Consider the following 144,179-nt stretch of genomic DNA (forward strand, 5'->3'; position numbering starts at 1 on the left):
GTACCAGCACCCAAAATGAGTACAGGCACCGATTTCAGTTCAAGTCAAGCACTGGATATGTCCGAAGTTAACACTATGAAAAGGAAGATTTCCATCCCATGCACCATCCATGTTTTGGTGCAGGTGTAACGGGAGTTTGGGATAATCTCCACATTTGAATTGTACAATAAATCAGAAATCAGAATCTGGCTAGACATATTTCGTAGCTCTCCACCTGCGATCTCCTTCACACCCTGCACACTACTTTTTCCTCTTTACTTGTTTGCGGAGTTCACAACCTGCTACACTTCTGGGAAACAAGTTTTTGTTTATTTCATACCATCATGTTTTCAATTTTTTCATTGTATTTGGTAAGGAGCGCTCCATGTGCTCAATGAGCATGTGTCTGGTTTCTCTGTCCTCTTAATGTTGATGGAAGGCGTGATCCTGAGCACAAATATGCTAACTGGATGTCTGATTTGTTATTGTCTTAAGCCACTAAGCTGAGTTTCTCAGTTATTTTTTCTTCACCTCACACAGTAAGTCAACGAAGTCCGTTTAAAAAAACGTATGATATTACCTCACAGCATTTGAAAAATCTCTCCAACACTCTCCCCCCCACCAGTGGCAGCCTGCTCTCATAGACTAGATGTAACATAGTAAACGTAAATGACACAACCAAATTAGTATAATATGTTAAGTTTTATATGGTTACAAAAAAGAGATGGTTACTTAAGGCAAAAATGAAAGTAGTGTAGATGGTCGGGATGGGTGAGTAGGCATATAACTCAAATGTCTAGGAACCCAAAGCTTGAGAGTTCAAATTTCATCAGACAACTTCAGCTAATTAGCGACTTTTCAACTACTAACTACTTAGCATGTTAGCTAACCCTTCCTCTAACCCTGACCTTAACCCTTTTAGCTAACCCTTCCCCTAACCTTAAACATAACTCCTAACCCTAACCCAAAGGTTGTGAGTTCGAATCTCCTCACAGACGACTTTAGCTAATTAGTGACTTTTCAACTACTCACTACTTTTTAGCTACTTTGCAACTACTTAGCATGTTAGCTAACCTTTCCTCTAACCCTGACCTTAACCCTTTTAGCTAACCCTTCCCCTTCCATTAAACCTAACTCCTAAACATAAGCCTAACCTTAACCCTAACCCCTAACCTAGCTAACGTTAGTCACCTAGCCACCTAGCTAGAAATTGCAACATATTGTACGTTTTACAAATTTGTAACATATAATATAAATTGTAATTCGTAGCATATCATACGAAATGGGGGATGGACATCCACAAACGAATACATACCATACAAACGTAACATATCATACTAAATGGAGTGTCTCGGATTTACGTACAGAATAATAAAATGCTCTGAGACCAGGTGGCAAGAACCGATCTCTGGGCCGCACCCAGCACTGTGTAGCTTGCTGTGGTCATGAGCAGGCCTTTGACATGGGCAGGCCTGCGAGCCTAGGGCGAGAGAATGCCATGTTCCTTATTTTATATTTTTCCCATTCCCTTTTAGCCAAGGTTAGAATTGTAAACTAATAGAAAACAGAACTGAACAATTAATTGCAAGCACTGTTCCAGATCACTTGATATCCACCACAACTGGTAGAGAGGGAGAGAAACCCAACTTCACTCAAACTATACTGTATGTTTTACAGCAGAGCATGTGTCTGACTCCAAACCCCCACAACTAAATAAATAAGAGCATATCATGAGGGAACCGCTTACAAAGCAGCGCTGGTAACTCTCCACGCAGAAAGGTCCCCATATATAAATATCCAATGTTTTTTTCTCTCCCCTACCCCGACCCCTGCCCCAATGCCATTATAATTTATAGAAATAACGAAACAGAGGGGTTATGGTTAATATGATGGTTTTAGGCTTGGATTCTTCAACTGACAATTACTGTCACGAAATGCTAGATTCGATTATTTGTTGCAAAGAATTACAGGGTGAAGTTAATTCTAGTTTACAGCGGAACCACCTACTTATCTATGGAAAGGGAAGTGTTCTATGTCTATGTGCATGACGTAAATGGAATTCCCCTTATCTCTTGATTTACTCTATGTGTTTTGATCGTACAGCCTGGTGTATCTGCGCATTTTTGTTTCCTGGTGTCACCCTTCACCGAGAGGTCGGGTTTAATGTGCTTGTTTTACAAGTATTCAGTAACTTTGAATGTCATATTTATGTAAAACCGTTAGTCCTAATTCTAAAGCACCAACGATATTTAATCAATAATGAATATGCAACTTAACTTAACTGTCGGTTTACGGTATTACCGATAATAGCAAATTGAAGTCGTGCATGTGACTGGCAAGAGATAGGAGTTGAGTTGGCTTTATGAATGTCGCAGATACTCTAGCATTTACGTTGTTGTGTCTATTGTTTCGTTTTGAAGACCACACAAGTTCAGACAGAAACTCAAATGTTGTTCAATTGACACTTTATCTCGTTTTATTTTACCAACGGCTACTGTCGGTCTGGCACATCGTTTTTTGATCTTACGGTATTTATGAATTTTGTACTGTATTATTTTAAATTCGCAGAAGGCAGCATCAAATGATTCCAATAGCCTATTAGAAATCTACATTTTGAGCCACAGTGAAAGAGAGCGACTTTGGGAGAAGGAGGAATGCGTTTAGAGAATTGTTGAGTTTGTTCATAATATTATTTAAATGTAAAGTCTACATTTAACTTTGTAAATTAAATAAAACTATTGTTAGCTGTGGACGAGATTGGGTTTAGAGAATGTTTGTCAATTCCTGTTATTATTCCTACTAAGAAGTCCTCGCGAGGCAAACCTTCCAGATCTCGCTCGACCCATAGAGTTCGCCAGCTTGTAGTCCTAAAACCCGGAAATGAGTTACCTCGTTCGTTCAACCATCGCTATGATAAAAATGAACGGGGAAAGAGTTTTGGAATAAACGGCGAAAAGAAGGTTAACACAGGCGTAGGAGATGTTATACGTTTTGTTCTATGAAATAATAGCAGTCAGCTAACATGACCTTTGAATTATTAAGTCTTTATGTGATTATTTTTATTACATAAATTCTTCAAAATTCACAAAAAGGGACGTTAGCTGATGAAGATTATCTCCTAGAACAAAACGTATAAGATCTCCAAAGCCTGTGTTTACCACAGTCCTTATTTTCAGCGTTTATCCAAAAAACGCCATTCATTTCCCCCATAGACTTTGTCCAACGAGCCATGGCGGAGTTAGTGCCTACAAAAAAAAAACATTACTATTTCTCTCTATAGATCTATGGCAGATCATTGCCTGACATGGGCATATTACATTATTAATATTTTATTGGAAATAGAATATGGAAATATAATAAATTGACAGACCATTTATTTCTCTGTGTGTCTCGCTCTCTTTCTCTCTTTCCATATCCCTCTGTCTGTCTCTTTGTCTCTATCTCTCTCTCCCACCCTCTCAGTGAGTTCTGACACAACCCCCATTCCCATGGCCTCTGCCCTGAGCCATCTCTCTCCAATGTCTGGAATAGAGAGAGAAGGATGGAGTGATGGAGGAGGAGAGGACCGGGTGGAGGATGAGTTTGCGTGTTCCGGCGCGCTACGCGGAGCCCTACTGTCCTTCCACCCCTCCCTGGAGAGGATATTTGGGGTGTCCTTTATGATCGGGAGAGAGGAGGATGCTGTGTTGCCACATGATGGACAAATCTGGCTTAAACTAAGAGGAGGAAGGAACGACGTTGTGGCTGCCAAAGTAAGAAATGACTCGTATAATTATTATTTTTATTATTATTGTTCTGAACTCTTAGTTTTAATGCTATGGGCAATTTCATGGTAACAGAATTACGCTTTGACTTTATTTACACAGATTTACACTTCATTTACACCAATTTACAATTTCATGGTAACAGAATTACGCTTTGACTTTATTTACACAGATTTACACTTCATTTACACCAATTTACACAGATATAAAAAATAAACATTTACTGGAAGAACCGTGCTGATACCAAAGTTTGGAAACAGAATTACGGTCAAATCTCCCTCAGTTTTTTATGCGACCACGTTTTCCCCCAAAAAATATTGTTATTGAACTACAGCAGGTGAAGTGCATTTACATCTGGTAATGGAATTACGTTATGGGTCCCTGATCTGTACGATACAGAAATGCATAATTATGGATATAAATATCATTCTCTTCATGGTGATGTATCCTGAATAGGTAAACAAAGGTAGAAATGTGCAATATCCTTCTTTTGCATATATGGGTATTATTCTACACATCTGGCTATTATTTTAATGAGCTCCGCCCCCAAACAATACCACATTTGGTTGGTCTGGACCAGACCAAATCTGAAACAATCATAGATGTCTATGTTTCACAACTTTGGACAGCACAGTACAGCAGAGTACAGTACAATACAGTAGAGCACAGCACAGTAGATATGTTCAGTACAGTATATTAGACTGTGCTCTACTTTAGTGTGCCCTACTGTACTGTACTGAACTCTACTTCACAGTACTGTGCTTTACTCTACTATACTTGTCTTTACTGTACTGTTCCCTACTGAGATCTACTGTACTGTGCTGTCCAAACTTGTGCAACATAGTCGTCTATGAGTGGTTCAGATCTGTTCCGGCCAGGACCAAATTTCAACGACTTTTTAGTGTACATTGACGTCCAGTGTTGGTCGGTGCTCAGTGGGTGAGGATGTTTGTTACAGTAAATCGAAATGTGGTAGGTGGTAGGTGTCAGTAAGAGCCGGTAGAGGTGACATTAACTGGAGAGAGTGAGAGGGGGGAGTGGTTTTCAAGACAGTCACAGTCTTGCGTTGACCACCAAACGACAGAAAGAGAAGAAAACTGTTATGAGCTGAACATATGCCAGTGGAAGAGAGGACAGTAGCAAGTGACCCAACTGTGTTGTTTGACTACTATTGAAGCCAATTCAATTGTAGTAATTCTGTTACTGATTAATTATCATAATTATGAGTTTCATTCACTTAATAATTCATAAACAAACTTATTGTCAGTAACAACACTATAACTAATTTGTAGGTCAACCTTTATTTGTTACTTCTTTGAACATACCTTTTCCTCCCTCTACATGAGGGAGAGAAATTAGAAAATATCTTCAAGATATGTGGGTTTTTGGTAACGGAATTACAAGGCACAAGGAAATGTTTCTTAAACTTAGAGAAGGCAAATCATTTCTCCAAAACCAAATGTAAGTGTAGATATTAGTTGGCAGGGGTCATTACTTGTTTTTCTAATACCTCTTAAGACATTTGTTGTCTAATACATCTTTTCCATGTTTGACCAGAAATCAAAGCCTTTGCTTATTCCACATTTTTAGAATGGAAAAAGGTTGAAAAATGTTTTTAAATAACATATAGACTCTTAACTTTCATTTGACACCCAATTTGACATGCTCCTATGAACTTCAGATGTTGGTGCTCATGGGTCCTTTTAGATGGAAATGCCCTTATGTTAACATGTTTTACGGTTGAGATGAACCTTTTAGTCTTTTGCATTAACACTAGGTGGTAATTTCACTATATGTGTCATAAGGGACCTGGGGGTTTTCTGATCACGTCATCTGACCGGGGAAAACTCCAAACCCTATGTTATAACATGACCCAAGTACCTCTCTCTCTCTCTCTCTCTCTGTCTTTCTCTGTCTCTCTGTCTTTCTCTCTCTCTCTCTCTCTCTCTCTCTCTCTCTCTGTCTTTCTCTCTCTCTCTCTCTATGTCTGTCTCTCACTCTGTCTTTCTCTCACTCTCTGTCTTTCTCTCTCTGTCTCTGTCTTTCTCTCTCTCTCTCTCTCTCTCTGTCTTTCTCTCTCTCTCTCTCTCTCTCTCTCTCTCTCTGTCTTTCTCTCTCTCTCTCTCTATGTCTGTCTCTCACTCTGTCTTTCTCTCTCTCTCTCTTTCTCTCTCTGTGTCTCTCACTCTCTCTCTCAATCTGCCCCCCACCATTATCCCAACCCATCTCTCTCGCTCTATCTCTCTCGCTCTCAATTTCAATACAATTTAAGGGGCTTTATTGGCATGGGAAACATGTTTTCATTGCCAACGCAAGTGAAGTATATATTAAACAAAAGTGAAATAAACTATACAGTGGGGCAAAAAAGTATTTAGTCAGCCACCAATTGTGCAAGTTCTCCCACTTAAAAAGATGAGAGAGGCCAGACAAAATGATTTTTAAAAATCCAGAAAATCACATTGTAGAATTTTTTATTAATTTATTTGCAAATTATGGTGGAAAATAAGTATTTGGTCACCTACAAACAAGCAAGATTTCTGGCTCTCACAGACCTGTAACTTCTTCTTTAAGAGGCTCCCCTGTCCTTTACTCGTTACCTGTATTAATGGCACCTGTTTGAACTTGTTATCAGTATAAAAGACACCTGTCCACAACCTCAAACAGTCACACTCCAAACTCCACTATGGCCAAGACCAAAGAGCTGTCAAAGGACACCAGAAACAACATTGTAGACCTGCACTAGGCTGGGAAGACTGAATCTGCAATAGGTAAGCAGCTTGGTTTGAAGAAATCAACTGTGGGAGCAATTATTAGGAAATGGAAGACATACAAGACCACTGATAATCTCCCTCGATCTGGGGCTCCACGCAAGATCTCACCCCGTGGGGTCAAAATTATCACAAGAACGGTGAGCAAAAATCCCAGAACCACACGGGGGGACCTAGTGAATGACCTGCAGAGTGCTGGGACCAAAGTAACAAAGCCTACCATCAGTTACACACTACGCCGCCAGGGACTCAAATGCTGCAGTGCCAGAAGTGTCCCCCTGCTTAAGCCAGTACATGTCCAGGCCCGTCTGAAGTTTGCTAGAGAGCATTTGGATGATCCAGAAGAAGATTGGGAGAATGTCATATGGTCAGATGAAACCAAAATATAACTTTTTGGTAAAAACTTAACTCGTCGTGTTTGGAGGACAAAGAATGCTGAGTTGCATCCAAATAACACCATACCTACTGTGAAGCATGGGGGTGGAAACATCATGCTTTGGGGCTGTTTTTCTGCAAAGGGACCAGGACGACTGATCCGTGTAAAGGAAAGAATGAATGGGGCCATGTATCGTGAGATTTTGAGTGAAAACCTCCTTCCATCAGCAAGGGCATTGAAGATGAAACATGGCTGGGTCTTTCAGCATGACAATGATCCCAAACACACCGCCCGGGCAACGAAGGAGTGGCTTCGTAAGAAGCATTTCAAGGTCCTGGAGTGGCCTAGCCAGTCTCCAGATCTCAACCCCATAGAACATTTTTGGAGGGAGTTGAAAGTCCGTGTTGCCCAGCAACAGCCCCAAAACATCACTGCTCTAGAGGAGATCTGCATGTAGGAATGGGCCAAAATACCAGCAACGGTGTCTAGATGGAATTTGTATTTGTGGTCCCGGCGACTGGACCTTTTTTGGAACACCATTATTTTGGTCTTACTGAGATTTACTGTCAGGGCCCAGGTCTGGCAGAATCTGTGCAGAAGATCTAGGTGCTGCTGTAGGCCCTCCTTGGTTGGTGAAGAAGCACCAGATCATCAGCAAACAGTTGACATTTGACTTCAGATTCTAGTCGGGTGAGGCCGGGTGCTGCAGACTTTTCTAGTGCCCGCGCCAGTTCGTTGATTTATATGCTGAAGAGGGTGGGGCTTAAGCTGATCCCTGTCTCACCCCACAGCCCTGTGTGAAGAAATGTGTGTGTTTTTTGCCAATTTTAACCGCACACTTGTTGTTTGTGTACATGGATTTTATAATGTCGTATGTTTTTCCCCCAACACCACTTTCCATCAATTTGTATAGCAGACCCTCATGCCAAATTGAGTCGAAGGCTTTTTTGAAATCAACAAAGCATGTGAAGACTTTGCCTTTGTTTTGGTTTGTTTGGTTGTCAATTAGGGTGTGCAGGGTGAATACATGGTCTGTTGTACGGTAATTTGGTATAAAGCCAATTTGACATTTGCTCAGTACATTGTTTTCATTGAGGAAATGTACGAGTCTGCTGATAATGATAATGCAGAGGATTTTCCCAAGGTTACTGTTGACGCATATCCCACGGTAGTTATTGGGGTCAAATAATGTCTCCACTTTTGTGGATTGGGGTGGTCAGTCCTTGGTTCCAAATATTGGGGAAGATGCCAGAGCTAAGGATGATGTTAAAGAGCTTTAGTATAGCCAATTGGAATTTGTTGTCTGTATATTTGATCATTTCATTAAGGATACCATCAACACCACAGGCCTTTTTGGGTTGGAGGGTTTTTATTTTGTCCTGTAACTCATTTAAGGAAATTGGAGACTCCCGTGGGTTCTGGTAGTCTTTAATAGTTTATTCTAAGATTTGTATTTGATCATGTATATGTTTTTGCTCTTTATTCTTTGTTATAGAGCCAAAAAGATTGTAGAAGTGGTTTACCCATACATCTCCATTTTGGATAGATAATTTTTCTTGTTGTTGTTTGTTTAGTGTTTTCCAATTTTCACAGAAGTGGTTAGAGTCTATGGATTCTTCAATTACATTGAGCTGATTTCTGACGTGCTGTTTTCTTTTTCCGTAGTGTATTTCTGTATTGTTTTAGTGATTCACCATAGTGAAGGCGTAGACTCAGGTTTTCCGGGTCTCTATGTTTTTGGTTGGACAGGTTTCTAAAAAAAAATCTTAGATTTTTGCATTCTTCATCAAACCATTTGTCATTGTTGTTCATTTTCTTCGGTTTTCTTTTTGAGATTTTTCGATTTGATAGGGAAGCTGAGAGGTCAAATATACTGTTAAGATTTTCTACTGCCAAGTTTACACCTTCACTATTACAGTGGAACGTTTTACCCAGGAAATTGTCTAAAAGGGATTGAATTTGTTGTTGCCTAATTGTTTTTTGGTAAGGTTTCCAAACTGCATTCCTTCCATCTATAGCATTTCTTAATGTTACTCAGTTACTTTGGCTTTGATGCCTCATGATTGAGTATTGCTCTGTTCAAGTAGACTGTGATTTTGCTGTGGTCTGATAGGGGTGTCAGCCGGCTGACTGAACACTCTGAGTGACTCTGGGTTGAGTTCAGTGATAAAGTAGTCTACAGTACTACTGCCAAGAGATGAGCTATAGGTGTACCTACTATAGGAGTCCCCTTGAACCCTACCATTGACTATGTGCAGACCCAGCGTGCGACAGATCTGCAGGAGTTGTGACCCGTTTTTGTTGGTTATGTTGTCATAGTTGTGTCTAGGGGGGCATATGGGGAAGGAAATGCTGTCACCTCCAGGTAGGTGTTTGTTCCCCTGTGTGCTGAGGGTGTCCGGTTCCTGTCCAGTTCTGGCATTTAGGTCACCACAGACGAGTACATGTCTCTGGGCCTGGAAATTATTGATTTCCCCCTCCAGGATGGAGAAGCTGTTTTCATTCAAGTATGGGTATTCTAGTGGGGGGATATAGGTAGCACACAGGAGGAAATTTTTCTCTGATGAGATCATTTCCTTTTTAAATTTCGAGCAAAATGTTGCTGTTTTGATTAATTTAAAAGTGACTTAGGTCTGCTCTATACCAAATAAGAATACCCCCTGAGTCCCTTCCCTGTTTTACTATCGGTTTGTTTGGTGGAAGGGACTTCCAGCTCTCTGTAACCTAGAGGGCAACCAGGATGACAATGTCTGTTTTTCTGATTTCTTTGGTGAAGTCCAGGTTCCTGGTCTTTAGGCCAAAGGCAGATGACCTCAGGCCTTGGATAGTCCAGTATTAGATAGTGAAGGCTTTGTGTTCCATAAAGTGTCCAGTGTTGTTAGTCGTGTGGTTCGGCCTCAGACCAGTAAGTGTGAGCAGAGCCTGCTCATCATCTGGTACATGTCATTGGCTTGAGCTTGTGTAGGAGTGGGGGTTGGGCCTGTTTACCTGCTCACGGCCTGAGCATATGTGTGACTTTCATTTGGAGGTCCTCTTTGCGAGAGTGGGGGCCATGGGGTAGGCAGGAGGGCAATAGGTCTGATCTGAAGGGGCCTATGTGGGCATGGGGGGGGTGTTTGGACACCAGAGTTTAGAGACTGTGTTTGGGAAAAATGAGATTTTCTTCTATATATTTCCTGTTTGAGTCCATAAAAAGTACAATCTGTGGCTTATGTATGTCCTCAGTGGGTGTAGGGGGGTTTTCAGTAGGGCTATGGGGGGGGGTGCTATGGGGTGGGATCCCCTGGGCTTGGGGTTCTTCATTTATCTGTCCTGCTGTGATGTCGAGGCTATGGTTAGGATCTGAGGTGGGCTGTTCTGCTCGCTTCTCTTCAGTGGAGGCCAGCTCTCTAATGGGTTGTTCTCTCTCACACATCATCTTTCTCACCTTCTCCCTCCACCTTCTCCTCTAGTGCTCTGTTCTTCTCCTGCCGCTGGGCCTTCTTCTTCCGCTCCTGCTCTGTCTCCTGTTGAAGTTGTCACACCACAATCCAGAGTTCTGATATGTCTCTCTCCCCCTCCAGCTCTTCAGGTCTGGCTGAGGGGATGTTTTTGTGCTGGACTGTTGTCCGGGTCTGTGTTGACTGGAGTGTGTTCACTTGCTGTTCCCAGCTCCACCTGCCTTACCTCCAGCTGGGTGAATTTATCCTTCATTTTAGTGAGGGTGTAGTGATCTGTGCTGGGAGGTTGACTTTCTGCTTGGGTTGCTAGTCTATGGGGTTGTATAATGAAGAGGTCTGACTCGCTCGAGGTGGGGGAGTCTTTCTCAAGAGAGAACTTGAGAGTCCTTGTTGTCTAGTGTCCTGAGTTTCCACCCATCGCTAACAACCCCCCCCCCCCCTTGACAGAGGGGTAGTGTGTTAATATAGCACCGCGCCATGCCAGCGGATGGTCTGTGTGGAAGTTGCTTACGTCCCCTCTGTCCTCCAGTTGTTTGTTAAGGGAGTTGTGAACCAGGAGGCCCCGCAGGAAGTTCCGTATCCAGGGGTCCTTCACTGTGTGTTCTGTGGAGCACGGGGGCTGTTCATGGACTGCCTGATCAGAAACACCTCTGCTCGCATAGTGGTAAGCATACACATGCTCGCTTCCAGGCGCATACTCAAATGCAGGCATACAGACAAGTGTATTCACACACACACACACACACACACACACACACACACACACACACACACACACACACACACACACACACAATCAAATGGATAGATGGATAATGAAAGAAGGAAATGCACATTTCAAATGTTCCTTCCTCCAGGTGGTTTCCCCAGGCTTCCTGCTCATCTCAGGTCTGGCAGAACCAGTGGTCAGGGCCTACTCCCTGATCACAGACCTTGTGGAGCGCTCCGAGGGCACCCAGGGACGACTCAGTGAGCCTAGAGACAGGGCAGCAGGCGAGACCCTGGATTCTCGTCGGGCCTTCAAGTCCCTGGTGGAGAGATGGGATGACAGGCACACTCTGGACCTGCTAGTGCTACCGGGAGCAGTGAAGGAGACTTTACTGGATCTGGTGAGGGAAACTGGGCTGGGATCTAACCCTGGTCCCGGGGGCTTGAACCCGGGTCATGGGGGTTCAAACCCAGGTCATGGGTGTTTAAATCCTGGTCCAGGGCTGGGCTCAAACCCCATTCCAGGGCTGGGCTTGAACCTTGGTCTTGGGGGGTCTAGAGACAGAGTGGGTCTAATGGACACTGATACACAGAGACTATGGGACAGCCAATTCGAATTAGAGGCACTAACACAGGAAGTACAGGGGATTTCAATGACCAAATCAACGACCAAACCTTCCGAACATTCCTACCACAACCAAGACCCTGGTCTACGGAATATTGGACTGTTTTCTCAACAGACGTTCACTACCGCAACTGTAAAAGTTACAGAGGGAAGCAGATATGGGACACAAGGAGGGATAGGGATTGGGAACGAAGCAGCCCCCCAAGATCCCATCTTCCACTCTTTCCCCCAAAACGAAGACATTCGTGGTCGAGCCGAGGGGTCGGAGGGGGCAAAAGAGGTACAAGGGCGTTCCCCACAGGAGGTAAAGGAGGAGGGACACCTGGAAGAGGAGGAGGAGATAGAGACAGAGGAGGGAGAAGGGAACATGTTGTCAGTAGGGAGCAAGGAGGAGTTTGGCCTGCTTCTGAAGTTCTTCACGGCTATGGGCTATGCGGAAGACGTGGTACTGAGGGTCCTAGCCCAGACCAGACCCAGAGAAGCTTCCCAGATCCTGGACCTGGTGCAACAAGAGCAGGACCGGACCAGACTGGCCATGAACAGCCTTGTGGAGCTAGCGCATAGAGAGGTGGAGGAGAGGGGAAGCGAGGGGGAGGAGAGCGGAGGTGAAGAAGTGAGAGGAAAGAGAAGCGGTATAGATAAAAGAGTGGAGATGGAGGGAGGCGTGGGAGAAGGGGTGAGGGCTAGAGAAGAGCAAAGAGAGGAGAAGGAAAGAGGGGGGGGGAGTGCAGGATTGTCTGATGATTTGTCCAAGGATTCAACAGAGGTAGACAGGGGGAGAGGTGAGGGGGGCAGGGAGAGTGATGAAGGGAACAGTAAGGGAGGAGAGGTGGGGAACGAGGATGATTTTGTACTGGGGGTGCTGAAGAGGGCTGCGGCCAACTGTGGGTACACAGAGGAGAAGGTAACAGAAGTATACAGTATGTTACCTGAACTGTCCATACGTCAGCTACTCCTGGAGCTACAGAGAGAGGGCACCAGAGAGACAGAAGCCAAATCCCAGGACAGGGTACGTGACGAACCAAGAGAGGTGAATGAGGTTGTCTCAGAGGTACGGAAAAAGAAGTGCAGAAAAGAGGAAACGGAGAAGGAGAGGGGTAAAGAGAGGAAGGCACCGGCACAACCATTCACAACTACTGAAAACCGAGGAGTAGAAAGGAAGAGTGCCAAAGGAATGAGTGAAAGGAAGACGGATGAGGTAGGAGGAGTGAAGGTGCCAAACCAAACCGTTGATGGCCCAGTTAGGGTTGAACCGGATCTGGCTCAGTGGAATGCTGTGATGAACCAGGTTCCGTTCCCGACCCATGGTCTCCAGAAGAACCCCACACAGACACGACAGCAACCCGGCCAGACACACCCTCCCCGTCGAGCCAGCCCCCCTTTAGTCAGAGGGCCTCCCCAGCCCACCTACCCCATCACACTACCTCCACAACCCACCAACCTTCCCTTATTTCCCCATCAACTTGTTTACCCTCTCACCCAGCCACATCAGACCACCTTAGACTCCGCCCTCACCGTGAATAACTCCTCAGCAACCAGAGTGAAGGAGAAACGGGGTTTCCTTACCCTAGCAACAGAGGTTCCAGAAAGAAAGGGTCTCCCTGCCCCGGCTGTTGAAAGATGGGGTCTCCCGCCCATGGCAGCAGGGTCTTTAGTGACCGGGCAGCAGCGCTTCCTGGAAGGACTACAGACGCCATTTGACCTCAAGCTGACTGACCAACCAGGAGACCCAGGGCTCAGGATGGTGGTCATCGACGGGAGCAATGTTGCCATGAGGTGAGAACGAGGGAATGAGAGAGGTGAGAGGACAAATAGATTAACAATAAGATGGAAAATGTAGAAGAGCAGGCAAAATGTTGAGATTGTTCCTTCATTCATTAAGTTATTTAGTAAACGCTTTCACAGAAAGCAGTGTAGAAACAAAGTGACATACCTGTGTGGCCCCTGCATTACATGACTCCACAACTGTTTTAGTTGTAATGCTATGCTCCAACTAACAGCTATTGTTTTCATGATTCAAATAACAAGTATACTACACAGCAGTGTTTAATGTTTTTATTTCACTCCTCTGTAGTCACGGTCTGGGTAATTTCTTCTCGTGTCGAGGAATCGCCCTGGCCGTGCAACACTTCTGGAACCGCGGCCATCGCAGAATCAGCACCTTCCTGCCCCAGTGGAGGCAGAAGAGAGACCCCCGGGTCAAAGGTAACACTTCCTGTCCATCTGGAAGGCCAGACTTTTACATCCATCCAGCTCTTTCATTTCACCAGTTTTGTCAAGTCACTTCAGGAAGTGAAGTTTTTTGTATGGATTTGGCATTAATGTGTTTGTCTATTAATTAATTCCCTTCCTGAATTGACCCCAAGCCTGTATAGTATTATCCCTAAGGAATTGATTCATTGTGGCAAATGTGTATGTGTTGTTTTCAGAGCAGCACTACCTTACTGAGCTCCAGAACCTGGGTCTCCTGTCCTACACCCCCTCCAGAGAGGTCCAGGGGAAGAGGATAAACTCATACGATGACAGGTTGGATCCTTGCTTCTGTCATACTATAGATCTGTTGGAAACAGCTTTGAAACTATATACATTGCTTATAAACAGCTTACAATCTTTATATTAATAGCCGCTTATTAACGGCTTCTAAACTTTACATGAATATATTTTATAAACTCCCTTAAAACTGCTTATAAACAGCTTTGTTACAGTTTAAGTTCATATATGTACATTATAAGGCTTATTCGTGTTTAGTAGGGAATATTCTCTAAATGGATGAATTGACATCCCCATTGCACTCTTCCCTCGTCGTTCATCCCGCTCTTCTCTGCAGGTTCATGCTGCAGCTGGCCCAGAAGACAGATGGCGTGGTCGTGACAAATGACAACCTTAGAGACCTGCTGGATGAGTCCCATGAATGGAGAGACATCATCAAGAAAAGGTAGAGCAAGAGAAAGAAAGGAGTGGAGGAGAGGAAACAGTTGAGATAAAATGGGCATGAAATATGTTTTGTCAATAAGTTGACTGTGTATTAGCAACTGTCCATTGAAATCAGAAACATTTTCTGAAATAGATTTTGGATAGATGTGTGCATTGCACAGGACAGCAACCATATCATTTTCATTCTCCCTTAGTGGATTGGACAACTAAAGTCAACCTTTTGTATAAACCAAACACCCCTTTGATTTGAAAGTGATATATTGGCCTCATATCTCTATGACATCAGACCCTATTTACATCTTGCTTTAAAAAATGCTGACTGTATGCACATTTGTATTCACGTAAATCAAAAAAACGCATCTTCATGCCAGGTCTAAATGCAGATTTTCTCAGTGTAAATGCAATTAGGCCAGCCTGACCACATCCAGTGGGCAACATCATCAGTGCTCCGTCTAAAATAAAGCGTTATTTTAAGTGTTCCACCTATTGAATGTCAAAAGAGCAAGGGGCGAGCGTACCACTGCACACAAATTCAAATGTGGTGTCGGCATTTAACCACCCGTTTTACTGAAACGTATCAACGGCGGATCATTATTTAGGACAGGTGCATATCATTTTTGTTTGGAGTTTTCAATTTCGTCTTCATCATCACTATCGCACTATAACCGTCTCTCTCTCCCCTTCAGACTTTCCCCATCAAGTTTCATACATTGTGTCTTTGCATTATCTGGTAAGCTATAGGCTCATTTATTTCTGATATTTTGCTTTAGGTAGGTCTTTTTTAAACAGTAGGCGTAGGCCTACAAGTAGACTAGGCCTAGTTAGTGGCGATTTTAGCATGTAAATCTTTGTGGGGCAAACTCCTCCAAAAATGTTTTGATGCATACCAGCAAAGCCTCTACACAACACTAAACAATACATTAATTGTACTATAAACGGTGGCAAAAGGTGTCCACAAACTGTTAGGGCCTACATAAATCTGTCCCAACAACAGAACTTTCTTTTCAGCACCATGGAGTGAATCATTACCACCGCTACACCTGGCTATCAGTGGAGCCTGGCAGTGAAGCAGTTCATTCAGCCTCATTTACTGCCTTTTTAAAAAACCTAGCTGATATGGCTGACCTCCTTTAACAAATGTGGTTTCTACTGACATTTCAGATGTACAAACTGGGAATGATGAGCGGACAAGAGGCAATCCGTAATTTAGATTAAGATATTAATGAGCGAGCTAAGACGGGCGTAGTGAATATAACAATTTGTTCTCAAATGTACAGCGACATAATTCAGAACATGGACCGCTCTTACAGTACTCTCCCTGTACACCAAGTCAGAACCATAGGATAAATAAAGGGGGCATATAAGCAGACAATGAAAGCTCTTACAATATTCAATGATGACATTTATCTAAAATAGGCTACATGTGCACCACCAAGTCAGAACAGTAGGCTACGTTGTGAGGGGGAAAGGTACCAAATTATTAGGGTGAGGCACATGGGCTACTAACAGCTTACTACACAACATACATTTGGTATTACTTTCTTAGCTACAGTATATGTATCTCCCTGGCATATTACATCCTTTATGCAGCAGCATACAAGACATTTTTTGGACTTTGTTTTGCTGTGCTCACTTGAACAGAAAGGTGGGCAAATTTTGTCATCAAACTTTGTCTTCAGTTTGGCATGCTCTGGATTTATGGTGCTTTCACGACAACTGGGAACTGAAAATAACACAGTCGAAAGTGATATTCAGGTTGGAGCTCTAGAAAGATGCCAGAGTTCCCGACTAGGAAGTACGAGTTGGATGACCACTCAAAGGGTATAATCTGAGTTCCCAGTTGTCTTGAACTCACTGAAGTCTAAGATTTCCTAGTTCCAATTTTCCAGTTGTTTTGAATGCGGCAGAAGTCATGCTGGATTGACAGCATGACCAATATATTCAACCTTATCTGGCCCATGGTGTTGCATGTGAATGTTTATCCTTTTAAGCTTGTAAAAGAGACCCTTAAACCCAGACATGGACCAAACACCCTCTCCACTGAAAAGCATGCTAGTGATTGCTTTGCAACCCTTGCAGTTAGCCACTGATTCCTTCCAAAACACTCATTGTTGAATTTGCGATTTCCAACTGTGTAGTGTTTATGTCCAATGGCCGATGAGCATCGATACGTTTTATCTACAATTTCTCTTCAAATGACAAGGATTGAAAAGTATTTGCCAGTAGATTGTCAACTTGATTCATGATGATGACTACTTACCCTACATTATTCATCTCATATGCATACGTATATACTGTACTCTATATCATCGACTGTATCCTTATGTAATACATGTATCACTAGCCACTTTAAACTATGCCACTTTGTTTACATACTCATCTCATTTGTACATACTGTACTCGATACCATCTACTGTATCTTGCCTATGCTGCTCTGTACCATCACTCATTCATATATCCTTATGTACATATTCTTTATCCCCTTACACTGTGTACAAGACAGTAGTTTTGGAATTGTTAGTTAGATTACTTGTTATTACTGCATTGTCGGAACTAGAAGCACAAGCATTTCGCTACACTCGCATTAACATCTGCTAACCATGTGTATGTGACAAATAAAATTTGATTTGATTTGCTAGCTAAGATTCTGAAAGTATGATGTTGACATGATCAGTCCAATCAAAGCTATGGTAGATAACGTGATTTGATGTCATTTATCGTCAACTTATGTTGTAATAATTTCATTGTTTGCTCTTTAACCTGTTCCAACGATCACATTCTCACTCATCACAATATGCAATAAAACCTGTGCAGAATATATGCCCACACTTTAGTCCGGAATAGGTAAATAGTTATTGCAATATTGCAGTGAAAATGTCAGCAAATATTGGCATGTTCATTCCGAAATACCCTACGATGACACTCGAAGTTGTCGGACGGGCCAGTTGCAGCTGCCGAAGTTGTCGGACGGGTCAGTTGCAGCTGTCCGAAGTTGTCGGACGGGTCAGTTGCAGCTGCCGAAGTTGTCGGACGGGTCAGTTGCAGCTGCCCGAAGTTGTCGGACGGGTCAGTTGCAGCTGCCCGAAGTTGTCGGACGGGTCAGTTGCAGCTGCCCGAAGTTGTCGGACGGGTCAGTTGCAGCTGCCGAAGTTGTCGGACGGGTCAGTTGCAGCTGCCCGAAGTTGTCGGACGGGTCAGTTGCAGCTGCCCGAAGTTGTCAGACTGGCCAGTTGCAGCTGCCCGAAGTTGTCGGACGGGCCAGTTGCAGCTGCCCGAAGTTGTCGGACTGGCCAGTTGCCCGAAGTTGCGGTGGCGGACAGGCCAGTTTTAAATTTTGTTTTACCTTTATTTAGCTAGGCAAGTTGGTTAAGAATAAATTCTTATTTTCAATTACGGCCTATGAAGAGTGGGTTAACTGCCCTGTTCAGGGGCAGAACGACAGATTTTTACCTTGTCAGCTCGGAGATTCGATCTTGCAACCTTTCGGTTACTAGTCCAACGCTCTAACCTCTAGGCTACCCTGCCGCCCCAGTTGCAGCCGCCCGAAGTTGCGCCGGTGTCAGATGGGCCATTCCCGCTGTCTCCATTTAGGGTCGGTTATTCTGTCACATTGTATGAATTAAAGCAATTTTTTCTCAGTTCCACGCTATGAGCATTTTACTCAACTTTTATAAGCCATAAAATGTGTATTTCTACTCGCGCTACAACCAGCACTGCAGAAGTATGAATGAGTAAAAGGAAAGTGTATCTATAGGCTTGTGTTGTTATTATTAGCGGCTTGGGTCTTTTAATATCGAAAAATACTTAACTTTCTCTGTTCATAGGAACAACAACATTAATTTGTGCATTATGCAGAAATAATGCGGTGCGACTTGAGTTTCGGTATTATCTGGAAGACTGCTGCTTTTTGGTCAGTGTTAGTGGAGGGATGTTGAGAGGCAGACCCGTTGTCTGCCATCAGATGCTGGCCCAGTAAAAAAGCCCAGTATAATAAAAAGTGAATTATTTAAATTTATGCTCCCTCAGCTGTGCTTCACAAGTAATACAACAACTGATCTATTACTTGTGTGATCATATGGCCTACCTCAAATGTTTTTTATGTTTTGGGCTTATAGCCTACTGCAACAACCTCATTGCTACAGTACTGGTTTTAATAGGTTAATGTGGGGTAGGCTTACGTTTTTTAATGAATGTCAAATCAAATCTGAGCGGTGGATCTCAGCTTGCATTTTCACTCATTAAAGGTTGGTGACCACTTATGTAGGCTTATAGGCTATACACTGTATATAATTGAATTGTGACCACAAATGATCTGTATAAATGGGAGGGAAAGTTAGATCCGAACACAATGCGGCCAGAGTGCACGCATTTTATGAACAAGGTTTAATTGCAAGTAAATGCGAGGCCCATGTTCGGCATGTCATCCTAATCACAGCTGTTCAGATAGGACTAATACAAGCTGTAAATTAGGTCTCAGTGTCATACTGATTTTGTATTACCCAGACTCCTCCAGTACACGTTTGTAGGTGATCACTTCATGGTGCCTGATGACCCGCTGGGCCGAGAAGGACCCCATCTGGATGACTTCCTACGCTCACTGCACAGGTAACACATACACATTTCCTCTTACTCTTTGACTAGATTTCTCCCACATAAACATGTACACATTGCTCATACTCTTTCTCTCCCTACGTCCCTTTCTTTCTCTCTCTCACTCTCTCTCTCTCTTTCTCTCTCTCTCTCTCTCTCTGTCTCTCTGTCTCTCTGTCTCTCTGTCTCTCTGTCTCTGTCTCTCTCTCTCTCAGGACTCCTGTCTCAGGCAGTCACTCATTTGCGGGCATTGCCTCCACCCCCTTCCCCCAAGCTCCCAGGGCCCAGACAGAGGTCCTGAAGTTCAGGGACAGAACACCTGGTGTAGCTGTAGAGCCAGAGTCCAGGCAGGCCCGCAGCAGAGGGAAAAGGAAGGGGCAGGCTAAGGCTGGACACGGTAGCCCTGGAATGGACCTTGTTCCAGGGATGGGCCTTGGCCTGGATATGGAGAGGAGTGCAGCAGAGACCTCCAGACTTAGGGAGAGCTTATCCCAGGTGTTCCCAGGACAAGACAGCATTGTTACTCTGGTGCTGCAGTGTAACCCTACAGTGACTGACATCAATTCACTGTCACACTTTATGCTGCAGCAACAGATAGAGAGTGAGCAGGGGGGTGTAGACTGAGTGATGGGGGGAGGACGCTTGTTTGTGTGTGTGTGTGTGTGTGCGTGCGTTGTGCGTGCGTGTGTTTGAGGTGGTATTCCAGAAAAATAAGACTAATGTTCGAAGACCAATAACTTTCTTTCTTCCTTTCTATTCAGTCTAGTCCATCGTGTGCATATTGATGTATTAATGTATATTAGTGTTTGAATGATAGGTTTAGTTAAAAGACAGACAGATCTTCAAATTATGTTTCTTAATAGATTTTTATCCAGTTAATGTTGGAAACAGGGCTTAAATACTGCAAAACAATTTTTAAAACATATTTCGTACCCTTTATTTTTTGTATCACTTCTGGCCACTGTTGGATTTTGTGTTAGGGATGAGTAGTGTTGCTGAATTCAGTGTACAATGTTATCTATTGAACATAACATTACAGCATGGAATTATTAAGTTGATGATGCTCAACTTCCAATGAATAATTTCAAACTCAGAAGTGTTCAATAGTATAACTTTTTAATGTTATTACATGAACTGTAGTTTAAAGAGTAGGACAAGTGTTTATTTTTATACTGTGTATTCATACCATAAATGCCGTTTGAAATAGGAATAGTATTATTGTAAGAAGAATTAGAAAATGCATATAAACCATAACAAGAATTAACAAATTGAACAATCATTAGATGGTAATATTGAAAAAATATAATCAATCAAATCTCATTAATCAATCAATGAATTAACCAATTACACATGTTCTCCTTGTGGGGACTGTTACATTGAATGTAACCCACAGAATGTAAATTCAAACACACGTTTGTCATGTTAAGACAGTTGTTTACACTTAGAAATAACAAGAAAAGTAAGTACATTGAATCAAAAACATGGAAGGTGTTCCACAGGGGTTGTTTCTTGGTCCTGTACTTTTTACTGTTTACATTAACAAAATTGACTTGTCTGTAAAAAAAATTGTAACCTGCACTTGTATGCCTAAAGTACTGTTGTTTATGCTATTGTTGACCAAGCACGGTTGACCAAGCTCTGTCTGAACTACAGTCTGCCTTCATTGTATTACAGAAAAACTTTATTGACCTGAAATTAGTATTGAATACAGGTAAAAGTATATGTAGTTCTCTAGAGCACATAAACATAGCTCTGTGTTAAGCATATGTACTTTGGATGGTGTCAACATTGATCGTGTCCCTGCTTCCGAGTATCTGTATAGATGAAAAGCTGTCTTTTAAAAAGCATATTCATGAGTTAGTTAAGAAGCTGAGAATAAAAATGAGCTTCTTCTATAGAAATAGGTCCTGTCTCTCGATAAATAGAGAGACAGGACCTGGGGCGGCAGGGTAGACTAGTGGTTAGAGTGTTGGACTAGTAACCGAAAGGTTTCATGTTCAAATCCCAGAGCTGACAAAGTACAAATCTGTCGTTCTGCCCCTGAACAGGCAAAAAGCTGTCTTTTAAAAAGCATATTCATGAGTTAGTTAAGAAGCTGAGAATAAAAATGAGCTTCTTCTATAGAAATAGGTCCTGTCTCTCGATAAATAGAGAGACAGGACCTGGGGCGGCAGGGTAGACTAGTAACCGAAAGGTTTCATGTTCAAATCCCAGAGCTGACAAAGTACAAATCTGTTTGTTCCCATTGTTCCGTCATTGAAAGTAAGAATTTGTTCTTAACTGACTTGCCTAGTTAAGTAAAGGTTCAAAAAATCCATTTAAAAAAGCATGTTATTCAGTCAACATTCCTATAGGTCCTAGACTACAGCGACATCATCTATATGAAAGCAGCTGCTACTTCATTAAAGCCATTAGATGCTGTTTGTTACGTGCAACAATTGTAATGCTCATCTCTCTACCAGAAAGTTGGTTGGCCCTTTTTGATACATTGCTTTGTTTTCATTTATAAAGCACTTTTACAAAAAGTCCCACTTTACCTAACGTCATTACTGAACCTTTGACATACGAGTTACCACACCTGGCCTTCGGGATGGTTAACTCTGGAAATGTATTTGTTCTCTACTGAGTTAGGTAAATCAGCTTTTAGTTTTCATGCACCTTATTTGTGGAACGATCTTCAAAATGTTCTTAAATGTGTTGTTTTGGTGCCTCTGTGGCAATTCAGAAAGCTGATTTTAGGACCTTATTACTGATGAATGTGTTATTTGTTTTATGACCGTGTAGTTTCTTTCCTTCTGCTTGCATTCTGTATTTATATTGATGTGTGTATTTTCTGTAATTTATGTAATTCAGGGCTCATAAAATAAAGGTTGAATAAATGGTGAAACATTGACATTTCTTGGTTAGGTTAGGTTAGGGTTAAGGGGTTGGTTATGGTAAGGCCAGTTTTAGGTTTTGGCAAATTGGGATGTCTGTCAGAAATGTCCCAAATAGCCTCCTGTAACAATATTTACCGTTCCAACTTCACACTCGGTTCATTTTTTCCTCCTTTCTTCTTGCTCTATTCTTGCTTGTCGAAGATCTTTCCATCGGGCTGCTCCGTCCATCTCAGTTTGACATCAGACATCCACTCAGCTCTTTCTTTATCTGAGGAACAAAACAGCATTTTGTGTTCTGACTACCGACTATGCAGCCAGCACTGGCTAACACTTTACTATTCACCCCCTTATGTATGCATTCATAAAGCTACGTAACACATTATAGCATCAGTGATAGGCAGTCATAAACATGACCAAGTGCATAAGATGCTTTAAAAGGTACTTTTAATGGTCGCTGCAGAAGACAGGCAAGTCTGTAGTAAATGATAGCTGAGAGGAAGAGCAGGTGAGACTCACCTGCTGTAAGATGGCCTCCTGAACGGCAGGATCAGTCGGGTCCACGGGTTTTCAATGGGTTTCAAATATCCTGGTACGGGTCAAGTTTGTGACGCAATTGACCTTATCAAGGGCCCCAAGACCAGTGGAAGCAAAATAGCCCCATAACATTAAAACAAATCCACCACCATATTTTACAGATCTGGGGAAGTGTACCAAAACATTTCTGCAGCATTGAAGGTCCCCAAGAACACAGTGGCCTCCATCATTCTTAAATGGAAGCAGTTTGGAACCACCAAGACTCTTTCTAGAGCTGGCCGCACAGTCAAACTGAGCAACTGGGGGAGAAGGGCCTTGGTCAGGGAGGTGACCAAGAACCCGATAGTCACTCTGACAGAGCTCCAGAGTTCCTCTGTGGAGGTGGGAGAACCTTCTAGAAGGACAACCGTATCTGCAGCACTCCACCAATCAGGCCTTTATGGTAGAGTGGCCAGATGGAAGCCACTCCCCAGTACAAGGCTCACTTGGAGTTCACCAGCAGAGAAACAAGATTCTCTGGTCTTATGAAACCAAGATTGGACTATTTGGCCTGAATGCCAAGCGTCACATCTGGAGGAAACCTGGCACCATCCCTTTGGAGAAGAATGGTGGTGGCAGCATCATGCTATGGGGATGTTTTCGGTGGCAACAACGTTAAGGTATGAACTGTTTCGGTTGTTCTCTTTGTTGTTTTGCTATTCAGTGTTCAGTTGAACTAATAAAAGTATGAACACGTACCACGCTGCGCTTTGGTCCTCTCCTTCCAACAGCCGTGACAGAACTACCCACCACGAACGGACCAAGCAGCGTGGTGAGGAGCAGCAGCGTTATCTGGAGAAATGGACATGGGAGGAGATACTGGAAGGCAAGGGACCCTGGGCACAGGCTGGGGAGTATCGCCATCCACGGGAGGAATTGGAGGCAACAAAGGCTGAGCAGCAACACTACGAGGAGTTGGTACAGCGGCGCAAGCGCGAGAGGCAGCCCCCCCAAAAAATTTGGGGGGGGCACACGGGGAGTGTGGCGGAGTCAGGTTGGAGACCTGAGCCCGCTCCCCGTGCTTACCGGGGCGAGCAGGTTACAGGTCAGGCCCCGTGTTATGGGGGGGGGCGCACTGTGTCTCGGTCGAGTATTCAGGAGCCGCCCGTCAGTCCGGATCTGCCAGAGCCCCCCTTCTGTCCAGAGCCACCGTCAGTCCGGAGGCGCCAGAGCCGCCCGTCAGTCCGGAGGCGTCAGAGCCGCCCGTCAGTCTGGAGGCGCCAGAGCCGCCCGTCAGTCCGGCGGCGCCAGAGCCGCCCGTCAGTCCTAAGGCGCCAGAGCCGCCCGTCAGTCCGGAGGCGCCAGAGCCGCCCGTCAGTCCGGAGGCGCCAGAGCCGCCCGTCAGTCCGGAGTCGCCAGAGTCGCCCTTCACTCCGGAGCCGCCAGAGTCACCCTCTCAGATTGAGAACCATACTTGGGTAGTTCTTGCCCACATGGGTTTTGTGGGTAGTTGCTTTCTGTTTTTGTGTCTGCACCAGACAGAACTGTTTCGGTTGTTCTCTTTGTTGTTTTGCTATTCAGTGTTCAGTTGAACTAATAAAAGTATGAACACGTACCACGCTGCGCTTTGGTCCTCTCCTTCTAACAGCCGTGACACCACCTCTGACACCACCTCAACAAGACCAATGCGTTTGTCAGCAATCCTGGTCTAAATGTTCTGATAGTACAAACACTGAGCTGTAAATACACCAAAGACTAACATGTTCTCAACATTGTATCAGATAGAGAAGTATTTTTCAAGCTTTCAGTAGTGCTTGCTGCTATGGTGCTCTCAATGCAGTGTGATGTAAGCAAAAAACATTTTACGGGTAACTTTCAACCAGCGTACCTGAACATATAAATGTTCTTAGCAAAGAAATGTGAAAATAATTGTAAATGGACAATTCTGCCAGATACATTTTCTTACCTTAAAATCTCAAATACGGATTTAAAAACAAAAACAAAACCACATCTTATGTTTCTCCTTAGGCAAAAAGTTAAGAATAAATTAGATTCTTGAAAATACAGTTATTGGAGATGTTATTAATTCCAACATAGCTAAACCCCTGTCTTAAACTCAGAGCAGTGAGAGAAAAAGCTCTTGAAAGCAATTGAACATTAATTCACTCACAAAATTCACATGAAAGTTTCAGAATTGATTATTGTATACCCAAGAACATGTTTTAAAACAGTAATCTCAGTATGAAGTAGGCTAACATGATTGCCATTGTTAGCTAGATAGCTAGCTATATTGGTTGCCTAGCAACAAACATCTTAAGAAGATTGGCAAGAAGATTGTTGTGGGTTACCCTGGGGGTCGTATGCGGGGCCACACCAATGCCATGATTACTGTATATATGTGATAACCTTTGTATGCTTGCAATGCGCAATGATGGAAAAGTACTGGGTAATGGAGATGTACTGCTTTAGTTCTCAGGCTGAGAACTGCCTGCACCTGTTGATAGTCATGCAGCCTCAAGGCCGAGATGTTCCGAAAGTAGCAAAGCGCCTGACACTACACAGGTGTGGTTGATGGCTTACAGTAAGTAGAGTGAGAAACCACAGTCTAGACATGTTTTTCTCATCTTAGATACTTTGTATCTAATCCAATGCAACAATGTTTTAAGCTATGATTGATGGTAGGTTGTCCGCACCAACTAAACTCAGCAAAAAAAGAAACAACCCTTTTTCAGGACCCTGTCTTTCAAAGATAATTCGTAAAAATCCCAAAAACTTCACAGATCTTCATTGTAAAGGGTTTTTAACACTGTTTCTCATGCTTGTTCAATGAACCATAAACAATTAATGAACATGCACCTGTGGAACGGTCGTTAAGACTATCAGCTAGACTATCAGTTATGAAAACACTAAAGAGGCCACTAAAGAGGCCTTTCTACTGACTCTGAAAAACACCAAAAGAAAGATGCCCAGGGTCCCTGCTCATCTACGTGAACATGCCTTAGGCATGCTGTAATGAGGCATGAGGACTGCAGATGTGGCCAGGGCAATAAATTGCAATGTCCGTACTGTGAGACGCCTAAGACAGCGCTACAGGGAGACAGGATGGACAACTGATCGTCCTCGCAGTGGCAGACCACATGTAACAACACCTGGACAGGATCGGTACATTTGAACATCACACACAGGTACAGGATGGCAACAACAACTGCCCTAATTACACCAGGAACGCACAATCCCTCCATCAGTGCTCAGACTGTCCACAATAGGCTGAGAGGGGCTGGACTGAGGGCTTGTAGGGCTGTTGCAAGGCAGGTCCTCACCAGACATCACCGGCAACAACGGCGCCTATGGGCACAAACCCACCGTTGCTGGACCAGACAGGACTGGACTGACGAGCCGCGGTTTTGTCTCACCAGGGGTGATGGTCGGATTTGCGTTTCATCGAAGGAATGAGCGTTACACCGAGGCCTGTACTCTGGAGCAGGATCGATTTGTAGGTGGAGGGTCCGTCATGGTCTGGGGCGGTGTGTCACAGCATCGTTGGACTGAGCTTGTTGTCATTGTCACTATTGTCCCCAGCACAATTGTAATGATCAGGATCAGGACAGAAAGGTCAGAACTGGGAAGATTAGAAAAAGACAAGAACTAGAGCACGGGGAACACACTGGTAGGACTTGATGGGACAAGACGAACTGGCAACAGACAAACAGAAAACGCAGGTATAAATACACAAGGTAATGGGAGACACCTGGTGGGGGTTGGAGACAATCACAAGACAGGTGAAAGATCTTTTTTTTTTTAACTAGGCAGGTCAGTTTAGAACACATTTTTATTTTCAATGACAGCCTAGGAACAGTGGGTTAATTGCCCTTTTCAGTGGTAGAACAACAGATTTTTACCTTGTCAGCTCGGGGATTTGATTTAACAACCTTTCCGGTTACTAGTCCAACGCTCTCACCACTAGGCTACCTGCCGCCACATAAAATCATGGTGTGACAATTAAATGTACATTTAAGGAGAATTCACCTGACAATACATTTGTTTCTGGCATGCAAGAAAACAAGTCTCTGGGGCATAAATTCTATTCTAGACATTTTATTACGTAGTTCATGATGTCAAACAATCTAAACATCAATGGAATCCATAGCTTATGATATTGCATCCATGATTGAAAGCCCCACTCTGTATTTCCAACCGTAATTTCAAGTCTAGGACAAATGAGATTCTAGTCTATTCTAGTCTATTCTAGTCTATTCTGTACATTTCATTATGTACAATAGCTTGTGGTGATCTAGGACTGGTTTGTCAAGTTCGGGCGAGGAAAAAGAGAACCCGCCAACTATTTTAGGAACATTCCTAAAGAATAGGCAACACACACACACACACACACACACACACACACACACACACACACACACACACACACACACACACACACACACACACACACACACACACACACACACACACACACACACAGAGAGAGAGAGAGGGAGAGAAAGAGAGCGAGGTGAGGGTATCATGGTTTCTGGCTTTAATCATGTACCGATGTTGAGAAACTGCTGACATATTTATAACGGTGGATTATTTCAAGAGTTATACTTACTTTATAACTTTAGCTATAATTACTATTATTTATGGGTTCAATCTGAATGGAGAATAACCTCATTTCATCTCTTTGTGATTGCATAAGCTAGACAAGAGACCAGATAAGGATCAAGATCAAGATATAGAGGTAACACTTTATAATAACTGTCATGTGTATGACTTTATACATGCAGCTGTTTTTTTATATCATATCATTTTTGGGTACCGTACTGTAACAGATTTCCATTAAAATGGCCAAAAATAGCTTTTTGGCTATTTCTAAAGCAATAATTTGCTCCGACTGTCTGGGAGGTGAAAACTGAAAACTAGCTTTTATTGGCAGATAGGTTTGAAACTCTCTTTGTTATTGGTCTGTTAACCAATTTACTGCTTAATGATGTCACCATGGAAAGCCGAAACTCCTCTCTTCCTTTGCCATCAGTCTCTCCTTTCTCCCTCCTCTCTCTCCTCTCCCCTTGCCCTCTTATCCTCGCGTTCTCCCCTTCCTCTCTCACGTCTCTCCCCTTGCCCCCCCCCCCCTCTCTCCCTTCTGTCTCTCTCGTTCATCTATGTTTACCTCAGTGTATTTGCATAGCTGGCGCAGGGACTTTTCATTGTAACACACATGCGCACTTGTCTGTGCACACATAAGTTGTGTCCTAAATGGTAACCTATTCCCTTTATAGTACACTACTTTTGACCAGGGCTAATTTGGGATGCAACCATGCACACACACACTTCTTTGCCTAAAGCATCACTCTGCAATTTTTTGAGCAGTATATTTCATTGACTATCATTTATAAATTCCTCATGTGTTATAGCTCAATTGAATTTGAGAGCGGTTACATTTCCCTAGTGTCATCCCTCAGTTTTATAGCAAACCAAGAGCAGGCTGCTGTTTTGTTGTTGTTCAAATGACATATTGTGGCTTTAAATCATGGATGTGACATTATACAGCTGTGAATTAAATTGATGTTACAATTATGTTCGAAGTCAAAGGATCATGGTTTCAGTTCAGATGTGTTGATGTATGTTGGGTTTCAAGTCAATCGAACAGATAGAAAGAGAAGGAAAGAGCAAAAGGGTAGAGGAGGTGGAGGAGGAAAACAGAAAAAGGTCATAAAAAAGGAGGATAGGAAAATGAGAGATGGACCTGTGAGCGATACAGAGAGCAACAGAGAGGAAGCAGGAGGGAGAGAGAAATAGAGAGGGGGGAGAGCAAGCAACAGTCAGCCAGACTAACATAAGACAACTTGAAAAACAAAGGTAGGTTACTGGTTTCGACTTTCACTTTTTGTTTTGTTACTGATAGCTGTGATTTTTGTACCACAGTAATTCAACCGTGTGCGCTATCTTCCTACACTCTTAGAAAAAAGGGTTCCAAAAGGGTTCTTCGGCTGTCCCCATAGGAGAACCTTGGAAAGCGTTTCCTCTGTGAAAAGGGTTCTTCATGGAACCTTAACGGGTTCTACCTGGAACAAAAAGGGGTTATTCAAAGGGATCTCCTATGGGGACAGCCGAAGAACCATTTTAGGTTCTAGATAGCACCTTTTTTTCTAAGAATTTGGTGTAGCCTAGTGTCACAACACTAATAACTGAGACTAGGATATTCAGATAAAGGATCTTAATTTGAGTCAGTTTGCAACAGCAGGAAAAATAATCCTGCAGCAACAGGAAATGTGAATTATGTGATGCGATGTGATTATAATTAATGAGCATTTTTTGTAGGGGTTGATGTATCTTTCGTAAATTCAGGGTGATCAAATTAAGATCCTTCATCTGTACCCATTTGTAAACAGTTATGTAGACTTAAATATGATTTGAAATGTGGAAATGCAGTTTTATTCATTTGTGTTACATATCATTTGAAATGCAGTTGAATATAGTTTTTGTTCATTTGTTTAGAATTCTCCTCATTCATATATTGCTCTTTGAGATAGAGAGAGAGAGAAAGAAGACATGAATGACTGTCATGATAATTGCTAGGGGTGCGTCACTATCATGTCACAGACCAACAGGGAGGAGGACAGGGAGCGTCAGAACAGACATGGATTCAAATACTATTTGAAATCTTTCACATACTTCAAGCATTTGCTCTAGCCTGCCTAGAGTGCAAGATGGGTGGAGTTTACAGATTTGGGACTAGTCTATTGGTTCAATACAGCCGGCAAGGTCAATCAAGCACGATTTAAAATGCTACTTGAACCCAGGTCTGCATTAGTGGAGTCATCAGTGGGTGAAGCAGGGTGGAGTTGCCCCTAAACACTGATCTTGGGTCAGTTTTGCATTTCTGTACCTTATGAAAACTTCACCCCTGTCATCAGAGTGAATGAGGAAACACCTTCATCTAGCAGAACTAGTTTAACACAATAGGGAAATGACTGACTGGGAAGCATGTAATCTAACTGGCATTAAAAACCTGACTGACAGCAGTCAACCAAACAGCCTCATTTATGACTTGATTGAAGAAGAGAAAGGCTGTGTTTAGGACAGTAGTTGTTATGTCCTGGTTTAGCATAAGGGGTTAGGCTTACATTTAAAACAATGTACGCTTTCCAGTACAATTCTTTATTGGAGAAGAGAAAGGATTGTTTTTAGGAAAGTGGTGGTTAGCATTATGGCTTGGTTAGCATAAATAACAAGTGGTTAGCTTTAGCATATGTGGGTAGCATAAGTGGTAATAGAATTATGGTCTGGTTAGCAGTAGTGGTTAGCATGACTTAACACTGAGGATTATGTGTGGGTTTTGGAGTTACTTTTCATCTTTATCCGTTTTGACAGTGAAACATTCCTCCATTTCCACATGGACTTACAGTCATCCAAGGAAGACGACATTGTGGTTGTAGCATGTCTTAGAACTATCCAGGGGACCTGAAGGGACTATACAGTGACTTTGTCTTTTGTTTGTCCTTCAGTCGCGTTTCCCTGACAACAAGGACATAGAGATAAAGCACCAAAGTACCATGCAGGACGACCCTGAGGGATACTTGGTAATTGGGGGAAACAGAACGGGAGACATCCACAGGACTGGTAGTGGGTTTGCTGGTGGGGGAGGTATGGGAGACAGGGGAGGAGACAGGGGAGATGGGCAAGACACAAGCATGGAGCTGAAGGATTTGACCAGCAGCACAACAGACAATGAACATCTGATTGCAGAAGAAGACGAGGACGGTGACATCATAACGCAAAGGAATGACATCACAGCAAAAATGAATGACATCAGGACTCAATGTGATGACTTCGGAGATGAGGTCAACGATGATTCCGAGAGCCAATCAGCGCACAGTGAGCCTCGGGTCTACATAGAGGTGGGTGTGGCTAAGGTGGAGCTAGCCTCGGGACCACTCAAGGCCCAATCGTCTTTCCAAGAATCTCCGGAGTTCCCGTCCACTGTGAGCACAGGTAACCATGGCACTGACTTTAAAACAGACACTTTGATGAATGACAGCACAAAATCCAGCAATGACTCTGATAATGACAGCGCTAAAACGACCACAGACACTTATGACAACTTAGATGATAGCGGCAAAGTCAACAGGGAAGATTCTTCGGACAAAAAGAGTACTGATGCTTTTAAATTAAAAACAAACCCACACAATCACAACTCTGATCTGGCCATGATGGACTCCACAACAACCCTCTGCAGACGTAACCACGACAACTACACAACCCCCGACATCCCGTCCGACGACACATCCACCTCCAGATCGGAAACTTCAGTCCCTCTCAACCAATCGGCCCCGGCGCCCGACATCACATGGGACGACACCCCGAACGTCAGGGAGGGGGGTGAAGGCGACGGTAGACCGCCCTCACAGAGGAGTGTAGCGGAGGGGGTGTGCTGCTGCTACAGAGCAGTACACAAGGCCTTCATAAGGTCTGTATGATTTTTACCTTTTAAAACTGTATTTTTATTTATTTTGTAGGTATTTTTTACACGTTATTTTATTCAAACAGCAAGAAATCAAAGAGGGAGACGGACAAGTGGGAGAAACAGTGGACACAGGGATTGAACCCCTGTCTCCGGTGGAGAGTAGTACATATGACATATGCCGTGGAATGTTACCACGACCCCACGGCTCTGCACTAAACATGCATTTTAAATGTGTACTGTTTGTTGCATAATTCCAGTGTGTGCTTATTCTTCACATTTGTGGAAACCGTCAATTGCATCAAATCATTTAGCCTTCGATGCCATTGATACCAATGTTATGTTGCCTTTATTTAAAAAACCCTTCTCTCATAAGGTGCCTAGAGGAGACACCAGCCATGCTCCCTGGACTGCTGCTGGCCATGGGCTTCTGTGTGGCTATCATCATCCTTATACCAACTACCGGAAGGCTGAAAGAGGTGGGGGGATGTAGGGGATAGAGGGGGAGATGGAGGGGTAGGGGGGAGGTAAAGGGGAGGTAGAGGGGAAGGAGTATGGACTCTGGGGCTATAATCAATCTCATCCCAGCCACACGCAGGGTGAGAGAGCTGGGGGGGAAGGAGGATGTGTGGAGGGTGTACCGTAGCCAGGGGTAAGAGCTAGGAGGATGGGGAGGTAAATTAAGGGTTGAGGTGCTGTATTGGATTCTAGATATACTTATAATTGAATGAACAAACTATTAGCCATTTTCAACCTTCTCAATTTTCCCTTCTCCCTTCTCTTCCCCCTCCCCTCTTCTATCTCTCTCCCTGACGCTCTCCCTCTCCAGAGTATCAGTGTGATGTATGTTGCGGTGTTTAACTCCCTCTCGCTCTCTCTCTCCCGCTCTCCAGAACATCAGTGTCCATGTAGGGGCCCTGTCCGTGGTCTGTGTGGTGCTGTGTTTGAGCACAGCCCTGCTGGTGGCCCTGCCCTGGCTGGCCGTGGTGAGGCGGTGTGGAGGAGCGCTGTCACTTTGCCTCTGGGGGGCCCTGTATGTCACAGCTATAGTCTTCACCTTCACCGGAGGGCCCGTCACCGCATGGGAACAGGTCAGACAGGAGAAAGGGCCGGGTTGAGGGAAGGGTTGGAAGGGTAGGGGGTGGGGTGAGGAGCAGGTCAAAGATAGGGATGGGGGGGGTGGAGAATGAATGAGGGGGGAGGAGCAGGTCAAGGCCTGTATTCACAAAGCATCTTAGTGTGCGTGTGCTGATCTCAGATCAGGTCCTCCCTGTCCATGTAATCGTACTGATTATAATCTAAAAGGGAAAACTGATCCTAGATCAGAACGTATTCTGAGACTTGGCTAGCTGTGGTGAGGCGATGTGGAGGAGCTCTGTCTCTCTGGTTCGAGGTCTTGTGTATTAAATGTATCTTAATATGAATTATATTTCTGTCCATGTGGTTTATCAAACTTTCCTTCACTCTCTCTCTCTCTCTTTCCCTCCCTTCCTCCCTGTACAGGTAGCGTTCTTCCTCTTCCTGTCTCTGTGTGTGTACACGGTGCTGCCCCTGTCCCTAGCCTGGGCTCTGATGGTGGGCATAGGGACCAGTGTGTCACACATCATCATCATCAGTGTCTACGTTCCCGTCACCAGGCCTAACACACCAAACCTGGCAGTGCAGGTAAAAGAAACACAGTAGCACACACACACACACACACACACACATAGACATAGATAGAAACACCCACATAGACATAGATAGACACACGTAGACATACACTACCGTTCAAAAGTTTGGGGTCACTTAGAAATGTCCTTGTTACTGAAATAAATGCACATTTGTTGACCATTAAAATAACATCAAATTGATCAGAAATCTAGTGCAGACATTGTTAATGTTGTAAATGACTATTGTAGCTGGAAACGGCTGATTTTTTATGGCATATCTACATAGGCGTAGAGGCCCATTATCAGCAACCATCACTCCTGTGTTCCAATGGCACGTTGTGTTAGCTAATCCAAGTTTATCATTTTAAAAGGCTAATTGATCATTAGAAAACCCTTTTGCAATTATGTAAGAACAGCTGACAACTGTTGTCCTGATTAAATAAGCAATAAAACTGGCCTTCTTTAGACTAGTTGAGTATCTGGAGCATCAGCATTTGTGGGTTCAATTACAGGCTCAAAATGGCCAGAAACAAAGAACTTTCTTCTGAAACTCGTCAGTCTATTCTTGTTCTGAGAAGTGAAGGCTATTCCATGCAAGAAATTGTCAATGGACAAAAAATGTGCTTTTCTTTCAAAAACAAGGACATTTCCAAGTGACCCCAAACTTTTGAACGGTAGTGTAGATAAACACACACATAGACATAGATAGACACGCACACACACATCGATAGACACAGACATGCAGACACCCTATTCACACTATTGTGCCAACGCAAATCAGATATTTTCTTTATATATTGTCATTGTGGATTTGGTTCTGGCAACTTTAAGGGTTGTGTACCCATGAAGTCCAGCACAGTAGAGCTTGGTTTGTCTCAGCTCAGTGCCGAAGTATGAAAGAAACACCCACACTAAATGTGCTGCAAATGGAAAGGTCACAGGCAAACTCTTGCAAATGAGCTGCAGAGAACGAAAGAATGAGTGACAGTAAGCACACAGACACACTCACACACACATTTGCATCATCTGATAGCATCCCAATTCCAATTCGCCAGGACACTGTGTACGCTAGCACAGTCCACAACACACTGTTTCCTATATTGTTTGTGTGTCTAAGTTCAGCTTGATACGACATGGCGATTCTGTTGTTTTACTGAACAATGATAAGTAAGAACCACACCTGCTATGCTGCTCTGCCCTTTCTCCCTTTGTTTCTCCCCCACCCCTCTATCTCTCTCTCCTTATCCTCTCTCCCTGTCGACCTGCCCTCTCTGTCTTTCTCCCTTTGTTTCTCCCACCCCTCTATCTCTCTCTCCTTATCCTCTCTCCCTGTCGACCTGCCCGCTCTGTCTTTCTCCCTTTGTTTCTCCCACCCCTCTATCTCTCTCTCCTTATCCTCTCTCCCTGTCGACCTGCCCGCTCTGTCTTTCTCCCTCTCCCTCCCTCCATTTCCTACTCTCTCATCTACTCACAACATGCAAATAAGAATTTGATCTTAATTGACTTGCCTGGTTAAATGTTGTTGTTTTTTTATATAAAAACGTCTCTCTCTCTCCCCCTCCTCCCCGCTCTCCCTCCCTGACAGCTGGTGGCCAATGCTGTGTTGTTTTTGTGTGTGAACTGTGTGGGAGTGTTTCACCTGTGGCTGACTGAGCATGCCCACAGGAAGTCCAGTAAGAAGAAAGAGAGGTTCAGCGCCATGCGCTCCCAGAGGGACATGCAAAAACACCAGCAGGTAGCTGAATCAATTAAACTTGTTCAGTTCAATTCGGTTCAGTTCAACTCAACTCAAATTCTATAGTCCTATTAATCAATCCCCTTAGAGCGCATCAAAGGGCATCCTCTTCCAAGAGAGCGTTCAGTCATAGATGCCCATCTTTATGACCTGCATGCAAACAGTCTGCTACTGTAAGTCAATAGTTTGATAATTGAATCAATGAACACACAAACCCTCCTCATGCCCCTCCCCTTAACAACAGGAGCACCTCCTCCTGTCCGTGTTGCCACGATATATCGCCATGGAGCTGAAGACGGAGATCATCAAACGACTGTCGGAGAATAAAGAGAAAGGACAGAACTTTCACAGTCTGTACATCCGGCAACACAAAGATGTCAGGTGAGGAAATGTGCGCTTATACACACAATACATAACATGACTGTTAAATAGCCATCACTAGCTGGCTTCCACCCAGTTACGCAACCCTGCTGCTCTAAATATATGTAGACTTGGATTAAATGGCCACTTTAAGAATTGAACACTAGTCACTTTAGTAATGTTTAAATAATGTTGACATACTGCTTTACTCATCTTCATATGTATATAATGTATTCTATTCTAATGTATTTTAGTCAATGCCACTCCGACATTGCTCAATCTAATATTTATATATTTCTTCATTTCATTCTTTTACTTTTAGATTTGTGTGTATCGTTGTGAATTGTTAGATACTACTGCATTGTTAACTTCCAGGTTTTATCTGTGAGGGCTAAAGCAGACCTAGTCCAGGGTCTATACCTGGTCACTACCATCCCTGTTGTGTCCTTCACTCTCTAGTATTCTGTATGCTGACATTGTGGGGTTTACTAAGCTGGCCAGTACCTGTTCTCCTGAGGAGCTGGTGGGAGTCCTCAATAAGCTCTTCGGCAGGTTCGATGACATTGCCAAGGTGAGAGCTTCTCTTAACCAATCAGTCACTCACCTTTCCCCTCACCTTGCCCTGGGCTGGATGTATAGGTATAGGTATGTTTTGGCTAGCTAGAGATTCTCTCAACACAATATCTCAACTACAGGTCAATGGATCCTTATGATGTAGTGCAAATTTACTGAGACAACTTGACTATTATTGTCTCTCTCGCTCTCTCCTCTCTCCTCCCTCCTCTCTCCCTATACCCATCCACCCCCCCCCCCCCCCCCCCCTCTCTCTCTCCAGAAGAACGAGTGTTTGCGTATAAAGATCCTGGGTGATTGTTACTATTGCGTGTCGGGTCTGCCAGACCCCATCCCGGCCCACGCCAGGAACTGTGTCCAGATGGGACTCAACATGTGCACGGCTATCAAGTCAGTCTGCCAATCAATTCATCAATCATTCAATCCCTGCTCTCCATCACCACTAACATATAATTCTCCCCTTCATCTGTATTTAACTGTCATTCAATATGTGTCAATCAACTCCATGTGTATCACCTCTGAGAATCACTTTAGGGAATTGCTCATACAGATTATTATATAAAGTTGTTTCATTTTATGATAACATGTAAATATTTAAATTATTAATCTCAATCACATGTGCTTATCTACTTTATTAAATTTAGACATATTTCTGACATATCACATTGTGATGCTGCCATAAATATGATTTAATGCAAAAATAGTTGAACACAATCTGTATGACATTGGTTTGTGGTCCTGGCTGATTGTTAGAACCATGTCATGTCCTGTAGTAAACTACGGGAGGCTACTGGTGTGGAGATCAGTATGAGAGTGGGTGTGCACTCCGGCAACGTTCTCTGTGGCGTGATTGGTCTACAGAAGTGGCAGTACGACGTCTGGTCACATGACGTGACTCTGGCCAACCATATGGAGTCTGGGGGCATGCCAGGGTAAGGAACCAGGAAATGCATTTGCTTGTGTTATAATCTGTGTTATAAACATCTTAAATGTGTAATAAGATGACATACATGTGTTATAAACTATTGTAAATGTGTAATAGACGTGTTATCAAATCAAATCAAATCAAATTGATTTATATAGCCCTTCGTACATCAGCTGATATCTCAAAGTGCTGTACAGAAACCCAGCCTAAAACCCCAAACAGCAAGCAATGCAGGTGTAGAAGCACGGTGTTTATACATGTGTTATTATGTTTGTGTGTGATATCTTTACGCAAATATACTTTCTGCAAGTGTGTGTTCAGGAGGCAATGCACAATTTAACAGATCATTCAGATAGAAACACCTTACGTAAAACAAATATGATTGTTTGCCATACAGAATAAAGAATTGTGCCAGTTCTAATCATTACATTTCTATTTGCAATGTTACCCACCCAAGGCGTGTCCACATCACAGAGGAGACACTGGGACACTTAGCTGGGGTGTACCAAATGGAGGACACTGACGGGGGAAGCCGGGATGCTCTGCTAAAGGGGAGGAAAACCTACCTGGTGATCGACCCCCATAAGGAAGACACCACCTCTAAGAGGAAGGAAAAGGTGTGTGCAATGTGCATGTTTTAGAAAGTCTGTCATTGTATCTGTGTGTGTGTGTATATGTATTTAAATTAATTTAAATTCTCTTAGATGCCTGCACCTGTACAAAAAGGATGTGTGTGTACATGATTCAGCATGTGTGTGTGTGCATGCATCACTGATGTGTTTGCGTGGCTGTGTGTGTGTGTGTGTGTGTGTCTGTGTGTGTGTGTGTGTGTGTGTGTGTGTGTGTGTGTGTGTGTGTGTGTGTGTGTGTGTTTGTGTGTGCGTGCGTGCATCCCTGACGGTTGTGTGTGTGTGTGTGTGTGTGTGTGTGTGCAGTGTGATTAAATCATTAAGACACACAAATGACTGGAGGGAGCCAGAGATCAAGCCTAACCAGAAGAAAAAATACCTTTTCCCGACTCTCTTCCTCCTGTTGCTGCAAGGCTTCGCGGATTCTGCTGTTACGTTCCTAATAGGCTACACCAGGGGTCGGCAACCTTTTCCATTTGGAGTGGCAATTTATCTTACCATTTCTACCAATCTGTGTGCCAGTTATGATTTTTATATGCACATTTTCATGGAACAGTTACATTTCATTTATAACAAAGTCTTCATATATCAAAATCTAAATTCTGAAAGTAACTTCTATTGCCATTGCCAACTATGTAAAATAGTCTACATAAAGCCAACAAATAAAAACATTGCCACCTGCAAGTAGAAAATATCCTGATAAAAATAAGTATCCTATAAATCAAATTGGCTCAGCCTGGCCTGCCTGCAAGGAACTTGAAACGTTGTATCAACAACTAACTGAGGTTGAAGCTGTGCTAGCAAACTTGCAACGTTGTATTAAATATTCTGGGCTCTCAGAGTTTCCGCTCCAGTGAGCTACATAAAGACAGTTAGGCCTATTTTATGAGGTTTCCTCCGGATCAGAGCATTACACTTCTCTCTCCATTTCACTCTATTGAAAGAGAGCTGGAAAGATTTTTCAAATAGGCTACATTGAGGAACTATTGTCATTCTCAATGGATGTAAAAACAGACTTGCTGTTTGAGGTGAAGAAAAAATGACTTTGAGAAGTTCCACAGTGGTGGTGAGTTAAGACAATCATAAATACTATCAGATCCCCAAATGAGCACATTTATAGGCCTACATTTGTGCGCAGGCCAGGTAGCTTATAATCAGGTGTGTGTCCTTAGTCGACATTGACAGGAGGGCTACAAACAAACGACAATGAACAAATTGTCAATTCCGAAATGGATGAATTAAACAAAAACTTGTTCCTCACAATTGTAGCCTAAAGGTTGTGCGGGCCGCAAACAACGTGTCCACTCCGACAATGAGAACGGTAAAAGACTGTAATAATAATATACTGAATGTATTAACAGAAATTACCATAACCCAAAAAAACATTGTAGATTAGAAATTATGAGAAATAACAGTAAATATACTACTGGTGATACTGGTGTGCCATCCCCACGGCCTCCACTGAGACAGGCGTCCACTAAGACAGGCGTAAATCAGACTGTTGCCTCATGTGCCAAAAAGAAAAGATCAACTAAATGGGGTCAGCCCTAGTGAACATGCCTGCATCCCTGATGTTTGCATGTGTTCCAGACAAACATCCTGACGGTCAGTGGTCATAAGCAGCGAGCCTCAGTGAGGATGTCTCAGTACCTGCAGTCCTGGCAGACCATCTGTCCATTCTCTGACCTCAGCAACCCTGAGGCCACACCCACCCAGCTGCCAATCAACCCGACCTGCGCCAGCACGAATCAATCACAGCCATCCGCAGTGAGTAATGTACCTGTTGACCCCGCCTACCTTCTCTGTTCTCACTCAGACACGTATACACACGCACTCAACACTGATCCACACTTATGCCATTCACACAGAATCATGCCAACATGCATGACAAACTTTCACAAACACACACCCCATATCCCATCCCACCCACTCATATTCCTAAGTAAGTAACATACCAGGGTCATAAGGCACCAAATGGAAGTAAACTCACCTGGACTTGTCCAACAAGAAACACACATTTTAAAACGTTTACCATTGTGTGCCCTAATGAACATGACCGTGTTAGTCCCTTCTACCTTCTCCTATTACACACACATGCATGACATACTTTCACAAATACAGACACTCTAAATCTTTCTCCCACTCGTTCTTATGCCTTTCATTAACATATTGCCTTGGCAATCCTAACAATGTTCACAAAAGTATTTTTTCTCTCTTTTATCACTTCTGTCAATCTTTCAATATTGGCAGAGTTTAATCGTATATATTCAGAGTGAACTCGAACATTGTGTGTGTGTGTGTGTGTGTGTTACAATCAGAGGAAAAAAACTCTAGACCACCTTTACGAAACACACAGAGACGCGTACAAAGCTCTCCCTCGCCCTCCATTTGGCAAATCTGACCATAATTCTATCCTCCTGATTCCTGCTTACACAAAAAAACTAAAGCAGGAAGTAGCAGTTACTCGCACAATACGGAAGTGGTCAGATGATGCAGATGCTAAGCTACAGGACTGGTTTGCTAGCACACACTGGAATATGTTTCGGGATTCTTCCGATGGCATTGAGGAGTACACTACATCAGTCACTGGCTTCATCAATAAGTGCATTGATGACGTCGTCCCCACAATGACCGTACAAACATACCCCAACCAGAAGCCATGGATTACAGGCAACATCTGCACTGAGCTAAAGGGTAGAGCTGCCGCTTTCAAGGAGCGGGACTCTAACCAGGAAGCTTATAAGAAGTCCCGCTATGCCCTCCGACGAACCATCAAACAGGCAAAGCGTCAATAGAGGACTAAGATCAAATCGTACATCACCGGCTTCGACACTCGTCAGCTGTGGCAGGGCTTGCAAACTATTACGGAGTGCAAAGGAAAGCACAGCCGCGAGCTGCCCAGTGACACGAGCCTACCAGACGAGCTAAATTACTTCTATGCCCGCTTCGAGGCAAGCAACACTGAAGCATGCATGAGAGCACCAGGTGTTCCAGACGACTGTGAGATCACGCTCTCCGTAGCCGATGTGAGTAAGACCTTTAAACAGGTCAACATTCACAAGGCCGCAAGGCCAGATGGATTACCAGGACGTGTACTGCGAGCATGCGCTGACCAACTGGCAAGTGTCTTCACTGACATTTTCAACCTGTCCCTGACCGAGTCTGTAATACCAACATCTTTCAAGCAGACCATCATAGTCCCTGTGCCCAAGAACACCAAAGTTACCCGCTGAAATGACTACCGACCTGTAGCACTCACGTCTGTAGCCATGAAGTGCTTTGAAAGGCTGGTTATGGCTCACGTCAACAACATTCCCAGAAACGCTAGACCCACTCCAATTTGCATACCTCCCCAACAGATTCACAGATGACGCAATCTCTATTGCACTCCACACTGCCCTTTCCCAACTGGACAAAAGGAACACCTACGGGAGAATGCTATTCATTGTCTGCAGCTCAGAGTTCAACACCATAGTGCCCTCAAAGCTCATCACTAAGCTAAGGATCCTGGGGCTCCCTGTTCACCCATGACTGCATGGCCAAGCATGACCAACACTATCATTAAGTTTAACGACAACACAACAGTGGTAGGCCTCATCACCGACAACGATTAGACAGCCTATAGGGAGAAGGTCAGAGACCTGGTAGTGTGGTGCCAAGATAACAACCTCTCCCTCAACGTGATCAATACAAAGGAGATAATCGTAGACTACAGGTAAAGGAGGACCAAGCACGCCCCCATCCTCATCGACGGGGCTGTAGTGGAGCGGGTTGAGAGCTTCAAGTTCCTTGGTGTCCACATCATCAACAAACTATCATGGTCCAAACACACAAAGATAGTCATGAAGAGGGCACAACAACCCCTTTTCCCCCTCAGGAGACTGAAAAGATTTGGCATAGGTCCTCAGATCCTCAAAATGTTTGACAGCTGCACCATAGAGAGAATGGTTGCATCACTGGTTGCATCACCACCTGGTATGGGAACTGCTCAGTCTCCGACCACAAGGCATCACTGGGGCCAAGCTTCCTGACATCCAGGACCACTATACTAGGCGGTGTCAGAGGAAGGCCCTAAAAAATGTCAAAGACTCCAGCCACCCTAGTCATAGACTGTTCTCTCTGCTACCGCACGGCAAGCGGTACCGGAGCACCAAGTCTAGGTCCGAAAGGCTTCTTAACAGCTTCTACCCCAAGCCATAAGACTACTGAACAGCTAATCAAATGGCTACCCAGACTTTTTGCATTGACCAATAGCCTCGCTACTGTTATTTAATTTGTATATTTTCTTATTTTCTGTTTATTTTACTTCAGTTTATTTTAGTTAATACTTTCTTAACAGTTATTTTTCTTAAAACTTCATTGTTGGTTAAGGGCTAGTAAGTAAGCATTTCACTGTAAGGTTGTATTCGGCACATGTGACTAATAATATTTGATTTTGTGTGTGTGTGTGTGTGTGTGTGTGTAGGATAGACCACCTACTCAGACCGATTCCAGCAGGTAAACATGCATTTCCATTTGACTTAGAATTATTTTCCAATTGTTGTATAAGTGTAATTTTAAATAATTAATCAAAATAATCCCTCCTTAGTACCAGTCAGGTCCTGGACGACGGCATAAGAGGGTCGTTAGATACTATTGACGGTGCAGGGTAAGTGTTTTTCCATATCTGTAAGATCTTTGTTGTTTTCTGTTATTTTCTCCACTATATGTCTCCTCTCTTCTCTTATTCTATCTATCACAGGCGGAGAGAAAAAAAGCTGAACTGCTTCACGCTGTTATTCAATGACCTAAAGCTGGAAAAACAGGTGGGAGTTTTAATGCTGCTGTTTTTCATTTGTTGTGTAATAGTTGTGTTTTGTGGCATGTCTGTGTGTTAGATTTGTCTTTTGAAGTGTGGTGTTAATGTCTGTGTCGTATGTTGTGATCGGTCTGGTATAACAGTACACTCCTAAAAATAAGGCTGCTTTGTGGTTCTATATAGAACCCACAAATGATTTGTTTGTCCAATCGTTTGGTTATTGTATGAGGATCAATTTAGACAAAATGCTGACTGTACCATTTAGCTATCTGACAAAAATGATATTGCCAGAACTGTTTTATCAAGCTAGCGAGCTAACAACGAACTAAGCTAGCAAGTACAGTTCATAATGAACAATCTCAGTTGAAACTGGTTAAGGAGAGGTCTGGGTTCACTTCAACAACAAAAAAATGTACGGACTGCCAAATCACTAGCCCTGATGCCAATACATGTCCCGTTTGGCTAATATCTCATCTGTCAGGATCATGGCTGCATTTCAAACACTTAACAGACACACCCTCTCCCCTCAACCCTCAAATTAAGTGGACACTTCTGATAACGTTTCATGACGTCTGACGAGTATACACTTACAGGGCAAGGGGGCGAGGGAGGGAGGAAGGATTTTTAAATGTTTTAATGGACCGAAATTCGTCATCCCACGATGATTGTGTTTTCAACCACCGGTAGCTTGTGGGTGCTTTATATGCGCGACTGTCACGATCGTCGTAGTGATGTGAATACATATTTTTAATGAAATACGAAAAAACACGAAGTACACCAAACAAACAAACAAACAAACAAACAAACAAACAAACCGTGACTGCTATCAAAACTGCGTGCAAACATGCAACATCACCTAGACAATAACCCACGAACCGCAATACAAAACAGGCTACCTAAATATGGTTCCCAATCAGAGACAACGACAAACACCTGCCACTGATTGAGAACCATATCAGGCCAAAACACATAGAAACAGACTAACTAGACATGCAAAATAGAATGCCCACTCATATCACACCCTGACCAAACAAAACATAGAAACAAACAACGCAAATCAAATCAAATGTATTTATATAGCCCTTCGTACATCACCTGATATCTCAAAGTGCTGTACAGAAACCCAGCCTAAAACCCCAAACAGCAAGCAATGCAGGTGTAGAAGCACGGTGGCTAGGAAAAACTCTCTAGAAAGGGCAAAACCTAGGAAGAAACATAGAGAGGAACCAGTCCTCTTCTATCTGTGCCGGGTGGAGATTATAACAGAACATGGCCAAGATGTTCAAATGTTCATAAATGACCAGCATGGTCCAATAATAATAAGGCAGAACAGTTGAAACTGGAGTAGCAGCACGGCCAGGTGGACTGGGGACAGCAATGAGTCATCATGTCAGGTAGTGAGGCATGGTCCTAGGGCTCAGGTCCTCCGAGAGAGAGAAAGAAAGAAAGAGAGAAAGAGAGAATTAGAGAGAGCACACTTAAATTCACACAGGACACCGAATAGGACAGGAGAAGTACTCCAGATATAACAAACTGACCCTAGCCCCCCGACACATAAACTACTGCAGCATAAATACTGGAGGCTGAGACAGGAGGGGTCAGGAGAAACTGTGGCCCCATCCGAGGACACCCCCGGACGGGGCCAAACAGTAAGGATATAACCCCACCCACTTTGCCAAAGCACAGCAGCCACACCACTAGAGGGATATCTTCAACCACCAACTTACCATCCTGAGACAAGGCCCAGTATAGCCCACAAAGATCTCCGCCACGGCACAACCCAAGGGGGGGCGCCAACCCAGACAGGAAGATCACATCAGTGACTCAACCCACTCAAGTGATGCACCCCTCCCAGGGACGGTATGAAAGAGCCCCAGTAAGCCAGTGACTCAGCCCCTGTAATAGGGTTAGAGGCAGAGAATCCCAGTGGAAAGAGGGGAACCGGCCAGGCAGAGACAGCAAGGGTGGTTCGTTGCTCCAGAGCCTTTCCGTTCACCTTCCCACTCCTGGGCCAGACTACACTTAATCATATGACCCACTGAAGAGATGAGTCTTCAGTAAAGACTTAAAGGTTGAGACCGAGTTTGCGTCTCTTACATGGGTAGGCAGACCATTCCATAAAAATGGAGCTCTATAGGAGAAAGCCCTGCCTCCAGCTGTTTGCTTAGAAATTCTAGGGACAATTAGGAGGCCTGCGTCTTGTGACCGTAGCGTACGTGTAGGTATGTACGGCAGGACCAAATCAGAGAGATAGGTAGGAGCAAGCCCATGTAATGCTTTGTAGGTTAGCAGTAAAACCTTGAAATCAGCCCTTGCCTTGACAGGAAGCCAGTGTAGGGAGGCTAGCATTGGAGTAATATGATCACATTTTTTGGTTCTAGTCAGGATTCTAGCAGCCGTATTTAGCACTAACTGAAGTTTATTTAGTGCTTTATCCGGGTAGCCGGAAAGTAGAGCATTGCAGTAGTCTAACCTAGAAGTGACAAAAGCATGGATTAATTTTTCCGCATCATTTTTGGACAGAAAGTTTCTGATTTTTGCAATGTTACGTAGATGGAAAAAAGTTGTCCTTGAAATGGTCTTGATATGTTCTTCAAAAGAGAGATCAGGGTCCAGAGTAACGCCGAGGTCCTTCACAGTTTTATTTGAGACGACTGTACAACCATTAAGATTAATTGTCAGATTCAACAGAAGATCTCTTTGTTTCTGGAGACCTAGAACAAGCATCTCTGTTTTATCTGAGTTAAAAAGTAGAGCCATCCACTTCCTTATGTCTGAAATACATGCCTAGCGAGGGCAATTTTGGGGCTTCACCATGTTTCATTGAAATGTACAGCTGTGTGTCATCCGCATAGCAGTGAAAGTTAACATTATGTTTTCGAATGACATCCTCAAGAGGTAAAATATATAGTGAAAACAATAATGGTCCTAAAACGGAACCTTGAGGAACACCGAAATTTACAGTTGATTTGTCAGAGGACAAACCATTCACAGAGACAAACTGATATCTTTCCGACAGATAAGATCTAAACCAGGTCAGAGCAAATAATGGTCAGAGTGTGACAGTGGCAGTCAATTATGATTGCATGTCAACTTTTATTAACTATATCATTATTAATATATGCCTACTGTATGAAAGCTAACAAATAAATTAGCTACCTAACATTAGCCTGCTTATCTGGAACTTGTGAAGAAGGAAAATGTTTGATTTCTACAATTTACAATTTCCAAAAATTACTTTTACGAGACATGTTTATGCATTAGTAGCACAATTTGTAACTTATTTACAATAGTTGTTACTTACACTTGTATGTTGACTCCATATTGATGTTGAGGTTGTAAGTTTTGGCAGACTTTTATTAGCGAATTTACAATCATCGCGAATTGAAATATGGGGCGTTTCAGGCCCCGAAGTGAACATAAATGTATACTCTCAAACTCCATTAAAAACGAGGGCTGAGGGGCTTATGTTGCACACTTCCCTTGCTTGGCTAATATGGCCACGGGGATTCCGTAAGTGGACAAGGGTGTGTCTTTTATGAATTTGAAACGAAGCCCGTGTCTTTTATGAATTTGAAACGAAGCCCATGTCAATTCCCTCAGCCTTATGTTCCCTCAGCCCCATGTTCCCTCAGGTCTAACTTCTAAACCAGGGGTCGTCAAACCAAATGAGAGGGAGAGCCATTTTCCAACTTCATGTCGTCACCAGTGATTCAATATTTCAGTAGGTCCTAGGCCATATGAGTTGACACATTTGATCCAATCATTATATAAATGTATTGAGTAGATGCTGAGATCCATATTTTTCTTCTTCTGGTAATGCAATGCAGGCAGCTGTAATATTGACATAGTGATTGAACATGTTCAGTAGGTCCCATATCCTTACATGAAATAATCAGCATTTTCTACATTATAACAATAAGCATTTGAGCCAATTTTGATTGGAATTGATTCATTGGATCCTGAGGGAACATAGGGCTGAGGGAACATAGGGCTGAGGGAACATAGGGCGGACCCCCTTCTGTCAAACTTGATTGCAGTTTCGGCAGCACTGACAGCTATATTAATGACATGACATTTCCAAACCTATTATGACTGACTGTTGTGTTAGTTCGTTGTATCTGATGTAATGGTGGTGTACCTGTTGTTGTGCCTAATTTATTAGTGGGAATTCTATCTGAGTTGTGTTTGGTATTATAGGGTTGTGTGTTGTCTGTGTAATGATATAGGCTAATGGTGTTGTCTGTTGTGTGTGTGCTGCAGTTTCGTCTCTCAGAGGTCAAAGGTCTACACCAGTCAGTAGGCTGCATGGCTCTCATCTTCGTGTCTCTGTTTACTGTCCAAATGCTCGTCTCCCAGAAGTGAGTATCCCGTGTATGTGAGGTACAAAAACCTTTCAACGCACATTATGCACACACAAAAACACAAACACATACTACTGTTTTGATGCAAATGCCAACGTCACAATGCAAACTCATGCAAATGGAGCAGAGAACGGAAGAAAAAAGGAATTTGCGTTTTGCACTAACTGTGAGCATCAACCACAAACAACATCCAGATAAAAGGAGAGGGGGGGACGAGGTGTCGAGGGCCTGAGGACCGAATGGAAAGAAATTGAGAATTCATTTCATTGCTCTCGCTCTTTCTCTCATTCTCTCTCTCTCAGAAACTTTCACATGGCTGTGTCGTATGGCGTCACCTTCCCTGTTCTAGTGTTGCTTCTCTCTGTGGTGTGCACGGGACACCTCAAGGTAACACTAAACCTAACCCCAATGACGGCTCAACCCTAGCTGCATGTTTCTCTTGAACATTTCCACTGTTTGAGTGTTCTAACCAGGTATTGTCTGTGTGGGTGTTTTTAGAGATGGCGCTCTAAAATCCCTCTCAGTCTACAGTGGGTGACGTCGCTGTCGCAAGGAGTGGCCACAAGGCCGGCGGCACGTTTACTGCTGGTCTGCCTTTGTCTACTCATCACCTTGCTTATGGCCATACTGAACTTTGTGAGTCAGCACACACACACACACACACATACGCACAAATATATAAATCCACGTACATTGGCACACTCTGACAGATACACACACACTTTGACCCATTGTGTTTTTCACCCCCCAGTTCTTTCTACCTGGAGACAACTGTGCCTCCAACTCGTACAACACATCACAACTACAGAACCTCAACCTGTACACCTTCCCTGTAAGTACCAATCAACCAATCAATCGAACTGCATTTGCATGTAGTGTAATGGATACACTTGTCACACAGTGCATAAAACTACACTTGGGCCTATTATCGGTAATTGGTAATATCAATATATGTTTCTCTTTCTCTTCTCTCCCTCTCTCCCATTTGTGTCTGTCTGTCTGTCCATACCCCCCTCCCCCACAGTATTACCTGTACTGCTGCCTGCTGGCCATGCTAGGTGTGGTGGTGTTTGTGAGGACGTGCATGTCCGTCAAGGTGTTGCTCCTCACACTGGCTGTAGTAGTCTACCTGTCTCTCTTCCTCTACGTCTACGCACCTCGCTCAGACTGTTACATGGCCCTGCTCTACAACGATACAAAGTGAGACTAACACACACACACACGTTGCTCTACAACGATACAAAGTGAGACTAACACACACACACACGTTGTTCTACAACAGTCCTTCTCAAATAGTGGGGCGTGCCCCCCTGGGGGGGCTCGGAGCGATGCCAGGGCGCGTGTGACCCCGGGGAACAAGCTTTTTTTTGCCGCAGGGAGTAGGTTTTTTTTTGCACCGAACAAGAGCTCACAGCACAGAGCAGGAGATATGAAGTGCAGATAACAAACCCTTAACAGACACCATGGAAAAATATTTAACAGGGATGAAAAGAAAGGCGGAGAGAGACGGAGATAATGAGACAAACGTAAGTCTCCCGAAAGCTAAGACGAGGAAATATGACGAAGCGTATGTAGCGCTTGTCTTCACTGTGACTACGGTGGGAGACGAGGAAATATGACGAAGCGTATGTAGCGCTTTGCTTCACTGTGACTACGGTGGGAGACGAGGAAATATGACGAAGCGTATGTAGCGCTTGGCTTCACTGTGACTACGGTGGGAGACGAGGAAATATGACGAAGCGTATGTAGCGCTTGGCTTTACTGTGACTACGGTGGGAGACGAGGAAATATGACGAAGCGTATGTAGCGCTTGGCTTCACTGTGACTACGGTGGGAGACGAGGAAAGACCGGTATGTTTACTGTGTCTAAAAATGTTGGCAGCGGACAGCATGAAGCCAAATAAATTAAGGCGTCACTTAAAGACATTACACCCCAATCACGCTGATAAGCCGCTTGAGTTTGTTCAGCGAAAACGTGCCGAATATTGCCAACAATCGTCCCGCTTTGTAAATGCTACTTCAGTAAACCAGTGAGCACTGTTAGCATCCTATAAGGTGGCGTACCAAATTGCTCAGTGCAACAAAAAAAACGCTACATAGCAGAGGAGCTGATACTGCCTGCAGCATTAGACCTGGTCTCTGTCCTGCTGGATGACGCAAGTGCTGCAAAAATAACAACTATCCCTCTGTCCAATGACACTGTCGCCAGACGTATAAATGTCATTGCTAACGATCTTAAAGAACAGCTGGTAGATAAACTCAAAGACAAACGCTTTGCCTTACAGTTCGATGAAGCAACTGACAGCAACAAAGACTGTTTGTTTATCTCTTATGTACGTTTTGACATGACAAACTCCCTGTGTGAGGATCTACTGTTTTGTAAATATGTCAGAGACAGAGCCACAACTGAAGAGCTATTCAAAATGCTGGACTGCTTCCTGACTGAGAATGGGCTAAAGTGGGAGAACTGCATTGGTGTTTGCAGTGATGGTGCACAGACCATGGCAGGGATGAGAAAAGGACTTCGGGACTCATCAAGAAGGCCTCACCTAATGCTGAGTGGACACACTGTGTTATACACAGAGAAGCACTGGCATCAAGGCGCCTTTCCTCTGAATTAAGTGAGGTTATGACTGACATTGTAAATGTTGTCAATTCTATAAAGACCAGACCACTAAAAACAAGAGTCTTCTCTGCTATCTGTGAGGAGATGGGAGCTGAACATCAAGCTGTGCTGTTTCACAGTGAAGCAAGGTGGCTGTCACGAGGAAAAGTCTTGTCCCGAGTTTTTGAGCTCAGAGAGCATATAAGAACGTTTTCGGAGCAGGAGCACAAGTATAACCTTGCAGAAAAATTTAGTGATGAGAACTTCCTGTCAAAACTGGCGCACCTGAGTGACATATTTGGAAAGCTAAATGAACTAAATCTACAGCTTCAAGGGAAAGATAAACAGCTCCCTCAGGTCACAGACAAGATCAGCCCTTTCACTCAAAAGCTTGCAATGTGGGGCAGGCGACTTGATGAAGGAAATACTGATTCATTCGAGAACCTGCATGAATTTGTTGACACTACTGACTATGATGCCACCTCAGTGATTCCATATATTAAGGAGCATATTTCATCACTGATGGGATTCTTTAAAAAGTACTTCCCTGAAAACAGTTCCCAATATGACTGGGTGAGAGATCCTTTCAATGCACCAGCTCCAACTGGTTTCAGCTCTGCAGAAGAGGACCAGTTCATTGATATGACGTCTGACTCCACATTGAGACTGAGGTTCACATCACAGACACTGAGTGAATTCTGGCTGAGTGTAGAGAGGCAGTATCCACTTTTGGGGCAGAGGGCCATGGGCGTTCTTCTTCCTTTTGCAACATCTTGTCTTTGTGAGACTGGCTTCTCTGCTGTTGCTGCACTGAAGACCAAGTACAGGTCCCAGCTAAACATTGAGCAGGAGCTGAGAGTTGCAGTATCATGCTTCAAACCCCGCTTCGAAAAGCTGTGCTCTGCATAACGTGCTCATTGTAGCCATTAATCTTGACTTCCTCATTTTGATTTTTAAAAATCAGCACAAATTGTTTTATTCATTTTTGTTTTATAGGTCAAAGTGTTTCATATATTGTGCTCCTGAGTTAATGTTGCTGATAAATTTTAATTTATTATTATTTATTGATTATATTTTATTTTATTTTTCAGTTTCAAATGGTCAAAAAAAATTACAGTTTAAATAAGATTTTTTTTTTTTTACATTTCAGGCAAATTGATGCACTTTAAGTCTTTTCTGTTACAGACTAAAAAACCATGTTAATAAAGTTATTCTTTGTTGTAAGTTGATCTATATTTCTTTCTTTTTTCTTTTTTTCTTTTCTTTAATGTTAATAAGGATACAATGTTATGCAGAGGTGTACTTCTAACAATTTTATAGACAAATTATACTCTTTACAGTCGCGGCGGAGAATTGGGGGGCGCAAAATGTTTACTTCTTCCTAGGGGGGGCGTAACAGTAAATAATCGAGAAGCACTGCTCTACAACGACACCACGTTAGACTGGATAATAGATAGTAACATGTACAGTTAAAGTCGGAAGTTTACATACACTTAGGTTGGAGTCATTAACACTCGTTTTTGAACCACTCCACAAATTTCTTGTTAACAAACTATAGTTTTGGCAAGTCGGTTAGGACATCCACTTTGTGCATGACACAAGTAATTTTTCCAATAATTGTTTAGAGACAGATTATTTCACTTACAATCCACTGTATCACAATTCCAGTTGTTCAGAAGTTTACATGCACTAAATTGACTGTGCCTTTAAACAGCTTGGAAAATTCCAGAAAATCATGTCATGGCTTTAGAAGCTTCTGATATGCTAATTGACATCATTTGAGTCAATTGGAGGTGTACCTGTGGATGTACTGTATTTCAAGGCCTACCTTCAAACAGTGCCTCTTTGCTTGACATCATGGGAAAATAAAAATAAATCAGCCAAGACCTCAGAAAACAAATTGTTGACCTCAATTTCCAAACGCCTGGAGGTACCACGTTCATCTGTACAAACAATAGTACGCAAGTCTAAACACCATGGGACCACACAGCCGTCATACCGCTCAGGAAGCATTCTGTCTCCTAGAGATGAACGTACTTCGGTGCGAAAAGTGCAAATCAATCTCAGAACAACAGCAAAGGACCTTGTGAAGATGCTGGAGGAAACAGGTACAAAAGTATCTATATCCACAGTAAAACGAGTCCTGTACCTCAGCAAGGAAGAAGCCACTGCTCCAAAACCGCCATAAATAATTCAGACTATGGTTTGCAACTGCACATGGGGACAAAGATTGTACTTTTTGGAGAAATGTCCTCTGGTCTGATGAAACAGAAATAGAACTGTTTGGCCATAATGACCATCGTTATGTTTGGAGTAGAAAGGGGGACCCTTGCAAGCCGAAGAACACCATCCCAACCGTGAAGCACGGGGTGGCAGCATCATGTTGTGGGGGTGCTTTGCTGCAGGAGGGACTGGTGCACTTCACAAAATAGATGGCATCATGAGAGTGGACAATGATGTGGATATATTGAAGCAATATCTCAAGACATCAGTCAGGAAGTTAAAGCTTGGTCACAAATGGGTCTTCCAAATGGACAATGACCCCAAGCATACTTCCAAAGTTGTGGCAAAATGGCTTAAGTACAACAAAGTCAAGGTATTGGAGTGGCCATCACAAAGCCCTGACCTCAATCCCGTAAACCATTTATGGGCAGAACTGAAAAACTGTGTGGGAGCAAGGAGGCCTAGAAACCTGACTCAGTTACACCAGCTCTGTCAGGGGGAATGGGCCAAAATTCACCCAACTTATTGTGGGAAGCTTGTGGAAGGCTACCCGAACGTTTGACCCAGGTTAAACAATTTAAAGGCAGTGCCAAATAGTAATTGAGTGTATGTAAACTTCTGAACCACTGGGAATGTGATGAAATAAATAAAAGCTGAAATAAATAATTTTCTCTACTATTACTCTAACATTTCACATTCTTAAAATAACGTGGTGATCCTAACTGACCTAAGACAGGGAATTTTTTACTAGGACTAAATGTCAGGAATTGTGAAAAACTGAGTTTAAATGTATTTGGCTAAGGTTAATGTAAACTTCTGACTTCAACTGTACACCTGCACTTACACACACACTTTTAGTAACTGCCCGAGACACTTTGGTGTTACGGAACCTAACACAGAGAGTATCTCAATACATTAGTCAATGAAGCCTGAGGCGGTGTTATCTCCTTGGGCCTTTGTATGGGCTGCTTGAATAAATAAAGGGAAAATGCTACTATCGTCTGGGATTCACATTCTGGACTCAGAAAAAAAGCTATGAAACTCTAATAACCTGGGCTGAGTCAGACCAGTATATGCGTGTTTGTTTGAGTACGTTTTAAGAAAGACTGTGGCATGACAGAGAGAACAAAGGAGAGAGGGATGATTACAAAGTGTCTCAAAGTGTGTGTGTGTGTGTGTGTGTGTGTGTGTGTGTGTGTGTGTGTGTGTGTGTGTGTGTGTGTGTGTGTGTGTGTGTGTGTGTGTTCCCACAGGCCTGGAGTCCTAAAGGAGCCTAAGATCATGGCTGGAGTTTGGCTGTTCATCTTCTATTTTACATGCCTGATACTGGCACGACAGGTAAGGGGACGTGTCTGAGTGTGTGTTCATACGTGCGTGCTTGCTTTCAGCATGTGTACGTGCTTGTGGCGTCCATGCCTTTCTGCTTGTATATGTGTTTGTGTATATTTACTCTATGCGTGTGTGTTTAAAGTGTGTGTGTGTGTGTGTGTGTGTGTGTGTGTGTGTGTGTGTGTGTGTGTGTGTGTGTGTGTGTGTGTGTGTGTGTGTGTGTGTGTGTGTGTGTGTGTGTGTGTGTGTGTGTGTGTGTGTGTGTGTGTGTGTGTGTGTGTGTGTGTGTGTGTGTGTGTGTGTGTTTGAGTGTGTGTATGTGTGTTTAATGATGTGTGTGTTCGTCAGGACGAGTTGGGCTGTCGCGTGGAGTTCCTACTGCAGCAGTGTTTCAGAACTGAGAGGGTTGAGATGGAGACCATGGAAAATGTTAACAAACTACTACTGAAGAATGTCCTGCCTCTTCATGTAGCATCTAAATTCATGGGCAAGACCATACGCAACCAGGTAAGTCAACTTGTGTGTGTCAGTGTTAGACCTGGGTTCAAGTACTATTTGCAATCATTTTCAATACTTTCGCTGTGTTTGATTAAGCTTGCTTGTTGCAATGGAACCAATAGGAAAAAAAAAACACTTACCTGGCACCTGGCACTCCAGGCAGGGTAAAGCAAGTATTTGAACGATATAAATAGTATTTGAACCTAGGTCTGGAGAGTACAGTGGGTAGTGGTCAGTGAGGCAAATGGGCTCCACCACCAGCAACAATGCTGTAACTGTGTTAGGGCCACATCATGCTAAAAAAAACATGTAAATGACTATGCAAATACCAAGGCCTTGGGTAGGACGAAGCGAGGCGTCATTATTGTGTGTGTGTGTGTGTGTGTGTGTGTGTGTACATGCATATAATATGTTTGTGTATGTATATAACGTGTATGTGTTGGGATATGACGTGTGTGCTTGTGAAATGTATGTGGGTTGTGATATAATGTTATAACGTGTTTTGTGTGTGTGTCTGTGTATATAACGTGTTTGTATCAGTGTTGTGATATAATGTGTGTCTTGTGGGTGTGTTGCAGGACCTGTACAGCCAATCATGTGACTGTGTGTGTGTGATGTTCGCCTCGGTACCCCAGTTTAAGGAGTTCTACAGCGAGAGCAGTGTGAACCGAGATGGACTGGAGTGTTTACGTTTCCTCAATGAGATCATCTCAGACTTTGATGAGGTACAAAAATGCCACGTTATTTCCTATATCAGTGGTTCCAACACTTTTTATAGTCCCGTTCCCCTTCAAACATTCAACCTCCAGCTGCATACCCTCCTCTAGCACCAGGGTCAGCGCACTCTCAAATGTTGTTTTTTGACATCATTGTAAGCCTGCCACACACACACTATACGATACATTTATTACACATAAGAATGAGTGCGAGTGTTTGTCACAGCCCGGCTCGTCGGAAGTGGCAAAGAGCTCTTATAGGACCAGGGCACAAATAATAATATAATAATAATCAATAATTTTGCTCTTTATTTAGCCATCTTACATATAAAACCTTATTTGTTCAGCAAAAATTGTGAATAACTCACCTCAGGTTAATGAGAAGGGTGTGCTTGAAAGGATGCACATAACTCTGAAATGTTGGGTTGTATTGGAGAGTCTCAGTCTTAAATCATTTTCCACACGCAGTCTGTGCCTGTATTTAGTTTTCATGCTAGTGAGGGCCAAGAATCCACTCTCACATAGGTACTGGTAGCAAAGAGCATCGGCGTCTTAACAGCACGATTTTCCAAGGCAGGATACTCTGAGCGCAGCCTTATCCAGAAATCTGGCAATGGCTTCTGATTCAATTCAATTTTCACAGAACCGCTTGTTGCAATTTCGATGAGGCTCTCTTGTTCAGATATCCATAAGTGGACTGGAGGCAAAGCATGAAAGGGATTACAAATCCAGTTGTTTGTGTCATCCATTTCGGGAAGGTACTTGTGTAATTGCACACCAGCTCACTCAGGTGCTTCGCTATATCACATTTGACATTGTCCGTAAGCTTGAGTTAATTTGCACACAAAAAAATCATACAATGATGGAAAGACCTGTGTGTTGTCCTTGTTAATGCAGACAGAGAAGAGCTCCAACTTCTTAATCATAGCCTCAATTTTGTCCCGCACATTGACTATACAGTGGTTGCTCCTTTAACAGTTGTGTCATACTGCAGCATACCTTGCGGGCTACTGCAGCATTCTGTGGTATGTTATTTAATTGTCAGCCATTTTTTCTGTTAATGCAAGTTACTGCTAGTTTGACCACCAGAGGGCATCTTTGAGAAGCATTTTATAGTCTTCTATATTTGCATTACCAGAGATTTTAAAACCTTTTTTGTAATAACATAGTATATGGCATTGATTTTAAGAAATTTGGCTTAATTAATTTGATTAATATTATGGTGTTTCTATTCCGAGAAAAACTAAAAACAAATCCCTCAGGATTTCCGTTAAGATGGAATGGAAAATATTGCGCTGTACAACGTGACGGTCGGGAGTACAGTACTGGGCTATTTAGCTAAAGAATCCCTGTGTCGTGTGGGCAGGGCACGTGGGTAAATTTCCCGATGGGGAGGAGGAGTAGGCTGTCCTTGTAAATAAGAATTTGTTCTTAACTGACTTGCCTAGTTAAATAAAGGTTACACTAAGAGCATAACATTTCTGCACCCTAATTTTCTCATTCTAGTCTAACCAATACCCAAACGGAGATTAGGTGAAAATAAAAATCTCATTGATTTATCAAGATCAGTTCCCATGCTTGTCTCAGAGCAGCGTGAAACGATGCTGAAATAGTTATAAGCTTTTTCTTCAAATCCTATTGCTTCTAACTTCAATATGCTCTTTAAATAAATAAGATCTACATCACTTTTAGCAGTACATCACTCAACACTAGTGAGACTCATTTTGCCTATGGTAGGCCTACAGTATATCTACAAATATTTTTTTCAATGACGTGACATCAGTAATTACATTTAGAGGATTGGAGGATTCTAAATTAATATATAAGAGGCATTTTCTGTTAGGATCTGTGAGAATATCTGAGAATATCTAAGTGGCTTTTATATAATTCTAAATTAATTAATAATAATACAAATTGCTTTATTTAAAAGTAACAATATTTTGGAGATTTCATTTTCAATTAACCTAGAGTGAGCAAGAAAAAGGCCATTCTTGAACATGGGGTGAGACATTCTCACTCATTTGTAAATAAAGCCAGTTTGTTATTTAGAATTATTTATTTCTGGAGAAACATACAGTGGGGCAAAAAAGTATTTAGTCAGCAACCAATTGTGCAAGTTCTCCCACTTAAAAAGATGAGAGAGGCCTGTAATTTTCATCATAGGTACACTTCAACTATGACAGATAAAATGAGAAAAAAAATCCAGAAAATCACATTGTAGGATTTTTAATTTGCAAATTATGTTGGAAAATAAGTATTTGGTCAATAACAAAAGTTTATCTCAATACTTTGTTATATACCCTTTGTTGACAATGACAGAGGTCAAACGTTTTCTGTAATTCTTCACAAGGTTTTCACACACTGTTGCTGGTATTTTGGCCCATTCCTCCATGCAGATCTCCTCTAGAGCAGTGATGTTTTGGGGCTGTTGCTGGGCAATACGGACTTTCAACTCCCTCCAAAGATTTTCTATGGGGTTGAGATCTGGAGACTGGCTAGGCCACTCCAGGACCTTGAAATGCTTCTTACGAAGCCACTCCTTCGTTGCCCGGGCGGTGTGTTTTGGGATCATTGTCATGCTGAAAGACCCAACCACATTTCATCTTCAATGCCCTTGCTGTTGGAAGGAGGTTTTCACTCAAAATCTCACGATACATGGCCTCATTCATTCTTTCCTTTACACGGATCAGTCATCCTGGTCACTTTGCAGAAAAACAGCCCCAAAGCATGATGTTTCCACCCCCATGCTTCACAGTAGGTATGGTGTTCTTTGGATGCAACTCAGCATTCTTTGTTCTCCAAACACGACAAGTTGAGTTTTTACCAAAAAGTTATATTTTGGTTTCATCTGACCATATGACATTCTCCCAATCTTCTTCTGGATCATCCAAATGCTCTCTAGCAAACTTCAAACGGGCCTGGACATGTACTGGCTTAAGCAGGGGGACACGTCTGGCACTGCAGGATTTGAGTCCCTGGTGGCGTAGTGTGTTACTGATGGTAGGCTTTGTTACTTTGGTCCCAGCTCTCTGCAGGTCATTCACTAGGTCTCCCCGACTGGTTCTGGGATTTTTGCTCACCGTTCTTGTGATCATTTTGACCCCACGGGGTGAGATCTTGCGTGGAGCCCCAGATCGAGGGAGATTATCAGTGGTCTTGTATGTCTTCCATTTCCTAATAATAATTTGTATCATTATTTTATTAACGAAAGCATAAAGATGCCAATGAAGAAATACAGTACTGTACAGTATATGCTTTTCCCTTTGGATAATAAATCCATAAATAGTCTATTGTCCTGCTAATAGGAAACATTTGCATGATGAGCTACACCTGTTACAGTAAGTACTACAGTACACCTGTGAAAAACAAGTGTTTGAAACCCTGTTTTTAAAATGCCTCCAGTTGTCCATCACTACAGTAAATAAAAACACAGCATCTTGTTTATATTCTTTATTGTAACCACAATGTCATAATAATATACCTATATAAATAAATAATACCAAAGAGCTCTCCAAGGATGTCAGGGACAAGATTGTAGACTTACACAAGGCTGGAATGGGCTACAAGACCATCGCCAAGCAGCTTGGTGAGAAGGTGACAACAGTTGGAGTGATTATTCGCAAATGGAAGAAACACAAAATAACTGTCAATCTCCCTCAGCCTGGGGCTCCATGCAAGATCTCACCTCGTGGAGTTGCAATGATCATGAGAACGGTGAGGAATCAGCCCAAAACTACACGGGAGGATCTTGTCAATGATCTCAAGGCAGCTGGGACCATAGTCACCAAGAAAACAATTGGTAACACACTACGCTGTGAAGGACTGAAATCCTGCAGCGACCCCTGCTCAAGAAAGCACATATACATGCCCGTCTGAAGTTTGCCAATGAACATCTGAATGATTCAGAGGACAACTGGGTGAAAGTGTTGTGGTCAGATGAGACCGAAATGGAGCTCTTTGGTATCAACTCAACTCGCCGTGTTTGGAGGAGGAGGAATGCTGCCTATGATCCCAAGAACACCATCCCAACCGTCAAAAATTGAGGTGGAGACATTATGCTTTGGGGGTGTTTTTCTGCTAAGGGGACAGGACAACTTCACCGCATCAAAGGGACGATGGACGGGGCCATGTACCGTCAAATCTTGGGTGAGAACCTCCTTCCCTCAGCTAGGGCATTGAAAATGTGTCGTGGATGGATATTCCAGCATGACAATGACCCCAAACACACGGCCAAGGCAACAAAGGAGTGGCTCAAGAAGAAGCGCATTAAGGTCCTGGAGTGGCCTAGCCAGTCTCCAGACATTAATCCCATAGAAAATCTGTGGAGGGAGCTGAAGGTTCGAGTTGCCAAACGTCAGCCTCAAAACCTTAATGACTTGGAGAAGATCTGCAAAGAGGAGTGGGACAAAATCCCTCCTGAGATGTGTGCAAACCTGGTGGCCAACTACAAGAAACATCTGACCTCTGTGATTGCCAGCAAGGGTTTTGCCACCAAGTACTAAGTCATGTTTTGCAGAGGGGTCAAATACTTATTTCCCTCATTAAAATGCAAATAAATTTATAACATTTTTGATATGCGTTTTTCTGGATTTTTTTGTTGTTATTCTGTCTCTCACTGTTCAAAGTGAACTGCCTCCTACTCTGTCTCAGATGCTAATATATGCATATTATTATTAGTATTGGATAGAAAACACTCTGCAGTTTCTAAAACTGTTTGAATGATGTCTGTGAGTATAACAGAACTCATATGGCAGGCGAAAGTTTGTAGTTTTTCAAAGCTTGGCCTACAGAATACACATTGAGATATGGATAAAGTTGCACTTCCTACGGCTTCCACTAGATGTCAACCGTCTTTAGAAACTTGAATGAGGAATCTACTATAAAGGAGGGGCTCATGAGATCTCTTTGAGTCAGTGGTCTGGCAGAGAGCCTTGGTCTCATGACGCGCGCTCCCGACAGAGTTACCTCTCGTTCCAGTGCTTTTCTGAAGACAAAGGAATTCTCTGGTTGGAACATTATTGATGTTTTATGTTAAACACATCCTAAAGATTGATTGACAACAAGTGGCTATTTGGACATAAATGATGGAACGTTATGGAACAAATCAGTCATTTATTGTTGAACTGGGATTCCTGGGAGTGCCTTCTGATGAAGATCATCAAAGGTAAGTGAATATTTATGGTGTTGTTTCTAACTTTGATGACTCCAAAATGGCGGATATTACTCTGGCTGTTTTGGGTTCTGAGCGCCGTTCTCAGATTATGCTTTTTCCATAAAGTTTTTTTGAAATCTGACACAGCGGTTGCATTAAGGAAAAGTCTATCATTAATTCGGTGAATAACACATATCTTTTATCAATGTTTATTATGAGTATTTCTGCAAAATCACCGGATGTTTTGGAATCAAAACATTACTGCACGTAAGGCGCCAATGTAAACTGAGAGTTTTGGATATAAATATGCACATTATCGAACAAAACATACATGTATTGTGTAACGGTTTTCCTCCTCTTCTGAGGAGGAGTAGGAAAGATCAGACCAATGCGCAGCGTGGTAAGTGTCCATATTTTATTGAAATATAACCGAACACTGAATACAAAAGACAAGAGAAATAAATGAAAACCGAAACAGTTCTGTATGGTAAAACACAGACACAGAAAACAACTACCCACAACCCATAGTGGGAAAACAGGCTGCCTAAGTATGGTTCTCAATCAGAGACAACGATTAACAGCTGCCTCTGATTAGGAACCATACCAGGCCAAACACCTAGAAATATCACACACAGAACAAAACACAGAATGCCCACCCCAACTCACGCCCTGACCAAACTAAAATAGAGACATAAAAAAGGAACTAAGGTCAGGACGTGACACTATGAGTGTCATCTGATGAAGATCATCAAAGGTTATTGATACATTTTATCTATATTTCTGCTATTTGTGACTCCTATCTTTGGCTGGAAAAATGGCTATGTGTTTTTTTGACTTGGCTATGACCTAACACAGCTGTTGTTCTTTCGCTGTGAAGCATTTTTGAAATCGGGCACGATGGGTATATTAACAAGATGTTTATCTTTCATTTGCTGTATTGGACTTCAAAAAAATATTTTAGAATTTTGCGCGCTGCCTTTTCAGTGGAACCCCTGCCCTAGAAAGGTTAAAGGATGAATAGTCTATTGTTCAGCTAATAACCCATCCTAGAAACGTTGTTAGCAGAATTCACAACCAGCTACGCTTGTGAAATCTAATAATAATAGTTTTTCCCCTTTCCACTTGTTAAAGATTCCAAATTATAAAGTGATTTTAGCCACAATCCACCCCAACCCCAATTAATACATTTGGGCACAGTCGATAGTGTGCTGGACTTCGGGCTAGAATGTTGAGGGTTCGAAACCCGATCCCTGCTTGATTTGTTACATTATTATGCTGGTCTCAAAGCAAATAGCCTGGATTGTTACTCCCATCTCGTTCCTCGCCCTCTTCCATGCGCCATCCTCCGCCTGAGTGGCTCACTTGTGGGCGTGCTGGCAGGATATGGCAGCACCTTCAGTTGTGCATCAAGAATTCAGCATAGCAAGTTTGTATGGTGTGGTTATTCATATGTAATAGTAATCTGCTCTAAACCGCTCTGGTGACAAACAGACTTTGCTGCCCTGTTTTCAATCGTCCATATGGCTAGGAGAACCTCCTCAGATTAATGCAAATGAAGGGAGTAAGATATGCATAGGAAATGTAGTGTACTGTTTTTTTCTGTATATATGAATTACAAATCAGCCTTTACTTAAATCATGCTTCTAGTCTATTGCATAGTTACAATGTGTAATCATTGATGTCCCAGGAGCAGGAGTGGTAAACACTGTTGAAGTGTATATTTGTAATACATTCATGCATACACAGCTTCATTTAAAGAATGGAGTTTGATACACCTGGTATTGGATAAGACTGAGAAAAAAAAACAACGGTAAATAGCGATTTTCGTGAATTAATTTAATAACAAAAAAATATGCACAATCGTTTGTCTCTACATTAACTAACATATTCCTCTCAATTGTACATGTTTTGCGTGACTCATTGTGACGTTATAAGTACTTACATTTGCATCCACCATAATGTTTTTGTCTTTGCTGAGGAAAGTCATCAGGGACAGGGGTGGCATTACGTCAAACTCGTCATTGGAACCACTCGATATGATTGGTCATATAAAAACCTTGGGACCCAAATGCATAAGGAATGCTCTAACTCCCCCCTGCGGTAGTCTAGAGCAATGAAGCTGTGACGCTGGGTACCGCTAAGTCCCGCGGCGTAAGCTCGCAACTTTTAAAGGAGGAACCACTGTAGTTGCAGAGAGTCCCTGTAATCCTAGATTAAGGTCATTCAGGCCAGTAAAAAACATTGCCCAGATAGGTCAGCTGTGTGAGGAACTCGTCATCATGCAAGCAATCAGACAAATGAAAATTATGGTCAGTAAAAAAAACTTTAAGCTCATCTCTCAATTTAAAAAAAAAACGTGTCAATACTTTGCCCCTTGATAACCAGCGCACTTCTGTATGTTGTAAACGCGTTACATGGTAACTGCCCATATCATTGCATAATTCAGAAAATACACGAGAGTTCAGGGGCCTTGCTTTAACAAAGTTAACCATTTTCACTGTAGTGTACAAAAAGTATTTCATGCTGTCAGGCATCACCTTGGCAGCCTCTCGGTGGATGCTGCAGTGTACCAAGCGGTGTAGGGAGCAACTAATTGCACGCGCGTTACCACTCCACAATGTCTCCCTGTCATGGCTTTTGTGCCATCAGTACAGATACCAACACATCTTGACCACCAAAGTCCATTTGATGTCACAAAGTTGTCCAGTACTTTAAAAATATCCTCTCCTGTTGTCTTGGTTTCCAGTGGTTTGCATAAGAGAATGTCTTCCTTAATTGACCCCCCATAAACGTAACGGACATATACCAGGAGCTGTGCCAGGCCTGCCACGTCTGTTGACTCATCCAGCTGTAACGCATACAATTCACTGGCTTGTGAAGTTACGAAGCAGTAATGGTTTCAAAACATCTCCTGCCATGTCACTGATGCGTCATGAAACAGTGTTGTTTGATGAAGGCATTGTCTGTATAGTTTTTGGGGCCTTTTCCCCCAGCATTGTCACAGCCATATCCGCGGCAGCGGGAAGAATGAAGTCCTCCACAATAGTATGGGGCTTGCCTGTCCTAGCCACTCGGGAGCTCACCATATAAGATGCTTCTAGCCCCTTCTTATTAATGGTATCTGTTGCTTTTATATATGCCTTAAAGTCGTCTTAATTCTCGCTCGAAAAACTCCTGTAGCTTATTTTTCAAATTGGCATGTTTTGTTTCTAAACGTCTACGCAAGAGTGAAGGTTTCATCAAGTTGTGAGATAGTACTTTGGCACATATAACACACTGTGGCTGAGGAAAGGCACCACTCCCAGTATAAGTGAACCCCAAATCAATGTAGATATCGTCATATTTGGGCCTCTTCGATGGTCCAATGTCCCTGTCTGTTGTTCGGTGCTTTCCCGGGAAAAGGGGCAGTAGCTCTTCAGCTGCATCAGATTCATAATTGTCAGTGTCCATGCTAGCTGGGCTAGCAACACATGCAGAATTACTGATGCTAGCATCGGATGTGCTCGTGGAAGCAGAACAACTTCTGTTGTCGACAGGTGCAGGTGCAGTACTGCTGGTATGTATCTCTATGGACGCAGGTCTTACTTTTTTTAACCATACATACAGACCGTTAGTGGAATTCCCGCGAGAGAGTAACGATTAATGTGATTGGATGTTAATTATTTGACTAGGATGCCTGTATTTGACATTGTGTTGTTACTTCGCTGAACACTAGATGGTTTCATTATATTTTTGGCAGGGAAACGAGGCTACTCGGGCGAGAAAAAAACATCACCTAAATGTATAGCCTTGTTGGAAAATCAAAATGGACTGTGTGAAAATGTGAATAACATTTTTATTTGATGTACCGCCAACGGCATTGTGCGTACCCCTGGGGGTGGCCGCCCTATATAATGCACTACTTTTGAACTGGGGGTCATTTCAGAGCTTGGTCTGGAACTACTCAGAACGGAAGATTGTGTTTTTTTTTTAAACTGGTAATCTAACAATGAACTGACCATTAGGCTTGTCACCGAACCTTACCCTTTTTCTCTTTCTTTGCCCCCCTCTCTATTCTCTCTCTCTCTAACAGCTTCTCTCAAAGCCAAAGTTCTGTTCTGTGGAGAAGATTAAGACTATTGGCAGCACCTACATGGCAGCTGCTGGTCTGACCAATCCTGCTATAGGGGATGAGCGAAAGGTTGGTAGTAGCCTATTGTATACAGCTTTGTTCTGCCTCACTGGGTCCTGTTCAAATACTTGTAAAAACACAACCTTACTTACTCCCTTCTCTAAGGTAGTCAGGGACCTACCTGTACATGATTGGATAAGCAAAAGAAAGGTTACTTATTATCCTATTGCATTCCCCCAATCAAACATGGTCACATCAATGAAGTGAAAGCTCTTGGAAGTTAGGAAGGAGGAAATCCATGTCTGAAGTATTTATTCGAACACGGTCTCTAGTCTGTCTGCCTGTATGGATTCTAACTGAGTGTTCTGATTCAGTGTGTTCTCAGAGCCTGGTTAAACCAAGACTGAATTCTGAGCTCACAATTGATTCTGACTGAGTGTTCTCTGTCTCCACCAACAGGACTGTGATGTGTCCTACAGCCATGTGCGCAGCATGGTAGAGTTTGCCATCGCTCTGAAGAACAACTTGGAGTCCATCAACCAACACTCCTTCAACAGCTTTAAGCTACGCATCGGTGAGTCTGTCTGCATGGCCAGAGGGACAAGAAAGATACGGACTCAATTCATCTTTCCTCAATTACGTGCATCCTCTCTCCTTGCCTGCTTCTCAAAATGTATTTGGAGAAGAAGGTCAGACAGGAGGGACCTTGGACTTTCTCTTTCAATATGGTTGAGAAAGGATGCACGGCATCAACGGACGACAAACAGAGATTGAGACTTTTACAACTAAACTCCCTTGATTTGATAACCATCTCCCCCTCCCAACTAACTTTTTCATCTCTTCATCTCTTTTACCTTATATAGGGATAAACCATGGTCCAGTGATTGCGGGGGTGATCGGAGCCCACAAACCACAGTATGATATCTGGGGGAACTCTGTGAACGTGGCCAGTAGGATGGACAGCACCGGAGTACTAGACAAGATCCAGGTGAGAGAGATGGAGAGGGGAGGGAGAGACAGCGAGAGTGATGGGTTGGAGAGAGGGGAGAAACATTTTGAATGAGAGAGAGCGCTTGTTAAATGGTTCTGTCTCCCTCTACAGGTGACAGAGGAAACAGCGCAGGTGGTGAAGACCTTTGGCTTCAGTGTGACCAAGAGAGGAGTCATCACCGTCAAGGGCAAGGGAGAACTTACAACCTACTTCATCAACACCGACTGACCAATCATCTTCTCTGTTCTGACCTCTCCAACCAATCGTCGTCACCCATCCAGCCACACATCAAACTCTGACCTTCAGTCGTCCTTATTTATTCTCATGCAGTAATGCTGTGAACGGGGATGTTGCATTAGGAGGAAGGAGGTGCTGTCTTTTGGAGGAATATGTTAAACCAATTACAGATGTCAAAAAAGAAATACTTGGTCGGTAGGCAATTTGTGATCATTTATTATTTGTGTTTTGAATGAATCTGTCACGACTCGTGAACTACTGTATCTATCTGTGTGTGATCTTTGATGACAGACAACAAAGCAAAGCAATTGAGGAATATGCTCTTACTAATGACAGTGACACAGAGTGGGTTCAAGGCGAGCAATGACAGGGAATGTTCCTTATTAGGAAATTATAAGGCCATATGGAAACACAAGATTGTGTACTTTTCAATGGCTTCCTGAAAGGGATGTTATATATAATAAGAATACGTATGGGCTGTTATGTTATTTCAATGGACGAGGAAGTAGTTGACAGTAGGCCATCCCTGCCAAAGGTACTGCTGCATTCACACTTTTGAATCCATCTGCCACCACTTTAATACCATGAAAATGCAATATAACTTACTGTATTGAACTTTTGATCGTGTAATTTCAGATCAATGTTTTTCATTTTGTTTTTTAAAAGAGATTGATATATTTTGTCTATTCTGAACGACTTTATAAGCACGCCTGGGCATACAGTATATGAATGTACATAGAAATAAACTAAGATGTGGAAGGTTGTGCTTCTGTGTACGCTACCAAATACCAAATTGCATTGATGTTTTTGTAAGCTCATGAAAATGTGTGTATTTCCTTTTACTCATAACGTTTCAGGAACCTGTGAAGCACTGGACGTGTAGAAATATGTCGTATTTAAACAATTGTTTCGACATATGATAGTTTGGTGAAGCAAGATGACGTGAATTCAATATTAAACTATATTTTTGAATTTTTAATTGATTTCCCCCAAAAATGCTAAAATGGACTTTTCAGAGCATCTCTCGACCTCAAAGAACGGATCATCACTTGCCTCTTTGGCCTGTGTACATTTCAATATTCTGATTTTCAGAGTCAAAACAAAGAGTGGAAAAACAGAAAACAGCTGAATTTGAAAACCTTTATGAATTTGAAAAAAACAAAATCGGAAATGGACTTGTTTTCTTATTTATTGTGCCAAAATTGGATATGGAATAACAGAAAACAAATAACAACATTTAATCAAATTATTATTATTTATTGTTTGTTTTGTTCCTACTCGGAAGTACACACCCCCTACAGTAAGTTAAAATAAGCATTTTTATTGGCATGGGTATACTTACACCAACATCATTTCCTGCTCATTGAAAGGCAGACAAAGGCTCTTCAGTTGCGACAATTATCTTCTCTGAATATATACAGGTGTAGGATCTTCATTTGATCACCCTGTTGTTGCCGGGAATTTCCTACACAACAGGAAAAGCAAACTTGTAATGTATTATAATTTCCACTTTAAAATGTCAGACTTCACCCTAACCAAATATTGATCAACCCTTACAAAAGTATCAAGTAATTATAATCCACACAATAATTCACATTTCCTGTTGCTGCAGGATTATTTTCCTGCTGTGAAAAAATGATCAAACTAAGATTCTACATCTGCACATACATACTGTGGGGGGGAGAGGGGGGGGTTGATGATCAATGATATGGAACCAGTGTAATATTACTTGGTCCCCCCCTCCTCTACACACACTCTCTCTCTTCTCTCCCTCTTTTCTCCCCCTTTCTTCTCTCCCTCTCCCTCTCTTCTCTCCCTTTCTTTCTCTCTCTCTCCCTTTCTTCTCTCTCTATCCCTCTCTTCTCTCCCTTTCTTTCTCTCTCTCCCTTTCTTCTCACTCTCTCCCTCTCTCTCTCTCCCTTTCCCCTTCTTCTCTCTCTCCCTCTCTCTCTCTCTCTCTCTCCCTCTCTCTCTCTCTCTCTCTCTCTCTCTCCCTTTCTTTCTTTCTCTCTCTCTCCCTTTCTTCTCTCTCTCTCTCTCTCCCTCTCTCTAACTCCCTTTCTTTCTTTCTCTCTCTCTCCCTTTCTTCTCTCTCTCTCCCTTTCCCTTTCTTCTCCCTCTCTCTCTCTCTCTCTCTCTCTCCCTTTCTTCTCACTCTCTCCCTCTCTCTCTCTCCCTTTCCCCTTCTTCTCCCTCTCTCTCTCTCTCTCTCTCTCTCTCTCCCTCTCTCTCTCTCTCCCTTTCTTTCTTTCTCTCTCTCTCCCTTTCTTCTCTCTCTCTCCCTCTCTCTCTCTCCCTTTCTTCTCTCTCTCTCCCTCTCTCTCTCTCCCTTTCCCTTTCTTCTCCCTCTCTCTCTCTCTCTCTCTTCTCCCTGTGTCTTCTTCTTTAAGTATTTATTAGCGGATCGCAACCAACTGACAGGTGGAGTGTGGGGCCACTACACACCACTATGTTCTCTTAACTAACCCTGAATTTCTAATAAAAAATAATAATAAAATGTTTTCTTTATTGAACTTTAAAACATATAATCTACCTGCAGTGAAGCCGTAATTTAGCAACCACTCCCATCTCCACCCCCACTAAGCCACCGTCCCCCTCAAACCCAACCAAAACCAGCAGCTACCTGATGCACCAACAACCAACAAAAGGAACAAAAGAAAAAAATAAGGAAAACAACAATGCAAAAACAAAACACATCAAGGACAACAAAAATCTAAACAGCAAGGTCAACTGAATGTGTTTGTGTGCATGTGGCACTATTTACATGTGTGTATGTGTGTGTGTGTGTGTGTGTGTGTCTGTGTGCGTTTGAAAGCGAGTGTTTGTGTATGCATGTGTACACATGTACAAGTGCTTGTGTGGCATCAACCTCAGGCAAACAGGCATGGGATGTAACAGCGTTCCTTTTTAGTGTAATTTAAACATATTTTTTGTTTATTTTGAATTTATTTTTTACTTTTATCTTTGACCGTCATTCTACCCCCCCGCCCAGCAACTTCAATACCTCCACTTTTTCCCACAATGGCAGTGAAGAGCGACAGTAAGAAGGTGAAAAAGGACGAAGCGGATGTTCTGTTTGAATTTGATTAGATGGCGTGAAGAACGGAGATGAGAGGAAGAAGAATTGGATTACAGTGGCGAATGCAAAAGGAAAAACATTTTTTGGTTGTAATAAGGGTTTTGGATCATTGTTGTTACCTGGGAGATCCGCTTGACATCTCAATTAAAATTGTGGATGCTTTGGATGAGATGGCGTAGATGAGAATTATGAGAACTGGGCGTATTATTTTGTGTGTGTGTTTCTATGGAACAGAAGGAGAGGGCTCTGCGCCTCAAGAATATGTCGGATTGAAATGTGTCATGTATGGATCTTCGAAGCAGGGCGCCTATCAAGAGTGTTATCTCTGGGGTGGCGCTATAAATAAATACAAAGCAATATACAGCATTCGAAAAGTATTCAGACCCCTTCACTTTTTCCACATTTTGTTATGTTATTCTAAAATGGATTAAATAAAAATCATCCTCATCAATCTACATACAATACCCCATAATGACAAAGCAAAAACAGGTTTCTAGAATGTTTTGCAAATTTATAAAAAATAGAAAACAGAAATACCTTATTTACATAAGTATTAAGACCCTTTGCTATGAGACTCGAAATTGACCTCAGGTGCATCCTGTTTCCATGGATCGTCCTTGAGATGTTTCTACAACTTGATTGGAGTCCACTTGTGGTAAATTCAATTGATTGGACATGATTTGGAAAGGCACATCTGTCTATATAAGGTCCCTCAGTTGATAGTGCATGTCAGAGCAAAAAACCAAGCCGTGAGGTTGAAGGAATTATCCGTAGAGCTCCGAGACAGGATTGTGTCGAGGCACAGATCTGGGGAAGGATACAAAAAAAATTTCTGCAGCATTGAAGGTCCCCAAGAACACAGTGGCCTCCATCATTCATAAATGGAAGAAGTTTGGAAACACCAAGACTCTTCCTACAGCTGGCCGCCTGCCAAACTGAGCCACTCCCCAGTAAAAGGCATATGACAGCCTGTTGGAGTTTTCCAAAAGGACTCTCAGACCATGAGAAACAAGATTCTCTAGTCTGATGAAACCAAGATTGACCTCCTTGGCCTGAATGACAAGCATCATGTCTGGAGGAAATCAGTTACCGCTCATCACCTGGCCAATACCATCCCAACGGTAAAGCATGGTGGTGGCAGCATCATGCTGTGGGGATGTTTTTCAGCGGCAGGGAATGGGAGACTAGTCAGGATAGAGGGAAAGATGAACGGAGCAAAGTACAGAGAGATCCTTGATGAAAACCTGCTCAAGAGCACTCAGGACCTGACTGTGGGCGAAGGTTCACCTTCCAACAGGACAATTACCCTTAGCTCACAGAAAAGACAATGTAGGCTTCGGGACAAGTCTCTGAATGTCCTTGAGTGGCCCAACTAGAGCCCGGACTTGAACCTGGTTGAACATCTCTGGAGAAACCTGAAAATAGCTGTGCAGCGATGCATGTGGAAAAAGTGAAGGGGTCTGAATACTTTCCGAATACACTTTACGTGAAGAATTGGATCAAGTGGTTGGTGCACAATGACTGACCGCATTGTAGATGGAGTGCGGAAGCACACTCCATCCATTCTATTGTTTTTTGATGAGTCTCCCTTCTCATTACTTTGGTTATGGTTATCAACTGCAAAGCGCAAACAGATCAAATCTGAGAAAATAGGCATCATTGTAAGTGCAGCTGACTCAGGGATTTTTCTGCGGAGGCATTACAAGGAATCCTGTCGATTAATGCACTTGAGCCTGTGTAGGGATGTGATTTGAATGTAACTGAAGGAGTTGGATTGTTGTTTGATTTATTTTGTTTTCAATACCCGGTACAGTAGGTGGCAGCAATACACCAATAGGTATGGTCTGACATAACATTTTAAGAAGAAGTGAAGCGCGGCCTCAATACTGAAACGTCACCATTGTGTGCCCGGCCATCGTATGTCGTTGATTTAAGCTGAATTAACTACTTGTGAATAATTTGACGAATATTCACGTACGGTTGGCTAATTCGGCTCGAGAGTAACATAAAAGTAAAGTAAAGACTAGTTGGAACGTCTCTAAGGTGAGGAGAGTTGTCATTTCATATCTAAAACATCTTTCTCTGGCTAGATGTGAGCTAGCAAGCTAGCTAGCTGCTTCGGTTAACCTAGCTAACTATGCATGTTTATACGTTGTTAGCAGTAGTACCAGTTTTCATGAATGCCGTATCTGGACAGCATCATAATTGTGTGTCATTTAGCGTAGCGTTAGTCCATAAACATATAGTCTAACCCTAGTTCATATGTAATACAAGTATTTGTATGACCAGCAATGATGGCCTACCTGCTAGCATAGATGGGGAACGTTAAACTAAGAAACCCGAACATTTCACCCCCATCTTGCTTTATGTCAAGCCAATGCCTCACATCGTAGCTAGTCAGAGGTTGTTGGCTTGGAATAACCTAGTTTAAGAAATATTCTCCATAACTGTCAATTCCGACGCTGTGTTTTAACGTTTAGAAACGTTTTTTCGGAGCACGCTACATAGCTAATTAACACAGTGGGCCTCCCCTGTCTTTCCGTAAACAACTACCAACCATATAAAGTGTGTTAATTTAACATGTTTTATTATTATTCCTCGCAGATATGAAAGATACACACCTTGTGTTTCCAAAAACCTTACCGTAAGCGATGCATTTAAACGTTCAGAATGATTGTCTGGGCTCTTAACAGAACACCCCCAGCCAGAAGATACTGTCGTCAATAGGCGCTGAATGGGTTAGGAATAACCTAGTCGCTGACACGAGCAAGATCTTCTATGAAGCGCAGCAAAAATAAAATATCAGGGTTTTGGTCATTGTCAAATGTCACTCAGTCATGTTCCTTTCATGTTGTAATATTGTGTTCTTCTTGTGGTTCAACACAGTTATACATTGCCATGGCGTCTCCAGGGGGACAGGGAGGAGGGGCAGTGTCTACAAGAGGAGCAGGAGCTAGGAGGATGAAATGGGCTCTGGAGTTGAGCTTGGGCAATGCTAGGTAAGACAAATGACCTGTAGCCTGGCTGTCCTAGCGGTAATGCTGCATTTTACTGTACACGTCTTCAGTGCTCCCGAGTGGCGCAGCGGTGTAAGGCACTGCATCTTAGTGCAAGAGGCATCACTACAGTCCCTGGTTCGAATCCAGGCTGTATCACATCCGGCTGTGATTGGGAGGGGTGCACGCTGCCTGGCTTTGGCTGGGATAGGCTGTCATTGTAAATAAGAATTTGTTCTTAACTGACTTCCCTAGTTAAAGGTTACATTTTAAATAAATAAAGAATGAACGTGTCTGCTTGAATTCGGCATGTCCTTTGACACAACCTCTATCTTTCTCCACTGTCATCCTCTCTCACTATCTGATACACTTGATATTGTGCTGACATTTCAAATGAGTCCAAATCAACAGTTACACAGAGAAACAGGCATAAAATCTTCAAGATCCACCCTGTTATAACTAATCTATAATCTAAAGCTTCTGTTCCGACCTCTTCCCCATGGATCGCCCTCTAATTGTCCACTTTGTCTTCCAGGGGTCGTGGAGACAGACAGAGTAACCAGGGAGATGTGATGTACCCCATTGGATACTCAGACAAACCAGTCCCAGACACCAGCATCCAGGAAACAGACAAAAACCTGGTGGAAAAGGTAGGTCACCAGAAGAGGGTGATTTCATGACATCATGATGTATTGTTCAAAGTTTGCATTATCTACTTTTTCATCTTACTTTATTAATATAGTGTTATTAGCTTCCTCTTTCTTCCTTACCCCAATCACTCTTTCTCTCTCTTTCCTCTATAACAGCGTTGTTGGGACGTGGCCCTGGGCCCTCTGAAGCAGATTCCCATGAACCTTTTCATCATGTACATGTCTGGGAACACCATCTCAATCTTCCCTATTATGATGGTCTGTATGATGGCCTGGAGGCCCATCCAGGCTCTCATGTCCATGTCTGCCAGTGAGTATTTATTGTATTTCTTTTAACCTTTTCTTTTAGCAGGGAGTCCCATTTAGACCAATGTCTCTTTTGCAAGGGTACCCTGCATCTCACAATATGAAAGAAGTGTGTTTCAACAGGTACAGACAGTGCACATCAATCAACATTTCAGTTTCCACATCAGTCAATGTATGAGTCAGTTATCAAAATTGCACATTTTCATCCATAGTCTCTGGGCAGGTTGAAACAGATATAGGAGATCCATAATACAATACAATCGTCACTACAGCTGCACAAATAAGCCAAAGAGTAGCTCTGCCAGTGCCTAGCTCTCTGAACTACAGCAGTGTTCACCAACCTTTGTCATTGAGCTCTACAGAACTTCCTTTTGATTTATTTTTAGACTATCTGTTTTTCCATGTATGGGGTGAGTGCCTGGACACAGCCCTTAGCCGTGGTACGATTGGCCATATATCACACACCCACAGCTAAGGGCTGTTATGTTCGACGCAACGCGGAGTGCCTGGACACAGTCCTTAGCCGTGGTATGCTGGCCATATATCACAAACCCCAGAGGTGCCTTTTTGCTATTGTAAACTAGTTACCAACGTAAATAGAGCAGTAAAAATAAATGTTTTGTCATACCCGTGGTATACGGTCTGATTCACCACGGCTTTCAGCCAATCAGCATTAAGCGCTTGAACCACTCAGTTTATAGTGGCCAATCAAACGCGGCTAAGGACTGTTCTTAGGCACAACGCAAAGCGGAGTATATTGTCCATATCACAAACACCTGAGGTGCCTTAATGCTATTATAAACTTGTTAACAATATAAGTAGAACAGTAAATAAGTATTTGTGTCATATCTGTGGTATATTGTCAAATCTACACAAAGCTGAAATAAAATTTCTGCCAATCACCATCTGGGACCCTAACTACCCGGTTTGTATAATGTCATTTATAAGCGTGTTATCACTGCTCACTCTTGCCCTTTCTCTCTTCAGCATTCAAGCTGTTGGAGAACTCTAACCAGCAGTGGCTCCAGGGGCTTGTCTATTCTGTAGGGAACCTGTTGGGCTCGGCATTGGCTATCTACAAGTGTCAGTCAATGGGTCTTCTCCCAACTCACTCCTCTGATTGGCTCGCTTTCATAGAACCGCCTCAGGTGATATTTTTTTCTATGCTGTTATCCGTCCAATTTCCTGTTCTCTCTTATGTGTTATAGGGTGATTATTAACTTCTTTTTCAGGTTTGTCATGTGTAATGAATACATTGGAAATCTTACCTGTGCTGTTGTGATTAAAAAGACGAAAAACAGCAAAAAAACATAGTTGCTAGCAGCAATGAACAGGGTTCACAGGATGACAGAAAAGACATGATCAATCGGATAACAAAGCATGCATTATCATGTAGGAACTGTCTTTACGTGCAGTTTTTGAAAGCATTACCACTTAGAATTGATACACTCTCACAGCTGTAATACGCTGGCTAAAAGTGGCAGGACATCCCGTTTCTAATTTTACCTAATAAAATATCCACTTTTCACTGCGTTCAGACCACATACGGGGTGGCAGGTAGCCTAGTGGTTAGAGCGTTGGGCCAATAACCGAAAGGTTGCTAGATCGAATCCCTGAGCTGACAAGGTAAAAATCTGTCATTCTGCCCAAGAACAAGGCAGTTAACCCACTACGCCGTCCTTGTAAATAAGAATTTGTTCTTAATTGACTTGCCTAGTTAAATAAAGGTTAAATAAATTTTAAAAAACAAGAGGGCAACTATGTGATTATACGAATCACGAAAATCCACAATGTCTGTCTGCATAATTTTACATTTGCATCAGACAAAGTCCACTTGATCAATAGTTATTGCTCTAGTATCCTCTGGTGCCAATTATATATAGTGCCACCAACTGGTCTGGTGCAGCCATCTAAGGACGTAATCTCAGCAAAAGAAACGTCCTCTCACTGTCAGCTGCCTTTATTTCAGCAAACTTAACATGTATAAATATTTGTATGAACATAATATTCAACAACTGAGACAAATTCCACAGACATGTGACTAATAGAAATGGAATAATGTGTCCCTGAACAAGGGGGGGGGGTCAAAATCAAAAGTAACAGTCAGTATCTGGTGTGGCATGCCTAAGGCACGTTGACGCAGATGAGCAGGGACCCTGGGCATCTTTCTTTTGTTGTTTTTCATAGTCAGTAGAAAGGCCTCTTTAGTGTCCTAAGGTTTCATAACTGTGGCCTTAATTGCCTGCCGTCTGTAAGCTGTCTTATCGAATGTTCCACAGGTGCATGTTCATTAATTGTTTATGGTTCATTGAACATGCATGGGAAACAGTGTTTAAACCCTTTACAATGAAGATCGTGAAGTTATTTGGATTTTTATGAATAATCTTTGAAAGACAGGGTCCTGAAAAAGGGATGTTTATAAGGTTCACATACCAAATTTCCTTGCCCCATGTACATCAGTTCAGTTCTATTAGCCAGTTGTTGTTGCCCATGGTGGAATCTTCTAACCTGCAGGCTCCCAAGTCTAGAAGTAGTTTAGCTAACACGTTATCTAGCTAACGTTGACATTGTGAATTAGCATTTCGCTAGCTAGCTGAGCTGTTTTACAAGAAAATGGCTGAGATGACAAATGCTAGCTAATAAGCCCTTATTTCTTTAAGATATCAATGCCAAAATTAACATGATTCATCATGGTAATGTCTTTGACCCTAAAAAGTCTAAAGTTGATAGGCCATTGTGGAGTGGATTTAAATGGACACATCAAGTCTGATTTCCTGATTTATCAATATCTTAGCCATCTCTTAACCAATCCCTTAGCTCTTCTCAAACGTTAAGAGATGTACCATGGTCCTACATGCCACATTGTGTTCTTTGGACTTATGGTTCATGATCAAACATTTGTAAAAGGTTTTCCAAAATGTCAAGATGGAGGAAAATCTTAGCCTGACGACACATTAAATTCTTCCGCTGCTTTGTCGTTCGCTACATGCATTAGTCTGAGACTGCCGTTGTTTCTGGTGACAAGGGGCAGGAGAGGTGTTCAGTGATTGGATTTTTTTTTTTTTTACCATGTCAGCTTTGTTGTGAACCCTTAAATAGACTCACAAATATAAAGCAACATGTAAAGTGTTCGTCTAATTTTTCATGAGCTAAAATAAAAGATCCCATATATTTTGCACGAAAAGCTTATTTTTCGCAAATTTTGTACACATTCGTTTACATCCCTGTTAGTGAGCATTTCTCCTTTGCCATGATAATCCATCCTCCTAGCAAGTGTGGCATGTCAAAGAGCTGATTAAACAGCATTATCATTACACAGGTGCACCTGGTGCTGGGGACAATAAAAGGCCACTGAAATGTGCAGTTTTGTCACACAACACAATGCCACAGATGTCTCAAGTTTTGAGGGAGCGTGCACTTGGCATGCTTACTGCAGGATTGTCCACCAAAGCTGTTGCCAGATAGTTTAATGTTAATTTCTCTACCATAAGCCTCCAATGTCATTTTAGAGAATTTGGCAGTACGTCCAACGGGCCTCATCACCGCAGACCACGTGCCCCATGGTGGCGGTGGGGTTATTGGCAGGCATAAACTACGAATAACGAACGCAATTGCATTTTATCAATGGCATTTTGAATGCACAAAAGTACAGTGAGATCCTGAGGCCCATTTTATTTTTTTATCTGTTACCAACAGATGCATATCTGCATTCCCAGTGATATGAAATTCATAGATTAGGGCCAAATGAATTCATTTCAATTGACTAATATCCTCATATGAACTGTAACTCAGTAAAATCAATGATTGTTGCGTTTTTGTTCAGTATACATACAACAACCCATAAGCCTAATATGCATAACATTTTACAATGTCTGTTCCTGTTGTAATGGGTAGTACAAATATATAAACTCATATTTTTCTGTTCTCTGCAGAGGATGGAGATCATGGGTGGAGGGATGGTATTGTGAAGAGGACAGAAGACGCACACATACTGAAATATGCTGAACTGTTCTGTTAATACATTAAATCTCTTCCAAGTCTTTTCAATTCTCTGGCTTTTAGGTTTTTGTGGACTCCTCAAGCTTTTTATTTATCTACATTTTGTTTGTCATTTGAGATTATTTGTCACAGGTTATAAAATGTTACAGAACACATTCAACATCTGATAATAGGAAAATGTAATGTTTGTAAAACCGTTCATCATTCTACTAAATCCACACGGTCAATTTAAGGTGTCACCATAACACATTTTTAATTTATCTTTGTGTCAAATAAAAGGGTTAACTAGTTAATTTGTTTGTTAAATAGAATGGTGACAGTCATTAGAAATGTGTGGAACTAAGTTTACTGGCAAATGTGGAAATGTTGTTCTGGAATAAACACTGCAGTGAAGCAAAGGGAAAGTTGGGCACATTGGTGAAGGCTATGAAGATACATTTGAAGAGGTATATGTAGGTTACTTTTGCATTGAATCACAAAGGCAATTCATTAGTGTCCTGGCGAAATCCGGAATGTTAGTTGTTAGAAATATTGTTTCTTATACATTTTGTACATTGCAAAGTCTTAAGTCATTTGAAAAACAATTCTCATGTATGTACACTTGCAAGTTGGAAGCTACAAATCGACAACTTTGTAAATAAAATGGATTAAGAAAACAAATGAGACGACTGACTGAAAATACACAATTGTTGCCATTCATTTGTATTTGGTCCCCTTCTTCGGACGCCTTGCCGCACTCCCACATGACTCGCTACTTCACTAGAAAATACAAAACCACTTCAAAATGTGTTCGAAATAGGTGGTAGTAACCCACCCTGCACTGAATAACACAGGTAATTAAATCGCATTAGAATGCAGGTTAGACTTGCATCACCCTTTGCTGTCAACAATATGTAACTGTTTAACGAGTGACAGGATGCAGTGGCGACCAGTCATTTGGGGCTCTGCCCCACCTGTTAAGATAACAACACAAAAGTTTTTATTTTATTTGGCATTAATACGTGTCACATAGCAGTTTGCAAACAAACATGGTCTCTTTTTTTGCTTTCTTGCGTAAGGCAGTTCCAAAATGCAGGTGTTTCAGCCTAGCTCGGTGCTTTCTGTGGTGGAGAGGCAGCCAGCGGTTGATTGACTCAATGTTCAGTGACTCATGGTGTACTGTCCTCCTCAATTAAGGTGTATGCAACCATAATTTGACAGCCAGCCAAACTCCAATCAAGAACTGAACCAGAGTCAAGGATTTCCATAAACCTCCAATGTTATAGTTGAAACTGTGTAAAAAGGAAATGCTTTACGAAGGCTTAACAAGAAAGATGGCAGAAGATAAAATGCAGTATATATATATTTTTTCAACAATGAGGCTAAACTGCCTAATTTCCTGTTTCACCACCAGCAAAGAAGTAGCACAGCATAGTACGTTAGCTGCGGCTACACAAATCAGCCACTGGATGGAACCAAATCAAAAAGCGCTTGGCCAAAAAAATAGAAGGCTGAATACATGGGGACACTACGTCACCGCAGAATCGACAGGGAGAGGGAGGCAGTTCCAGCCCCTTGGGTGCTGCCATAGATTTACATTAGAAGTGCCCATACAAGAAGCCTCAAGGTCATTGGCCACAGATAAAATGACGTCAAATCACGTTATATCTACCGTAGCTTTGATTGTTAACATCTGAATTATGTCGACAATCTGCTGGCGAATCCTTTTCAATCGTTGTCATACGAAGAGAAATTATAGATAAAATGTATCGGTGCTCATTGGACATAAACATTACACAAGTTGGAAATCGCAAATTCAGCAATGAGTTGTTTGGAAGTAATCAGTGGCAAACTGCAAGCATTGCAAAGCAATCACTATTTTGCTTCCCCTGCCTGCTATTCGATGGAGAGGGTGTGTGGTTCAAGGGTCTCTTTTCTGAGCTTTAGAGTGATACATATTCACAAACAACACCATGGTCCAGAAAAGGTTGAATACAATAGCCATGCTGTCAATCCAGCATGACTTCTGCCGTGTTCAGAACAACTGTAAACTCGGAACTGGGAAATGTCAGACGTCAGTGAGTTCAAGACAACTGGGAACTCGGGAAAATATTGTAATGACACAGCAGGGAGCAGGTCTCGAACCCTCGACCTTTCAGCCCGAGGTCCGGCGCGCTATCGCAAAAGCACCGTTTGGTAAGGATTCACTCCATGGTGCTGAAAAGAAAGCTCTGCTGTTGGAACAGCTTTATGTAGGTCCTAACAGTTTGTGGTCACCGTTTGTCACCTTTATAGTGCAACTAATGTATTGTTTAGTGTTGTGTTGTAGCTTTGCTGGCATGCATCTAAAAACAAATGTTGAATTTGCCCCACAAAGATTTACATGCTAAAATCGCCAATGCACACGTGACTGATCAATGTTTTCCAATAGCATTGGCTACTAGCTGGCTGTCGTTAGCTATAGTTTAGCATTGGTCAACGAGCTAGTAAAGTGAAGAAAAGAAAATGCACTGCAGAGTACATGAACAGTATTCTATCTGGTCGTACAAGGTGTGTTGCACCTGGTGCACATTTAACTTGGCACGTTTCCAATTGTCAATCTGTAAAATCAAAATAAAAAAACTAGAAGCAAGAAATTACAGATGTCAGAATGAATCCAGTTAACCAAAATAAAACTGTTTCAGTAATTAAAATGCAGTCTATTCATATCCAGTGGAGGCTCCTCAGAGGAGGAACAGGAGGACCATCTAACTCAGTGAATTTCATGGAAATAAAATGTGAAACATTTAAAAAAGTTTACATTTTTTTATAAAATTATACTAAATATTCACGCCAACAAATAACCAGGTGTGAAAGTGAGGTGGTCAAATACATTTTTATGTCACATGTGCCTAATACAACAACTGTAGACCAGAGGTCGACCGATTAATCGAAATAGCAGATTAATTAGGGCCGATTTCAAGTTTTCATAACAATCGGAAATCGGTATTTTTGGACACCGATTTGGCCGATTTTGAATTGTTTTATTTATTTTTTTACACCTTTTTATATTTTCTTTAACTAGACAAATCAGTTAAGAACATTCTTATCAATGACAGCCTAGGAACGGTGGGTTAACTGCCTTGTTCAGGGGCAGAATGACAGATTTTTACCTTGTCAGCTCGGGGATTCAATCTTACAACCTTACAGTTAACTAGTCCAACGCTCTAACCACCTGATTACATTGCACTCCACGAGGAGACTGCCTGTTACGTGAAGGTAAGTTGCTAGCTAGCATTAAACTTAACTTAGAAAAAAACAATCAATCACTAGTTAACTACACATGGTTGATGATTTTACTAGTTTATCTAGCGTGTCCTGCGTTGCATATAATTGATGCGGTGCAGATACGCGAAAAAGGAATGTCTTGCTCCAATGTGTACCTAACCATAAACATCAATGCCTGTTAAAAGGAACCACCAGCTTTCATATGTTCTCATGTTCTGAGCAAGGAACTTAAACATTAGCTTTTTTACATGTCACATATTGCACTTTTACTATCTTCTCAAACACTTTGTTTTTGCATTATTTAAACCAAATTGAACATGTTTCATTTTATTTGAGGCTAAATTTATTTTATTGATGTATTATATTAAGTTAAAAAGTGTTCATTCAGTATTGTTGTAATTGCCATTATTACAAATGCATGTTTAAAATTTTTTTTTTAAATCGGCATATTTAATTGGTATCTGCTTTTTTTGGTCCTCCAATAATCGGTATCTGCGTTGAAAAAATCATAATCGGTAGACCTCTACTGTAGACATTACCGTGAAATGCTTACTTACAAGCCCTTAACCAACAGTGCAGTTCAAGAAGAAAATATTTACCAAGTAGACTAAAATAAAAAGTAATAATAAAAGTAACACAATAAGAATAACTAGGCTATATACAGGGGGCACCGGTACCGAGTCAGTGTGCGGAGGTACAGGCTAGTTGAGGTAATCTGTACATGTAGGTGGGGGCGAAGTGACAATGCATAGGTAACAAACAAACGCGAGTGTACAAAAGGGAGGGGGGGTCAATGTAAATTGTCTGGTGGTGACTTTATTGATCTGTTTGTCAGCAGAGTAGGTTACCCTGTAATATTTGTAGTATTTCAAAAAAATTTGCGCACGCACTTGGGTGTCCCGTACCGGTAAGAAATTAAATCTACTTTCACCCCTTCAAATAACTGATTAAAGCACACTGTTTTGCAATGAAGGTCTACAGTAGCCTCATCAGCACCCTCTAGGATAGCACCATGGTATAACTGGAGGACAACCACTTTCCATCCTTCTCTGGGTACACTGACTTCAACACAAAAGCCTAGCCTAGTGGTTAGAGCGTTGGACTAGTAACCGGAAGGTTGCAAGTTCAAACCCCCGAGCTGACAAGGTACAAATCTGTCGTTCTGCCCCTGAACAAGGCAGTTAACCCACTGTTCCTAGGCTGTCATTAACTGACTTGCCTGGTTAAATAAAGGTTAAAAAAAAGAGTCGGAAGAGACAAGCCGATGACCGACCAACTATCCACAGACAACGCTAACTCTGGCTCCTCTACCAACGGTGAGTGTTTTTTCTACAACAGAGATCGGGGGCAACGTCGAGGCCAACAACCCCAGCACGTAAGAGGGTTCGACGCATACGTTGGGGGAAGAAGAAATCCACTACCACCCCGCGACACCTATCAATTCATACCCAGGACTGGCCCCCAGTCCAACAGGAGCTAAATGTCTTCAACTTATCAAGTAAGACCCTGACATCCGCTCACCTCCGTGTTCTCAATAAGGCGTTCACATTTGTACCCACTGCATACACTAATGACTTTGATGGCCAGATCGATCTATTCAAGTTTTTCCGTAATCTGAGATTGCGTGAGTTCTTTGATAAGAGTGAAACTTACATGACTCCACTTGAAATGTCATCCTCAGTGAAATGTATACATAGGTCTACCACGCTAATCAATAGCCTTACCTGTCCTACCGTGAGTCAAGGAGGAGATGGAGCCATTAACCCAGCTGAGGTACCTGAACTCTGAGAGAACTACATTTAGAGCAAAAAGTTCATTTGTACCTCCCCCCAGACGCAATCCCTCCATAGAAACCTTCTGTAGGATTGTAGAAAATGATGTAGGTGACTTACTGAAAGACAAACAGAAACACAAATCCTATGATAACCTGAGTAGAGACTAGAGAATGGCTCTTAAGGACTTAAAGTCAGATCCTTCGATTATTATTTCTTTAAATGTGACAAAGGAGGAGGAATTTGTATTCAACACAAATGTGACTATGTGAATGAATGTCGCCGACAACTATCTAAAGGTGACTTCTATCTCAAACTGAATTGTGACCCTACCCTGGAATTCCAGCATAATATCTCATCAACAGTGGAAAGCTATTTGAAATCACTAAAAAAGAAGTTGAATTTCTATGTGTGAAATTTCCCAAGATACTAACTTTCTATGCAGTCGCTAAATTACACAAACAAGTGTCTCCTCCTCCAGGTAGACCCATTGTCTCCTCCCCCAGGTAGACCCATTGTCTCCTCCCCCAGGTAGACCCATTGTCTCCTCCCCCAGGTAGACCCATTGTCTCCTCCTCCAAGTAGACCCATTGTCTCCTCCCCCAGGTAGACCCATTGTCTCCTCCTCCAAGTAGACAGACCCATTGTAGCAGCAATCGACTGTGTAACATCCAACATTTCTAAATTTGTGGATTACCACATTAAAATGACGGTTGAGAATCTCCCATCATGTGGCAAAGACACTAGTCACATGATCTCATTGATAGAGGGCTTAGGAAGGATACCAGAGGGCACCCTGCTGGACACTTTTGATGTGGAGAGCTTGTACACTAACATCCCACACACTGGAGGCTTGCAGAAGCTACAACACTTCCTTCAGCAGAGAGACTCGACCCTTGCTCCATCTAATGATTGCATCTTACAACTTACTGAACTGGTATTATCCCATAACTACATTTGTCTTTGAGTCAGACTTTTTCCTTCAAATTTGGGATGTAGTCATGGGCTCCCCTTTTCCCCAACTATGCAAACCTGTATGTGGGACAATTTGAAGAAGCATTCCTTTTTAAAACAGAGACACATCCCTTACTTTCTAAAATACTTCTACGGAAGAGATACATAGATGATGTCTTTGTGCTCTGGGAAGGAAGTAAGCAGGAACTAAATGAATTCCAAACTCTACTAAACGAGAGCTCTGAATACCTCAAATTTACCATGCAGACTGATGAGAGAAAAATAAACTACCTGAATTTATGGATTATCAAAGAGAGTGATGCATTACACACAGACTTATACACAAAGCCCACAGATCGCAATACCTTGCTGTGTGCAGATAGTATGCATCCCCTTCCCCTTGAGAATGGTGTACCATATAGCCAGTTATGCATGGTTAAACGAATCTGTGGCCACCAGTCAGATTTTGACAGCAATGCTAAAAAAAAATGACAGATCAATTCAAAATGAGTGGCTACAAGGACAAAACTCTTGTAGCCACTCTTGATGCTGCAATTATGAAAATATATCAATAACCAAGAGCGGAATTACTAAAAACATTGGCATATTCTGCAATCAGACAAAACAAATCGCACACCTCTTCAAGGAACCCCCACTGGTGGTCTATAAGCGTGGTCGCAATATTGGGGATATTTTGGTGAGATCTGACATGCCCACTCAGACACTCTTGACACCTGTCCCAAATGGGAACTACAAAGGTGGCTCATGCGCACAGTGTAATAGCACTATAAAAACGTCTTTCTTCAGACACCCACATACAGGTTGAAAGATCCCTGTTAGGGGTGTAATCTCAGGCAAAACCAAGGGAGTAATCTATCTCATCACGTGTTCATGTGGAAAAGCTTATGTAGGACAATGAAAAGACAATTGAAACAATGCATAGCTGAAAACAGCAGCTCAAACAGGTGTAAGAACATTGACTCTCCAGTAGCAGCTCACTTTGTTGAAGCTAACCATCCCATCTCCTCCCTCAAATACACAGGCATTGAACATGTTGCTCTACCAAGGAGAGGAGGTAACATCGAGATCCTAATACTACAAATGGAGATCCGATCTAAAAACATTGACCCCGAGTGGTCTGAATATTAACTTTGATCTCAGGCCCTTTTTATGAACAAATTTTCCTCTATGAACAAGTATTATAAATTAAAAATGTTTTTTTTACAGCTTATTAGCGTACACCTAATATTTTCCTCCAGTTGATGATGTTCATTATATATTAAGGTTGAACCAAAAGAATACATGTAACAAAAATGAAATACAAAATTATTATGTGAAATTGAATGAAACAATAATGAATGTGGATGCTAATATGATGTACAATATTCCATTGTTTCTATATGATAACAATAGCATAATTTATTTAATATGCCATATACTATTTTTTAACAGTTTCACTAATTCATTTTAACTAACTTAATCATTATGACACACCCCTCACTACTGTCATTGGTTACACTAATTGCACTGTCTGTCTACATAACCTGGTTCAAGTATTCACGACATGACCCTGAGGAAGGCACAGTGATGCCGAAACGTTGGTAAATACCCATTCAATTGCTGGGAGATTATACATGGAGTGCGCAACTTTCTTTATTTTGATAGTTTAGAGGACAAGAACACTGACACTGTTGAAAAAATGACAACTGTGATCGTAAAACTTGAAAAACTTCAATACCAGGGACATTGCAGTCGAAGAAACACACTTCAGATCAGAGGGATTCACGAAGTCCACATAAATACAATACCGAGAATGGCGCCGAAGGGAATGGCTGCTGTTTTCCAGGCTCCTTAGCATTTGTGCAAATTTTTGTGATTTTTTTTAAAGCAAGCAAACTTAAATCTGTTTAACCTAATTTCTACCAGCATGTCACATCTGCAACCAGAAGGAAAAAAACTCTCGACCACCTTTATTCCACACACAGAGACGAGTACAAAGCTCTCCATTTGGAAAATCTGACCATAATTCTATCCTCCTGATTCCTGTTTAGAAGCAAAAACTAAAGCAGGAAGTACCAGTGACTCGCTCAATACGGAAGGGGTCAGATGATAAGGATGCTACGCTACAGGACTGTTTTGCTAGCACAGACATCAATGGCATTGATGAGTATACCACCTCAGTCACCGGCTTCATCAATAAGTGCATCGACGACGTCATCCCCACAGTGACCATACGTACATATCCCAACCAGAAGCCATGGATTACAGGCAACATCCGCACTGAGCTAGAGGCTAGAGCTGCTGCTTTTTAGGAGTGGGACACTAATCCAGATGCTTATAAGAAATCCTGCTATGCCCTCAGACAAACCATCAAACAGGCAAAGCATCAATACCGAACTAAGATTGAATTTTTCTACACTGGCTCTGACGCTCGTCGGATGTGGCTTGCAAACTATTATGGACTACAAAGAGAAATCCAGCCGTGAGTTGCCCAGTGAAATGGCTAAATGGCTTTTTATGCTCGCTTCGAGGCAAGCAACACTGAAGCATGCATGAGAGCACCAGCTGTTCCCGGACGACTGTGTGATCATGCTCTCCATATCTGAGATGAGCAAGACCTTTAAACAGGTCGACATTCACAAGACTGCAGGGCCAGACGGATGACATGTACTGGGAGGATGAGCGTACTAACTGGCAAGTCTTCACTGACATTTTCAACCTCTCCCTGACCGAGTCTGTAATACCTACATGTTTCAAGCAGCCCGCAATAGTCCCTGTGCCCAAGAAAGCGAAGGTAACTTGCCTAAATTACTACTGCCCTGTAGCACTCACATCGGTAGCCATGAAGTGCTTTGAAGGGCTGGTGATGGCTCACATCAACATCATCATCATCCCAGAAACCCTAGACCCACCCCAATTCGCATACCGCCCCAACAGATCCACAGATGACGCAATGTCATTCGCACCCCACACTGCCTTTTCCCACCTGGACAAAAGGAACACCTATGTGAGAATGCTGTTCATTGACTACAGCTCAGCGTTCAACACCATAGTACCCACAATACTCATCACTAAGCTAAAGACCCTGGGACTTAACACCTCCCTCTGCAACTAGATTCTGGACTTCCTGATGGGCCGCCCCCAGGTGGTAAGGGTAGGCAACAACACATCTGCCACGCTGATCCTCAACACATCTGCCACACACTCAACACAAGCACAACTCCAACACCGCCTGATCACCAACAACGATGAGCCAGCCTATAGGGAGGAGGTCAGAGACCTTGCAGTGTTGTGCCAGGACAACAACCTCTCCCTCAATGTGAGAAAGACAAAGGAGATGATCATGGACTACAGGAAAAGGTGAGACAAACACGCTCCCATTAACATCAACGGGGCTGTAGTGGAGTGGGTCGAGAGTTTCAACTTCCTTGTTGTCCAACTCACCAGCAAACTATCATCGTCCAAACACACCAATAAAGTCGTAAAGAGGGCACGACAACACCTTTTCCCCCTCAGGAGATTTAAAAGATTTGGCATGGGTCCCCAGATCCTCAAAAGGTTCTACAGCTGCACCATCAAGAGCATCCTGATCCGTTGCACCACCACCTGGTATGGCAACTGCTCAACATCCGGCCGTAAGGCGCTACAGAGAGTAGTGCGTACGTCCCAGTACATCACTGGGGCCAAGCTTCCTGCCATCCAGGACCTATGTACTAGGCAGTGTTAGAGGAAGGCCCAAAAAATTGTCAAAGACTCCAGTCACCCAAGTTATAGTCTGTTCTCTCTGCTAAATCAAATAAGATTGTATTTGATTGTGTGAAAGACATTTTAGGACACACCTGAGGATGTTAACAACATTACCATCGAGAGAACACATCGGACAGTGATGACACTGCCCCAACCTGGTGAAAATCTTACAATACACCGACAGGGAGAAGGTCCGGCTCAGAGCAAAAGCTCTTGGAACTTTTCACTGGAAAGGGGCAACGGTGGAGATTTTCCCTGACTTTTCCAAGGATGTTCAGGACAAGAGAAATGCGTTCACAGAGGTGACACACACTGAATTTATACCAGACATTAGGAACACCTTCCAAATATTGAGTTGCACCCCCCCATTTTGCCCTCAGAATAGCCTCCATATGTCAAGGCATTGACTCTGCAAGGTGTCAAAGCGCTCCACAGAGATGCTGGTCCGTGTTGACTCCATTGCTTCCCACAGTTGTGTCAAGTTGCCTGGATGTCCTTTGGGTGGTGGACCATTCTTGATACACACAGGAAACTGTTGAGCATAAACAAAACAGCAGCGTTGCAGTTCTTGACACAAACCGGCGTACCTGGCACATACTACCATACCCTGTTCAAAGGCACATAAATCTTTTGTCTTGCCCATTCACCCTCTGAATGGCACACATACACAATCCATGTCTCAAGGCTTAAAAATCCTTCCTTAACCTGCCTCCTCCCCTTCATCTATACTGATTGAAGTGGATTTAACAAGTGACATCAATTATTTAGCAAAATAATGCTGGATTTAGATGATTTTCCTCTGTTACTAGGCGGGATTATAATCAGGTCCCTGATACATTTGAGATTAATCTAAAACTGGTCGATCCAGGCTGTATCACATCCAGCCGGGATTGGGAGTCCCATAGAGCGGTGTACAATTGGCAGTGTGGGCACAATAGCTATGACAGATCATGCACCCATTGATCTGACCTCTGGAATAGGAGAAGAAAGAGAAACATTGAAATGTTGGCAAATGAACACCAGCCTCTTGCAGGACAAGGTGTTTTGTGAATTCCTTAAAACACACATTACAATATTATTTGAAACAAACAATGACAGATACTTGTTTGGGAAGCTTTTAAAGCTTACATACGCAAAGTAATGGCAACGATCAGATACTATTAAAAGATTGGATAAATAGAAAGTTAATCAATTTGAAACGGAGCTCAAAATGCTGGAGAGGGATATTGGTCCAATCTCAACAACAGAAAACAACAGCAAATCTGACAACAAAAAAACAAATACGAGCTGAATACTTTATACAGTAAAAAAGTGGAATATTCCCTGTACAGGTTGAAGCAGAGATGGTACAAATCAGGTGAAAAGGCAGTAAAACTGTTGTCCAAGTCAATTGAAACAATTCAGCAAATAGGTGGAATCAGAAATAAGACCGGCATGTTGATTACCAATCATAAAGAAACAAACAATATATTTAGAGACTTCAATCAGAAACGTTATACTTCAGATGGTCCTTTTAGATATGCAGAAAGCAGAGACATTCTTTCAGAATTTGAACCTGCATAATCTAATATCGGAATACAGGAATTGACTAGACCGCCCCATTACTTTGGAAGAATTGACCGAAACTATAAGACAAGCACCCGTTGGTAAAACTTCAGGCTTGGATGGGCTACCCAGGGATGATTGAAAACATTTAACACATTGATTAACACAGGTGAGCTCCTACCTTCCATGAGTGAGACAGTAATTGCCCTAATCCTCAAGAAAGGAAAGAATCCCCATGAGTGTGGGAGCTACTGTCCAAAACTGAATTACATCCTCCGCATGTTGCCACTATCCATACCTGTCTGTACCTTTAAAATCCAGGGACAAAATTAATACTCCCTTTATTTGGGCTGATAAAAGGGCCAAGATGAAACTGCCGAGATTACAGGCAAAGACTGAGAAGGGAGGATTAAAGCTCCCTGACATGCAATTATATCGAGAAGCCTTTATAACTGCCCAAATAGGCTCTCTCTTCATTGAGAACTCCAATAGGCCAATTTTTGGTGGACATCAAAGAAGAACTTAATGCCCCATTTGGAGCATCAGAGTCAACAAAAGGTGGGACGGCAGAATCCAATAATAGTCAGATTCATGAGAGAGAGAAATCTTCACCTTTCTTGACAAGCTCTGCTTTGTTATGGAACAATCCTAAATTGAAAATAGGAGGACGCAGTGGTATAGAAAGGGAATAAAGAACATTGGGTGTCTATATCAAGAGAACACATTTACCTCTTTTGAAGAACTAAGGTCCAAGTATAATTTACAGGAACAACACTTTTGGAGATACAATCTCTAAACTGGAGATAACGTATGTTTAAGGTGGGACTGAAAAACAACAAATTCCCTGTATATTCTGATGTAAGTGTAAAAGATAGAAATCCTCTGCAAATGACCACATACCACAGGGCTTATATATAGTTAAACTTGTAAGGGCCTACAGGCTGTATGGGGAAAAAGACCTAGAGGTAACATTTGTAGAGGAGGAATGGAACAAAATAGTACAACAGATGCAGATCCCTATGAGGGATGCTGAATCAATTTAAAGTCTTCAATGGGATTTATTGGACTCCTCTGAGGCTGAACAGAATAGGTTTGATAGAATCCAACCTATACTGAAGATGTCAATCAAGTAGAGGTGACATGGGCCTCCCGAGTGGCGCAGCGGTCTTAAGCACTGCATCGTAGTGCTAGCTGCGTTACTACAGATCCCCGTTCGATACTGGGCTGTGTTGCAACCAGGTGACCCATGAGGCGACGTACAATTGGCCCCGCATCGTCCGGGTTAGGGGAGGGTTTGGCCGGCCGAGATGTCCTTGTCCCATCAAGCTCTAGCGTGTACGGTCTAGGTGTACGGTGTTTCTTCCCGACACATTGGTGCTTCCGGCTTAAGCGTGCATTGTGTTAAGAAGTAGTGCGGCTTGACGGGGTTGTGTTTTGTTGTACGCATGGCTCTCGACCTTCACCTCTCCCGAGTCCGTATGGGATTTGCAGCAATGGGACAAGACTGTAACTACCAATTGGGGAGAAAAGGGGGGAAAAAAACTGTAAATTATATAAAAAATCATAACCAAAATTGTAAAAAACATATCAAAATGTACAAGTGAAATGATCCATATGTTCTGTAATGGAATAGACTGGGGAATAAATGGGTACCACAATACTTGCAAATCCTGCTATGCTATTACTGAATATCACTATTGATAGACTGAAGCTCATGTTTAAACGGGCTAAAAGATTTGTTTCCTTTAATATATTATCTATTGTGTATATATATATTCATGTCTGTCAAGTTATTGTTTAGTGTTTAATTGTGATTCAATTACATTGTTATATTGTGAAAGGAAACAATAAACTGTAATTGCAAAGAGTTACGGTTAGGGGTTAAGGTTGGGGAAAAAAGGATTTTGAATGGGAATAAATGGTTGGGCCCAACAAGGATAGTAAAACAAACGTCCATCCTCCTCAGTGAATTTCATAAAAATAGTGAAACAATTGAGTTATCCTTTTTAGATAAAACTATACTAAATATATTCAGGTCACCAAATAACTGATTAAAACACACTGTTTTGCAATGAAGGTCTACATTAGCCTCAAACGTATTCTGTAGGGTAGCACCATAGTGTAGCCAGAGACAGCTAGTTTCCGTCCTCTGTGTACATTGACTTCAATACAAAACCTAGGAGGCTCATGGTTCTCACCCCATTCCATAGACTTAAACAATAATTATGACAACTTCCGGAGGACGTCCTCTAACCTATCAGAGCTCTTGCAGCATGAACTGACATGTTGACCAATCAAAGGATCAGAGAATAAATCTAGTACTGAAAGCAAGAGAGAGCTAGCTATATTTCAGATTTTTTTCACTTTCACTTACTTAGCTAGCAAATGCAGCTAGCTAGTTTAGCCTATTCAAACACCCGGCTTAAACATAGAGGGATGCTATGTTAGCTAGCTGGCTATGACTATCCAACACTGGTACTCTTCCAAGTCAAGGTAAGCTTTTGGTTTTATCAATTTATTGCCACCGGGGTCCACCGATGTAACTGCTAAACTGCTTGCAGACTGTACACTGTATGTGTGTCACGTCTACTCTCGCTCCTCCCCTCTGGCGTTCGACGTCGCCTGTATACTAACCACCATTCCTGGGATCCATCCTTACACACACCTGGTATCAATCATTACATGCACCTGTACGTCATCATGAGGCACACCTGGACTCCATTACCTCACTCATTACCTCTCATATATCTGGCACTCCCTTAGGTTTCTTCCCCAGTCAGTATTGATCCTGTGTTTATGCAAAGACGCTACTGTTATGTTGTCTCGTTCCATGTTTGTTGTTTTATTAAATGTTTCACCTGCACCTGCTTCTCGACTCACAGCGTCTTTGTTATGGAATACTGACTTAAACAATGGAAGCAGCAGGAGAACAAAATATTTCCCAGATGGTCGACAAGCAGGGATACCTTCTACACCAGGACCAGCTAGCACAACTGGGGACGGCTATTGGAGAGGTTCTTCGCAGTGTGCAACATCTCAAACATACCCAGGAGGCGTTGCCGTCAACTAGCGGAGGATACTCTACAATCAGTCGAGCCTGCACAACAGCCTATTCAGCAACCCGCTCAGGTCAGCGACGCCCGTTTGTCCCTACCGGATAAATATGATGGTACCCCATCTAAATGCCCCGGCTTCCTACTTCAGTGCTCCCTCTACTTTACACACCAGAGGGAAGCCCCCACCACCGAGAGGTCCAAGGTTGCCACGGTTATTTCTCTGCTGACTGGGCGGGCTTTGGAATGGGCCACGGCCGTCTGGGAGAGTGGAGGAGCTAGATTCATATGAGGGGTTCATGTCCCTGTTCAAATGCATCTTTGATTATCCCCGGAGGGCAGAGAGGGAGGTGAGCACTTACTCTAATTACGGCAGAATATGTGCTCTTCCACCTCATAGGGCAGGAGTGAGTATTCCATCTTCATCACTTTCTGCTAAACTCTTTTTGGTGTCCATCACACTTGTTGACTGCCCGCATGTACTGTGTCTACAGCGTCAGTGGATTCCGGTGCCACAGGGAACTTTATAGACCAGACCCTTATCTCCTCTCTTAACATCTCATACCCACTCTCCTTTCCCGGTTCACACCCCTTAATAATCGTCCACTAGGATCCGGAACATCACACACATCACCCAACCACTCACCGTGCAGTCCATTAATCAGGAGAACATCACCTTCATCACCAGTGCACCAGGTCACAAAATCAACCTCGGCCTCCCTTGGCTTCAATGCCATAACCCCACCAACTCATAGTCGAGGATGAGAATCAGACTGGTCACCCGAATGCTGGAGGACCTGCTTCCCCATCCCATGTGGTTCCACGTCAGTTGAGAGTCCTGTGGTTGGCCTTCAGCCCAACATCCCAGAGGTATACCAGGACTGCGGGAGGTATTTTCCCAAGACCCTGTCTTCCCCCTCATCGTCCCTGGGAATGTGCCATCAACCTGCTGGCAGGGTCTATGCCTCCACGCCATGAAGGCCATGGAGCGCCTCTTGGATGTAATCCTCCAAGGTTTCATCCGCACGTCCACTTCTCCTGCGTCAGCTGGTTTCTTCATCATGGCCAAGAAGGATGGAGGGGTTTGTCCATGTATTGATTACAAAGGACTCAATGAAATTACCACAAAGTACCGTTACCCTCTCCCGTTGGTGCCGGCAGCCATCCTACAGCTCCACGGGGCCAGGTTCTTAACCAAACTGGACCTGCGGAGTGTAAACAATCTCACCTGGGGGATGAGTGGAAGACTGCGTTTAGCATTGTTCAGTGTTCCAGGCATTCGTTAAAGAGGTGTTCAGGGACATGCTCGGACGCCAGGTGGTCGTGTATATCGATGACATCCTGGTCTTCTCGGCTACCTTGGAGAGCCGCGTCACTCACGTTCGAGCAGTCCTGGAACACCTCCTGGCTAACCACCTGTACGTCAAGGCTTAGAAGTGCCAATTTCATCAGAAGACTGTCTCCTACTTAGGCTACCAAATCAGCCACAAATTGTATCATTGTGCATATTACTCTAAGAAACTGTCCCCTGCAGAGAGGAATTACGACGTTGGCGATCGAGAGCACCTTGCCGTGCATTTGGCATTAGAGGAGTGGAGACACTGTCTGGAGGGCGCCAAGGAACCATTTGTCATCCTCACTGACCATCAGAACCTGGAGTACATACGAACAGTGGGGAGGCTGAATCCGCGCCAAGCAAGGTGGGCCCTTTTATTCACAAGGTTCGACTTCACACTGACCTATCACCCAGGTTTAAAGAACACTAAGGCCGATGCCCTGTCCCGTCTCTACAATTTGGGAGAGGGACCTGTCCAGAGTGCAATTATAATCCCTTCCTCCCCAGTCATAGCTCCAGTGGTCTGGGATGTAGATGTGGACATTCGCCAGGCTTTGGAGAGGGAACCCGGACCCCCTAACTGTCCTCCTGAGCGCATCTATGTTCCCATGGGGATAATGGATCGGCTGCTGACCTGGGCACAAACAGCTGTCTCTGCTGGACATCCAGGTATTTCTCACACAAATTAATCCATCTCTGGGAAGTACTGGTGGCCCACCTTGGCGCAGGACGTCACTTGCTACGTCAACTCCTGTTCCGTATGTGCTTAAACCAAATCCCCCTGGAATGCTCCAGCAGGGAAACTCCTTCCCCTTCCAGTGCCTCAGCTTACCTGGTCCCATCTATCCATTGACTTTGTTACTGATCTCCCCTCCTCTGACAGTTTCACCGGTTGTGGATAGATTTTCAAATTCCTGTCCTTTAATCCCTCTTTCTTGTCTCCCTACTGCTCTCCAGATCGCTGAAGCACTATTCCAGCAGGTCTTCCGGCATTATGGTCTTCCGGAGGACATCGTCTCTGACCGTGGCCCCCAGTTCACATCATGGGTAAGGAGAGCCTTTATGGAGAAGCTTGGGGTCACAGTCAGCCTCACTTCCGGATATAGGCCTCAGTCCAACGGGCAGGTGGAGAGGATAAACCAGGAGCTGGGAAGGTTCCTGAGGAGTCAGGGCTCAATTCCATCCATGGACGGAGTACACCCAGAACTCGTCGTCCACCGTCAAAAGGATCAGGCAGACCGTCACAGCGGTGCGACCCCTTGTACCACCCTGGGGATCATGTCTGGCTCTCTACCAGGAACCTCCCACTCTGCCTGCCCTGCAAGAAGCTGAGTAACCGGTTTGTGGGGCCATTCAAGGTTCTCCGGAGGATCAACGAGGTGACGTATAGGTTACAGCTTCCCAGTTACTACCATATCTCACCTTATTTCCACCTTTGCCGCTTGGACTGGCCCGCTCCTCATCCTCAGGGTCGGCGTCATCCTGAGGCTGGAGCCGTGCGTCGGGGGGGGGGGGGTACTGTCATGTCTACTCCCGCTCCTCCCCTCCGGCGTTCGACGTCGACTGTATACTTACCACCGGTCCTGGGATCCATCATTATGCACAGCAGGCATCAATCATTACACGCACCTGTACTTCATCATGAGGAACACCTGGACTACATTATCTCACACATTACCACCCCTATATGTGCCACTTATTTATATTACAGTATATTAGATGACTGTCATTCATATTCTATTCACCCAGCTCAATGTAACATTGATAGATTTAGGCTACTACTTCCTTATACCCATCATGAGGTTGCTACAACCTAGCCTATGAATAAAAGTTTACAACAGGTGCACAGGTCGAGAAATGTGAGTAATCAAGGTGACAGAAAGTGACACATTCAATACCGCCTTGCCCACGCTTGCCTGCATCTAGCTGATCTAGGGTGTAATCATTAGTCCAACAGTTGCAAACAAGAGTTTCTATTGGACAAATTCAGGTATGTTAATCCCCGAACGAAACGTTCTATTTAAGAAACGTTTTTCAACAGAATCGGCAGAATTAATACACAACTGATCACACGCAAACACAGTTCACCTTCATAGCAGTCACATGCAAATAGCATGTAAACTTTGATCTTTGTATAATTCCTTTTCGCATCTACGTGTTCTCCTCCTCTCACCTTGAACTTCAGTGCACAACACCAACTGTCTGTGACCAGGTGAAAAAAACCTTTCCAAGCCAAACCATCTCATAACCACTAAGTGCTGCACACTTGTGCCATTAGGTACCCCTCCATGTGTAGGCTATTGTACTGGCCTGTGGAGTACATTGTTTCATATGTGTAGTAGTTTGTTGCATCATATTGCTTAGTTTATCATTTGTGTCAACACTTTAGAACTCTCCATCTTATCTCTGTAAACCTACCCTAGCTTCACCCATTTTCCCAATGCTGCTTCTTTCGCTTTTTCTTCTCCTGATTTGATAACATGTTTAAAAGTGTTGTGATGTACTGTTTTTACTACCTTTTTGTCACCTGTGTAATGCTGTCCTGCTTATTCTGGGGTTCAGACTGAATGCAGTGGTAAATGCACTGCTTACAATTAACAGCAGCAACATGGACCTGTTAAATTTACAAGAAGGGTGTTGATATACAGTAGCTGCGTTTAGGCATGGCTTCCTTGTTTTGAGTCTAAGTGTTTCTCATTCTGCCGGAGTTGACCTAGTATTTTATATAAAACCTACCTTAAGCATCCAATGTCCATTTGTAACTCACCCACAAAAGCACAATATGCTGTTTTACATTGTGTTATTTTTACTGGTCTAATTCCTAAAAGGGAAAAGCAGAAGAATCTGTGCGCTCTTGGATAGTAACAATAGTTAATACGGTGCACTTCAATGTCCAAGGTTTGTGGCATTGATGAATAAATAATTTAATGTTTACTTAAATTCAGATGTTTATATGTTATGTTGTGTATAAAAGGCATATGTATGCATTGTTTACTATTTTGATTTATTTAAAACAAATGTGATTGATGGGTGATTAGGTGTATTGTCAAATATGCTTATTCATTCATTCTTATGGATACATTCTGCAATGAGTTAATCAGGCTTTTGAGTCTGCAACATAAGTTAGTTCTGAATTGCTTTAATAAAGCAGTGCATTCTGACACCATCAATTGAAATAGATTTCACCTTGTTCATATAACTGTCAGAAATAAGGAAAAATCTCCACCAGCTGAAGCAGAATAGCATTTGGTAAAATAAAGGTATGTTGCTAATATCTAGGTAGGTAGATAGCTGCAGTGCATTCGGGAAGTATTCAGATCCTTGACATTTTTCACATTTTGTTAGTTTACAGCCTTAGTCTAAAATGTATTCAATTGTTTATTTTCCTCATCAATCTACACACAATACCCCATAATGACAAAGCAAAAACAGGTTTTTAAGAAATCAAATAAAATACTACATTTACATAAGTATTCTGACCCCTTACTTTGTTGAAGCACCTTTGGCAGTGATTACAGCCACGAGTCTTTTTGGGTATGATGCTATAAGCTTGGTACACCTGCATTTGGGGAGTTTGTCCCATTCTTCTCTGCAGATTCTCTCAAGCTCTGTCAGGTTGGATGGGGAGCATCGCTCCACAGCTATTTTCCTGTCTCCAGAGATGTTCAATAGGGTTCTAGTCCAGGCACAGGCTGTGCCACAAGGACATTCAGAGACTTGTCCCGAAGCTACTTCTGCATTGTCTTGGCTGTGTGCTTAGGGTCGTTGTCTTGTTGGAAGATTAACCTTCACCCCAGTCTGAGGTCCTGAGCACTCTGGAGCAGGTTTTCATTAAGGATCTCTCTGTACTTTGCTCCGTCCATCTTTCCCTCAATCCTGACTAGTCTCCTAGTCCCTGCTGCTGAAAAACATCCCCACAACATGTTACCACCACCATGCTTCACCGTAGGAATGGTGCCAGATTTCCTCAAGACGTGATGCTTGGCATTCAGGCCAAAGAGTTCAATCTTGGTTTCATCAGACCAGAGAATCTTGTTTCTCATGGTCTGAGTCCTTTAGATGTCTTTTGGCAAACTCCAAGCGGGCTGTCATGTGCCTTTTACTGAGAAGTTGCTTCCGTCTGGCCACTCTACCATAAAGGCCTGATTGGTGGTGTGCCAGAGATTGTTGTCCTTCTGGAAGGTTCTCCCATCTCCACAGAGGAACTCTGGACCTCTGTCAAAGTGACTATCAGGTTCTTGGTCACCTCCCTGACCAAGGCCCTTCTCCCCCGATTGCTTAGTTTGGCCGGGTGGCCATTTAAGAATGGTGGAGGCCACTGTGTTCAATGCTGTAGAATTAGTTTGGTACACTCCCCCAGATCTGTGTCTCGACACAATCCTGTCTCGGAGCTCTAGGACAATTCCTTCGACCTCATGGCGTGGTTTTTACTCTGACATGCACTGTCAACTGTGGGACCTTATATAGACAGGTGTGCGGCTTTTCAAATCATGTCCAATCAATTGAATTTACCACAGGTGGACTCCAATCAAGTTGTAGAAACTCAAGGATGGCCAATGGAAACAGGATGCACCTGAGCTCAATTTCAGGTCTCATATCAAAGGGTCTGAATAGTTATGTAAATAAGGTATTTCTATTTCTTATTTTTCTTACATTTTCAAAAATTTCAAAAAACTTGTTTTCACTTTGTCATTATGGGGTATTGTGTGTAGATATATTTTTTTAGATAGATTTTTTTAGCTAGGCAAGTCAGTTAAGACTAAATTCATATTTACAATGACGGCCTACGAACAGTTGGTTAACTGCCTTGTTCAGGGGCAGAACGACAGATTTTTACCATATCAGCTCAGGGATTCAATCTAGCAACCTTTCATTTACTGGCCTACGCTCTAACCACTAGGCTACCTGCCACCCCATTTATGAAGAAAATGTTGAATTTAATACATTTTATAATATGGCTGTAATGTAACAAAATGTGGAAAAGGGGAAGGCGTCTGAATACTTTCCAAATGCACTGTAGCTTCTTTGCAAAAAGCTACTGCTACTAGTATAGAATCATGTGCAAGACACAAGACAATGTATAAATAAGTCAACAAATATTAGTTAAATAAAATATGGAACAGTAAATTAAAATATATTTTAGTTTTGGATCAAGGTAGCTAGTAGCTAGTGTGCTGACAGCAAATGTGTCAGCTAGAGATGATGTACAGAAGCTTGTAAGGATGTGTATAGTCTTGCATGATGTTTGCTTAAAGATGTTTGCTTTGATGCCAATTAGTATTTTTGAATTTGAGCGCCAAATATAGTAATAAAAGTCACCTTGTCCGAGAGATTTACACTCTTATCAAAACGTCACGCCAGGGTAAGCCTACACGAAACACTTATTTGAAGTGTTTCTAAAATCCACAATGAAAAAACTAAATGCTGAAAAAAGTTTGGAACCATTTCCGTGTTTGGGCCACGAATGGAGAAACGTACTGTATAACGCCCCACACAGCAGACTGTCGACCAATCGCGTTCACCTTGTCATTCTGAATCACGTGGTTGCAAATGCCGAGTTCAAAACAACTGGGAAATCTCAAATTTCCGACTACAGTGCGTTAAAGACAACTGGGAACTCGAAAAAAAACGAGCTCAGACTGGGAAAAATATTTTGATCGCTCATCCACCTTGCAATATATCATACATTTTCGAATTGGTAACATAATGTATATTGTACAGATTCACAACATATAATGCGAATTGTAATGTGTACCATATTTTACGAAATGGGTGATGGACATCCACAAATTAATAAATACCATACAAACGTAACATGTCATACCAAATGTATTGTTTAGGTTTAACTACAGAATAATACGAAATTCTCAGAAATCAGGTTACAGACAAACACTCGTGTACCATGGTACGATCTCTGCTGATCACCTCTGCCAATCAATTTATCCGTATCTAAAGGTAGTAGACAGCTGGTGACATCTTGAGACTAACATAACATAGCAGGCGCTTGACGACAATTTCAAAAAACGGTCGGGGGAGCAAACTCCCCCAATATATAAAAAAAATGTATATATTATAAGGCGCCTGCTACGTTAGTTTGCTCTCAAGATGTCACCAATTGTCTACTACCTTAGAGACGTATAACGTGATTGGCAGTCGTGACCAGCAGAGATAGTACCATGGTACACCCGTTTTGATTGGTGTACAGTTTAGTACTCGGTGGCGTTTGCCTGTCTATCTAACGAATATGAAAGTAAGTATTTTGAAAACATTTCCGAGATTTGACATTGCCAACAAACGGAAATGTTTTCAGAATAAATAGCTCCTCCCTCGACAGATCGATCATCTCGAAAACGAAAGCAAATAGCTTGCTACGGCCCACCACTTTACATGATTGGATTGTGATTGAAGGAGTGGGACGGGTTTCGAGTTATTTATATATTATTTTCTCCCCCCCCTCCTTTCCCACAATGGAATATTTTATTTTCAGGAGGAAGGAGAAGAAAAAGTGGGCGGTAATATAACTTTTCAGGATATAGTCCGCCCTAAAACCCCACCGAAGAAGATCACCAATGCGAGTTGTTGTTCTTATTTTTTACGCCATATGCATTGACACGAGCGCACATTTCGTATTAAATTCCTTGTATTAGAGTACAATAAATCAACGTATTGGAATTTTTAAATTCGGATTCACATCTTCGATTTCACTTGGATCGTTTTCACTTTTGAACTTGTTTCTTTGTTTCTTTTTATCCAACCAACTGTCGCACTCCCCCTATCCCTCGACTGGTTTTGGCTCTGCATCTTGATAACGTTACATTTTGAGAGGCACTTTTATAACTTTTATATCACAACTTTTTACGCAACGCCAAATAGTTGCGGCGGAATTAAACTGTCGACGCACCGGGATATTCATCGCCATCAGTGAATACCTCGCACATCAAACCTCAAAGGGTTAGTTTGAAATCTGGTTGGGTCTGACCTACTTTTTACAGATATTGAGTCTGTCAAGGCTTGCCTAGTCGCCATGGAGAGGCGGGACAGTCGCCAAGCAACATCCGATTACCCTCACCCATTTATACACAAACTGAAACTGACCAGGGCACAGAGAATACGGGTGAGTTGTCTTATTATACTTGAGGAAATGTGGTAAGAGTTTGAGTTGAAAAGAGGACACATTTGAATGGTTTGTGTGTCTGCATGCATGTACCTATTGTTGATTATCAACCGTGCACGCATCTATATTCTGGATTCATTGTAGCATGTAGCAGCTTGTCTAGGAACTGTGATACAATATGATAAATTGTAGCCTGTGCCAGAATGTGTGCATTTGTGTGTGCAATGAATATTATACATTGCAGGCTACCTACCCTATTTAACTTACTATTCTCCATATTAACATGTCCCTCCAATCCACAGGGCATTGTGTTGGGCACCATCCTCTTCCCCATACGAATCTTCCTGGTCGCCCTCTGCTTCCTGATGATGTGGCCTATTGCCCGGCTGCGTTTGGCCGGCTTGTCAGAGGAGGAACGCTCCCGGCCAGTAGTGGCAGGGTGGCGTTGGTGGCTGCTACATTCCATCATCCGGTTCCTGAGCCGGGCAGCGTTTTTCTTCCTGGGGTTCTGGGTCCGGGTTAAAGGACGTAGGGCAGGACGTAAGGAGGCTCCTGTGCTGGCAGTGGCGCCTCACAGTAGCTTCCTGGACATGTTGGTGCTGCCGGAAACCCAGTTGGCTACAGTGGTGTCCCGATCGGAAAACCAAAAAATCCCTGTTATAGGGGGTGAGTGTGGGGGTAACTGGGAGTGGGACACATGCGCGTACACACACACAGTTGGCTAAGGTGGTGTCCAGATTGGAGAACCAGAGCCTGCCTGTAATAGGGGGTGAGTGTTATGCGGGATACTTGGAGTGACTCTGGATCAAAGTTGCCCTTAAAAGACACAGATCTAGTATCTGATTACTGTCCTCAAATGGTAACCTTAATCACTGGGGATAAAATACCGCACTGGGGGCAACTTCATTCTACTATGTTGGGGTGAGATGGAGAATGAGAGGGGGGGTGGAGGTTGGGAAAGGAAGGAGAGATGGAGGAGGGATTGGAGAACAGGGAGTATTGAGAAATGTTGACAAACTCCTAAAACAAACTATTGCCTCATGACTTTTCTTGTTTTTGTACTCCTATCTTTTCCCGACCTTTCCGCTTTCTTTCTCTCTTACCTTTTTCCCTTCGTATTCCCTTTCCTATCTCTTCAGTAGCATAGGCCTTCAGTGGCTTTTGTGTCCTAACTAATATAATGATCACGTTATTATGGTTATGTCACATTATAACAGCCTTGTGTATGGTTCCTTTTTTTTCTCCCTTTAGCCCTCCTGGAGTTTAACCAGTCAGTGATGGTAAATAGGAAGAATCCAGAGTCCAGGAAACAAGCTATTGCGCAGATCATAGAGAGGCTCACCTCCAACGGCTACTGGCCACAGGTAAGCAGTGTTCAAAGGTCCTATTTGGCCAATGGAGGTAACAGGTGTAACGGAGTAGCCTTGTCCGAGACATGTAAACCCAATTGTTCAAGGATTTCCAGTGGTTGAGACATTGGGTTATCACATAGACGACGTGGGCTCACATCCAACCAGTTACACACATGTAACCTCACTGCGTCAGTCTTGTGCCATGTAGCGCGACGACTCTGAGTTAACTGGCACGTTAGAAGGATGTAACTATAGAACAATTAACGTTACTGATGAATGGACGACTGTTATAGAACTGGTTTAACGCCTTCTTTCTCTCGGTATATATCAATCACTGTCTCAATCTCTATCCCTCCCTCCATCTTTTTCTCTCTCTCTCTCACTCTTTCTCCTCCTAATGAACCTTACTGATGGACTGGCTATACGAACTCCCTTGCTCTCTCACTCCCCATCTCTGTCGTTGTCTCTATTCATCAATCACGGTCTTTCTCTCCCTCTCTCAGATGCTGATGTTCCCAGAAGGCACCACTACGAACGGCACCATTCTCATCAAGTTTAAACGTGGTGAGAACCAGACCTTGGCTCAAATACTATTTGAAATCTTTCAAATGCTTTTAGCCTTTGCTTTAGCCTGCCTAGGGTGCCAGATTAGCGTTGTTTGCACTTTTGCTTCTATTCCAATAGTTCATATAATTTCTAATAGCATATGAACCTGGTATTGGTGAGCACACAAAAAATATCTTGGCTTAAATCAACAAACTGTCACTTATGCCAAACCTAAAGAAATGGATGGCATGTTGTGTTACGTAGGGAGGGGAGAAGGAAAGGTGTGAGCTGACTGGTTTACTGTTCTCTCTCTCCCTTCAAGGTGCCTTCCTGGCTGGAGTCCCAGTCCAACCAGTCCTGCTGCACTACCCCAACAAACTGGTGAGTAGAGAGGGGAAATAGAAAGTGAGTGGTGGAATGAACCGCTGCCTCTGGGAGCATATATGGTCTGGGATGACCGCACTACCACTAGACCAGCTCCAGACAGAGTAGTTGACTTGCCGATGGATTGGAATTGGGCCTGAGAACACCCTTCCTATTAAGGACTACAGTGTTCTGGTCGTGGGAAAATAGCATGTTGTTTGCTTTCTAATCATAGATGCGGTGCCCTCCACTAATGTTGGCACCCTTGGTAAATATGAGCAAAACTGGCTGCGGGGAAGAAGAAAAACATCTTTATATTCACAAAAATCAAACCTCTAATTCAAGTAAAAATAATTGAAAGAAAAAATCTATTCTTATCATAAAACAAATATATGTTGGTTCTCAAATATATGTGTGCCACAATTATTGGCACCCCTAGGTCAGGGGACTGGGATGGCCATGGCAAAGCCTTGTTTCTGTGGTCATTGAAGCATTTTTGTGTTGATTTTGAGGTGTGCTTTGGATCACTGCCCTGCTGGAAGATCCAACCCTGGCCCAGTTTAAGCTTCCTAACAGAGGCAGTCATGTTTTGATTTAATATCTGCTGGTACTTGATGGAGTCCATGATACCATGTACCATGTATCCTAACAAGTTGTCCAGGGCTTTTGGAAGGAAAACAGCCCCACAACATCAAAGATCCACCACCATACTTCACAGTGGGGATGAGGTACTTTTTTGCGTGGCCATCTTTCTGTCTACGCCAAACCCACCTCTGGTGTTTGTTTTCAAAATGCTCTATTTTGACATCTGACCATAGAACCCAGTCCCAATGAAAGTTCCAGTAACGTTTGGCAAAATGTAGGTGCTTGAGTTTGTTGTTTGACAGTAAAGGCTTTTTCTTTATGGCAACTCTCCCAAACAACTTGTGAATGTAGTTTTGGAGATTTTCTGACCCAAGACCCAACTAACGTCTGCAATTCTCCAGCTGTGATCCTTGGAGATTTTTTGGCCACTCGAACCATCCTCCTCACACACGTTAACAATCGGCCTGAAAGAGGACATTGCCCTGATGGTAGAAATGGGCATTTTCAACCGTTGAGCTTTTTTCTTATAGCCATTTCCTGGTTTGTGCAGCTCAACAACCCTTTGTCACACATCATTACTGTATTCTCGGGTCTTTCCCATAGTCATGGATGACTATGGGAACCTGGCCTGTGTTTCACCTCATATTTATACCCCAGTGAAACAGGAAAGTCATGGCTTTCCACTTAAGTTCACCTGAGTGATTAGGAACACTTAAATGTAAAATATGAATGGGTATATACTTCAGTTAGATTTTACTCATAAGAATTTTTAGGGGTGCCCATAGTTGTGTCACACGTTTCAGAGAAAAATATTTGTCATTTATTTCACTTTTTTTTATTTTTTTTATAATTTTACTTCAATTAAAGGTTTGATTTTTGTGAATATTTGTAATGAAAGACCAAGAGGATAAATAGCAAAGATGTTTTGCTCATATTTACCGAGGGTGCCAATATAAGTGGAGGGCACTCTTGTTAATCTTTGCATGTTGGAACTCCAATGGTGCAACAGCATGTCTGTACAGGGTGTGTTTTGAACTGATTGACCTGTAGGCTATGCAATGTTCTGAACATAATCAGGTGACGTACTGTCTGCACGTGTGAGTTTAAAAGAAAACTGGCTTATTTTTCTAGGATACTGTGCGCTGGACCCACAAGGGCACAACCTGGTAAGGCATCATCTAAATTAATTTTTCTTTGGAATATGATAATCATTCAACTTCATTATCTATAATATTGGAAATAAGCTTTTTCTAAATGTTATTTCACTGATGGGTGTTGTTCCCTCCAGGATTGAGACACTGTGGCACACCTGCTCTCAGCTCTACACTAACGTTACTGTTGAGGTATGATCGTGTTCTGTTTTCAGATTGGCTGTCGGTGTAAATGTCCTCTTCTCTTATTAGCGATATTACCTGTCAGTATTAATATCCTGTTCTGATTGCCTGTATTACCTGTCACTATAAACTATAAATGTAATGTTCTCTTATTGGCTACAGTACCTGTATTAATGTCCTGTACTCTGATTTGGTTACAGTATCTGCCAGTATACACCCCCTCTCAGGAAGAGAAGGATGACCCTAACCTGTATGCAGACAATGTCCAGAAACTCATGGCCAAGTAAGTTTACACAGAATTTCTGCCTGTAATGTATGTCTATCTCATCTTTGGGCTCAGTCTTCTTGAGGTGTGTGTTTTGTTGTTGCGGTATGCGTGTTATTCTAACAGTACTGAGTTTACCTCTTTGAGCTTGTCAGGGCTCTGTGTATCCCAGCTAATGACTGTGTAAGAATACCTGTATATGCATTTTTAAATTGTAGGCTTTTTGAGAAGAAAATAATGAGTATGGTTTAAATGCCAGGATGTTATGCTCATTTACGCTTTTCATCTAGTAGAATTGTGCATTAGATGATGCATTCTCAGTAGGATCAGCCTAGTATGCTGATATTTGTTGCTTACTGCGTGCGTTTTGACCAAATATGTAGTACGATTAGTAAACAATATGCAGTTTTAAGTAGTAGGCACTGCTTATGTGAAAGAGGTGTATGTGTGGTCTAACAGTATCATGTCCTATGTGTTTCAGGACTCTGGGTATCCCAGCTACAGACCATGTGATGGAGGGGCGTGTTCCTACCAGAATGCTAGGGGGGCTCTCCCTCCCCCTAGAACCCCCAGCCAGAGAAACCCTCTCACTGCTGCACAAAGACGGGTAAGAGACGTGTGTGTCACAGGAGGATGGTGATGGGATGACGGCTCATAATAATATCTGGAATGGAGTAAATTAATTGGTATCAATCTATGTTTGATTTGTTTTTATACCGTTAAGTACACTCGGTTCCAGCCATTACTATGAGCCAGCCCTCCCCAATTTAAAGTGCCACCAGTCACCTGTGGTTTATGTGTCTGTGTGGAGTCATCAATTGCATGTGCGTATGCAGAGTCATATAACAATAACCATTTTGTATTAGAGAAGAACATGTGTAGAACTTGTTTGTTACTGTGTATAGAATGTATGAAAACGTATGTATATGGGAACTTCCTATTTTGTTAGTTACACCTGGTGGTCACCTGTGTGGCTTACCTGTAGGAGTAGAACAAAGGGATTATGGGGAGATGCTGTTAGTGTTGAGTTGGAACAGGTGTGACGGGCCTTGGAAGATGCTACAGAAAAACAGTTTACAAATGCCCTATAACATTTTTATATTTACAAAAATATGTATTTCACTGTGACAACCCGTACATTGGGAGTAATACATATCTATCGACTCTCAAGTCATTAATGCAAATTCACGTTGGAAACGTGCCTGCAAAGCTTCTATAGAAATGGCTACTTTAGAATCTAGGAACTGAATCCATGACAATATATACATACAAGTATCTGCTAACGTAAAGGGCGTTAGGCCACCGTGAGTCAGAACAGCTTCAATTAAACTTCACATAGATTCTACAAGTGTCTGCGACACCATTCTTCCATGAGAAATTTCATAATTTGGTGTTTTGTTAATGATGGTGGAAAACCCTGTCTCAGGCACCACTCCAGAATCTCTCATGTGTTTAATTGGGTTGACATCTGGCGACTGAGACTGCATCGTTTTCATGCTCATCAAACCTATCAGTGACTTCTTGTGCTCTGTGGATGGGGCATAGCCATGGTAGCCAAAATAATGGCCTGCCCAGCATTTTTATACATGTCCCTAAGCATGATGGGATGTTAATTGCTTAATTAACTCAGGAACCACACCTGTGTAGAAGCACTTGCTTTCAAAATACAGTGTACCCCAATTTTGCGAGTTGCCTGTATACAGGGCATTTGGAAAGTATTTTCCACATTTTTGTTACTTTACAACTTTATTCTAAAATGTATTAAATATTTTTTTCCCTCTTCAATCAAAACACAATACCCCGTAATGACAAAGTGAATACAGGTTTATAATTGTTTTGCAAATGTATTACAAATGTTAAAAAACAGATACCTTATTTACATAACTATTCAGACCCTTTGCTATGAGACTTGAAATTGAGCTCAGGTGCATCCTGAGATGTTTCTACAACAGCCTGCTTGGAGTGCACCTGTGGTAAATTCAATTCATTGGATATGATTTGGAAAGGCACACACCTGTCTATAAAAGGTCCCACAGTTGATAGTGCATGTCAGAGCAAAAACCAAGCCATGAGGTCAATGAAATTGTCCGTAGAGCTCTGCGACAGGATTGTGTCGAGGCACAGATCTGGGGAAGGGTACCAAAACATTTGTGCAGCATTGAAGGTGCCTAAGAACAGTGGCCTCCATCATTCTTAAATGGAAGAAGTTTGGAGCCACCAAGACTCTTCCTAGAGCTGGCTGCCCGGCCAAACTGAGCAATCGGGGGAGAAGGGCCTTGGTCAGGGAGGTGACAAAGAACCTGATGGTCACTCTGACACAGCTCCAGAGTTCGTCTGTGGAGATGGGAGAACCATCCAGAAGTACAACGATCTCTGCAGGACTCCACCAATTAGGCCAGACGGAAGCCACTCCTCAGTAAAATGCACATGACAGCCTGCTTGGAGTTTGCCAAAAGGCACCTAGGACCATGAGAAACAAGATTCTCTGGTCTGATGAAACCAAAATTAAAATCTGTGGCCTGAATGCCAAGCATTTCTACGGTGAAGCATGGTGGTGGCAGCATCATGCTGTGGGAATTTTTCTCAGTGGCAGGGACTGGGAGACTAGTCAGGATCGAGGGAAAGATGAACAGAGCAAAGTTCAGAGATGGTTCACCTTCCACCAGGACAACGATTCTAAGCACACAGCCAAGACATCGTAGGAGTTGCTTCGGGACAAGTCTAAATGTCCTTGAGTGGCCCAGCCAGAGCCCGGACTTGAACCTGAATGAACATCTCTGGAGAGACCTGAAAAATAGCTGTGCAGCAACGCTCCCCATCCAACCTGACATAGCTTGAGAAGATCTACAGAGAAAGGTGTGCCAAGCTTGTAGCGTCATACCCAAGAAGACTTGAGGCTGTAATCGCTGCCAAAGGTGCTTCAACAAAGTAGTGAAGAGTCTGAATATTTATGTAAATTTAATATTTCTGATTTTTTTTTTTTAATGAAATTTGCAAACATTTCTAAAAACCTGTTTTTAACTTTGTCATTATGAGGTGCTGTGTGTACAGTTAAAGTCTGAAGTTTACATACGCTTGGGTTGGAGTCATTAACTCGTTTTTCAACCACTCCACAAATTTCTTGTTAGGACATCTACTTTGTGCATGACACAAGTAATTTTTCCAACAATTGTTTACAGACAGATTATTTCACTTATAACTCACTGTATCACAATTCCAGTGGGTCAGAAGTGTACATACACTAAGTTGACTGTGCCTTTAAACAGCTTGGAAAATTCCAGAAAATGATGTCATGGCTTTAGAAGCTTCTGATAGGCTAATAATTTGAGTCAATTGGAGGTGTACCTGTGGATGTATTTCAAGGCATACCTTCAAACTCAGTGCCTCTTTGCTTGACATAATGGGGAAATCATAAGAAATCTGCTACGACCTCAGGAAAAACTTTTGTTGACCTCCACAAGTCTAGTTCATCCTTGGGAGCAATTTCCAAACGCCTGAAGGTACCAAGTTCATCTGTACAAACAATAGTATGCAAGTCTAAACATCGTTGGACCACGCAGCCGTCATACCGCTCAGGAAGGAGACGTGTTCTGTCTCCTAGAGATGAACGTACTTTGGTGCGAAAAGTGCAAATCAATCCCAGAACAACAGCAAAGGACCTTATGAAGATGCTGGAGGAAACCGGTACGAAAGTATCTATCCACAGTAAAACGAGTCCTATATCGACATAACCTGAAAGGCCACTCAGCAAGGAAGAAGCCACTGCTCCAAAACACCATTAAAAAAAAAAAAAAAAGCCAGACTACGGTTTGCAACGGCACATGGGGGCAAAGATCGTACTTTTTGGAGAAATGTCCTCTGGTCTGATGAAACCGAAATAGAACTGTTCGGCCATAATGACCATGGCTATGTTTGGAGGAAAAGGGGGGAGGCTTGCAAGCTGAAGAACACCATCCCAACCGTGAAGCGCGGGGGTGGCAGCATCATGTTGTGGGGGTGCTTTGCTGCAGGAGGGACTGGTGCACTTCACAAAATAGATGGCATAAGGTAGGAAAATGTATATGGATATATTGAAGCAACAACTCAAGACATCAATCAAGAAGTTAAAGCTTGGTTGCAAATGGGTCTTCCAAATGGACAATGACCCCAAGCATACTTCCAAAGTCGTGGCAAAATATATTACGGAGAACAAAGTCAAGGTATTGGAGTGGCTATTACAAAGCCCTGACCTCAATCCTTTAGAAAATGTGTGCGCAGAACTGAAAAAGCGTGTGGGAGCAAGGAGGCCTACAAACCTGACTCAGTTACACCAGCTCTGTCAGGAGGAATGGGCCAAAATTCACCCAACTTATTGTGGAAGGCTTCCCGAAATGTTTGACCCAAGTTAAATAATTTAAAGGCAATGCTACCAAATAGTAATTGAGTGTATGTAAACTTCTGACCCACTGGGAATTTGATTAAAGAAATAAAGCTGAAATAAATCATTCTCTCTACTATTTTTCTGACATTTCACATTCTTAAAATAAAGTGTTGATCCCAACTGACCTAAGACAGTTTTACTAGGATTAAATGTCAGGAATTGTGAAACTGAGTTTAAATGTATTTGGCTAAGATGTATGTAAACTTCCGACTTCAACTGTAGATTTGATGAGAAAACAATTTAATCAGTTTTACAGTAAGACTGTCACGTAACAAAATGTGGAAAAAGTCCAGTTGTCTGAATACTTTTTCAGATTGCACTGTATATGTAGGCTATTTATCTATGGCTTTGTGTTTGATCCTAACTACGCAGGTGCTCTCCTTCTTGTGTGCAGTACTTCTTAAATTGTCATCTAGAAACCTCCCTTTCTCATTTCTCTCCCCTTCAATTTGTTTCTCTCCTTCCATCTCTCCCTCTCCATCCTCAGTCTCAGAGAGTCAGAGGTTGAGGCGGCACTAACTCAGATGATTGACCGTTGTCAGTCCGAACAGGGTTGGAGGGCTGTTGTGGATGAGCTGGTCCCTCTTATGGGACTGACTGACAGACAGACTGCTGCTAAGATCTGTGGTCTCTACTCAAAGGTAAAGTCCTCCTGAGGTCAAATTGTCCACCAGCGTCAAGCGTGTGTGCAGTACATTTGAGTATTTCTTGGTGTTGTGTGTACTTTGTTTCTCTGTTGTTTGTGTAACAGTGACAACGTTTGCATGCGCACAGTATTCCGGCTAGTAACTCATATTCCGCTTAAGGTCTAATTCGGGATAAGTTGTTTACATGTACCTTTTGATATCCTGTTCACGAGTGTCCATGGAATCTGTGAATATCCAGAATATTCCTAATTGACTTTCATATTAGTTAATGTAAGAGTACAGTGCATTAGGAAAGTTAGTTGTCACATGCGCCGAATACAACAAGTGTAGACTTTACCGTAGAATGCTTACTTACAACCCCTGAACCAACAGTGCAGTTCAAGAAGAAGAACATATTTACTAGGTAGACTAAAGTAAAAAGTAACACAATAACGAGGCTTTTGTACAGGGGGCACCGGTACCGAGTCAGTGTGCGGGGGTACAGGTTAGTTGAGGTAATCTGTACATGTAGGTGGGGGTGTTGTGATTATGCATAGATAATGAACAGCGAGTAGCAGCAGTGTACAAAAGTAAGGGGGGGGGGGGGGTTGTCTGTAAATTGTCCGGTGGCGGTTTTATGAATTGTTCTGCAGTCTTATGGCTTCGGGGTAGAAGCTGTTGAGGTGCCTTTTGGTCCTAGACTTGGCGCTCCGGTACCGCTTGCTGTGCGGTAGCAGAGAAAACAGGGTGACTGGAGTGTCTGACAATTTTATGTGCTTTCCTCTGACACCGCCTATTATATAGGTCCTGGATGACAGGAAGCTTGGGCCAAGTGATGTATTGGGCCGTTCGCACTACCCTCTGTCGTGCCTTACGGTCAGATGCCGAGCAGTTGCCGTACCAGGTGGTGATGCAATCGGTCAGGATGCTCTCAATGGTGCAGCTACAGAACCTTTTGAGGATCTGGGGACCCATGCCAAATATTTTCAGTCTCCTGAGGGGGAAAAGGTTTTGTCGTGCCCTCTTCACGACTGTCTTGGTATGTTTTGACTATGATAGTTCGTTGGTGATGTGGACACCAAGGAACTTGAAACTCTCGACCCGCTCCACTACAGCCCCGTCGATGTTAATGGGGGCCTGTTCGGCCCGCCTTTTCCTGTAGTCCACAATCTTCTCCTTTGTCTTGCTCACATTGAGGGAGAGGTTGTTGTCCTGGCACTGCATGTTGTCGGTGATCACTGTTGTGTCATCGGCTAACTTGATGATGGTGTTCTGGCTGTGAAGTCAGGAGTGAACAGAGAGTACAGGAAGTGGTTTTGAACGCTGAGCTGTAGTCAATGAATAGCATTCTCACATAGGTGTTCCTTTTGTCCAGGTGGGAAAGGGCAATGTGGAGTGCAATAGAGATTGCATCATCTGTGGATCTGTTGGGGCAGTATGCAAATTGGAGTGGTCTAGGTTTTCTAGGATGGTGGTGTTGATGTGAGCCACACCAGCCTTTTAAAGCACTTCATAGCTACAGATGTGAGTTCTACGGGTCGGTAGTTATTTAGGCAGGTTACCTTCATGTTCTTGGACACAGGGTCTATGGTGGTCAGTTTGAAACATGTTGGTGTTACAGACTCAGTCAGGAACAGGTTAAAAATGTCAGTGAAGTCACTTGCCAGTTGGTCAGCGCATGCTCGGAGTACACGTCCTGGTAATCCATCTGGCCCTGCGGCCTTGTGAACGTTGACCTGTTTAATGGTCTTACTCATTGACTACGGAGAGAGCGTGCCACACTATTCCGTCTAAGATCAGCATATTCCAGGCATCTTATCCTGGTTTCACATAGCCGGGATACAAGCTTTTCGGGGTTATTGTGAACAGGATTTGATGTTTTTTATGCGTCAACTCAAAAACAGAATACTTGAATATCCCAAGTAATATATATATTTATTTATTTATTTATTTATTTATTTATTATTGGTGTGCATGTAAACGTGGTCTGTGTGCATTGCAGGATGACAAGGTGGATCTCAGACAGATCTATCTAAGTGTGGCAGCTGTCTCCAGCTTTATGGACTTCAAGTCTCTCCTTCACATCGCCTTCACTGTAAGTACCTCTCCCAGTGTTTGTGTACGTGTAGAATGGATTCATAACCCCTGTGTTAATGTTTAGAGTACATGTTAAACCTGGTAGGAAGTTATGCATTTCAACCTATAAAGTGTGTGTACGTAGCCTGGGTCCCAGATCTGTTTGTGCGCTTGTCAACTCCAGCATGTTTGGCAAGAGAGCAGAAACAGACTGGCACCCAGATTAAGAACAGAGGAACAAGCCCAGGCTGTATATACAGTATTAAGAGGGCGCTTTAACCTATAAACTGTACATATACAGTATATTTTACATGTGTTTGTATGTACTGTATTTGTACAGTGCATTCGGAAAATATTCAGACCCCTTCACTTTTTCCACATTTTGTTACTTTACAGCCTTATTCTGAAATGGATTAAATACAGGGGTCTGAATACTTTTTGAATGCACTGTAAATGTATGTATGTACTGTATTTTCTAAATGGAATATTTTAAACTGTATATTAACTTTATATACTTACATAAACGGTATAGTTTATATTGGGTTAGAAATATCTGCTCTGTGTGTGTCTGCAGCTGTATGACAGAGAGGGTAGTGGCAGTCTGACAGCGGTGGATGTGTCTGACCTGATGGGGGCGCTAGTGGGGAGTCCTCAATACCACACAGAGGAGCTGTACTCAGAACTGTCCCGGAGAGGCGTGCCCACTGAACGCAAGACACCAATCTATATTAACATAATTTACATTTAAATGAATGAACAACTTGATTAATCAAATAAACATATCTTTAATTTTTGGAGGACCCATCCACCATGACCCCTCTTTCTGAGGACCAAAAAATGTTTTTGTTACATGTATATTCTACACATTATTTACATGGTAATTTTTTTTACACTGTACAGTGGGGCAAAAAAGTATTTAGTCAACCACCAATTGTGCAAGTTCTCCCACTTAAAAAGATGAGAGGCCTGTAATTTTCATCATACACTTCAACTATGACAGACAAAATGAGAGAGGAAAAAATCTAGAAAATCACATTGTAGGATTTTTAATAAATGTATTTGCAAGTTATGGTGGAAAATAAGTATTTGGTCAATAACAAAAGTTTCTCAATACTTTGTTATATACCCTTTGTTGGCAATGACAGAGGTCAAACGTTTTCTGTAAGTCTTCACAAGTTTTTCACACACTGTTGGTGGTATTTTGGCTTATTCCTCCATTCAGATCTCCTCTAGAGCAGTGATGTTTTGTGGCTGTTGCTGGGCAACACGGACTTTCAACTCCCTCCAAAGATTTTCTATGGGGTTGAGATCTGGAGACTGGCTAGGCCACACACACTTGAAATGCTTCTTACGAAGCCACTCCTTCGTTGCCCGGGCGGTGTGTTTGGGATCATTGTCATGCTGAAAGACCCAGCCACGTTTCATCTTCAATGCCCTTGCTGATGGAAGGAGGTTTTCACTCAAAATCTCACGATACATGGCCCCATTCATTCTTTTCTTTACACGGATCAGTCGTCCTGGTCCCTTTGCAGAAAAACAGCCCCAAAGCATGATGTTTCCACCCCCATGCTTCACTGTAGGTATGGTGTTCTTTGGATGCAACTCAGCATTCTTTGTCCTCCAAACACGACGAGTTTAGTTTTTACCAGAAAGTTATATTTTGGTTTCATCTGACCATATGACATTCTCCCAATCTTCTTCTGGATCATCCAAATGCTCTCTAGCAAACTTCAGACGGGCCTGGACATGTACTGGCTTAAGCAGGGGGACACGTTTGGCACTGCAGGATTTGAGTCCCTGGCGGCGTAGTGTGTTACTGATGTTAGGCTTTGTTACTTTGGTCCCAGCTCTCTGCAGGTCATTCACTAGGTCCCCCCGTGTGGTTCTGGGATTTTTGCTCACAGTTCTTGTGATCATTTTGATCGAGGGAGATTTATCAGTGGTCTTATGTCTTCCATTTCATAATAATTTCTCCCACAGTTGATTTCTTCAAACCAAGCTGCTTACCTATTGCAGATTCAGTCTTCCCAGCCTGGTGCAGGTCTACAATTTTGTTTCTGGTGTCCTTTGACAGCTCTTTGGTCTTGGCCATAGTGGAGTTTGGAGTGTGACTGTTTGAGGTTGTGGGCAGGTGTCTTTTATACTGATAACAAGTTCAAACAGGTGCCATTAATACAGGTAATGAGTGGAGGACAGAGGAGCTTCTTAAAGAAGAAGGTACAGGTCTGTGAGAGCCAGAAATCTTGCTTGTTTGTAGGTGACCAAATACTTATTTTCCACCATAATTTGCAAATTCATTAAAAATCCTACAATGTGATTTTCTAGATTTTTTCCCCTCATTTTGTCTGTCATAGTTGAAGTGGACCTATGATGAAAATTACAGGCCTCTCATCTTTTTAAGTGGGAGAACTTGCACAATTGGTGGCTGACTAAATACTTTTTTGCCCCATTGTGTGTGTGTGTGTGTGTGTGTGTGTGTGTGTGTGTGTGTGTGTGTGTGTGTGTGTGTGTGTGTGTGTGTGTGTGTGTGTATACATATGTATGTATGCTATTTGATTACATCTGGACAGATGGTACTTAAACACATCCGGTATACATTATATGAAGTGTTTTCAGTCATAACCATTATAGATCATGGGTTTTTAAATTCAACCCTCGGCTACTTTCACCCCATTCCAACTTACCTTGATTATTAGTGGTTTATTATTACACTTTTTGTGGCTGTTGAGCAGAAACCAAGTCTGTGATCATGTGACATAAGCTGTTTCAAAGAAGAGCGATTGTCCGACTGCCCCTAACTACTGGCTCTTTCTCAAGTAATCTTTCCTCGATTTCCCCTGCATCCTCTCCCCTTGCCTCCTTCTCAAAACCCATTAGAGAAGGTCTGACGGGAGGGACCGTGGACCTTCTCCAATACAGTTGAGGCACCAAGGAGATAGGTAGCGAGGACTGAAGGAAAGACAAGTTGAGAGATCCACATCTTTGTCAACAACCCTAATGCTACATTGTTGTATCTCTACAGAGGAGCTGTTCAGAGTGCTGACCACCCATCCCACTTATCAGAAGCTGATCAGCGAGTACCTCACATCTGAGGGGGCTGAGTCTACAACGCCATCTACTCCTCTGTTCAATGGGAAGGTTGGGAACAATAATGAAGGATTGCCTAACGACAACAGATCGGCGTTGCTTCATAAAACCGCTGATAACAGCTCGGCTCTACCCCACAAGAAGGATGACTAAGTGAAGGAACTCTGAAGCATAGTAATTGAATTCCTGACTGGGCAGTCTAATTGCTTTGATCTGAAGGGCTATGTCCCTTCTAGAAATTATATTTATGTACTCTGAAGGCTAGTCTGTTGCTGGCTATATCTCCAATGACACCCAATGATGACTTTGATGGCGAATCCCCTTCTAGGAATTATATTTCTATGGGGCTTACACTGTTTTGAGAAATGGAGAAAACCTGCACAAAGCAGCTCTACAGTATCTACAGTAAGCCCCATAGATGTTAAATGGAATATATGTCATGACTAGTTTGTGTGAGTCTCAGATTAGTTCTATATTGTTTACAATGTACATAGCTAGCTATGATTATTTCACGCAGTTCCGAGTTTGTTCGTCAAGATGCTGTGAAAATAGTATCACAATAGTTATTTATAAATGTGATGTTTTAATAAAATTAAGAGTTATTGTATTTTGTACTGCTTGAAAGAGACGTGGTATGTGAATAATTTGTATTGTTTAAAGAACAAAATATATAAACCAAATGTAAATGACAATTCTCAAGTTTTTTTATTGTATTATACATACACCTGTAGAAATCCACTTTTTCGAGCTGAAAGACAATGGCCACAGTTTACTGGGCAGTTTACATATTGTGTTGCACAACAATTTAAGTCTATAAAAGTCGTTGTTTTAGTCAAGTATGATATATTTCGGCTAGAAGTGACAAACCCGAACTACCCACTTTGTGAAAATGTGTGTGAATGCGGTGTCGTCCTATGATATGACGTAATAATTATTTTAAACCTACATTTAGTTTCAGGGCTGGATTTTATTTTGAATGTCACCACCCACTAGCATGGCATTGTTTATTCATCAGAAACAGCTGCAGTCTTCGTGACCAGAGACTCAAGTGGCCGCTCTAACAATGGAAGGCTGCCAGGATGTGGCAAGATCAGGTGGGACCATTCCAGCCAATGAGAGGGCAGATACGCATGTGAACAACAGGCACAACGGTTACCACAGCCACAAAGTTGGTTCTCTAAACCGTTACTCTTCTTTCTCTGACTTGTCATAGAAGTAGCCTTTTCTGTCCTCTGCTTCATCCCCTTTCTCTTTTTTTGGGGCAATTATTGCTGTTTTCGTCAATTCCTTTCCCCTATTCTCTGCAGCTTTGCTTTTCCTCTTCTCTCATCATGGGACTTGGCTTTTCTGTCTTTGCCTCGACTCGTTGTTTCACCGTCTTTTCTTTGTCCTTGTTGAGGCTCTTTCAGTATCTCCTTCAGTTTATCAGTGTTAATATTAGGAACCGTAGTCGCCTTGGACTCGCACTTTCTCTTCCTCACTGTGTCTGTTTCTCTTCAGTTTGTTTTCTTCTTTTCGTTGCTTGTCTCTTCTCCTTTTGACTGTTTCTTTTCTGTTCCGTCGTGTATTTGGTTGCTATCACTTTCTCCACCTCTTCTCCTATAACTAGCTACTTCCCTTTTTTTCCCCTTTTTCCTTTACTCCCTATTTTGAATGTTATATCCCTGCTGTCACCTGTCACCTCAAACTTCAAGAATCTAGGGTTGAACACACACACGGCACATTGCAAATGACGCCCTGTTCCCGGCCACATAGTATGCTTGTGACTTTTCTTTTTTTTACCCCTTTTCCTCCCCCCAATTTCGTGGTATCCAATTGTTGTAGTAGCTACTATCTTGTCTCATCGCTACAACTCCCATATGGGCTCGGGAGAGACGAAGGTCGAAAGTCATGCGTCCTCCAATACACAACCCAACCCAGCCGCACTGCTTCTTAACACAGCGCGCATCCAACCCGGAAGCCAGCCGCACCAATGTGTCGGAGGAAACACCGTGCACCTGGCAACCTTGGTTAGCGCGCACTGCGCCCGGCCTGCCACAGGAGTCGCTGGTGCGCGATGAGACAAGGACATCCCTACCGACCAAGCCCTCCCTAACCCGGACGACGCTAGACCAATTGTACGTCGCCCCACGGACCTCCCAGTCGCGGCCGGTTACGACAGAGCCTGGGCGTGAACCCAGGGACTCTGATGGCACAGCTCCTTAATCACTGCGCCACCCGGGAGGCCTGATTTGCCAGTTCTTGCTATGAGATGTTACCCCACTCTTCCACCAAGGCAAGTTCCCAGACATTTCTGGGGGGAATGACCCTAGCCCTCACCCTCCGATCCAACAGGTCCCGGACGTGTTCAATGGAATTGAGATCTGGGCTCTTCGCTGGCCATGCCAGAACACTGACATTCCTTTCTTACAGGAAATCACCCACAGAACGAGCAGTATGGCTGGTGTCATTGTCATGCTGGAGGGTCATGTCAGGATGAGCCTACAGGAAGGGTACCACATGAGGGAGGAGGATGTCTTCCCTGTAACGCACAGCATTGAGATTGGCTGTAATGACAACAAGCTCAGTCCGATGATGCTGAGACACACCGCCCCAGACCATGATGGACCCTCCACCTCCAAATCGATCCTGCTCCAGAGTACAGGCCTCTGTGTAATGCTCATGCCTTCAACAGTAAACGTGAATCCGACCATCACCCCTGGTGAGACAAAATCGTGACTCATCAGTGAAGAACACTTTTTGCCAGTCCTGTCTGTTCCAGCAAAGGTGGGTTTGTGCCCATAGGCAACGTTGTTGCCGGTGATGTCTGGTGAGGACCTGCCTTACAACAGGCCTACAAGCCCTCAGTCCAGCCACTCACAGCCTATTGTGGACAGTCTGAGCACTGATGGAGGGATTGTGCATTCCTGGTGTAACTCGGGCAGTTGTTGTTGCCATCCTGTACCTGTCCCGCAGTTGTGATGTTCGAATGTACCGATCCTGTGCAGGTGTTGTTACATGTGGTCTGGTCACTGCGAGGACGATCAGCTGTCCTTCCTCTCTCTGTAGCGCTGTCTTAGTTATTGCACAGTACAGATATTGCAATTTATTGCCCTGGCCACATCTGTAGTCCTCATGCCTCCTTGCAGCAGGGACCCTGGGCATCTTTCTTTTGGTGTTTTTCAGAGTCAGTAGAAAGGCCTCTTTAGTGTTCTAAGTTTTCATAACTGTGACCTTAATTGCCTATAGTCTGTATGCTGTTAGTGTCTTAACGACCGTTCCACAGGTGCATGTTCATTAATTGTTTATGGTTCATTGAACAAGCATGGGAAACCGTGTTTAAACCCTTTACAATGAAGATCTGTGAAGTTATTTGGATTTTTACGAATTATCTTTGAAAGACAGGGTCCTGAAAAAGGTTTCTTTTTTTGCTGAGTTTATTTGACTGAGTTTATGAATTAAGTGATTAAAATGTGTAATTCTGTTACCAAATCAAATTACTGCAATTGAAATGGCTACAATGGGAAATCATAGTAGTCACAAACCACAGTTGGGTCAGACACCTGCTACTGTCTGTCCTCGCTTCTACTAGCATACTGTTATGTTCAGCTCATAACTGTTTTCTTTCTCTTTCTGTTGTCAGAAAAGGGGAGTGATGAGCTCTACAGCAGAGTCTCACAACTCAATCGCTGGTTGAAAACTGTTTTCTGCCCCTCCCAAAAGATAGAATTTGTAGATAATTGGCCCTCTTTCTGGGACTCACCCACAAACAGGACCAAGCCTGACCTGCTGAGGAGTGACGGACTCCATCCTAGCTGGAGGGGTGCTCTCATTTTATCTACCAACATAGACAGGGCTCTAACTCCTCTAGCTCCACAATGAAATAGGGTGCAGGCCAGGCAGCAGGCTGTTAGCCAGCCTGCCAGCATAGTGGAGTCTGCCACTAGCACAGTCAGTGTAGTCAGCTCAGCTATCACCATTGAGACCGTGTCTGTGCCTCGACCTAGGTTGGGCAAAACTAAACATGGCGGTGTTCGCCTTAGCAATCTCACTAGGATAAAGACCACCTCCATTCCTGTCATTATTGAAAGAGATCATGATACCTCACATCTCAAAATAGGGCTACTTAATGTTAGATCCCTTACTTCAAAGGCAATTATAGTCAATGAACTAATCACTGATCATAATCTTGATGTGATTGGCCTGACTGAAACATGGCTTAAGCCTGATGAATTTACTGTGTTAAATGAGGCCTCACCTCCTGGCTACACTAGTGACCATATCCCCCGTGCATCCCGCAAAGGCGGAGGTGTTGCTAACATTTACGATAGCAAATTTCAATTTACAAAAAAAAAAATGACGTTTTCGTCTTTTGAGCTTCTAGTCATGAAATCTATGCAGCCTACTCAATCACTTTTTATAGCTACTGTTTACAGGCCTCCTGGGCCATATACAGCGTTCCTCACTGAGTTCCCTGAATTCCTATCGGACCTTGTAGTCATAGCGGATAATATTCTAATCTTTGGTGATTTTAATATTCACATGGAAAAGTCCACAGACCCACTCCAAAAGGCTTTCGGAGCCATCATCGACTCAGTGGGTTTTGTCCAACATGTCTCTGGACCCACTCACTGTCACAGTCATACGCTGGACCTAGTTTTGTCCCATGGAATAAATGTTGTGGATCTTAATGTTTTTCCTCATAATCCTGGACTATCGGACCACCATTTTATTACGTTTGCAATTGCAACAAATAATCTGCTCAGACCCCAACCAAGGATCATCAAAAGTCGTGCTATAAATTCACAGACAACACAAAGATTCCTTGATGTCCTTCCAGACTCCTTCTGCCTACCCAAGGACGCCAGAGGACAAAAATCAGTTAACCACCTAACTGAGGAACTCAACTTAACCTTGCGCAATACCCTAGATGCAGTTGCACCCCTAAAAACTAAAAACATTTCTCATAAGAAACTAGCTCCCTGGTACACAGAAAATACCCGAGCTCTGAAGCAAGCTTCCAGAAAATTGGAACGGAAATGGCGCCACACCAAACTGGAAGTCTTCCGACTAGCTTGGAAAGACAGTACTGTGCAGTACCGAAGAGCCCTTACTGCTGCTCGATCATCCTATTTTTCTAACTTAATTGAGGAAAATAAGAACAATCCGAAATTCCTTTTTGATACTGTCGCAAAGCTAACTAAAAAGCAGCATTCCCCAAGAGAGGATGACTTTCACTTTAGCAGTGATAAATTCATGAACTTCTTTGAGGAAAAGATTATGATTATTAGAAAGCAAATTACGGACTCTTCCTTAAATCTGCGTATTCCTTCAAAGCTCAGTTGTCCTGAGTCTGCACAACTCTGCCAGGACCTAGGATCAAGAGAGACACTCAAGTGTTTTAGTACTATATCTCTTGACACAATGATGAAAATAATCATGGCCTCTAAACCTTCAAGCTGCATACTGGACCCTATTCCAACTAAACTACTGAAAGAGCTGCTTCCTGTGCTTGGCCCTCCTATGTTGAACATAATAAACGGCTCTCTATCCACCGGATGTGTACCAAACTCACTAAAAGTGGCAGTAATAAAGCCTCTCTTGAAAAAGCCAAACCTTGACCCAGAAAATATAAAAAACTATCGGCCTATATCGAATCTTCCATTCCTCTCAAAAATTTTAGAAAAGGCTGTTGCGCAACAACTCACTGCCTTCCTGAAGACAAACAATGTATACGAAATGCTTCAGTCTGGTTTTAGACCCCATCATAGCACTGAGACGGCACTTGTGAAGGTGGTAAATGACATTTTAATGGCATCGGACCGAGGCTCTGCATCTGTCCTCGTGCTCCTAGACCTTAGTGCTGCTTTTGATACCATCGATCACCACATTCTTTTGGAGAGATTGGAAACCCAAATTGGTCTACACGGACAAGTTCTGGCCTGGTTTAGATCTTATCTGTCGGAAAGATATCAGTTTGTCTCTGTGAATGGTCTGTCCTCTGACAAATCAACTGTACATTTCGGTGTTCCTCAAGGTTCCGTTTTAGGACCACTATTGTTTTCACTATATATTTTACCTCTTGGGGATGTTATTCGAAAACATAATGTTAACTTTCACTGCTATGCGGATGACACACAGCTGTACATTTCAATTAAACATGGTGAAGCCCCAAAATTGCCCTTGCTAGAAGAATGTGTTTCAGACATAAGGAAGTGGATGGCTGCAAACTTTCTACTTTTAAACTCGGACAAAACAGAGATGCTTGTTCTAGGTCCCAAGAAACAAAGAGATCTTCTGTTGAATCTGACAATTAATCTTAATGGTTGTACAGTCGTCTCAAATAAAACTGTGAAGGACCTCGGCGTTACTCTGGACCCTGATCTCTCTTTTGAAGAACATATCAAGACCATTTCAAGGACAGCTTTTTTCCATCTACGTAACATTGCAAAAATCAGGAACTTTCTGTCCAAAAATGATGCAGAAAAATTAATCCATGCTTTTGTCACTTCCAGGTTAGACTACTGCAATGCTCTACTTTCCGGCTACCCGGATAAAGCACTAAATAAACTTCAGTTGGTGCTAAATACGGCTGCTAGAATCCTGACTAGAACCAAAAAATTTGATCATATTACTCCAGTGCTAGCCTCTCTACACTGGCTTCCTGTCAAAGCAAGGGCTGATTTCAAGGTTTTACTGCTAACCTACAAAGCATTACATGAGCTTGCTCCTATCTATCTCTCTGATTTGGTCCTGCCGTACATACCTACACGTACGCTACGGTCACAAGACGCAGGCCTCCTAATTGTCCCTAGAATTTTTAAGCAAACAGCTGGAGGCAGGGCTTTCTCCTATAGAGCTCCATTTTTATGGAACGGTCTGCCTACCCATGTCAGAGACGCAAACTCGGTCTCAACCTTTAAGTCTCTACTGAAGACTCATCTCTTCAGTGGGTCATATGATTGAGTGTAGTCTGGCCCAGGAGTGGGAGGGTGAACGGAAAGGCTCTGGAGCAACGAACCACCCTTGCTGTCTCTGCCTGGCCGGTTCCCCTCTTTCCACTGGGATTCTCTGCCTCTAACCCTATTACAGGGGCTGAGTCACTGGCTTTACTGGGGCTCTCTCATGCCGTCCCTGGAGGAGGTGCGTCACCTGAGTGGGTTGAGTCACTGATGTGGTCATCCTGTCTGGGTTGGCGCCCCCCCCCCCCCTTAAGTTGTGCCGTGGCGGAGGTCTTTGTGGGCTATACTCAGCCTTGTCTCAGGATGGTAAGTTGGTGGTTGAAGATATCCCTCTAGTGGTGTGGGGGCTGTGCTTTGGCAAAGTGGGTGGGGTTATATCCTTCCTGTTTGGCCCTGTCCGGGGGTGTCCTCGGAGTGGGCCACAGTGTCTCCTGACCCCTCCTGTCTCAGCCTCCAGTATTTATGCTGCAGTAGTTTATGTGTCGGGGGGCTAGGGTCAGTTTGTTATATCTGGAGTACTTCTCCTGTCCTATTCGAATCTAAGTGTGCGTTCTCTAATTCTCTCCTTCTCTCTTTCTCTCTCTCGGAGGACCTGAGCCCTAGGACCATGCCCCAGGACTACCTGACATGATGACTCCTTGCTGTCCCCAGTCCACCTGGCTGTGCTGCTGCTCCAGTTTCAACTGTTCTGCCTTATTATTATTCGACCATGCTGATCATTTATGAACATTTGAACATCTTGGCCATGTTCTGTTATAATCTCCACCCGGCACAGCCAGAAGAGGACTGGCCATCCCACATATGCTCTCTCTAATTCTCTCTTTCTTTCTCTCTCTCGGAGGACCTGAGCCCTAGGACCATGCCCCAGGAATACCTGACATGATGACTCCTTGCTGTCCCCAGTCCACCTGACTGTGCTGCTGCTCCAGTTTCAACTATTCTGCCTTATTATTATTCGACCATGCTGGTCATTTATGAACATTTGAACATCTTGACCATGTTTTGTTATAATCTCCACCCGGCACAGCCAGAAGAGGACTGGCCACCCCACATAGCCTGGTTCCTCTCTAGGTTTCTTCCTAGGTTTTGGCCTTTCTAGGGAGTTTTTCCTAGCCACCGTGCTTCTTCACCTGCATTGCTTGCTGTTTGGGGTTTTAGGCTGGGTTTCTGTACAGCACTTTGAGATATCAGCTGATGTACGAAGGGCTATATAAAATAAATTTGATTGATTGATTGAAAGCAAGAGTGTAAAAACAGTCTGGACAACCCCTCCCTCTCACTCTCTCTCCAGTTAATGGCACCTCTCACAGCTCTTACAGGCAACTACCATGACACCTAACACTTACCCTCTTTCCATTTACTGTAACAAGCATCCTCACCCACTGAGCACCGACCAACTGACACGGGATGTCCTTAGACATTGAAAAGTAGTTGAAATTTGGTCAGTTCGCCCTGGCCGGACCAAATCTGAACCAATCATAGACGTCTGTGTTTCAGAAGTTTGGACAGCACAGTAAAGTAGAGAACAGTAAAGAAAAGTTGACCATAGTTCAGTACTGTACAGTTGAGTTAAGTACAGTAGAGCACACTACACTAGAGTACAGTATAATGTACTGTATCTACTTTACTGTACTCTACTGAACTACTGTACTAAACTCTACTGAGCTTTACTGTGCTGTACTGTCCAGACTTGTGAAACATAGATGTCTATGATTGGTTCAGATTTGGTCTGGTCCAGACCAACCAAATGTGGTATTGTTTTGGTGTGTAGCTCATTAGAATAATAGCCAAATATGCAAAGGAGCATATTTTATTTCTTATTATTGAGTTTTAAAACGTACAATCTACTTCCAGTGAAGCCGCTCAACATTTACATTACATTCAGTAATCTAACAGACTCCCATCCAGAGCAACCCGCAGGAGCAACCAGTGTCAACGCCCTGCTCAACGGCACGTCGACAGATCTCCCACAAGGTCAAAAACAGTTCGATGGTTAGGGTCCCCATCAGCCACCGGCCCAAGCTCCCCCACCTTCCCCAACAACCAACAAAATGGACCAAAGGAAAACAGAAAACAACAATACAAAAGACATCTAGGACAACAAAAATCATAACAGCAAGGCCAACTGAATATGTTTGAGTACATGTATTTACATGTGTGTGTCTGTGAATGTGCACGGTTGGGCGTTTGAATGAGTGTGTGTGTATATGCATGTGTACATGCATCAGCCTCATGCAAACAGGTATTAGCTGTAACAATGTTGCCCCTCGGTGTCATTCAAACATACTTTTTGTTTTGGCCTTATTTTTGTACTTTTACCTTTGACTGTCATTATATCCCCCGCCCGGCAACTCCACCCACACTTGTCTCCAATTCCACATCGCAACCCTCAGCTTCCCTCAGCCAATCCCACCTATCTCTGCTGGCCACCCTCTGCGGATTTCTACGCACCATATATCTTTAAAGTAGGCTGTGATGTTTAAAGGAGGATATTGAATATTTCTACTTTTGGGTACCCATTTAGGATACATGAAGAGAATGGCATTCATATCCAATAATAAGGCATTTTTCTATGGTACAGATCAGGGACCCATAATGTAATTCCGTTACCGGATGTAAATCCACCTCACTTACTGTAGTTCAATAACCAAAAGAGATGTTTTCAAAGTCGAGGTGTCATGACAAAGATAAAAACCCAATTCTTAATGCAGACATATTTGAATTCAGAGCAAATATTAAAGTGTTTGGAAAACATAATCACATAAACTGAGAGAATTTACAGAATTTCTGTTACCATACTTTGCATCTGAGCAGTTCTTCCAGTAAATGTGTTTTTGTAAAATGTTCAGTGGGAGTTGTTTAAAATGTGTCCTTGTGCATAGAGTTGTAAGGTTTTGTTAAAGCTGGACTCCTTAATGAAACAATAACAAAGCGGTTAGCCCGCCTCGGTTTTGGTAAAAAGCTGAGGGATGGGCCTGGAGAAATGTAACCACTCAAATTCATAGACAGAGCTATGGATGCAAGGACTTACCATCCATGATATCAACATTATAGTTTGAACCATGTTTTGAGGCTGTACATTGTTTGTTTACATTTACATTGTTTACAGACATTGGAGTAAAACAATATTTTTAGGTTCTGATCGGGTACGACAGTTGAACTAAGCTCATGAGCCATTTATAAGTTATACTCTTCAAAAATCAATGGCTAAATATCATTAATTTGCAAGCCCAAAAATGGATAGAGCGGCTTAGGATTCTAGCTTTAAACTTTGAAATCATTTTTTTTTTGTCCTGGTGGAGAGCTATATCCAGAAGTGGGCAGTTTGGGATAAGGGTTGAGTGACAGATTATCTGTGGAAGGCCATTAGATATGGATGGAGGCTGCTGAGGCTGTATATGGGTGAGAGGTTTGGGACAGGGTGAGGTTGAAGGCGTCGCAAGTGGGAGCCTTCAAGGACTCTGTCCTGTGAGTCAGACTGCAGAGTCACTGCACCTGGTTCTGGTCCAAAGTAAAACGCCGGGTATGATATAGCCGGAGAAGAGAGATCGGTCTCAGTCTTCAATTTAAGGTCTGTGGCTGGGACTGGCTGTTCTGGCTGTAACAGGACTGGGTTGGATTCCCCTTGGGAATGAGGTGGCACAGACTCAAATCCATGATAATCTAAGTGAGGGAGAGGAGCACTAGCCTGTATCTGGACTTGGTTAGATTCTTAATTTATCTGAATCAGAGGTGGATCTTATACAGACACGGGATTGATCTGACAGTATCTGTAATAGGTCGGCGTCTGCCTCCCTTGTATCTGAGATCCTTCTAATGCGGCCTCTGGGGTTTCATACAGTATATCCAACATACTGTAACTTTGGAGTTTTTATTTAGTGGGATTTGAGTCAGTGGACATCTCAATCTCTCCCTGCAATAGGACTATTAGAACTAGCCTACCTGCATAAAAAAACAACTATGTAAGCAATGTAAGAAAGCCAACTTTGGTTGGAGACTGGAAAATCTGGTGTATTTTTAGCCAGCACTGAACATTTGGACAACTTGAATAGGCTAATAATAGACTACCATGGCTCCTTCCGTCATTGACGATGATCCAACATTCTGAGGACAAAAAAAAACATTCTAACAAGAGAACATAACATGTGATTTAATGATTGACTGAAATAATATTATCCTATGACAACTCAAGTACGAGAGCTGCAAATAAAACTCAATTTAGGAGATTGTGACAGCCGGTTAAACGGCATCCCTTGACAAGGCAAGAACAAGATGTATGTCAGGAGAAGTGCAGTATTATTGGTATTTTATTAGGATCCCCATTAGCTGTTGTAAAAGCAGTAGCTACTCTTCCTGAGGTCCACACAAAACATGAAACAATACAGAATTACATAATACAGAACATCATTAGACAAGAACAGCTCAAGGACAGAACTACATACATTTAAAAAAAGGCACACGTAGCCCACCTATCAATGCATACATACAAACTATCTAGGTCAAATAGGGGAGAGGTATTGCTTTATCTATATTTTTGAAGCCAGGTTTGCTGTTTATTTGAGCAATATGAGATGGAAGTAAGTTCCATGCAGTAAGAGCTCTATATAATACTGTACATTTTCTTGAATTTGTTCTGGATTTGGGGACTATGAAAATACCCCTGGTGGCATGTCTGGTGGGATAAGTGTGTGTGTCAGAGCTGTGTGTAAATTGACTATGCAAACCATTTGGGATTTTCAACACAATGTTTCTTATGAAAAGAAGTGATGCAGTCAGTCTACCCTCTGTAAGGAAACTTATACTTGGAATACGGAGGAGGAATGGAGGGAAAAAGAGAGGCAGAGGAGGTCTAAGAGAGAGAGAGGGAGGAAGAGGGTGAGCTTGAGTTGGTTAAAAATGATGGGAAAAGGGGAGAGGGTTTGTTAAAGAAGAATGGTAGAAAGTGTAAGCAGAGTGAGTTGAAGACAGGAAAGGAATTGGAAGTGAATGAGGGCGATGTATTGGAGGTCAAATCAAATTGTATTTGTCACATGCGCCAAATACAACATTACAGTGAAATGCTTACTTACAAGCCCTTAACCAACAATGCAGTAAAAAAAAGTGTTAAGGAAAAAATAGATGAGGAAAAAATAAAAGTAACTAATAATTAAAGAGCAGCAGTAAAATAACAGTATCGAGGCTATATACAGGGGGTACTGGTACAGAGTCAATGTGCGGGGGCACCGGTTAGTCAAGGTAATTGAGGTAATATGTAAATGTAGGTACAGTTAAAGTGACTGCATAGATAATAAACCGAGAGTAGCAGCAGTGTAAAAGAGGGAGTGGGCAATGCAAATAGTCTGGTAAGCCATTTGATTAGCTGTTCAGGAGTCTTATGGTTTTGGGGTAGCTGGGGTAGCTGTTAAGAAGCATTTTGGACCTAGACTTGGCACTCCGGTACTGCTTTCCGTGCAGGTAGCAGAGTGAACAGTCTATGACTAGGGTGGCTGGAGTCTTTGACATTTTTTTAGGGCCTTTCTCTGACACCGCCTGGTATAGAGGTCCTGGATGGCAGGAAGCTTGGCCCCGGTGATGTACTAGGCCGTACGCACTACCCTCTGTAGTGCCTTGCAGTCGGAGGCCGAGCAGTTGCCATACCAGGCAGTGATGCAACTAGTCAGGATGCTCTCGATGGTGCAGCTGTAGAACTTTTTGAGGATCTGAGGACCCATGCCAAATCTTTTTAGTCTCCTGGGGGGGGGGGGAGGTTTTGTTGTGCCCTCTTCACAACTGTCTTGGTGTGTTTGGACCATGATAGTTTGTTGGTGATGTGGACACCAAGGAACTTGAAGCTTTCAACCTGCTCCACTACACGCCCCCATGATGAGAATGGGGGCGTGCTCGGTCTTCCTTTTCCTGTAGTCTTGATCACGTTGAGGGAGATGTTGTTGTCCTGGCACCTCACGGCCAGGTCTCTGACTTCCTCCCTATAGGCTCATTGTCTCATTGTTGTCAGTGATCAGGCCTACCACAGTGGGGTTGGAGTCATGCCTGGCCATGCAGTCATGAGTGTACAGGGAGTACAGGAGGGGACTGAGCACGCACCCCTGAGGGGCCCCCATGTTGAGGATCAGCGTGGCAGATGTTTTGTTACCTACCCTTACCACCTGGGGGCGGACTGTCAGGAAGTCCAGGATCCAGTTGCAGAAGGAGGTGTTTAGTCCCAAGGTCCTTAGCTTAATGATGAGCTTTGAGGGCACTATGGTGTTGAACGCTAAGCTGTAGTCAATGAACAGCATTCTCACATAGGTGTTCCTTTTGTCCAGGTGGCAGTGTGGAGTGCAATAGAGATTGCATCATCTGTGGATCTGTTGGGGCGTTATGCAAATTGGAGTGGGTCTAGGGTTTCTGGGATAATGGTGTTGATGTTGATGTGAGCCAAGACCGGCCTTTCAAAGCACTTGGCTATACATGGCTACAGACATGAGTGCTACGGGTCGGTAGTCATTTAGGCAGGTTTCCTTAGTGTTCTTGGGCATAGAAGTCCCCATTGGCCATAGGGACTATGGTGGTCTGCTTGAAACATGATTATATTACAGACTCAGTCAGGGACAGGTTGAAAATGTCAGTGAAGACACTTGCCAGTTGGTCAGCGCATGCTTGGAGTACACGTCCTGGTAATCTGTCTGGCCCTGTGGCCTTGTGAATGTTGACCTGTTTAAAGGTCTTATTCACATTGGCTACGGAGACCGTGATCACACAGTCGTCCGGAATAGCTGATGCTCTCATGCATGTTTCAGTGTTACTTGCCTCGAAGTGAGCATATAAGTAATTTAGCTTGTGTCACTGGGCAGCTTGCGGCTGTACTTCCCTTTGTAGTCTGTAATAGTTTGCAAGCTCTGCCACATCTGACGAGCATTGTAGCCGGTGTAGATGATTCAATATTAGTTCTATATTTACGCTTTGCCTGTTTGATGGTTCTTTGGAGGGCATAGCGGTATTTCTTATAAGTTTCCTGCTCCTTGAAAGAGGCAGCTCTACTCTTTAGCTAAGTGCAAATGTTGCCTCTAATCCATGGCTTCTGGTAGCTGTATGTAAGTACTGTCACTGTGAGGATGACATCATCAATGCACTTATTGATCAAGCCAGTGACTGATGCGGTGTACTCCTCAATGCCCTCGGAAGAATCCCAGAACATATTCCAATCTATGCTAGCAAAACAGTCCTGTAGCTTAGCATCTACTTCATCTGACCACTCTTTTATTGACCAAGTCACTGGTGTTTCCTGCTTTTAGTTTTTGCTTGTAAGTAGGAATCAGGAGGATAGAATAATGGTCAGATTTGCCAAATGGAGGGCTTTGTACGCTTCTCTGTGTGTGGAGTAAAGGTGGTCTAGAGTTTTATTTTTCCACATTTAATGTGCTGATAGAAACGAGGTAAAAGGGATTTAAGTTTCCCTGCATTAAAGTCCCCGGGCACTAGGAGCACCGCCTCTGGATGAGCCTTTTCCTGCTTGCTTATGGCTGTATACAGCTCATTGATTGCGGTCCTAGTGCCAGCATTGGTTTGTGGTGGTAAATAGCCAGCTACGAAGAATATAGATGAAAACTCTCTTGATAAATAGTGTTGTCTACAGTCTGCCACCCCTTGTTGCCACCCATTGTCTTACGGAGGCAGCTGTTCTATCCTGCCAAAAAAGCGTAAAAACCGCTAGCTGTATGTTATTAATTTCGTTGTTCAGCCACAACTCGGTGAAACATAAGATATTACAGTTTTTAATGTCCCGTTGGTAGGATATACATGCTCGTAGTTCGTCTATTTTATTATACAATTATTGTATGTTGGCTAATAGGACCGATTGTAAAGGCATATTACCCACTCGCCGTCGGATCCTTACAAGGGACCCAGACCTATGTCCCCGATATGTCTCTGTCTCTTTCTCCTGCGAATGACAGGGATGAGGGCCTTGTCGGGCATCTGAAGTAAATCCTTTGCGTCCGACTCGTTAAAGAAAACATTTTCTTCCATTATGGGGTGAGTAATCGGTGTCTTGATATCTAGAAGCTCTTTTCGGTCATATGAGACGGTGGCAGAAACATTATGTACAAAATCAGTTACAAATAACACGAAAAAACAGACACAATAGCACAATTGGTTATGAGACCGTAAACGGCAGCCATTCAGGCGCCATTCGTTTAGAGGTGTGGTGTAGTTCTTGGAGCCCGGGGCTTGTACAGAGGGTCAGGATCAAGATGAGTCTGTGACAGTAGGAGTGAAGTTTTGGAAAAAGTGGACCCTTGCTTTTTTGCTGATCCATTTGTGGTTTCAGGGTGGGTGACAACAGAGTTGGGTGCTGTGGAATCGGTGAGGGTAAACAGAAGTGGTCTTGTGATAATTGTTTGTTTCTGCTGGATAGAGAGCAGGTGCTCTGTGTTAAATGAATGTGGGCAAGAAATGTGAATTGTTTTGTTCTCAAGAAAAGGGTGCCATTGAAAGGAGTGATTACTGGGGAAGCGGTAAATGGGAAAGCTGACTAACTGAACGGGAAGATTCCCGGTGTTTGTGATGCTTGTTGTTTGTTGTGACGCAGAAAGGGTGCCGTGAGTGGAAAAACAGGAGTCATTGTCTGTTCTTTTGAGTTTTGATGATGAGTCTTTGCCCGACAAAGTGATGTTAGGATATATATCCTATCCTGTAGCTTTTGTGCCAAATACATTACGTTGTTTCAGGTGTCAAACTTAAGGGCATGTGGCAGCAGTGTGTAGGAGGGAGGTTCCTAGGTGTGAGAAGTGTGCAGAAGGGCATGAAACAAAGTAGTGGTATGTGCTAATTATAGGGGTGGCCATGGGGCTGGGGATCAGAACTGTCCTGTGCGAGAGAGGCAGGCTGAGGTTTCCCAGGTTAGAGTAGTGCAGAAGTCATATGCTGAGGCAGTGAAGAAAGTAGAGTAAGATGGGTCAAGGTGGAGGGATCCTGAGAGGAGTGGTGTGAGTAGGGATAAACCAACAAGTGATATGTTTCAGTAAGATTGGATTTTTGGGATTTATGGCAATGGTTATCAACTGTACTGCAAGGATCCGTAAGTCGCAGAAAATAGAGGTTGTGGTGGTAGCTGCAGAGAGGTATTTGGGTGTCTCGAGACTTGACATCAGAGGAGTTACATTATTTGTTAGGTAAAAAAATTTTTTTTTTTTTTACTTTACACCTATTTTCCTTAACTGTGTTGTTGGTTAAGGGCTTGTAAAGTAAGCATTTCACTGTTGTATTCGGCGCATGTGACAAAGTATGGTATTGTTTTTATTATTATAAATAAAGTGGTGTTCGATTGTAGGGTATTTGTTGTATTTATTTATTTTTTCAAGCAAAGGAGTTATACTCCAGTCTAGTAGGTGGCGGTAATGCAACATTTATTGGATGCCACCTCAACGAATAAGAAGAAAAAAAAATCTCGATTAGGTTTGATTAGGCACTTTTTTCCCTCACGTATATCCGCTTTCAACACTCCGAGGGGAAAAAAAGCACGTGGAGCGCTGAACGCAACAAATACAGGCACATTTTCTGTCAAATAAAAGCTAACAAGTCCACTTGTTTATAACTTACAAAGCACAAGTTATTCGTCACGATGTTTCTGCAGTTCTACTTGAACGAGAATGGGGAGAGAATTTACACTCTGAAGGTAGGTTTCGCTAGCTAACAACTAATTAACTAGCATGCAAACCCGTTAGCAATATTCAATGATGTGGTATAGAATCGTGTCCACTCTGTGCACATAAATATTACGTCTGTCTTCTGCATTGTAAGAAAAGTTTAGCGGAGTGCGTTAATCCATTGTGTTTTTTTAGGGAGGTAGGCTAGCTGTGCATCAAAATAACGCTACCGCATATCTTAGGGCTTCACCCTAAGAAAAAACATTCCAGTTAACAACGCCATGTATTTACTATATAGAAACTCTACTTAACATATGTGAAATGTGTCCCTCGCTATCAAATAAACGTCTGAATCCAACTTTAGTCCGAAAAGCACCATATTCATGTCGTGTTAAACAGCCGGGTGCCATTAGACCACGCAGTTCACTTGAGAATTCCTACCATGAAAGTCTACCACGGTCTACTCAACGCAGCAGGAATATGGTGCGGTTCGGACAGAAGTTGAATTCAGATGTTTATTTGATAGCGAAGCACACATTTCACTGTACGTCTGGTAGAGCTGACAAGGTACAAATCTGTCGTTCTGCCCCTGAACAGGCAGTTAACCCACTGTTCCTAAGCCGTCATTGAAAATAAGAATTTGTTCTTAACTGACTTGCCTAGTTAAATAAAGGTAACATTTAAAAAATAGAGTTGCTAGAGAATATATATATGCCCTTTTTTGACTGGAAACTTTTTGGGGGTGAAGCTGGCTATATTGTGATATGGGTTATTCGCAGAGGGAGTCCAACCAATACAAAGACTCCCGATGTTGTCCCAAAGCTAAGCGGTAGGCAGTCAAGTAGGGCGACAGGTGAACCACTATCTGGGTTAGAGACCTAACGTTCAGATTCAATCTCCTATTCACCAGCTCTGCAAGCATTGTCAAAATACGTTCATTGATCATATGGAGTTTGCTGAGAAACTATGCTCATTTACTCATGTTAAGACCAATATGTACTGCCCAAAACACAAACAACATATACAAGCAGCCCAAAAAAATGCCTATTCAGCATCTCCTTACAAGCCACGCACAGGTCGGAAGTCGAAAACAGCTCTTGTACATACTGGCCGTAACAAGAGTAAATTTAAGCTCGTATTTGGTGACAAGCAAACATATTTTGAAATTAAGGTTATAACGCTTTGCAGAGCTGGTGAATGGAAGTTTCAATCAGAGTTTTAAGCTGTAAGACCATTGGGCCCATAGAAATATGCCCTTGAGCAAGGCACTTAACCCCTAAGTGCTCCAGGGTCCCCATTGATAATGTCAGACTCTGCCTGTGAACTGAACCAGTACCTGGGCTTGAGGAGACTGACACCCAGTATCCTTAAATTCAAAGTCCCATTAACTAGCTCTGCAAATGTTTTAATGTCCACATATGTTCGGGCTTTAACCAAAATATGGAGTTCCGCAGAGCCGCTATCGTCATTACTGCGGTTACGTACTTTCAAAACATGTCTAAATAAAATCAATGATACTTTTGGGATACAGTACTGTAGCTGGATCAGCTGACTTGTGCTTGGCAGTAATGAGTGATTTTTATTGCCAGTGCCGAAGGTAGATAATATGCATGCGCACTTGGTCAAAAACGATACATTTTTATTTAGACCATTTTTGGAAGTACATACCATGCGTAACTGCAGTAATGGCGATAGTTTCTGTGCGAACGCTCCATATTTTGGTGAGTGCCAAACATATTTTGACGTTATGTTTACGGAGCTGGTTAATGGGACTTTGAATTGAAGAATCCTGGGCATCAGAGGAGATCTCATCTCCTCGATCACAGGTACTGGTTCAGCTGTGACCCTACTCTCCGAAGGTCTCTGAGTTGAGATATGCAAAAAACACATGCTTATACGTTAATTCAAACTTGTACATGTGTGAATTAAGGACAAATATAATCACCCATCTAATTATTACTTGTATATGGTGCTATTCTTATTGTAGCTAGTTTCTGATTGTGACTGTTCTTAGGTCCTGCTTAGATGGCATCTCTAAACATCAACTACTGATGCAATTCATAACCTTCTCAGAGGTGGTCCATGTATCCAAACTTTACATCAAATTTTTTTCTGACCCTACAGCTTCTGTAGAAAATGGGCCTGTTCAACCCTGTAACGTTGTGACAAGCTATATTCAGCTACTTGTTCATGCTCTCTCTTTCCTTGTCATACCTCTCTCCTCTCTTCACCCTGTGACCAAACAGAAGGTGGATCTATTGGGCCAGCCCACAAGCTCTGCCCATCCCGCCCGCTTCTCGCCTGACGACAAGTTCTCCCGGCACCGGGTAACCCTGAAGAAACGCTTCGGCCTCCTCCTCACCCAGCAGCCCAGACCAGTTCTGTGATTGAAGCATGAATGACAACTATTGTGCCTGATTCACCCTCCAGGGCCGACCCGAACCGTAGACCTACTGCGTTGGCTTGGATATTTTCTTTGTATGTTGTCCTTTCTAGCACGGTTACAACTAAACAGTACAGCTCAGCATGGCCCTAAAGTGTGAATCAGGCTTTGATTTATCATCAATTGATTTAAAAGGCTCGCTCCACAATTGTTTGAGACGTATGGGCCCAGAGGATGTATGTCTTGGGGCTAGCCTGAGAAATCTGTTTATGAAAATCTCAGGCCTGCTCCTATATAGGCTATTTGCCCTGACAGAATGTAATTGTTAAATGTAGTTTTTATTTCTGTGTGTATACAGAACATCATTCTGGACATGAAGTCCATACAGAGTGCTGTATGTGATTTTCCTAATCCTTATGAATGTGGTTTCAGAGCTGTCAAAATTAACTGTTCAATTAACATGTACTAGTGTCAATATTTTTCTAAAGATATTTGTTTTGGAGATGGAGAATAAATTAAACGTGAGAACTACTCTTGTATGTGTACTGAAATGTAGTTGGATAAATGTATAGGACAGGTGCCATGGGGCTGTGAGGTTGCTTAGGCAGAGAGCTTTGTAGATATTGAATGTATTTTTCAATCAACTTTTTGTTAGCTAATTACGTTTTGATTGTGTATATATTATAATCTCCAGCAGATCCGTTTTCTTACAGGCTTTCTGTGTAGATTAAGACACCTTGGAGCTGGTGCCAGATTCAGAATTGTACCTCAATCCTAGGGTGAGAAATGTATTGTACTCCTAATTGTTCCATCATCCCAACTGTTACACAGAGAAGATTGAACTACTGCTATTAATTAAACTAGCAGTTGTTCAATATTCTTGTTGTAAAATTTGGGATAATGGGATTACAATGCATTTATCAGCCCTGGATTGAGGCAGGTTTTCCCGAGACTAATCTCTTGCCGGCTCCATGGTGTCTTAAAGGCGCTGCACGGTCAATCTGACCGTCAGCATTTGCCGTGGAGCATTTCCGGTGATACAGCCTCTGTGGAAGTCAGGGCATTCTTGCGCTTTGGAGAGCTGTTGTAAAATAAGTGAGTTTGTGTTTATACAGGACCTCCCGCCCCCACCTGTAGCCAACTAATCATGTTAATGTGGAGCTCTAGAGACCTCCACATTGTTACCAAATTTGGGATTAGACCCTTCATACGGAGCCACGGACCACATTTTCGGATCAAGCATGAATTGGCTTTTAATCTACACAGGAAGCCTAACTGAGCCTAGTGCAACTGTAAGCAAGCAGGTCAGATCGGCTAGCTAGTATATACAGTGCATTCAGAAAGTATCAGACCCCTTGACTTTTTCCACATTTTGTTACATCACGTCATATTCTAAAATTGATTAAATTTCCCCCTAATTACACACAATACTGATGACAAAGCAAAAACAGGTGTTTAGAAATGCATTAAAAATAAAATACAGACATACCTTATTACATAAGTACTCAAGACCCTTTGCTATGAGGCTCGAAATTGAGCTCAGGTGCATCCTGTTTCCATTGATCATCCTTGAGCTGTTTCTACAACTTGATTGGAGTCCACCTGTGATGAATACAATTGATTTGGATGTGCAAGGCACACATCTGTCTATATAAGGTCCCACAGTTGACAGTGCACGTCAGAGCAAAAACCAAGCCATGAGGTCAAAATAATTGTCCAAGAACACAGTGTCGTCATTCTTAATTGGATGAAGTTGGGAACCACCAAGACTCTTCCTAGAACTGCCCAACTAAGTAATCGGGGGAGAAGGGCCTTGGTCAGGGAGGAGACCGAGAACCCAATGGTCACTGACCAAATTCCTCTGTGGAGAAGGGAGAACCTTCCAGTGGGACAACCATCTCTGCAGCATTCTACCAATCAGGCCTTTAGGTTAGAGTGGTCAGACAGAAAGAAGCCTTTCCTCAGTAAAGGGCAGTTTGCCAAAAGGCACCTAAAGACACTCTGATCATTAGAAACAAGATTGAACTCTGGCGTGAATGCCAAGTGTCACATCTGGAAGAAACATGGCACCATCACTACGGTGAGGCATGGTGGTGCAGCATCATGCCGTGGGGATGTTTTTCAGCAGCAGGGACTGGAAGCCTAGTCGGGATCGAGGGTAAGATGACCGGCCAAGTACAGAGATCCTTGATGATAACCTGCTCCAGAGCACTCCGGACCTCAAACTGGGGTGATGGTTCACCTTCCAACAGGACGACCATAAGCACACAGCCAAGACAATGCAGGAGTGACTTTGGGACAAGTTTCTGAGTGGCCCAGCCCGATCAAACATATCTGGAGAGACCTGAAAATAGCTGTGCAGTGACACTCCCCAGCCAACCTGCCAGAGTTTGAGAGGATTTGCAGAGAAGACTGGGAGAAACTCCCCAAATACAGGTAGCTAAACTTGTAGAGTCATACCCAAGAACACTTGAGGCTGTAATCGCTGCCAAAGGTACCTCAACAAAGTACTGCTTAGTCTGAATAATTATGTAAATGTTATATTTGACTTTTGGTTTATGTACAAGCAAAAAAAAGACCTTCCAAGTTGTATCTTTTTATTACATTAATATGAAAATGTGAGTAAAACACGTTTTAAGTTGTGATGACTTATCGTTTTCTGTGTATTCTGACATGTTATAGGAAAGGATACAGTAGAAATTGAGTTATTTATTCAAGAACATTCAAATGATTGTTAAACTGTAGTTCACAAAAAAATAGCTTTTCCACTTAGCTAACTCGAGCTCGCGGAACTTCAACTTGTTTGTCGCTCCGTGGAAATGATGTCACTTCCTCTTCTCGAGACAATCACGGAAGCTGGTGCAATGTCATTTTTTTTAGGATAAATTATCACGGGCGAAATTCAGAAAAGTGGGACAGTGCAGATTTCGGGGTAATAATGGAGGTAAGATGCGTATAAAGTTTCGCAGTGGGGAATCACGCGTGGTCGGCATATTCACTACGTGTACAGATTGGATCGCACAAGTGTCCACAATCTTTGGTTTTCCAACACACAATGAACACTCACGCTCAGCCCGACATCAATTCCGATATAATGTTAGCTTACAGTTTCCTAGTTTGTCACTTGAGCTGCAGTTCGCTTCTGATTCTTTAAAAGTCCTTGAAGCCTTAGACGAACTTGTTAGTGAGCTTCACGTGGCCTTGTTTCAAAAGCTGAGAACGCTTGCTAGTAAAACCAAGCGCTCAATACAGGAAAAGTGCAGTCATGATCCCTTTCTTACCATATTCCGACTGTTCAAATAAACCTGCGACAATGGTTATTTACCAAAATTAATGTTGACGATTGGCTTTACCAAATATTTGAAATTGAGTTACTAGTGGTCTGGGATATTCTGCCTCCAGAGAATAAACTGTTAAAATTATTTCATTTGGTTTACTAGGCCATTGGGATGAACCATTTGAGAAAAATGGGGTCCTGGGGGGGAGAGAAGTCTGTGCGATTTGTTAACTTATTTCAATTAGAGAGTGGTTGTATACAGACTTGCGTCAGCCATATGATTATCTACACAAGAACGTTGATTGTTACATGATGACAAATATTTGAACTAAAACAACTGTGAAAGCAAAAGTCCGAAATCCCAGACACCCTCTATTCCCAACCATTCCCCACACAGGAACCCGACCCACGGTGATTGATTTCAATCCAAATCCACAGTTCAGGATCCATTGAGCAGCCTTGTTCGAGCGCAGAGCAGCTGTGAAAAATAACCAGACGAGCTCAATTCTGAAATGCCTCAAGACACATCAAAATACGGTTATTTGCGGGACTCCATATAACTTGTAATATTACCCATCTGTTAACATGAGTTTCTGTTTTTTGTCGGGTGTAGTAGCTGTATGATTTTAACCAGACATACCACTAGCACATGATTCGGTACCACACAGCCTTGCGTCAGCTAGGATAGCCACGCGAATTAGTCAAGAGACAGGTTATTTTTGGTGTGAGTGAGAGTGCTGGGGTGCATTACAATAATTATTTGGCCATATGAGCATAGCTAACAACTGCTTCGTTTCATATCATCAAGTCGCTAAATCCTGCATATTTCATGACAGAAATCTGAATTCATTGTGTGTAGCCTCGAGTTTGATTTTTTTTTTGGTTATACATTTTGTGGTAATAAAACAAAGACAGTGGTACAGACGTTTTAGATTATAGATTTATTCCGTATATCAACCAATTGCATTGATTTAATGTCATACGAGGCGCCATTAGATAATGGACCTGAATTTTTATTCCGATCTAACGGATGGGACTGGGCCACACGGAGATCCAGAATTCCTGGACCCTGGGTCTTTCAATGGATATGACAATAAGGTGACTGACAGCGAGATTGATTTGACAAGCGACCTGTGTGTCTGTCTGTGTGTTGTGCTCTATGGAAAACTCACGGACTCACATGCACTCAGAATCCTGTACAATAACTATTTTACAACAGCATATAAGGGCTTGGTTGAATATGTAGTATATACAGTACATGTGTGTGGGGAAGTGATGTGAGCTCAGCTGTTGTTGTGATTTTCAATGTTTTGATGAATGGTAAAGTTTGTGTGAACATTATATATCTATATTTTTTATTTAAACTTTATTTAACTAGGCAAGTCAATATTTGTATTTATTATAGATTCCCTGGCAGCAGCTACTCTTCCTGGGTTCCAGCCAAATTAAGGCAGTTTATACAATTTAAAAAACATTACAATACATTCAGACTGTGTGCTCCTACTCTACCACTACCACATATACAGTGGGGCAAAAAAGTATTTAGTCAGCCACCAATTGTGCAAGTTCTCCCACTTAAAAAGATGAGAGGCCTGTAATTTATCATAGGTACACTGACAGACAAAATGAGGGGAAATAAAATCCAGAAAATCACATTGTAGGATTTTTTATGAATTTATTTGCAACTTATGGTGGAAAATAAGTATTTGGTCAATAACAAAAGTTTCTCAATACTTTGTTATATACCCTTTGTTGGCAATGACAGAGGTCAAACGTTTTCTGTAAGTCTTTACACGTTTTTCACACACTGTTGCTGGTATTTTGGCCCATTCCTCCATGCAGATCTCCTCTGGAGCAGTGATGTTTTGGGGCTGTTGCTGGGCAACACGGACTTTCAACTCCCTCCAAAGATTTTCTATGGAGTTGAGATCTGGAGACTGGCTAGGCCACTCCAGGACCTTGAAATGCTTCTTACGAAGCCACTCCTTCGTTGCCCGGGCGGTGTGTTTGGGATCATTGTCATGCTGAAAGACCCAGCCACGTTTCATCTTCCATGCCTTTGCTGATGGAAGGAGGTTTTCACTCAAAATCTCACGATACATGGCCCCATTCATTCTTTCCTTTACACGGATCAGTCGTCCTGGTCCCTTTGCAGAAAAACAGCCCCAAAGCATGATGTTTCCACCCCCATACTTCACAGTAGGTATGGTGTTCTTTGGATGCAACTCAGCATTCTTTGTCCTCCAAACACGAAGAGTTTAGTTTTTACCAAAAAGTTATATTTTGGTTTCATCTGACCATATGACATTCTCCCAATTTTCTTCTGGATTATCCAAATGCTCTCTAGCAAACATCAGACGGGCCTGGACATGTACTGGCTTAAGCAGGGGGACACGTCTGGCACTGCAGGATTTGAGTCCCTGGCGGCGTAGTGTGTTACTGATGGTAGGCGTTTGTTACTTTGGTCCCAGCTCTCTGCAGGTCATTCACTAGGTCCCTCCATGTGGTTCTGGGATTTTAGCTCACTGTTCTTGTGATCATTTTGACCCCATGGGGTGAGATCTTGCGTGGAGCCCCAGATCGAGGGAGATTATCAGTGGTCTTGTATGTCTTCCATTTCCTAATAATTGCTCCCACAGTTGATTTCTTCAAACCAAGCTGCTTACCTTTTGCAGATTCAGTCTTCCCAGCCTGGTGCAGGTCTACAATTTTGTTTCTGGTGTCCTTTGACAGCTCTTTGGTCTTGGCCATAGTGGAGTTTGGAGTGTGACTGTTTGAGGTTGTAGACAGGTGTCTTTTATACTGATAACAAGTTCAAACAGGTGTTATTAATACAGGTAACGAGTGGAGGACAGAGGAGCCTCTTAAAGAAGAAGGTACAGGTCTGTGAGAGCCAGAAATCTTGCTTGTTTGTAGGTGACCAAATACTTATTTTCCACCATAATTTGCAAATAAATTCATTAAAAATCCTACAATGTGAATTTCTGTATTTCTTTCCCTCATTTTGTCTGTCATAGTTGAAGTGTACCTATAATGACAATTACAGGCCTCATCTTTTTAAGTGGGAGAACTTGCACAATTGGTGGCTGACTAAAAACTTTTTTGCCCCACTGTATACAGTACAAAATCCATGCGTGCGTGTGTGTGTATAGTGCGTATGCTATCGTGTGTGTATATGCACCTATGTTTGTGTTTCTTCACAGTCCCTGCTGTTCAATAAGGTGTTTTTAAAAATCTGTTTATTAAATCAAAATCTTCTGCTTGCATGAGTTACTTGATGTGGAATAGAGTTCCATGTAGTCATGGCTCTATTTAGTACTGTGCACCTTCCATAGTCTGTTCTGGACTTGGGGACTGTGAAGAGACCTCTTGTGGGGTATACATGGGTGTCCGAGCTGTGCGCCAGTAATTCAAACAGACAGCTCGGTGCATTTGACATGTCAATACATCTCATAAATACAAGCAGTGGTGAAGTCAATTTCTCCTCCACTTTGAGCCAGGAGAGATTGACATGCATATTATTAATTTTAGCCCTCTGTGTACATCCAATGGCCAGCCGTGCTGCCCTGTTCTGAACCAATTGCAATTTTCCTTTCCAAAAGTCATTTTTTGTGGCACCTGACCCCACGACTGAACAGTAGTCCAGGTGCGACAAAACTAGGGCCTGTAGGACCTGCCTTGTTGACAGTGCTGTCAAGAAGGTAGAGCAGTGCCTTATCATAGACATACTTCTCCCCATCTTAGCTACTGTATGTTTTGACCATGACAGTTTACATTCCAGGGTAACTCCAAGCAGTTTAGTCACCTCAACTTGCTCAATATCCACATGATTTATTACCATTTTTAGTTGAGGTTTAGGGTTTTGTATGATTTGTCCCAAATACAATTATTTTAGTTTAATAAATATTTAGGACGTTGTAGTAGCTGACATGTATATTGTTGAGTCATCCGCATACATAGACACTCTGGCTTTCCTCAAGGCCAGTGGCAATTCATTAGTAAAGAATTAAAAAGTAATGGGCCAAGACAGCTACCTTGGGGAATTTCTGATTCTACCTGGATTATGTTGGAGAGGCTTCCATTAAAGAACACCCTCGGTGTTATGCTAAACAGGTAACTCTTTATCCACAATTTAGCAGGGGGTGTAAAGCCATAACACAAGTTTTGCCAGCAGCAGACTATGATCGATTAATGTCAAATTTCTCTCAGCCAATCATCAGTCATTTGTGTAAGTGCTGTGCTTGTTGAATGTCCTTCTCTATAAGCATGCTGAAAGTCTGTTGTCAATTTGTTTACTGTAAAATAGCATTTTATCTGGTCAAACACAATTTTTTCCAAAGTTTATTAAGGGTTGGTAACAGGCTGATTGGTCGGCTATTTGAGCCAGTAAAGGGGGCTTTACTATTCTTAGGTAGCGGAATGACTTTTTCTTCACTCCAAGCCTGAGGGTACACACTTGCTAGTAGGCTTAAATTTAAGATGTGGCAAATAGGAGCAGCAATATCATCCGCTATTATCCTCAGTCATTTTCCATCCAAGTTGTCAGACCCCGGTGGCTTGTCATTGTTGATAAACAATAATTTGTTCACCTCTTCCTCACTAACTTTACGGAATTTAAAATTACAATGCTTGTTCTGTCATAATTCGGTCATTTTTCCTTCGATGTGTACTATCAGCACATGTTATGCCTAAATATGCTAATCGTGCCAATGAAAAAATAATTAAAGTAGTTGGCAATATCAGTTGATTTTGTGATGAATGAGCCATCTGATTCAATGAATGATGGAGCTGAGTTTGCCTTTTTCCCCAGAATTTCATTTAAGGCACTCCAAAGCTTTTTACTATCAATCTTTATTTCATTTATCTTGGTTTCATAGTGTAGTTTCTTCTTCTTTTTATTCAGTTTAGTCACATGATTTCTCAATTTGCAATACGTTTGCCAATTGGTTGTGCAGCCAGACTTATTTGCCATTCCTTTTGCCTCATCCCTCTCAACCATACAATTTTTCAATTCCTCATCAATCCATGGGGATTTAGCACATTTTAGCCATTTGCTAAACTCCAACTGGAGTAAGCAATTTCATAAATGTTTCAAGTGCAGTGTCTGTTTGCTCCTCATTACACACCACAGACCAACAAATATTCTTTACATCAATAACATAGGAATCACTACAAAATTCTTGTATGACCTCTTATACACTATGTTAGGCCCAGCTGTTGGAACTTTGGTTTTCCTAGATATGGCTACTATGTTGTGATCACTACATCTGATGGATCTGGATACTGCTTTCAAGCTAATTTCTGCAGCATTAGTAAAGATGTGATCAATACATGTTGATGATTTCATTCCTGTGTCGTTTATAACTACCCTGGTAGGTTGACTGATAACCTGAACCAGGTTGCAGGCACTGGTTACAGTTTGAAGCTTTTTCTTGAGTGGGCAGCTTGATGAAAGCCAGTCAATATTTAAATCAACCAGAAAATATACCTCTCTGTTGATATCGCATACATTATCAAGCATTTCTCACACATTATCCAGATACTGACTTAGCACTTGGTGGTCTATAGCAGCTTCCCACCAAAATGGGCTTTAGGTGAGGCAGATGAACCTGTATCCATATTATTTCAATAGTATTTGACATGAGATCTTCTCTAATCTTTACAGGAATGTGGTTCTGAATATAAACAGCACCTTCACCATTGGCATTTCTATCTTTTATATAAATGTTATAACCTTGTATTGCTACCACTGTATCAAAGGTATTATCTAAGTGAGTTTCAGAGATAGTCAGAATATGAATGTCATCTGTTACTAGTAAATTATTGATTTCATGAACCTTGTTTCTTAAGCTGCATATATTAACAAGGGCTATTTTGAGCACTTTTCTTCCGGAATGCTTAATTGCTTTCGTTGCTTTACTGGGAAGCTTAGCAGCAGTAGATGTGCTCAGTTAAGAACAAATTCTTATTTACAATGACGGCCTACCTCGGCCAAACCCGGACGACACTGGGCCAATTGTGCGCCGCCCTATGGGACTCCCAATCACGGCCGGATGTGATACAGCAGCCTTGTATGATGCCACAGATGTTTTAAAGGGATGCTGACTGTTAGGATGATGATGAGACTCATTCTCCTATGTGATGATGATTTGACCCGTGTGTGTGTTTCAGTTCCCTGAAGGCAATAATAACTACCTGACCATCGGCGGGGCGGGCCATCCGTTCCTCTCATCCTCTGAGGTAGCTACTCATTCCTTCCTTCCACTTCTCTCGCTTCTAAACTCTCATTCACTCTCTTTTTCTCTCCACTATCCTGTCTCTCTCTCTCTCTTTACAACACACACAATCTGCAGTTACTCACACAACACTCACACCCAATATAGCAGGGGAGGATGTCTCAATCTATAATAATAATAACCTTTGCTCTTCCCCCTCTTCTCTCCTCCTCTTTCTCTTTTCTCCATACCCCCTTTCCTTGTTACCATCTCCGCTCCCCCATCCCCCACCGTCTCTTCTCCCTCTCGCTCTTCCCCAATAGACGTTCCACACCCCTAGTCTGGGAGATGAGGAGTTCGAGATCCCCCCTATCTCCCTGGATCCAGACCAGGCGCTCATCGTGTCCGATGTGGTGGCCCATTTCGGAGCGCTATCGGATGGAGAGCGCAGTGGCTTGTCCACCCCCGGGAACGTTGTGGTCGGGGGAGACGATCCGTCCTTCGCCTCCACCTTTGTGAATCCCCACCCGGGGTCTCAGGGACTGGACCACCACCTGAGTCTGGGGGTCATCAGTCAGCCAGGTGGAGGAGGAGCTATTCTGGGGTCTGCTCTGGGCATGGTGAGGACTGCAAGGGTTGAGAATGCTTTTGAAATGGCACCCTATTCTCTATGTAGTGCACTGCTTTTGAAAAGGGCCTGCATATGAATCTGGTCAAATGTACACTATATACAGTACCAGTCAAAAGTTTGGACACCTACTCATTCCAAGGTTTTTCTTTATTTTTACTATTTTCTACATTGTAGAATAATAGTGAAGACATCTTCACCTGGAATGCTTTTCCAACAGTCTTGAAGGAGTTCCCACATATGCGAAGCACTTGGCTGCTTTTCCTTCACTCAATTGGGTTGAGGTCAGGTGATATTAGAGGCCAGGTCATCTGATGCAGCCCTCCATCACTCCTTCTTGGTCAAATAGCCCTCTAATGAACTTATCCTCTGCAGCAGAGGTAACTCCTTTCCTGTGGCGGTCCTCATGAGAGCCAGTTTCATCATATCGCTTGATGGTTTTTGCGACTGCGCTTAAAGAAACTTTTAAAGCTCTTGAAATGTTCTGTATTGACTGACCATGTCTTCAAGTAATGAACTGTCACTTCTCTTTGCTTATTATAGCTGTTCTTGTCATAATATGGACTCTGTCTTTTACCAAATTAGGCTATCTTCTGTATACCACCCCTACCATGTCACAACACAGCTGATTGGCTCAAAGGAAAGAAATTCCACAAATTCACTTTTAACAAGGCACACCTGTTAATTGAAATGCATTCCAGGTGACTACCTCATGAAGATGGTCGAGAAAATGCCAAGAGTGTGAGAAGGTGTCATCAAGGCAAAGGGTGGCTACTGTGAAGAATATCAAATATATTTTGATTTGTTTAAAACTTTTTTTGGTTTACTACATGATTCCATATGTGTTATTTCATAGTTTTGATGTCTTCACTATTATTCTACAATGTAGAAAATAGTAAAAAATAAAGAAAAACCCTGGAATGAGTAGGTGTGTCCAAACATTTGACTGGTACTGTAGCCTATTAGGGTGCCATTTCCGACACAATTAGTTCTTGACAGAAATGTGAAATTATATGAATTGGGCCCTTTTCACACCACAGTCCATTCTTTGATAACAAGATGGTTGCTGCCTGTAATCAGGCCCGGTCCTGGCCCTTCTGCCGCCCTAGGCGAGACAATTTTATTGGGTTCATTTTCGGTTCTGAATGAAAGTTGAACACATGTCTTGAGTAGGACTGGACCGGACCAAATCTGAACCAAACATAGACATCTATCTAACACACATCTAACATAAACATACGTCTATGATTGGTCCAGATTAGATCCGGTCCATGGATGTTGAAATCAAGTCCGGACGACACCAAATCAATACACAAAAAAAGACGTCCTGACAGGGCCAAAAGATCCGTGCTTGGTCCGTGCTTACTGGGGTGCAGTGGAGGCTGGTGGGACGAGCTATAGGAGGACATGGAATAAATGGGACTGTATCAATGACCACAATGACATTTTATGAATGCTCATCCATGTGGTAGACCTACCATTTGTAAAAAATAGGCAGTTGCATTGGCTTTATTAGTCCTGATTCCTGTCAATAATCATTTTGGCTGTTTTAAGCTCTGAATATCAGCTACCCAACTTTATCAGCAGTTATCCTGAGCCTATTTGCAATGAGAATCAGTGTGTTTACATAGCGGGAAATGCAGAATCATTTTATTTTTCACTATGATCATCTTGTAAAACCAATTATGGATACAAACTTGTAACCACTGATTATCATGACAATTTAGCCCACGGTGTGACACTCCTGGACAGCAGTTGTGAGTAGCCTGATTTTTCCATTCCATATTATCCATTTTATTTTGAGCTGTCCTGTTTTAAGGATATGATGTTTGTTAACATGCCATATTCGCATCGAAGCACATTTTTTTATTTGATTGGGTGCCATTTAGGTTAGGCTATTTGATCGGCGAAGCGTGCATGATGTTAAAAGTGTCTCATGACATTGACATACATTTTTACCTGTAGGCTACAGCAAAGGCCATATACTCTTTCTACCATAGGCTAAATGATTTATGTTAGATTATTTTTTTTAAAGTAATGTTTGTGGAGTGCCGCAGCGGTGTGTCTCGCCAACAGCACACTGGAGAGGCGCATTCGGCATGGACGAGCAAAATATTTTGCGCCCCTGCTTTTGTCAAAGTGGGTTCTGCTTATCACAGGAGGGCATCAGCGCTCACCTAAAATAATCCATATGCCACTAGGTGAGAGGAATTGTAGTTATTTTGGGGCAAAATTATGTGAGGTTTTATGTGTTGTTGACAGTGTGTCGCTCTCGTCAATCTGCTGCTGTCGCCGGCCGCCTAATCCTGCCTAATGGGCGGGCCAGTCCTGCCTGCCTGTAATACATTGTCTTTGGCTTTTTCTGAGTATGAACCCTGCCTCATTTTCCAGGATCTGGGCCACCCTGTTGGCTCCCAGTTCAGCAGCTCCTCCCCCATGACCATAGACGTCCCGCTGAGTGACATGGACCACAGCCTGTTGGGCCAAAACCAGCTGATCACCATCGATCAATCGGAGCTCAGCGCCCAGCTGGGGCTCAGCCTAGGGGGCGAGGCCAACCTGGCGAGGTCGCAGTCACCTGACCAACCACTGTCGGCCGCTGCTTCGCCGGCCGGCTCGCTACAGGACGACGACATGGACGACTTCAGACAGGTCAGTCCTATTGGTCGGTCTGTCTACAAGTCAGTCTGTCTGTTTATTGGTTCGTCTGTCTGCCTCAGTCTCTT

The 144,179-nt window shown here is 42.8% G+C and overlaps 5 protein-coding genes across 5 annotated transcripts in view; all 5 read left to right on the forward strand.

Moving 5' to 3' along the window:
• The first annotated feature begins 2,336 nt into the window (after nt 1–2,336).
• Nucleotides 2,337–22,071, forward strand: LOC139378845 (NEDD4-binding protein 1-like). Its single transcript, XM_071121395.1, has 10 exons — nt 2,337–2,507; nt 3,442–3,731; nt 10,857–10,991; nt 11,185–13,436; nt 13,735–13,865; nt 14,090–14,186; nt 14,488–14,595; nt 19,098–19,199; nt 19,400–21,172; nt 21,379–22,071. The coding sequence occupies exons 2-9, from the start codon at nt 3,468–3,470 to the stop codon at nt 19,806–19,808; spliced, it is 3,498 nt and encodes a 1,165-aa protein (XP_070977496.1). The 5' UTR covers nt 2,337–2,507; nt 3,442–3,467; the 3' UTR covers nt 19,809–21,172; nt 21,379–22,071.
• A 6,292-nt stretch (nt 22,072–28,363) lies between these two features.
• On the forward strand, nt 28,364–64,908 carry LOC139378846 (adenylate cyclase type 4-like). The gene is made up of 27 exons (XM_071121396.1): nt 28,364–28,429; nt 29,945–31,040; nt 31,411–31,513; nt 31,928–32,125; nt 32,538–32,699; nt 34,272–34,421; nt 34,666–34,802; nt 35,241–35,352; nt 35,617–35,744; nt 36,128–36,286; nt 36,737–36,896; nt 38,499–38,675; nt 41,374–41,405; nt 41,497–41,556; nt 41,650–41,713; nt 45,970–46,067; nt 46,373–46,457; nt 46,569–46,706; nt 46,822–46,902; nt 47,095–47,270; nt 52,152–52,236; nt 52,576–52,734; nt 53,304–53,450; nt 62,666–62,773; nt 63,164–63,278; nt 63,568–63,692; nt 63,807–64,908. Exons 2-27 carry the CDS (start codon nt 30,127–30,129, stop codon nt 63,921–63,923), a joined length of 3,990 nt encoding a protein of 1,329 aa, XP_070977497.1. The 5' UTR covers nt 28,364–28,429; nt 29,945–30,126; the 3' UTR covers nt 63,924–64,908.
• Nucleotides 64,909–68,693: 3,785 nt separating this feature from the next.
• LOC139378847 (ER membrane protein complex subunit 4) lies at nt 68,694–75,622 on the forward strand. The gene is made up of 6 exons (XM_071121397.1): nt 68,694–69,054; nt 69,898–70,010; nt 70,543–70,657; nt 70,814–70,967; nt 71,951–72,111; nt 74,896–75,622. Exons 2-6 carry the CDS (start codon nt 69,910–69,912, stop codon nt 74,929–74,931), a joined length of 567 nt encoding a protein of 188 aa, XP_070977498.1. The 5' UTR covers nt 68,694–69,054; nt 69,898–69,909; the 3' UTR covers nt 74,932–75,622.
• A 21,325-nt stretch (nt 75,623–96,947) lies between these two features.
• LOC139378848 (lysophospholipid acyltransferase LPCAT4-like) lies at nt 96,948–113,075 on the forward strand. Its single transcript, XM_071121398.1, has 13 exons — nt 96,948–97,729; nt 98,032–98,395; nt 98,981–99,093; nt 99,585–99,645; nt 99,950–100,008; nt 101,707–101,741; nt 101,864–101,918; nt 102,110–102,192; nt 102,656–102,781; nt 107,082–107,235; nt 109,223–109,315; nt 109,871–110,006; nt 112,319–113,075. The coding sequence occupies exons 1-13, from the start codon at nt 97,640–97,642 to the stop codon at nt 112,534–112,536; spliced, it is 1,587 nt and encodes a 528-aa protein (XP_070977499.1). The 5' UTR covers nt 96,948–97,639; the 3' UTR covers nt 112,537–113,075.
• Nucleotides 113,076–135,054: 21,979 nt separating this feature from the next.
• The window catches only part of LOC139378849 (TOX high mobility group box family member 4-like), a 14,244-nt gene continuing 5,119 nt past the window's right edge, over nt 135,055–144,179 (forward strand). The window contains exons 1-4 of the mRNA XM_071121399.1: nt 135,055–135,708; nt 140,782–140,850; nt 141,149–141,445; nt 143,845–144,105. Coding sequence (XP_070977500.1) covers nt 135,610–135,708; nt 140,782–140,850; nt 141,149–141,445; nt 143,845–144,105 — 726 coding nt within the window. The 5' untranslated portion in view covers nt 135,055–135,609. The remainder of the gene's footprint in view (nt 135,709–140,781; nt 140,851–141,148; nt 141,446–143,844; nt 144,106–144,179) is intronic.

The sequence above is a fragment of the Oncorhynchus clarkii genome, chromosome 21 (genome assembly GCF_045791955.1).
Source record: "Oncorhynchus clarkii lewisi isolate Uvic-CL-2024 chromosome 21, UVic_Ocla_1.0, whole genome shotgun sequence".
NCBI classification, from domain to species: Eukaryota; Metazoa; Chordata; class Actinopteri; order Salmoniformes; family Salmonidae; genus Oncorhynchus; species Oncorhynchus clarkii.

Excerpts from the sequence above, each read along its gene's own strand:
- LOC139378846 (XM_071121396.1), top strand. The coding sequence starts at position 30,127 with ATGCAGGACGACCCTGAGGGATACTTGGTAATTGGGGGAAACAGAACG. Across the intron at positions 38,676-41,373 it reads ATCAATCACAGCCATCCGCA|GATAGACCACCTACTCAGAC; the intron begins GTGAGTAATGTA and ends GTGTGTGTGTAG. Across the intron at positions 52,735-53,303 it reads GCAAGACCATACGCAACCAG|GACCTGTACAGCCAATCATG; the intron begins GTAAGTCAACTT and ends GGTGTGTTGCAG.
- LOC139378848 (XM_071121398.1), top strand. The coding sequence starts at position 97,640 with ATGGAGAGGCGGGACAGTCGCCAAGCAACATCCGATTACCCTCACCCA. Across the intron at positions 97,730-98,031 it reads CCAGGGCACAGAGAATACGG|GGCATTGTGTTGGGCACCAT; the intron begins GTGAGTTGTCTT and ends TCCAATCCACAG. Across the intron at positions 101,919-102,109 it reads ACACTAACGTTACTGTTGAG|TATCTGCCAGTATACACCCC; the intron begins GTATGATCGTGT and ends ATTTGGTTACAG.
- LOC139378845 (XM_071121395.1), top strand. The coding sequence starts at position 3,468 with ATGGCCTCTGCCCTGAGCCATCTCTCTCCAATGTCTGGAATAGAGAGA. Across the intron at positions 14,187-14,487 it reads ATAAACTCATACGATGACAG|GTTCATGCTGCAGCTGGCCC; the intron begins GTTGGATCCTTG and ends TCTTCTCTGCAG. Across the intron at positions 14,596-19,097 it reads AGAGACATCATCAAGAAAAG|ACTCCTCCAGTACACGTTTG; the intron begins GTAGAGCAAGAG and ends TGTATTACCCAG.
- LOC139378847 (XM_071121397.1), top strand. The coding sequence starts at position 69,910 with ATGGCGTCTCCAGGGGGACAGGGAGGAGGGGCAGTGTCTACAAGAGGA. Across the intron at positions 70,658-70,813 it reads ACAAAAACCTGGTGGAAAAG|CGTTGTTGGGACGTGGCCCT; the intron begins GTAGGTCACCAG and ends CCTCTATAACAG. Across the intron at positions 70,968-71,950 it reads TCTCATGTCCATGTCTGCCA|CATTCAAGCTGTTGGAGAAC; the intron begins GTGAGTATTTAT and ends TTCTCTCTTCAG.